At 46.8% G+C, this 124,909-nt stretch overlaps 1 protein-coding gene across 1 annotated transcript; it reads left to right on the top strand.

Annotated features, from left to right (window-relative positions):
- The first annotated feature begins 44,003 nt into the window (after positions 1 to 44,003).
- Frmpd2 (FERM and PDZ domain containing 2) lies at positions 44,004 to 123,354 on the top strand. Its single transcript, XM_037208291.1, has 27 exons — positions 44,004 to 44,128; positions 45,541 to 45,698; positions 50,607 to 50,672; positions 52,852 to 53,043; positions 53,288 to 53,420; positions 54,825 to 54,909; positions 55,820 to 55,955; positions 57,291 to 57,362; positions 58,702 to 58,876; positions 62,632 to 62,779; positions 63,356 to 63,494; positions 68,455 to 68,610; positions 76,558 to 76,743; positions 82,234 to 82,390; positions 90,473 to 90,677; positions 95,854 to 95,948; positions 97,731 to 97,823; positions 98,934 to 99,041; positions 99,133 to 99,249; positions 102,477 to 102,628; positions 105,080 to 105,181; positions 108,287 to 108,380; positions 109,350 to 109,435; positions 111,144 to 111,285; positions 113,200 to 113,414; positions 116,330 to 116,428; positions 123,007 to 123,354. The coding sequence occupies exons 1-27, from the start codon at positions 44,005 to 44,007 to the stop codon at positions 123,352 to 123,354; spliced, it is 3,783 nt and encodes a 1,260-aa protein (XP_037064186.1). The 5' UTR covers position 44,004.
- The last annotated feature ends 1,555 nt before the right edge of the window (positions 123,355 to 124,909 follow it).

The following is a 124,909-nucleotide window of genomic DNA, read 5'->3' as shown; positions in this document are numbered from 1 at the left end:
TATTTAAACCTAAACTGCATGTCACTGAGAGGGTGTCACTGAATCTCTTTATTCCTCTTCCTAATGTGGCCACATTGAATACATCTCCCTTTTCTGCTTCGCACTATTATTTGTCTGTTTAATTGACTTATTGAACATGAGTGGCTAAGCCTAGCTCGTCCAGGCTTGTTAGGACCCAGGCGCCAATACCAACAGCTCTGGTAGCAATTTCTTGTCAAGCCATATCCAGAAGAAAAGATACATTTGAAGGTGTAGCTACTCATAACAAATTGATCCCGAGTGGAAAGCAAAGACTGATGGGCTCACAAAGGGGCTGAGTCGCTTCCCTCCAGGGACCTGTGCTTCTTCCCATTCAGCGGGCCTCAGTGCCTTTGCACGGCTATTTGCGAGAGCACAGAAATGAGTGTTTGGATTTTGCCTCGGACTCATGAGAAGGTCTGATCCTTGCTGTTTCTCCACTATTGGTGCAACTCAGGTTTTGCCTTCCTTTTAGTTTGGGGTCCTGATGACTATCTTTGTCCAAGCTGTGTCAGTTCTGTTGGACTACCTGGCCTCTTGTGCAATTTAGATGGCAGGGTGTTGATTTAGAAGCTCTTTTTGAGCATATTTGGAGTTCCCTCTAAGTATTTGGGAGTTGTGATGATTAATCTTGACTGTCAAGTCGATGGGATTTAGGATCTCCATGGAAACAAATCTCTGAGTATATCTGAAAGGATTGCCTACATTAGGTTAACCGAGTTGGACAAGACTTCCCTAAATATAGGTGGTATTATTCTATGGGCTGTGGTCCCACCCTGAGTCAAAAGGAGGAAGTAAACAGCACAGACATTTATTGCTTTCTGCTTCCTGGCTGTGGATGTGATGTGACCTTCCCCTCTAGGATGGGCTATGTCCCCTGGGACTAGGAGCCAAAATAAACCTCCCCTTCATGAAGTTGCTTTTGACAGTCATTTCGTCATAGCAACAAGACAAGCAACCAACACAAGGATAAATTGTATGACATAGAAGCCTAAAATGGCCTTTGGGGCTTTGTTGAGCCATCGGGACAAGGTTGCTGAGGGGGTTTCTACTGTGAATTGCGTAACCATGGAAACTACTAAGTCTGTCTATCTTGGTACCCACCAGAGAGAATTCTAGATGAGTAGACTTTTGTAAACGCATGGTTTTGTTAAAGATTTCTTTCCATGCATGTTTCCATGCATATGTCTATGTGTGGATAAGTGCACCTGAGTGCAGGTGCTCTTCGAAGCCTGAGGCATTGGATTATCCTGCAGCTGGAGTTACAAGCAGATATGAGCAAGTGGACATAGGTGCTGGGAACCTAACTCACTGAGCCATCCTTCTAGCTGTTAGCCGCCACCGCCCAGCATTGGCACGTATAAACTGAAAGATGTGTATGATTTACACAAATGTGAGTATTTGGGACCATTAGTGATTAATATTAACATTAATATATAGAAGCTGTTGCCTGTTTGTTTGTTTTCCTTTTCTTTTGACAAAAAGATGAACTAATATTCGTGATTGGTCAGGAGAGCTGGCTCAGTACATAAAGTATTTGCTATGCAAGCATGAAGACCCAAGGTCAGATCCCACGTCAGAGCTGGGCACGGGTGGTAGCCACCTGTAAACCCAGCACTCTAGACTAAAGACATGGGTTTGGGGGTGTGGTGGTTGGGGAAAAGTGGCATAATTAGCAAGATCTGGGTTCAGCAAGAGGCCCTATCTTGATAAATAAAGTGGAGAGCCATCAAAGAAGATATCAACTTCAAATACACACACACACACACACACACACATACGTTGACTAATTGAAATGCTAATTTTAAATATTGATTGATTTATCTGTCTGGTGGGTTGTATGTATATGTGTGTGTATGTTGTTTGTTTGTGCATGAATGGGGGCCAGAGTAGGATGTTGAGCATTCTGGTCTACCACTTTCCCTGTATTCTCTTAAGACAAGAGTCTGACACTGAACTTGGCCAATCATTTTGTCTCTACCCCCTATGGTACTGCATGCCCAAGGCTGGCTTTATGTATGGGTACTGGGGATTTGAACTCAGGTCTTCTTACCCATTAAATCATCTACCTGTCCCTGAAATGTTAATTCTCAACTTCCTTTGTGGTGTAATGGTTTGGGTCAGGCACTTTTAAATGATAATTCTAAATGTTAGCAATAAGGATTGAAACCTAAGCCCTTGCAGCCCTAAAAAAATCGAGGCTCTCCCACTCACCCCCAATAGTCCCATTAAACAATAGTAATGTTGGAAGGAAGAAAAAGGGAATATATTTTTATAGTCAATTGAGAAGAACAAATAAAGAGGCCCAGTGTCCCCCTGTGATCATTAATATCGATAGCTAACTTGATGAGATTTGGAATCGTCATGGAGACCAGACTCTGGGCAAGCCTGTGAGGGATTGTCCACATTAGGTTAGTTGAGATTAGAAGAAACACCATCAGCTGGCAGTGGTGGTGTACACCTTTAATCCCAGTACTTGGGAGGCACAAGCAGGTGGATCTCTTTGAGTTCATGGCCAGCCTGGTCTACAAACCAAGTTCCAGGACAGCCAGAGCTGTTACACAGAGAAAACCTGTCTGAAACTGTCCCTCCCCCCAAAAAAAAACCAGAAAAAAACACCATCAGTTTGGGCAGCATCATTCCGTTCCATGGGCTGGCTTCTGGACTTCCTAAAAATGAATTCATTAGCTGAGCACGTGCATTCATCTCCTGCTGCTTCCTGACGGCAGATGCCATGTGATCAGTTCCTCAAGTCCCTGCCACTGTAACTTCTCCACCATAGGCTGTCCAAACAAACCCTCCTCCCATCAGCTGCCTGCGCCAGGGCATTTTGTCACAGCAGCAACACAAGGAACTAATACAGAAAATTCGTAGCCAAGAAGTGGGGGCTCTGTTGTGATAAACATGTCCATGTGGTTCCTTAGGCTTTGGGAACTGATTTGCAAGAGGAATGTGGGAAAGGTTGAACTTTTGAGCTAGAAAGGTCCTTGACTACTGTAAGCACTATTCAGTATCCGTGGACCATTCTAGTGGGAGCTCAGAAAGCAAGAATGCTGAGAGACCAGCAGGCAGCAGAGGCCCAGTGCATGATGTTTTAGATGGGGAACAAGGACCCTATTGGGAACTGGACTAGAAGACATTTTGTGATATTCTGACAAAGAACCTGGTTGCATTCTGCAGGCATCCAGAGTCTTGGAGCAAGGTGAGCTGGAAAGGTAAAAGGCTGTTTGCCAGAGGAAATTTCAAGACGGTACAGTATTTAGGCTGTGCCATGGTTAGGCCTGACCTTATCTGGATCTACAGCCTGTGAGACCACCTCACAGGAGAAACTGGAGCCCAGACAATGATTCAGCCATGGTGAGCAGGCCCATACCTGACCAGTACTGCTGACAATTATGCACATATAATCCTGTCAAGACCATAAGGACAGACTTGTGGAAACTGAGGGAACCACTGGGCCTCTTTTTGTCTCTTCCTGGTGTGGCTACATTGAGTACATCTCCCTTCTATGCTTTTCACAATTACTTGACACTGTAATTGGATGAGTGACTGACCTTAACTAGTTAGCGCTGCCAGGGCCCAGGCTCTGACCCTAACTACTCCAACAACATTCTGTTGTCAGCACTGTGAGAACTGTCTTTCTCAGGCATAACTTCCCTCCTTTGGCTTCAGCTTTTTCCTTTTCCCACTATGAGATTCCTGGGGAAATTTCAGTTTCCCGGAGTTTGTTTTCTCAAGAGCATAAGAAGCTAAAGGATAGGCGTAGTGCTCCCCACCCCAACACCTTTGATCCCGCCACAGCAGTTATAAACACAACCAATATTAGATTCAGATCTTCGGCACACTCTGATCTCATAGCAGGGTGAGGCATCAGAATCTTACTCAACATTTTAGAGATCTGAAGCCCCAAGAGGAAGACTGGGCAAGGGAGAAAGAGAAAACCAAATCCTGAGAGCCTGTCGCTAGAGTACGGATTTTAACCCAGTGGGGGAAAATACCACTAACTGTACAGAATAAAATCTCCCTAAGGGAATTAACCATATCCTTGATTGTCCCCAACCCCAGTCAGCCCCACATTTTATAGACCCAAGGCCTATGTAGAGAAACAGACAGCTCTTCCGGTGACGGTTCCATAAGAAAAGGCTCCCCTAGGCATGTCGGGTAGAAAGATGGAAGCTAAAGCAATCAGAAGTCCCTATGGTAACAAAGTAAGCTAACGAGGATGCTGAAGACAAGACTGGGCAGCAAGGACAGTGGGAGAGAACAAAGAGATGGGGGCAAACTCCACATGGAGGCAAATCATTTTGTCCTATAAGACTGAGAATGGAGACCATGCCTGCTGGGAAACCAGGTAGGCCGCCTGCAGATCTCCCTCTGTTCCCCCAGGCCCAACCCCCAATATCATCCCCAGCTGGCAGCAGAACACCTTGGATAGCCTTCCCTGCTCCCCTGTTCCCATCTCCTGTGAATCCTATAGGTTTCCCCCTACTAGCCCCCCTCCCCCCAAATCTTTGCTTTATCCCAGCCTCCAAAACCAGCAGGAGCCACCCTGATAACTCCAAGGGCCACTCCCACCAGAGCAACAAGTTTGTTGACATCGGGTCCACACCTCTCCTTCTGCTCCTCCAGGTCCAGTCCCCCCAGTTTCATCCCCGGGTCTGTAGCAGAAAACCTGCTGAGGTCTTTCTTTCCTCTCTGACCCCATCCCCAACAGATCACAAAGGTCTTCTTCTCCAACCTTCCTTCCTCCAACTCAACCCAGTTTCCCAGCCTCCAACATCAGCAGACATGCCTGTGAACAGTCCAGCAGAGAATGCCAGGGAAACAGGAAAGCCAGCTGAAGACCTTCACCAGCCCCTCCTCCCCTCCACACCCAATGCGCCGTCTCTAGCTTGGTCTCATCTCTAGCTCTCCATCAGAACATCTGCGGAAGCCTTCCTCCCTCCTCCGTCCCGTCCACATATCCCCTCTTGTTGCTTTATCCCAGGCCCCAACTGCAGCAGGCATTCCCTGCTAGCCCACAGACCACTCCTGCCCAGAAAGCAGGTAAGCTTTCTATAGATCTTACCCCCTATTTCTGGTCCTCTAGATCTAAACCTCCCAGTCTCATCCCCAGCTTCACCTTCTGTGGTGACCTCTCTTCACCGTCTCCCCAAATTCCAAGTGATGAAATAAGCAGATCCTGGTTGAAAACTCTTTCTCCTCCCTCCTATGAACCCCTTTAAACACCTAGCCTATCCCCATTCCTAAGTGTCAACTCCCCATACGCAGAACTATTTCTTACCAGGCAACACACAGCCATCACACTCTTGGAAAATCCAGAGAGGAAACAGAAACCAAGGAACAAAATACTTCCCTAACAAACACAAAATCAGAAATCAGTACCTAGACCTATAATCATCCCAATCCCAGATGCCCAGATGCCAGTGTAAAAATGCAATAGAAAAAAACCCAGCCAGGGTAACTATAGCCTAAATATCCTACCACAACAGACAAAACAAAACAGCCAAACAAAAAATCTGAAGAGATCTCATACTAGCAACTTAACAGAACACCCTAAAGCTCTGGAATGAAAAGAAGCAATCGCACCAATCACACCCAAGAGAGTAGATGTCAAGAAATAATCAAACTGGGGGCTGAAATCAATAAAACAAGAAGAGAACACTACAAAGAATCAATGAAAGAGTTGGTTCTTTGAGAAAACAAAACACCAAAAAAGGATAGACAAGCCCTTATCCAAAGTAAAAGGCAGAGAGAGAGAGGATATCCAAATTAACAAAATCAGAAATGAAAAGGGGGCAGAGCAACAGACAGGAAATCGAAAGAATCTTAAGAACCTGTACTCCACAAAATTGGAAAATCTAAAAGAAATGGATAGTTTCCTCCATATGTATCACTTACTAAAGTTAAATCAAGACCAGACTAGCAATTTAAATAGACCTATAACCCCTAGTGAAACAGAAACAGTTGTTAAAGCTCTCCCAACCTAAAAAAGCCCAGGGCCAGATGGTTTTAGCGTAGAATTCTACCAGACTTTCAAAGAAGAGTTAATGCCAATACTCCTCAAACTATTCCACAAAATGGAAACAGAAAGAACATTGCCAAATTCATTTTACAAGGTCACAGTTATCCTGATATCCAAACCACATAAAGAGCCAAGAAAGAAAGAGACTTACAGACCAATTTCCCTTCTGAACATAGATGGAAAAATTCTCAATAATACTTGCAAACTGAATCCAAGAACACATTAAAAAGATCATCTGCCATTATCAAGTAGGCTTCATTCTGGAGATGCAGGGATGGTTCAATATACAAAAATCAATAAATGTACATCATATAATCAAGCTGAAAGAAAAAAACCACATCATCATCTAATTAGATGCAGAAAAGGAGTTTGACAAAATCCAACACCCCTTCATGATAAAAGAAGAGATTAGGCATACAAAGGACATACCTAAACATAATATCGGCAAATTACGGCAAGCCTATAGTCAACAGAAAATTAAATGGTGAGAAACTCAAAGCAATTCCACTAAAATCAGGAACATGACAAGGTTGTCCACTCTATCTATTCAATATAGTACTTGAAGTCTTAGCTAGAGCAATAATCAAACTGAAGGAGATCAAGGGGAAACAAATTGGAAAAGAAGAAGTCAAAGTATCTTTATTTGCAGATGATATGATATTATACACAAGTGACCCTAAAAATTCTACCAGGGAACTCCTACCACTGATAAACACTTTCAGTAAAGTAGCTGGATACAAAATGAACTCACAAAACTCAGTAGCCCTCCTACATACAAATGACAAAGGGACTGAGAAAGAAATCAGAGGCTTTTCTCTGCCCCTCCCCGTTACACAGTCCTCCCCAAACTATCACTCAGAGGCTTATATTAATTATAAATACTTGGCTGATGGCACAGGCTTATGACTAGCTAGCTCTTATATTTAAATTAACCCAGATGTCTTATGTACGTTTTTCTATGTGGGTTGTGGCGTGTTAGCTCATTTTCTACATCCCTTGCTCCCCTGGCTGCTGACTGGCCTCTGCCCCAACTCGGCCCTTCTTCATCTTTGTTTTCAGTTTGCTTATACCACCTGACCTTATTCTGCCTCGCCATTGACCAAACAGCTTTATTTATCAACTAATGAGAGTAACACATATTCACAGTACACGGAAAGACCATCCCACAGCAAATAATACCTTTCACAATAGGTCAATATAATTATATTTAATATATATAAAATGAATATAATATAAATAATATTTATATAATAAAATATCTCAGCGTAACTCTAAACAAGCAAGTAAAAGAGTTGTATAATAAAAATTCAAATCTCTGAATAAAGAAATTTAAGAAGATGTGAGAAGATGGAAATTTCTCCCATGCTCATGGATCAATAGGAGTAACATAGTAAAAATGATCATCCTATCAAATGCAATCTATAGATTCAATGCAGTCCACATCAAAATTCCAGCACAATTCTTCCCAGTCCTTGAAAAGATAATTCTCAACTTCATATGGGAAAACAAAAAATCCAGGACAGCTAAAACAATCCTGAACAATAAAAGTACTGCCGGAAGTCTTACTATTTCAAATTTCAAGTTATACTACAGAACTATAGTAATAAAAATCACATGATATTGGCATAAAAACAGACATAGTGATTAATGGAATTGAATTGAAGACCCAGACTAAATTTACACACATACGAACACCAGATTTTTGATGAAGAAACCAGAAATAAACACTGGGGAAAAAAAGAAAGCATCTTCAACAAATGGTGCTGGTCAAGCAGAATGTTGGCATGTAGAAGAATGCAAATAGATACATATCTATCACCCTGCACAATATTCAAGTCCAGATGGATCAAAGACCTCAACATAAAACCAGATACATTGAACCTGCTAGAAGAGAAAATAAGGAATAGCCTTGAACTCACTGTCACAGAAGGCTTCTTAAACAGAACACTAGTAGCATAGGCACTAAGATCAACAATAAATAAATGGTACCTCATTAAACTGAAAAGCTTCAACAAGGTAAAGGACACCATCATTCAGACAAAGTGGCAGCCTACAGAATGAGAAAGGATTTTTACCAATTCCATGTCTGATAGAGGACTAATAGCCAAAATATATAAAGAACTCAAGAAACTAAATATCAAAAAACCAAATAGTCCAAAATGGGGTACAGATCTCAACAGAGAATTCTCAATAGAGGAAACTTAAATCGCTAAGAAATACTTAAAGAAATGTTCAACATCCTTTGCCACAAAGGAAATGCAAATCAAACTACTTTGAGATTCCATCTTACACTTGTCAGAATGGCTAATATCAAAAACAAAAGTGTCAGCTCATGCCGGCAAGGATGTGGAATAAAGGGAACACTCGCCATTTCCGGTGGAGTGCTAACTTGTAAAGCCACTATGGAAATCAATATGGCAGTTCCTCAGAAAGACTGGAATTGATCTACTTCCAGATCCAACTATTCCACTTTTGGGCATAGATCCAAAGAACACTTCATTCTACCACAAGGACACTTGCTCAACCATGTTCAATGTGACTCTATTCATAATAGCCAGAAACTGAAAACAACCTAGGTGTCACTCAATAGAAGAATGGATAAAGAAAATGTGGCACATTTACACAATGGCCTACTACTCAGCTGTTGAAAAAAGAATGACATCATGAAATTTGCAGGCAAACTTATAAAACTAGAGAAAAATCATCCTGAGTGAAGTAACCCACACCCAAAAAGATAAATATGGTATGTATTCACTTATATGTAGATATTAGCGGTTAAATAAATGTTAATCAACCTAGAATCCATAGAACCAGAGAGGCTATGTATAGAGGAAGGGACTAGTGGGGGACACATGATCTCCATGGGAGGGGGAAATAGAAAAGATTTTGTGTGTGTGGACTTGGGGTGTGTGGGGATGGGAACTAGAGGATCATCAGGTGGGGAGGGGAGAGGAGATAGAACTGAGGGGGGGATATGGGGAGAGACAGCTGGAACTGAGGGGCATTTGAGGGATGACAGGAAACCTAATACAGTAGAAACTTTACGAAATATATGAAGGTGATCCTAATGAGGTTACCTGAAAATGGGGGATGCAGAATCCCAACCTTCCAGCTCTTGTTGCCAAAGGAGGCTTCCAGTACCAGGAGTGGGTTGCATTCAATTGATTTGGCGGCCAAGGGGGGTCCCATGGAAATACCCAAACAACCCAGGGTGTTGCTAAGACAATGGGTTGTTCTCCACAAACTGACAGCGGAGGACCCATTGCTAAGAACTACACCCACACAACCCATGGAACACAGAGAGGAGTCGGGCTGGTGCCTACAGAGAGCTTTCACTCCTGTGTTCTAGTGTTTTTGCTGTGGGAGCATACTCTGCAGGCTACCAAAAGAGAAACATAAATACCAACCCAGCCACAAAACCTTTGACTTGTAATCTGTCCTGCCTGCAAGACATGCTAGGGAAACGGTGGCACAGAACTTGCAGGAGTAACCAACCAACGTCTGATATTCTTAGGGCCCGCTCCTTGAGACAAAACCCATACCCAACACTGCTTAGGTGACCAAAAACCTGAGACTAGATAGCCCCGAGAAAAACCAAATACTACTGATCTAAAAAGAATTATCAATAAAATGACTCCTAATGGCATCCTGCTTTACTCAGAAGCTTCCTCCTATAGCAGATGGGAACAAATGTAGAGACCCACAACCAGACTTTAGGTGGAGAGTGAGTTCTTCTTGGAAGACACAGCTCAGGGTCCTTGTGGGGTACCTTGACAGCCACTTATTCCGGGCTGTGTGTTTCCTGTTTATCTTGAAGTAACTAGCCACCACTACACACTTCTGTTGTCATTATGCCTCGTCATGGGCTCTGAATCAATAGAGTCATGGAGACGAAAATCTCCAAACCAAATCAATAGAATCATTAGAGACAAAAATCTCCAAACCAAAGCAAATCCTTCTTCCTCTAGGTCACGACTGTTGAAAAGTACCTAGCAAATGGTGCTTGCTTAGTTTACTGCTCTATGCTATCAGCTTAAAATTCTTACAGATTCATCTTTAGACTAGAGCTTTGTAAATGAAGTCTGTTTACTTTGTGAGTGACGTGGACAAGCCAGGCAGCAGCGTGTATACCCCTGGAGTTAGACCTGTAAGCATTCTCAGATGCCCTGGGACACATTATTTCCCCGCTGGGGAATCTGGGGCACTGCGAGACCCTGAAAAGTCAATCAGATCCAGAGTGCGAACCTATATTGATATTGGCTGTGGCAGCAGTAGTGGGAGCCGTGATGCGGATAGTGGCTTCGATCAAGGAAAACATGTGGTGAAACCTGGTGGGAGGTATCTTCCAGTGGATCTCCAGAATCCATTCCGGTGGACACATATTAACTCCTTGGTCTGATATCCAGAATAGAAACTGCTCATACTCCGGCAATGTGGTGGTCCACATTAATAAATACCCATGATGATTAATTTATAAAGAGAAAAGCGTTTGTTTTGGCTCATAATTCTGGAAGTTCTGGTCCATGTCAGATTTTCAGCCAGTCGTGCAGCAACATCTGATGGGAGCATAGGAGAGCAAATCCACTCATTGGCAAAGGGTGTGGAAACTACATGGGAGAGTGTGGCTTCAGTGGGCAAAGAACATGGCATTATTGAATCAAGCTGCCCTTTGGCCTGAGGGCCAGCCGGCAGCATGGAGCAGTGAGCGCTGGCTGGGGAGCTGTCCACAGGCTGCAAGCAGAATGGTTGTGTCTAGTGAGTGGGCCAGCACTGAGCGTGGGGAGGTGTGCAGCAGCCTGGACCTCACAGGCATCCTCCACCCCCCTACCCCCTGTCCTAGTGATCACCCTGACTCAGCAACAGCAGGATAGCTGAGATGAGTCTTGGTGATGGTCCAGTATTTCTGATATTTCAGAAACCAGAAACCTTGAACTGGACCAATGACTTGTTGCAATGAGTGTTTGTATGTAAAGCTGTTTGGGGAAAAACAAACAAACAAATAATGTGATGTGATGGGAGAGGTGGGATGGAGGAATGGATCAGTGCATGTGCAGGGGAGAGAGGAGGAACTAGAGATTCAACAGCAGTGATAGGTGTGGGAGAAGGTGGCGGTGGAAAGGAGAACATGTCGTTGCCAAGCAAGGCTGGCAGGGTGGTGTACAGCAGCCTGGAGCTGGAACAGGCTCTGTGCCTGCACACACTGCCCAGTGGCACAATCGCTCTGGCTCTGGGCAAAGACATGATGTTCAGGATGGAGAATGGTTCATATTTTGATTGGACTTCCTTGAAAGACCTCCCAGGTCTGTGCTGCCTCTGAAGTCCATGTTGATATCTTTGTTTTATGCAACATCTGGGGGATGTGTTAGAGTCTGTGGTCTGTGCTGCCACCCCAGGCCATGTTGATGCCTGAGGTCCATGTGGATGTTCCTGGTCTGTGCTGCCACTGGAGGTCATGTTGATGTCTGTGGCCCGTGCTGTTTCCAAGGGCCATGTTGGTACCCATGGTCATGCTGAAGCCAGGGCCATGTTGATGTCTGGGGCCTGTGTAACCACTGAAGGCCATGTTGATGTCTATAGCCTGTGCTTCTGCCGATGGCCATGATGGTGTCTGTGGTCTGTGCTAGGGCTGAGGACCATGTTGACGTCCAAGGTCTGTACTGCTTTCAGAGACCTTGGTGCTTAGGTCCATGGCCCATTTGGATGCCAGAGGCCATGTGGGTATCCATGGTCCCTGCTGTTACCAGAAACCATGTGGAAGTCCGTGATCGATGCTAATGCTGACTGTAAAGGGCAAGGAAGCTTCTTTTGCAGTGGTTTTGATGACTGCAGACTCACAGTTGAGAATGAGAGACATAGAAGACTTCTGTGAAAACCTCCGCCCTCCTACCCCCCAATAACAGTTTAGGCAGGAAGTCATTGAAGGACTCTTGAAAGATTGTGATAGGCGTGTTGAAGTGTAGCTCTTTACAGTTGATGGCTTCTGGTGGGGCTGAAGGGTGGAAAGGACTCAGCTTTCTTTGAGGGGTTGGCCACTGGGAGTTTGACCGTGTTCCAGTGAGTATATGGACATCAAAAATTGGACCTGGTATTTTTTTACCTTTCCTTCTTCCTTTTGGGGCAGGTCACAAGGGTTGGGGGTGGACCTGGGAGGACTTGGAAGTGAATGTGATCAGGGTGCATTATGTGGAACTCCCAAATAATCAATAAAATATTAAGTTGGAAGAAAGGACTTTTAGCAGGGTCTATGCATTATATATTTGTATCAGCAGATATTCTCAGAGCAAAGAGCCTCTCTTGAAGGTGGACTTAGTAAAGAGTTATTTCCACAGATGTGAACAACATTCAAGGAGACCAGCACATTGCAAAGTAGCATTCTGGCCCTGAAGGCGGAAGGGGAGGTATTATTTCTAGCACCTCTGAGGGAAGGAAAGACCCATGGCAGGAGACGTGGTCTGTAGTAGCACACAGATGGCCCTTGCTTGGTACGAGGTCAGGAGAGAACAGGAGTCTTATTGTCCTAACCTTCTGAGCTTGCCTCTGTGTCATGGTTGGGGATGAAGCCACAAGTAGGGGATCAGAGCCTGCAGGTGTGGTCTTGTATTAGTACTGCAGATGAGAGGGTAGGGCACAGATCTGCAGCGGCCAATAAAGAATATGCGGCTCCAGGTATTTGTACCATGAGATGTACATATGTAATCACTATCTATAATAGCTATGATAGCTAATGTATGAGATACAGCCTATGTTCTGTTCAGGCATGGAAACACTTCAAAGGATTCTATAATGTCTATGCCATGAACATATGCATATATGTATTCATGCACTGTGTGATATATATACAATATTCTACATATGTTTATGTAATGTGTACATATATGTACAATGTGCATATGTGCATATTTATGTGTATATATTTATAGTAGGAAAAAAAGCAAAATTAACTTTGGGAAGTAGAGAAAACTAACAACTGGGTTAGTCAGACCTTCTGACTCGTGACAAACCCGGAGGAAAGCAAAGGAGGTAGAATCTTGCTGTTTTTGAGGTTTTTAGCTAATGGCCCGGGCCCTGTCCTTTCAGGTCCAAGGTGAGGCTGAACAGGAGGGAGGCGAGGGGAAACAAGGATGACTGTGCTAGTGGCCTTTCTCTTTTTTTTTTCTCTTATTCCACTCGGAGCCTCAGTCTGTAGGATGGTGTCATCCATTCAAGATGGGGAGGGCCCTTAGGGACACACATGTCCCAAGATTCCAAAGTCCCATCCCTTCCTAGCAACGTCCACACACACACTCAGAGGTAAGCGTTAGTGATCTAGGTGACTCTCAGTACCATCCAGTTGATGATCAAGATTGGCCATCACAATGACACAAAGGTCACCACAGTTACTGACTGTCCTCACATTCCTGCTTTTTCAAAACCCTCTGAATAGAAAACTAGGTAGGAAAAGAGTACTTTCTGGCTTGCCTGGATTCTTCCCCAATGGCAGGTGGGAAATACTAGAGGCCTGAGTTCTTACAGGCGAGAGAAGTTGTTGGTTCTGCATATACATATTTGCGTGTCCGTGCATGCATGGACATGATATATGTATGTATATGTAATTTTGTGTGCACATGTTTGCATGAAGGTGTGTGTGTGTGTGTGTGTGTGTGTGTGTGTGTGTGTGTGTGTGGTATATGCATGTCTATGTGATTTTGTATGCACATGTTTGCATGCAGATATGCTGTGTCTTGCCTGAGTGCTGTGTGTGGAGGTCAATGTTGGATGTCTTCTTCAATTGATCCCCACCTTAATTTTTGAGACAGTCTTTCCATGACTCTGAAGCTCACAGATTCAGCTAGGCCAGCTGTCCAGAGAGCTCCAGGGACCCTCCATCTCCATCTCCACCTCTCCAGGGCTGAGACTTCAGGCATGTGATGATGTGTCCAGCTTTATCCCCCCACATATGTCCTGAGATTCCAAATTCCCATCCTCGTGCTTGCGTGGAAAGTAACTTACTGACTGAGCCATCTCTGTAGCCCAGATGTTGAAGACTTCCAAATGAATAGTATGAACAATACCCTGTAATTTCAAATGTTCCCTGGAGTCTTCAGCAGACTTTCTCCTTTTTATCCTAGAACAACTCTCGGATCCCCAAATGCTTTTACTATTACAGCTCCAGGTAGAAGATGTACATGCTATTAAGCTTGCATGCAAAATGTTACCAATAGGCTTATGCGTTTGAACATCTGGTGACCAGCTGGTGCCACTATTTTGGGATGCTATGGGACCTTTAGGAGATGGAGCCTGACTAGTGGAGGTGGGGCACTGGGGACAGTCTTTTAAGCCTGGCCGTGATTCCTTTGCCATTGTCCACTTCCTGACCTGATTGCCACATAAGCAGCTGCACCCCATGTTCATGCCACCATAGAATCACTCTGAAATGCTTCTGGAGCTGTCAATCAAAAGAAAACAAAGTTCCTGAGAGAAGCTGCTGTTGTGTATTTTGTCACATCATCGAGAAAAGCAACTATCAGACATGCTAAGTGTTCAGCCTTAGGGGGTAGGTGGTCTTGTTCTCTCCCAATTTCTTACTGAGTTGAGAGACAGAGGGTGAGAAAGGCATCCCACTAGAGTCAGACACTTAAGATGAGTGGCCCAGTCAGTGTCTTCCAGCTCACTAGTGGCTCTCTAGTGGGCTGAAATAGTCTTCAACAGTTAAGTAGTCAGTTCTTCCATACCCACCCAGCTTTCCAGTCATCCTGGTTGGGGTTATCAGGATCCTGAAAGCACAGACCAGAAAGAGAAATTAGAATGGAACCTGCAGACCTGTAGCAGTGCACATTGTCTGCACACCAGGAATAAGGATTTTGCCCTTAGATGGGGACGGAGGTACCAAGGTTGGGTATCCCTGCTGTCATGGATCCTGACACTGTGACTGGAGAAGATAATCTGGCAAAAGGCCAGTTTCCCTTGGCCATGGATTGAAATTGTAAGTTGTGTGCCAGTGTGGCGTCTGTGTCTAATTAATACATGTCCTCCACACTCTTTAAATCATCCACCGTGTCTTGTAGATAGAATCTGCAGGAAACTTTAACAACCCAACTCAGCCAAAACTGATAGTGGCCCAGACCTTTTAGGGATAGAAATTTGGTTCATTCCAACAGATAAAGAGAAATCGCTTTTTCTCTCAGGCAAAAACTGTTGATCTGAGACATTAGTCTTTTGCCCCTGGGCTGGGGTTTAACCCATTGGCTTTCCTGATTCTCTGGCATTTGAACTCAGACAGGAATTGTATCTTCTGCTAGAGTGGGGTTTCAGCTTGCAGATTATGGGATTTAACATGGAGTAATTCCATATCTACTGAATACAATTATAGTCTGTGAGTATATGTACGTGCATATGCTTTCTCCAGAAAACCTTGTTAACTGGAGGTTGGTTTTAGTGTTGGGTCTCTGTTTGATGTCATACTTTCAAGGACACTGCACAATTATGAATAAACATAGTTGAGGTCTTGAGAGTGAAGCAGTTGAAAAATTTAAAAACATACAAATTCGAACATGTCAGTATTGAAGCAAGCGCCTTTCCCTGCGTTTTAATTTGACCTAGAGAGCTATCTGTAGAAGCCCGCTTGTGAGTGCAAGCATCTCTGGAGAAAAGACGGAGGTGGCCGTGATGTTAGGCAGCCCAGCACCAGCTGTGTGACTGTGTTCTACCACCAACAGCTACATGACTAGAGAAGTTCGCTTTCTCCCTCCGGGACTGTTTTCAGCTGTGCATAGCTGGGATGAACAGATTGCTAAGTGCAAAGTAAATAGGGACTTGCTGAAGACCCGCCTGTCCTTAGCTTTGCCTCAGAGACAAAGACTCAAAAGGTACGAGGCAGTGCCTGAAAATCCGAACTTTATCAAGTCCCTGGTTGAGGTGGATGCATGGAGAAATTGGGGAGAAACAAAACAGATGCATTTTCTAATAGGGAGTGTCAGTAAAAGTAACTTTAAGTGGGAAAAAATAAATTTTATACAACATTGTGTATTTTTTTAGACAAAATGATACAAAAATACAAGGAAAAATATTACCCATTTTTCCTCCCCAAAGCAACCATTTTACATTTTTGTGACTCATCTAAATAAAGAATATGTATTCGTATGCTTATTTCTCAATTTTTTCACTTTAAAAAGTGTATGGAGGTTTTGCCAGTTCTCTTAACCACTGCACCATCTCTAGTCCCCACAAACTTGATTTTTGTATCTATCTGTTTTTAAGAAAATGAATCTTATTGTGCTGTGCAACACCTTTAAAAACATTTTCTCAGCAGCTGCTAAGTTCCCTGAGACCCAGATCTGATGCTCTTCTCTGCATAGCTAAGCATTTAGTTTTCTTCTGTGTGCAAGCCACACTCTGTTTACAGACCCACTATTGACAGGTACAAAGACATACTGCGATAATTTTACATGTTATTAAAAAATTAAATAAACTACAGTAAGCATCCTTTTTCAGATCCTTGCATTGGTTTTTGCCAGTGTACCCATGGAGTTACTTCTGAGTGGTTGGGTTTGCAAATGAGGTGTGCACTTGGCTTTCCTTAAAGGGAGGGACCTTGATCTATCGTCTTACTACTGCAGATGAGAAGAATACATTTATTCACTGGTCCCATCAGCTGCATCAAAAAATGTATTGAATGCTTTTGATCAAGAAATACCTTGTATTTTTCCTTTCAGAAATAGTTCTCAGTTTGACACTGCTAATTCTGAAAGGGCTTAAAAGATTTCTTCTTTCACAGCTACCTCTAGAGAGCTAAGATCCCTCTCTCACTCCTCTTGTTTCAACTCAGTCCTCCCTGAGTTCGGGCCCCAGAGCCTAGGGACAGGGATGAGAGGGACATTCCTCTTGCCTTTCCACCAGTAGCTCCAAGTTCTTGGGCCTGGGTAGGATCGTCTATGCTTCTGGGTGACCCTGGGTGCAGGTCAGAAGCCCAACTGTTCATGGGCATGGAGGACCGGGGAAATGACGAAATCAAGCTGTGGCTCTTGAGATGTGTCCCCCTGTCCCCCCTCCTCCTTGTGCGGATCTTTCTTTTACTGGACCAGGTGATAAAGCAACGTCATGGTAAAAGCCTTCCTGAGCCGGCTCCCACAGCCTTCAGTCCTTCAGAGGCACCTAATCCGGTTGAGCTCTTACTGTTCCCTGGGCCCCCTGGCCTTGAGAAGACTGCTGGGTGACTCTGCCTGTCACCGGTAGAGAGGAGAGTGGCAGGAAAGAGGCTGGGCCTTGTTGACTTACTCACTGGGCAGCCAGTGCTTAGTGACAAACAGTAAACAAAGGCAGCCTGGGCTGGGCTGTGGCTGTTCCTTCTGGAGAGAGACTTGCCGGCCATCGACACTGTGTATTGCTGGGAAGTTTTGCTAAGTTGAAGGCCTAGACCAGTTTGCAGAGACATCTGGATGCAGCCCGTGAAGAAGGACACAGGTACCGTTGGGCACAGCTCTTTTCTCCTATAAATCTGAAGCAGGGAAAGTGTGAATTTATGGCAGAGGTGGTTGGGGGAATTAGGGCGATACATCCGGGCCCAGGCTTGCATTAGTGATTCTGGGGGCATCTGCTAGGGCCTGGTAATAGGGCATTTGTTTTCTAAGCAGAAAGGAAGGACTGAGAAAAGACATGAACTGGAGTCAGGTTCTTCCTTCTTTGAGTTACTGCCTTGCTGCTTGGCCTGTCTGCAAATTGAAACAATGTTAAGTTTCCCAAGACTCAGTTTCCACATCTGCAAAGTGAGGACAACAGCAGCCACATTACAGCATTTAGTGTGTGCCCTCCCAGTAAGCAAGGGCATTTCTGTTTCCCAGAAGTGACTGTTTCGGTTCTTGCTTAAAAACATACCTCTTTTACCTTCGTGTTCATTGAGGAGAGTTTGGGTTGGCAGGAGCCAGAACAGTAGACCTGAGTGACAACTTAAAGTGATAATATAACTTAGTTAATTAGAGGTTTCTATACTTTTTTTTTTTTTTTTTTTTTTTTGGGTAATGGATGTTTTTAACAGTCAGCTACCAAAACTCTTGGCATTTTGGGTTGGTGCTTATACATGCATGAGCCCAAGTTTGGATTCACTCTACCACCTTAAGAAGCCAAGCATGGCAGGCAGCCTGTACCTACAATCCCAGCTAGAGGCAGGCACAAACAGTTGGATCCTTGAGGCTTGCTGGCCAGCCAGTCTGGCTGAATCGGCCATCTCTAGGTTCAATGGGAGACTCCGTGTAAGACACAAAGATAGAGAGCAGTAGACATCCGACACAGGCCTGTAGCCTCTACCTGCATGCATACACAAGTGTATGTGTGCACACTTGCGCGTGTACACACATAATCCTTCCTGGGGATAGAATGATTGGCTTCTACTGGTTCTTCAGGTTCCAAGGGACTTTTCCAAAGGTAGAAGACAGTGATGAGAAAGTGATGAATGGGGACAGGGAGGGGATATGCAAGGGGAGATTCCGAATCACCTCTGTCTTTTAGGTCAATGATGTACCTCACCAAACAGCTGGATTCTTTGAAAAGCACACGACAAAAAGATGATTCTGACATTAAAAGCAACCCAGGTGCCGAGTCACGAAATCCTCTTAATTGGGAAGCCAAGGCAGGGGGATTGTGCATTTCAGGCCAGTCTGAATGGCAGAATGAGAACCCCTGTCAAAACAAAGAAAACCCAACAACAGCAACAACAAAAACAGGAAAGAAACACAAAAATAACAAGAAGAAATTAAATAGTAGAGGAAGTTGGTGGCTAGTCTCTTGAGGAGAACTGACTGACCTTTCCCCCACCGGCAGATCCCTGGTAGGGGTAGGGGTAGGGAGAGGAGAGTTGAGACCAGCAAATCCTTGGTAGGGGTAGGGAGAGGAGAGCTGAGAGCATCTCTGAATTCTCCTCCTCTAGACCTCTGAGTCTGCCATACCATGCCTAGGACACATTACTTTCATGAACTGAAATACGTAGTCTCACAGGATTTCCCTCGGCTAATTAGTCTGCATTCTTTCATCTTTATTGCTGGCTTTGCCCTCCTTTAAAAATGAAGATATTACACCTTCCTAAAATGTGTATTATGTACCCAAAGCATATGTGCAAAGTGGTACGGACCATCCTGGAGAGTCCAGGGCACTCCCTTGCCCTTCCTGCCCCCCCCCCCATCAGCTGTACGTCTTCATTTATGGTTACAGGAGCCGCAAAGTGGTCTGGTAGGCTAATGGAGTCTGGTCGGGCTCACAGTCTGCATGAGAGCGTGTGTGGAAAAAGCTTTGAAGACTTCTCCTCTCCTCCCAGGTCTCTAGTCTCTGACCCTTTCAGCCATTCTCTCACCACATCATCTCCTTTTCTGCAGATCCATTCTAACCTCTGATGCTCAGGGTCATATAAGCCCTCTCGATATTAGAAAGTTTGACTTGACTTCTGTCCTAAGTTCCTTGTCTGATGAATCCTGTAAATTTCCCTCTTCTGACCTAAGAAAACACTTTCCCAGGTTCTACAGACCACTGACTAGTCCTGGTTGTGAGTCTCCTTGAATACAGTAGAGCAATCCTACCTCCAAATTCCAACTGGCTGCAGCTGGCTCTTCCTGGCTGGAACAGGTTCTTTCAAGCTCACCACTGGGACTCAGAGATGTGCCACCCTGAACATTTAATATGCAGACGAATCACTAGACAGTTATGATTCAGGTTCTGAGTAGCAGGTCTGGGACACCTAGCATCTGAATTTCTAGCAAACATCACATGATGCCACTGTGGCTGCTCTGAGTTGAAGGGACAAGGACATGCATTCTGTGGGGCCCAAGGCCACCTGCAGCCTTCTCTTGTGAAGCCATTTCTGGTCTCAAGCCATGGCTTTGCAGGTTTATACCTGTGCTGTTTTCTATGCTCACCCATGCCCAGTGTTAATAACATAAGAAGATGGTGTTTGTCAAGAAATTAGCATACACCCGACATGGTGACTTATTGTACAAAGAGAATACATAGCTTTCCTGAAGTGAAGCAGGGTCTCCTTCCATGCTGACCTCAGAGCTTAGCTAGCTACTCTGCCTAGCGATTCCCCGTTCCTTGTGAGTGTCCATGGCCTTGCGATTGCTCCGGCATAATGGCTTTCCTCTGCAGGTGTCTTCTCTGGGACTGTCTGGAAACTTGGCCTTCATTTTACTCTTGGTTGTTTCCAGGTGTTATGAATTGTCTGCCCAGCTTTTCTTGCCTTGGCCATAGATCTCTTTATTCTTGTATCTCCAGGAGTAAAGTGGTCGTGTTTTCCAGGGTTGTTGGAAATAGTGCAGTCGGTGAAGGGAAGTGAGCAGGAGGGGATAAAAGAAGGTAGACGTGCTTAGGGAGTGATGGAAAGGTCCAGTCCTGGTAGTCTGGCACCAACTAAATAGCAAGATTTCAAGACTCAGCTGCCAGAACTTGCTTTCCCACAAACAATGTGGTATAAAACAGTGTCTGAGCATTTCAAAAAGTACCATCTAAGCATTTCCTTCCTTCCTTCCACCAGCCCTTCCTCCCTCCCTCTTTCCCTTTTCCATTCCTCCTCCTTGGAGTTTTGATGGAATCTTGTAGTCTAGGTTGGCTCCCACCTCAGCCTCCTGTCATGCGCTTGGATTACAGAATGAACCACAACATCAGGCTTCATTTATCTCATCATTCCTGGGTGAAATACAACCACAGAGTAGAAACAACTCTCAACATCCTCAGCAATTTGCCCAGGGCTCAAGCTGGTGTAGCAAGGACAGGAAAGAAGTGTGTGGCACACCTGAAGACAGAAAAGGCTGTGGTGACAAGGGAGGCTGCCGGAAGGACTGGCCTGAGGTTCCTAAGCCTTTTTTCTGCAATGTTGATCTGAACAGATCCTGTAGAGAACAGACAGTAGCTGAAGACCTGAATACAGAGCCTCAAGAGGTTGGATTTGGGTTTCGGGAATCAAGGACTCTGCAGGATAGAGAAAAGATTAGAACATCAGCAAGACTGTGTTGAAAGAAATCATTGGGGAGGACTGCAGGGAGCACTCAGGGAAGTGCTCATGCCTGAGACTGCAGTGGTGCAGGAGGACTCCAGGGAGCACTCAGGGAGGTGCTCATGGCTGAGACTGCAGTAGTGCAGGAGGACTGCAGGGAACACTCAGGGAGGTGCTCATGGCTGAAACTGCAGTGGTGCAGGAGGACTGCAGGGAATACTCAGGGAGGTGCTGATGGCTGAAACTGCAGTGGTGCAGGAGGACTGCAGGGAACACTCAGGGAGGTGCTCATGGCTGAAACTGCAGTGGTGCAGGAGGACTGCAGTGAGCACTCAGGGAGGTGCTGATGGCTGAGACTGCAGTGGTGCAGGAGGACTCCAGGGAACACTCAGGGAGGTGCTCATGGCTGAGACTGCAGTGGTGCAAGAGGACTCCAGGGAGCACTCAAGGAGGTGCTCATGGCTGAGACTGCAGTGGTGCAGGTTCTTAGTGCTGGAGGGGAAAATGGAATTTTAGAAAGATTTGAAGGTGGATGGGGAGTTGGGGATGGGAAGACAATAATGATGCCTGAAGGTTTGGCTTGGGTGCCTAGAGGGGCAGTTGTCTAGTTCTGTTTGTAATGCTGCAGAAGAATAAATGGAGACTGTGTAATATATAAAGAGCAGAACTGTTTTTGTTTGTTTGTTTGTTTTTGTTTTTGTTTTTTTTTTGTTTTTGACACAGGGTTTCTCTGTGTAGCTTTGCGCCTTTCCTGGAACTCACTTGGTAGCCCAGGCTGGCCTCGAACTCACAGAGATCCGCCTGGCTCTGCCTCCCGAGTGCTGGGATTAAAGGCATGCGCCACCACCACTCGGCGCAGAACTGTGTTTTTAACAGCTCCACTAAGATGAAGTCCAAGGTGAAGACACCAGTGGGCTGTTTGTCTGGTGATGGTCCAGTCTCTGCTTCCAAGATGACACCAGGAATGCGGTGTCCTTTGAGGGGGAAGAATGCTGTGCCTTCAATTGGCAGAAGGTAGAAGGGCATGAAGTTCAAAAGGCACCTAATTCCATCCACGAGGGCAAAGTCCCCAAGGTGATACCTCCAAGTACTGCTGGGGATCCAGTTCCAACATGAAGGCTAGAGGGACAAGGACATTCAAGCCATAGCAGTGGGCACACCATGTGTTTGGATAAGGAAGGACAGAGGAGGAGAGAAAGAGAGTTCACTCTTGAATAGCCAAGCAAGGATGCAGCAGCTGTAGACACAGGGGGAAGGCTGAGCTTGAGACAGAGCTGTGGACATGATGGGGTGGCAGTTGATAACTTCAGAGCATGTGGAGTGATTCAAAACAAGTTGCCAGGGCAGAAAGTACCCTGAGGGCCACCAACATTTGGCTGTTTGTCCTTGGGACAGTGTCAAGGAAAATGTCTGTCCACACACTCCTTTGTCAATTACATCCTAGCCTAAATTCTCAAAGAGGGCAAATGTGATGGCAGGTATGGACAGTCCTTGTCACATGCTGCATACTGCCAAATTGCTCCATAGACTCAAAGAGGCCAGCATCTCAGGTCTCTGCGGGCAGCAGCCTCCGAAAAACTTCAGAGTGCTGAATGTCCATGGAGGAGCTCACTTGGTAAGCCGAGGAGCAACCTCGTGGCTGTTTCTGTTTCAGATAAGGGTGGACAATTCTCCATATTTTTAAATAATGCATTATAATTTCTTTATGCCTTCTCTTTTTAAAAAAGTGTCTGGGGGCTGGAGAGATGGCTCAGTGGATAACTGACTGCTTACTCTTCCAGGGGACCCAGGTTCAAGTCCCAGTACCCACATGGCAGCTCACAGTTGTCTGTAATCCATCTCCAAGTGATTTGACACCCTCATATAGTCATAAATGCAAGTAAAACACCAATGCTCATTAAGAAAAAGACGTGAGTGCTCCTGTGAGTGCGTGCGTGCATGTGTACGTGTGTGTGTGTGTGTGTGTGTGTGTGTGTGTGTGTGTGTTTGAAGAAGGTGTTGGATCTCCTGGAGCTGGAGGTGCAGGCAGTTTTTAGCTGCCCCATGTGGATACTGGGAACTGAAATTACATGAACAGTATAAGCTCTTCACTGCTGAGCTACCTCTCCAGCCGCGGAATGACTTTTCTTTAATCTCAATATCTTGCTTATTTATTGGTACTGGGACGCCCCATGGCTCTTTCATCTTTAGCTGCTCAAGTCGAAGTCACTTTCAAGCTTGGCCTTTATCCCTTACCTGATCCGCCTGTGTCTATGCACTGCAGTTTGTAGATGCCGCAGGGAAAAGCAGCTTCCCAGTTCCAGGACTGAAGAGGCCTGTCTTGGGGTGGGGGTAAAGTGCAGGAGACAGCCTAGCACCTTCTCTTCCAAAACCTTACTGCATGGAATGCTGGGAAATGCCTCTGTGGCTCCCACTCTCCCCTCTCACATTGCCTGTCTGGGCAGAAGTGAGATCTTTTGCACCAGCAGAATACACACAGTTAAGCTGTTCTCTAGCCCTGACTGTAATACTCTACTCTGGATGGGCAAGTTTGGCTGAGTGGGATAAGTGCAGTTCAAGAAGAAGAATTTAAAACAAGATTTGATTCTGTGTTCTGTCTGTGTCCCCTCAACCAGAGATTCACCCCTCAGCTGTTGCTGCAGAGGGAGGGGGGATTATGTTCTCTGTGATGGGGGGTGTCTGCCAGAGCTGCCCAGCCCTGGCTTCTGCAGGAATCTGCCCTTCGGTATGTGTTTATCTTGCTTCTAGGCACTCTCACTCCAGACGCATCTACATCACATGTTGGTGACACCCTCCTCTTCTGTTGCTCTGTGTAACCTTTAGCAACATTCTGTAGGTGGTGATAAATCAATGATGGATTTGAAGGATTATATTTTAAATTTTAATGTGTCACTCTAAAAAGTCCAAATAAATTTAATTCCCAGATTAAATGGGAGTTTAATGAGAGGGCCCAGTGGGCAGCCCCCATCCCACTAACACATTCTTTAACTTATTACACAATACGTGATCATTTGAAACTGGCCTTTTTCATTTGGCTCCATGTGATCCATCCACATTGCTACACATACCACTCATTGTTTTTTATTTTCCAGTAGTATTCATACCACAAAGGATATTTCAGTTGTTAACAATTTGTTGATGTTACAAATTAAGTTTATATTATGAATAAAATCAGCAATTATGTATAGGTTTTTCAAAGTTTTGATGACTGAGTAATATTTCATTGTAGGCACATTGTATATTTTGCTTTTATATTTATTGGCTGAGAAACCTATGGGTTGTTGGTTGTGTTTCTTTGTTGCTGTTGTTGTTACTGTAATCATGCTGAGAAATCATGTATGGGGCTTGGAGTTTACAAATGCCTTTTTTTGTATTATTGGGTGTGATCAGATGATTTTTCTTTAGCTTATGGAAGTGATGAGTTGTATTAATAGATATTTTTGAATGTTGCATACCTGGATTAAACTTCGCTTGCTCATGGTGTATGTTTGTGCTTATAGATGGTTGGATTTGATTTGCCAATATTTTCTGAAGATTTTTCTTCTTCACTCCTGAAAGACATTAGTGATTTTACGTCATTGTCATCTTTTTCTGGCTTCTGTCTTAGGGTAATTCTAGCCTCAGAGAGTGGGTTACAGAACATTAGCTTGGCTTTCATTTCTGAGTGCTGAGAACGAATGTCATCTTTCTCTTCAGTGTCTGATAGGCCTCAACACTGAAACTGGGTTTGCGACCCTGCTTCATAAACGAAGGCTGGAACTCACAAAGTCACTTATCAAATGGATATAAGCCTGCATAGACTAGCTATATCTTTGTGTGAGCTGTGTATATACACATGTGGGTGAGAATGTGTGTGTGTGTGTGTATGAGGGTGCATGTTCACACGGAGGTCAGAGGTCCAAGCTCAGGTGTCACTTTTCAGGAGACACCCACTTTGTTTTTTGAGACAGAATCTCTCATTGGCCTGGAGCTAATCCCGTAGACTAGCTGGGCTGGCTAGCTGGTGACTCCAGGGATCTGCCTGTCTCAGCTTCCCAGTGCTGGGACTTCCAGTGTGCGTCACTCTGTTTGGCTTGGGGGACCAGTGTTTTTTTTAATGTGGGTTTTGGGATTGAACTTGAACCTTCATGCTTGTATGGCAAATATTTTACTGATTATGCTGTTTCCTTGGCCTTCTATCAAGGGATCAATTTCAGCTGAGTTATTAAATTGTGGCTGCAAGCTTGTTCATATTATTCCTTTATTATTGAATAAGAAGCGATGGCTCTTCTTTCATTTTATGATTTGATTATTTATATATTCTCTTTTTTCTTGGCTTCTTTTGCCTATATATTCATCAATTTTATTTCTATTTGAAGTTACAAACTTTTGGTTTCTCTGTTGTTTGCCTGTTTTGATTATAATGACTTTTACCGATTTTGTGATTTATTCTCTGGTACTCAAGTTCACATTGCTCCTCTTGCTGTTGTATGCTCCACGGAAGCTACAATATGGATTCAGATCTTTATTCTTTTGCAGGCTGCGGATTCAGTGTTAGACCCTTCTGTATAAGCACTGCTTTTATTGCATCGCACACATTTTCATTTAACTAAAATCCATTTTAGGGATGGATGGAGAGATGGCTCAGCAGTTAGGAGCACCGAGAGCTCTTCCAGGGGACCCAGGTTTGATTCCCAGAACTGACATGGCAGCTCACAGCCATCTGTAATCCAGTCCCAGGGAATCCATCGCTTTCTTCTGACATCTGTGGGTACCGGACACACACACACACACACACACACACACACACACACACACACACACACGGTACACTTAGGCAAAACACCCATATGCATAATAAGATATATAAATAAATCATTTTAAATGTTTTAAAAATTTCTCTTGGGATTTCAGTTTTGCTCCATATTAATATTCAAATTTCTGAGGATTTTAAAGATATTTTTGTGATTACAGAAAGTGTGTGTGTGTGTGTGTGTGTGTGTGTGTGTGTGTCTGTGATGTCTATGTGTGTATTATGTCTGTTGCATGTGTTGGGGCACATTTTTGCGTGTGCCTGTGGGGGATAGAGGCTGACTGAGTGTCTTTCTCAGTTACTCTCCACCTTGTATATTGAAGCAGGATCCTCACCTGAACTCAGAGCTCACCAATTTGGCTAGTCTAGCTGGAATTACAGGCAGACTGCCATGGCAGCTTGGTACTTACGTGGTGCTGGGACTCTGAATCCCATCCCCCCTTCTCGTACAGAAAGTGATTTTACCCACTGAGGCATCTCTCCAGCTCCTCTGCCACTGACATACAGGTTAATTCCACTGTGAATGGCTTTGTTTGATTTCTGTAAATTTGTTCAAGTGTGTTTTATGGTGTACCGTTGTGGTGGATCTTGGCAAAAATTCCATTTGAGCCTGAAAGGAATATATAGTCTGCTGGATAAGGTAGTTTATAGATGTCAGTTGGGTCCAGTTGACAGATGAGGCACTCAGTTTAACTACATCTTTATTGATTTTCTGCCTGCTGAATCTGTTAATTACTGGTAGAGATGTGTTGACATCTCCAGCTGCAGTGGGGCATTGCTTATTTCCCACTGCAGTTCTGCCAGTTTTTGCCTCATGTATGCACGTGTGTGTGTGTGTGTGTGTGTGTGTGTGTGTGTGTGTGTGTGTATGTGTGTGTATTTAGCATACAAAGTAATGGGCTTCATTATGACATTTTTGTGCATGTATATCACTGTTCTTTGCTCATATTCACCCCTCTACTGTCCATTTTTATTCCTCTTTTCCCTCCTGCTGGTCCCCTCCTGCCTCCTAGATAGTTTCCCTTCTGTCATATATAAAACCAGATTTTAAATATCACAGAAAACATATATATCTGTCTTTCTTTCCCTCGTTGTCCTATTGTCTTGCCCCTCTCATCCAGATTATTTTGCTTGATGTTATATATCTAGCTTTATATACTTTCTTTCAAGTGATATCATTTCATTTTTATTTATGGCCAAATAAAACTTCATGGTGTTTCTATACCACATTTTCTTTACTCATTCATCTGTTGATAGGCATCTGTACTGGCTGGTTTTGTGTGTCAACTTGACACAAACTAGACTCATCAGAGAGGAAGGGGTCTCAGTTGAGGAAATGCCTCCATGAGATCCAGCTGTAAGGCATTTTCTCAATTAGTGATCAAAGGGGGAGGGTCCAGCTCACTGTGGGTGGTGCCATCCCTGGGCTGCTGGTCCTGATTCTATAAGAAAGCAGGCTGAGCAAGCCAGGGGAAGCAAGCCAATAAGCAGCATCCTCCATGGTCTGCATCAGCTCCTGCCTTCAGGATCCTGCCCTATTTGAGTTCCTGTTCTGACTTCCTTTGGTGATGAACAGTGATGTGGAAGTGTAAACTAAGTAAACCCTTTCCTCCCCAACTTGCTTTTGGTCATGATGTTTTGTCACATCAATAGAGACCCTAACTAAGACAGTATCTAAGTTGATTTCAAACCTTGGCTATTGGCTATTGCAACACTTAGCAATAAATGTAGGTGTGTCCATATCACTGTGGTATGCTGACTGAGATGTTCTTGGGTATACAGCCAGGTGTGGTATAGCTGTATCATATAACAATTTTAATTTTAGTTTTTTAAAGGACCCTCTATATTGATTTCCATAATGGCTGCAGCAACTTATATTCTTCCCAGCAATGTACAAGGGTTCCTTTTGCTGTTTGTTTTCTGATGATTGTGTCTCAAATGCTTTGATGCTCTGCAGTCAAATGCATACATAGTAAGGATTTTTGTGCCTTGTTGGAGTACTGACCCCTGTCATTATGCAGCGTTCTTGACAGTTTTCCTTGCTCTGAAATAATGATTACTACAGCTTTCTTTTATTTGTGGTTAACATGACGAGTTTTCATTCTTTTTCTCATTTTTAATTTAGCTTTGTCATTTCTTTTGGCTTGTTTCTGCTATCTGTTCCTTTATGTTTGAAGTGTGTTTCTTATAGTCAGTGTAGGTGGGTTTTTTTTTAAAGTCATTTGTCAGTTTCTCTCAGTCCTGATCAGACCATGTATATTTGAAGGGACAATTTACACACTTGAATTAACAGTGACTGTGTTTATAACTTTGCTATCTCCCGTGCTTATCTTCTTAAATCTCCCATTTTTGTACTATTGCTAATTATACGTGTGCATTTTATAAGGTTCTATTTATAAGGTTCCATCCCCCTATATCAATTATATTTCTTTTTGCAAATGTTTCTAGTGGTTGCACTAGAGTCTGCAGTAAAAATTTACGGTGTGTCTGAATCCACTTTTAAACAATAAAAGCGTAGTTGTGTGCCAATGACATATAATTTCAGCCCATCTTTATGACTGGCTATCACTCACTTCATTTATTCACTATGTATAATGGCCCAATCCTTTGTTGCCATTATCATTTGACCAGTACATTTCACAGATCAACTGAGAATAAGGGAAATAAAAAAGTTTAAGATCTAAGTTCTTGGCATTTATAGTTTTCTTATTCTTTTTTTTCTTTATTAAGAAATTTTCTATTCACTCCACATACTATCCACAGATCCCCCTCCTCCCTCCTCCCACCCCCAGCCCTCTTTCCCAAGCCAACCCGCATCCCCACATCCCCAAAATCAAGGTCCCCTATGGGGAGTCAGCAGAGCCCAGCACAGTGAGCCTAGGCAGGTCCAAGCCCCTTCCCACTGCACCAAGACTGTGCAAGGCGTCACACCACAGGCACCGGGTTCCAGAAGCCTGCCCATAGCCCAGGGACAGATCCCGATCCCCCTGCCTGGGTGCCCCCACAAACAGTTCGAGCCAAACAACCGTCTTCTTTTAAGAACTTAAAAATTCCAAGGCAGATCTTCTGGGGATCAATTTTCTGTTTTTGCTTTTCTGAAAAATTTATCTTCTAACTTTTGAAAAATAATATTTTTGCAGGATACAGAATTGTAGGTGGGTGGTCTTATTTCAGGACTTCAGATATTTTGATCTATTATCTTTTTGCTTGAGCATTTTTTTGTAGGGTACTCTAGTATAATTCTCATCCTTTCCATGGTAGGTAAGCTGTGATTTTTTTCCCTCTGGCATTTTCCAGGATTTTCTCGTGTTAGGTTTCCAGTACTTTCTGTATCATATGTGCATGTGTTAATTGTTTGTCCTGATGAATGTTCTTTGAACTTCCAGGGCCTGTGTTTGGTATCTGTTACCAATTTGGGAACTGCTCAGCTCTTATATGTCAGTACCTTGTTCTGCTATTGCTGTCTTCCTAAGAGAGCAGAGTTTCTGCTATTGTCCACAGTTCTTGCATAACCCGCTCCACATTTACATTTCCTCCTTTATCCTTGAGTTTCAGTCCAGGAAAGTCTGCTGGTTCTTCCTCAATGCCATTGACTCTTTCTTCAGAACACGGTCAGCCCACTGAAGGCAATCTTCATTCTCTCACAATGCTGCTGGTTGCTTTTTCTTGTTTGTTTTTTGTTTTCAAGACAACATTTTACTATGTGTCCCAAGCTTTCTAGAACTCTCTATGAAGCTCAGATCAACGTTGAATTCCCAATCACCCTGCCCCAGTCTCCTGGGTGCTGAAATTCTGGGTGTTGTACCACCATGCCTGGTGCCACATTGCTGACAGCAAATATTTCTTCTTTATTTTTGTTTTTATAATTTCTGCCTTTCTGCTTATATTACTTAGACATAATATCCATGTTTTAAATGAGAGCCCTTAATGTATTGGTCAGTTCCTTTTATCTCTAGTATGGTAATTCGAAGATGTTTTCTGCACCCTGCTTGTTGTTTGTATCACTTGCTTTGTTTATTCTGACTGTGTATTTTCTCTTGTTGTTATACACAACTTGTACATTTTCATCGACAACCCTGCCTGATGTATTTGGTAATATGAAAGGAGATGAACAGGCCTTTAGTGTGGGCATTATGTTTGTCTAGTTAGTCTTCATGCCGTTTGATGTAGTCATAGATATGAAGTTTTTTTTTAAACTCTTTGAGGGTCTGCCACCCAGCTCCCAAATAAATACACAGAGACTTATTCTTACTTATGAATGCCTTAACTTGGCTTGTTTCTAGCCAGTTTTTCTTTGTTTTTTTTTTCCCTCTCTTTATTCTATATACCTTCCTTTCCTTCTTACTCTGGGGCTGGCTGTGTGGTTTTGTGGCTGTGGTGCTGGGTGGCTGGTCCCTGGTGTCCTCCTCTCCTTCTTTCGCTCCCCAATTTCCTAGATTTCTCCTTCTACTTATTTTCTCTGCCTGCCAACTCCACCTATTTTTCTCTCCTACCTTGCTATTGGCTCTTCAGCTTTTTATTAGGCCAATCAGATGTTTTAGACAGGCAAAGTAACACAGCTTTACAGAGTTAAACAAATTCAACATAAACGAATGCAACACATCTTTGCATCATTAAACAAATGTTGCACAGCATAAATAAATGTAACACATCTTAAACTAATATTCTGCAACACAGGTACAACAGTTAATTTTATGTGTCAACTAGGTTGGGCCATTGATGATTAAACATCACTTGGGCTATGTATAAGGGTGTCTCCACTGGAGCCAGAGGACTCGGGGAAGCAGGTAGCCCTTCCAAGTACAGATGGGCCCCACCCCGTCAGTTGAGGACCTGGATAGAAAGTATAGCAAGGGAAGAAGGAATTCAAACTCTTGCTGCCAAACTGCTTGAACTGGAAGAGCCCACCTTCTGCTTCACGCAGGAAATGATATGATCCATTCTCTTGGTTCCCAGGCCTTTGTACTTGGACTGGATTACCACCACCAGGTTTCTGGTTTGTAGATGGCAGATCATGTGACTTCTCCAACCTTCACAACTTTGTGAACCAATTCCTCATAACAAATCATTTTCACATATAGACACACAGAGACCATGCACGCATGCACGTGCGCGAGCATACACACACACACACACACACACACACACACACACACACACACACACACCATTGCCTGTTGGTTCTGTTTCTCTGAGGGCCCACTAATGTCTGAGGCTTCATTTTCCTTCATTGTTCTTATTATTCTCCTTCCTGCTGTATTTAAGTTTCTCTAGAAATTTTCTCTCAAGTGGAATCCGAGCCTTGTTCTTTAGAGAACAACGTCTTGACAGACATGAATCAGCTGAACTTGAATCAAATACCAGATGTAATGGTTCTTTTCATATAAATCACTAGATTGGTGGAGCACAGTGTTTTGAAGCTTAACTCAAAGGCTCAATCCACAACCACTTTTTAACTCACGACTAAATAAAGTGGATGGCAACTTAAACGGAGGTAGCCCGAGCTCGTCTTGTTAGCTGGTCCATCCCTCCCTCTTAGAGCCATGTGACTTTTGTAATTATACAGCGACTAAATTTCACTTTCCTTGTCTGGAGAAGGGACCATTTTTTGCCTTGCTTGGTTTAAAGTGTTTTCACAGAAACTGCAAAAGTTTAAGGAAACTCTGAAAGCTGTCAAGTACTGTATTCCCCACAACTCATTGCCATAAAGGGTGACAGCTGAGGGTTCAGCCGGCTCATGCCGAGGACGTGGAAGGAGTCCCACAAGGCTTTGGAAAGGCTGAAGTGGCATGTCTAGAAGGGCAGGCAGGACCGTTTGTGCTCAGGTGGAACAGAAGCGGTATTCATAATCTTGAGTTACATTTTTGACATTTTACTTTAAATTTTTCAGATAATGTCAGGAAGACAGTATGCTTAGAACCAAAGGCTTTTCCCATTTCTCAACCTAATTGCTCCTTTCAAAAGAAAAGACCAGACCCCAGGCTCAGAGTCTCTGGAGTATATTACCTGTCATGAATTCAATACGTTAAAAAAATGGTTATAATTTTCTTCTCATTACATCTAATAATACGAGTTTCTCATTACAATAATAACAAATGGTTTCTTCAGGAAATAAATGCATTAACATGGGGGAGGCTTCTTAAGTGAATGAGACTATAACAAATACAGGAGATGGTATGTAAAAGACTTGGGGATGGGAGACATGCCACCTCAAATGGCTTTAAATTGTACCTCTGGATGGATGCCATTGGCTACGGTACAGATGAGGGCATCCACCTTGGAGCACCAAGTGAAGGTGGGGAGCTGGACATCACTAGCTGCCATTCTCACCTGAGCTAACTCCGTTTGTCAGGTCCAACCTGTGACATAGGAACTGTCGTCTTGGCCTTATGGATGGGGAAGTGTGAGTTCAAGAGTGTCCTTGCTCAAAGTCACGTGATAACAGTGCTGTCTCCACAATGTGGATGGGTCATGGGGTTTGGGCTTGGAGGGCACAAAAGAAAGGACACACGTGGAGAAGCAGCAGTGATGAAATTCTGAAATTCCAGGCACTATATACTTGTTATAATATGAATCTGGAATGTTCTCCAAAGGCTCATGTCTTGAGGTCTCATTCACTGACAGGTGGGGTTGTCTCAGAAGGGTATGGAACCTTTAGGAAGTAGGGCCTGACTGGCCTAACTAGGTCACCAAAAGCAGGCTTTTGAAGGTCATGCCTGCCCCTGGCTCCACCTCTCACTCTGCTTCCTGTTTGGCCATTGTCTTAGTCAATGTTCTATTTCTATGACGAGATGTCATGACCGTAGCAACTCTTATAAAAGAAAGCTTTTACTTGGGACTTGATTACTGTTTCAGAGATTGTTATGGTGGGAAGCATGGTAGCAAGCAGGCAGACATGGTGCTGGAGAAGATGAGTGTTCTATATTCGGATCTGCAGGCAGCAGGAAGAGCGAGAAATCCACTGGGCTTGTATGTGGTTTGAAAAGGAATGGTCCCTGAGCTCATAGATTTGAATGCTTAGTTACCAGAGAGTGGCCTTGTTGGAGGAAGTGTGTCACTGGGAGTGGGCTTTGGGGTTTCAGAAGCCCAAGCTAGGCCCAGTGACACGCTCTCTTCCTGCTGCCTGCTAATTTGGATGTAGAACTCTCAGCTCCTCCCCAGCACCATGGCTGCCTGCATGCCACCATGCTTTCCATCAACCTGATAATGGACTAAACCTCTGAACTGTAAGCCAGCCCCAATTAAATGTTTTCCTTTATAACAGTTGCTGTGGTCACGGTGTCTCTTCACAGCAATAGAAACACTAACTAAGGTGCCGGGCTTGGGCTTCTGAAACCCCAAATCCCACCCCCCCCTCCCCATAGCACACTTCCTTAAACAAGGCCATACCTACTCAAGTAGAACCACTTCTTAATGACTAAGCATTCAAATATATGAGCCCATGGAGGCCATTCCTATTCAAACCACCACAGCCACCATGGGAAGAGCTGCCATCCTCGTCATGATGGAGAGTGTCTTTGAAACCAAGACGAAGGAAATCTCACCTTCTGTAAGTCATTCCCATCATGTATTTGGTCACAGTAATGCAGAAGTCACTGCAGAGAGTTCTGGAAAGGCAGAGCTCTGGTGTCTTTAGTTTTTTGTACACAGGCATGAATGGAATAGAAGACTCTTTTCCTTTGCAGAGAGGGAGGACACAGCTTGTCTTGTGGCAGTCTGCACTCAGATCTTGATCTGATGTGGGTGAATGGTTTCCAATGACCCTCCAAAGGCACAAGTCGGGAGGTGAGGTGGTGTTTGGTTACGGAACAAAGAGTGGGGACAAAATTGTTCTGCAAGCTGTAATTCCTTGGGATCCCTACACCCTCCCTGGTTCCTTCTGGGGTGTCTATTTTGGGGGCCTTGAGATTGTTGAAGCATTTCACTAAGGTTGAAATGGGATGTTGATATAGCATGTTAGTCCTGGCAGACAGATGGAAACAATTAACACTGTATCTTCAAAGTCATGTCGCTGGAAGCTGCTTACAGTCCTGATGCCATAGTCCTGATACCACAGTCCTGATGCTTAAAAGCCCTGTCTGGAGGGTCGCAGCAGAGACAGAAAAAGACAGGAGTTAAGAAGAGCTTGGCTCCTTTTCTATTCTGAGTGCTTTAACACATTCTCAACAGGTCTACCACAGCAGCTGTTGAGACTAGTCTTCAGATAACAAACTGGGGCTCCGAGAGGTTAAGTACACACCACTGCACAAGGTCACATGGCCACAGGGTCAGAAAGCTGGGGAGTCAATGTCTAAAGTTCAAGCCACTCCTTTTTCAGAGAGAGAGTATAGAATGAAAGCAGGGCCTGAGAAGGCCTGAACAACACCCCTCCACCAACTAAAAATAGGGAGATCCACACCCTCAGTTTGGAAACCTGCGACTGTTACCTCATATGGCAGGGGAGACCATGGATACACTTGAATGACAGGATCTGAGATGGGAGAGTGTTCTAGATTATCTAAGTGGATCTTAAACATCTCTGTGCTCACAAGATGGGGGCAGGTAGAAGAGGACTGTGACTCTAGAACAGACCCGGGAATGATGTGGCCACAACCCTAGGAATGCTGACAGTCATCAGAAACTGGAAGAAGCGGGGAATAGATTCCCTTAGAGCTTCGGGAGAGAATGTGGCTCTCACTCTGATTTCAGCCCCCCCACTGATTTCAGACTTTCGACCCCTGAAACTATATGACATTGAATTTCTGTTGTTTTAAGTCACTGAGCTTGTGGCAATTTGTTATGACAGTCATAACAACATAATAGAGGAAATAAATGAAAAAATTTTATAAAAAAAAATAATATAGGGCCTGAGAGCACATCCTGAAGGCTGATGCTTCAGAGGATGTGAGAGGCGTCACAGATGCTGAGACAGTTAGGAGGAGAGGGAGCAAGAAGGAACAGAAAACAGCTTGAGGAAGGAGTAGTCTGGCCACCTGTCCCCATGAGACCAGGTGGTAGGTGCACTGTCCACACCGCCACGTTTGGCTGCATGTTTATGCCTTTATTTTGTGGGCATGGGTACCCTGACCCCCAGAGACAAGAAAAGGCCCTAGAAACCCGGGTCCAACTTCCCTCCCAAGGCATTCCAGAGGGGTGCCTGTTTCTCTAGAAGCCATGGGCCAAGGTCAGAGTTCCTCGATGGAAGTTGGAGAGTTTCACTGTTCAGGCCCATTACTCAGTCAAAAGACACTTGGGGCCAGCAGAGACTGTCGCCTCTTGAGAAGCCAGCACCTGGCAAACACTGCCTAACAGCTTGACAGCAAACACACATGGAATTTGCCGGGGTAGGTGGCCTCAGTCACAAGCAGCCACCCAGTGATGATCACTCAGCAGCTGCCTCGCGCACACACACGGGGATCAGGGTTCTTCCTGGGGGCGGGGCAGAGGCAGATGTGAGCCTCGTCAGTGATGAAAACCATGCACTCACGTGACTGGCGAGCCCCAGATGTCAGACTGACACGTGTTTGAGTGCTGAACTTCCCTCCGTCATTCAGCCGCGGGCCTGGGCACAGCCGCCTCAGCCAGCCTTTGCTCCAAGCACGCTGCGCTTGCTGTACGCTAGCAGCTAGTAACCGGCCAGGCTTCCTGGCGCTGCCGGGCAAGAATGCGCACTGTTCCTGCCGATCTCTGTGACTGCCTCCAGACTCTGCCTTCTGTGCCCTCATCCCCTTCACCATGCAGGGCTTTTGTGTTCTTGAGCTCTGTTAACCTGAGGATATTTGCTCCATGCCTGAATTCCTCGCCCTCGAGAACTTTCTCAACCTCCGGGTCTCAGCTCGAATGCCACCTCCCAAGACTCCTTTCCTGATAGTCTGCTAACGTGCCCCCTCCCTCACCGTAACTGTATGCTGGAGCACATCAGCTTGCCTCATTTTCTCTGCAGCCTGTCATCCTAGGGGATGGTGTTATTTGATTTGATTACCTATTCACTGCCGGTTTTCCCACGCCTGTCCCCAGCCCTCACAAAGGCAGGGTGTTGTGCTGGCCACGTATCTACTCAGAGAGCTTGAAATATACCACACCCTTAATAAATACCTGTTAAATAAAGGATGGCTCCCATGACAGCCTCACAGGTGACATTCTAGCTTCTGTCTCTATGGCCCATGCAAGAAGCATTAAAGGCCACAGATAGGAGAATATGTTAGCTTGAGCCAAACTAGGTTGAGGGCTGCTGGAGGCTGGAGGTTAACCAAAATGAATCTTGGCAGGCAGGATGCGCAACAGCCTGGAAATGCACGGGGTTGTGAGTATATGAATGCATATAAGGAGCCTAGGATGGAAGCCTAGGATGGATGGATGGTGGCGAGGGACTCCAGAAGTCCTCAGATAATGAGGTCCATGGAGACAAGATACAGGGAGGGTCGTGAGAGGTGAGCATGGGGGTTGTGTGTGTAGGCCAAAGCAGCCCCCACTGGCTTCATGATTTTCCAGAAAATTTCCCCCGGCTGGCTGACCAGACTGATCTGTGTAAGTGATCCTGCCTTCTTTTAATAGTTAATAGTACCCCATTTAGTTCATCGCACAGCAGTACCTTGCCCACCAGACCATTTAGAGAAACTTGGAGAGAAGCCCAGAGGCATCATGGTGTGATGAAAGGCTGAGGACTGTTTTCCAGCTCCAGACTGCCGCTCTGTAAGATGCTTCATGCTGTCTCCACAGCCAGCAGAGTGTGGAGGAAAAGCACACTGCCCTGGAGATCAGGAATATGAACCCAAACCCAAGCCACGTGACGCTATCGGGCCAAGTTGTTCTGTCTCTGCCCCTCACTCCCCACATCTGTAAAATGGGCCTGGCAGCAGCACCATTTACATTCTGTCGTGGGGCTAAATGGTTGACTCAGTTAACACACTGAACCCTGGTTGACGTCTGGTAAGCATGAGGGAAGTGTAATCTTGTTCAGAGGAAGTGTCAAGTTGCTTGGAAACCATATTTGAAGAGAAAGGTAACCCTGACTTCAGGTTGTTCTTGAGGCCTGCCCTGGGGTGGTGTCTGTGAAGTAGACACACAGGGCTACTACTGTCCATTGGGATGTCTCCCACAAACAGCTGATATGGATCGTGGCCAAGGGCTGCCAGGGAATACAGGACTCTGGATGGTTCTAGGTATCTGTGTTCTCCTCTGGCTCCCACACACCCTTAGGGCAGGTCGTAACACACTGCTGCAGCCCTGGAGCCAGTCAGACGGGGTTGGCACAGCAAAGTGGAATGTGCCCATTCCTTCCATCAGAGCCATCATGGCTTTGGAACGGCTATTGGAGGTGGGCACAGGGCTTGCAGTCAGTGTGGATGCTGTGATATTGACACTTTTTATAAGAGGAACCGCAGCTGCAGGTCTCAAGGGCCTCTTAGCCTCAACAACGAGAGAGGTGCTTGTTGGACACATAAAGCATGTGTGGGGTCCTCTTCAGGTTATATGTTCTTCCTTTTAAGTCAAGGGTTGTGATTGACCGTTCATGTTACCTTTACTGGGGTTCTTATTTCTCATGTGGATCTTCACCACTGTCTAGTTTCTGGTCATCTCAGTCTGAAGACCCCTTTAGTAATTCTTGGAGGGCAAACCTACCAACAACAAGTTAATATTTTTGTTTATGTGGGGATGCCTTGATTTCCCTTTGAGTTTCCTTTTTAGACCTATTTATTTGTTTTATTTGTGTGTATGTGTGTCTGCTTGCCCGGGTTTATGTGCACCGCATGTGTGCAGAAGCCCATGGAGGCAGCAGAGGGTGTGCTAGATCTCCTGAAACTGGAGTTACAGGAGGTTGTAAGCTGTCATGTGGGTGACGGGAACCAGACGTGGGTCTTCTGCAAGAGCAGCAAATGCTCTTGACTGTTACGACATCTCCCCAGCCTCCCTCCTTTAATTTCGAAGGACTGCTTTGCTGGGTACAGGATTCTCGACAGTTTTTCCTTTCCCTGCACTTGGAATACGTCACGCAGTTATTGCCCGGCATCAGAAAGGGGTTAAATGGCAGACCAGCTGTGTGTGTCTTACTGAGGATTGGCTGGCTGTTCCTCCTCTCCTTTTTGCTGCTTTCAATGTCCTTTAGTTTGTTATCCAGTGGTTAAGTTGGTAAGTTAGTTAAGGTGGTAAGCTGTGGATCGGGCTGAGCAAGCCATGGATCTGGCTGAGCTGATCCTCCTCGGTCTTCGCTGAGCTTCTTAGACATGTAGCTTAGTGTTTTCCTTACATTCAGGGTGATCCTCCTCATCACTCACACTGCTCCTCTTCCTCCTCTCCCAGGAAGTTAGTGAAGCTAACAGTGTCTACAGATAACTGAGCGGTTGCTCAGCTTTCTTCACTATTTACTTCTTCTGTTTCCCTAGGCCCATCTTCTCCATCCCCCTGTTTGTGAGTCCCTTCTGTTGATGACGTCAGCTGTTGGGGTCCTCTTCTGAGTTTCTGTCTCATCACTGCTGCTTTCGGCTTCGTGAGGGATCTTTCTTCTGCTTTCCCTCAGTTGTTGCTGTTCTTTCTCCTCCTCTTCCTCTTCTCCTTCCTCTTCCTCCTCTTCCCCTTCCTTCTCCTCCTCCTTCTCCTTGGACACAAGGTCTCTCTATATAGCCCTGACTGTCCCGGAACTCACTTTGTAGACCAAGTTGGCTTTGAACTCATATAGGCCCACCCACCTCTGCCCCACAAGTGCTGGGATTAAAGGTGTGCACCACCATGCCCAGTTTTTCTTCTGTTCTTTAGACACAGTTTATGTTGATAAATGTGAATGCTTTTTAAACAGTTAATAAAAAGTCTTTGTCTAGTAGGTCCAATATCTGGGTTGCCGTAGGAATAATGACTTGTCTGGTTTTTGTTCTGTTTATGGGCTGCTTAATAAAAGATTTACTTATTTGTATTTTATGTGTATGAGTGTGTTATCTGAATGCCAGTGGGGTCCAAAGTATCCCCTGGAACTGGAATTACAGACAGTTGTGAGCTGCCAGGTGGTGCTGGGAGCTGCACTCTGGTCCCCCCCAAGAGCAGCAAGTGCTCTTAACCTCCGAGCCTTCTCTTCAGCCACTATGGGAAACGTTTCTTGTTTCTTTGTAGGGATCGTAGTTTTCTAGGGTGGATTGAAAATAAGATTTTGAATCACACAATGAGCACTTCTGGACAACTGTCCTCCTGCTTTTCTCCAGGGCTGCCATAGTTCTTCCTCACTGTTCCTGCTTGTATCTTCAATTACTTTCCAGAACTTCCTGTCCAAGCTCTGCGTTCTCTGTCATGTGTGGCCACTGAGGTCTCTACTCAGCTTAGTTGTCACTTAAGGTTGGGGAGGGATATCTTTAAATGCCTGGGTCTCATAAGTTTTCCTAGCCTTTGCTGAGGGTCTTTGCAGAGGTCTCGGTAAACACCAGGGCCATCAGAGTGTTGATCTGAGTGAGGCAAGAAGGAAATCCAAGGCGCTCAGCATGACTCAGTAGCTGGTGTTGGTTAAAACTTCTAAAGTCAGACACTAGGCAGTTTATTTTAGGCATATTTAAGTACAGTATAATTTGGAAAAAAGTTTCCAGGTGTAACACAATCCCCTGTGCATAAGCACTCACAATTACATCAGAATTCTTCTCAAAGCACATGTCACTTCTTCCATGAAGATGTATTCCAGAGATAGGCTACATGTATTATCTTAAGGGCCTAGGGGAGGCTCTGGTGTGGTCTCAGTCATGCAGATAGCATAAAGGTCATTTGGATTATTAGCCATCTCCAGTCCTGGTTATGGGAGCTTGGAGGAGGCCCTGGCTATAAAGATAACACAAAGGTCACTTAGATGATTAAGTATCTCCAGTCCTGGCTGTGAGAGCTTGGGGGAGCCCCTGACCATACAGATAATGCAAAGGTCACCTAGACTATTAGCCACCTCCAGCCCTGCTAGTGGGAGGTTGGTGTAGCCTGGTCCTACCGAGAGTACAAATCTCCAGGTTATTAACCACCTCCATTCCCAGCCTTCTGTGTGGGAAAACAGGTTATACAAATCTCTCGTTGAAGAAACAATCCTGCAGGTTTGACATTCCTGGTTTCCTTTGTGCCTATCTTTGAGCCCAAGGACCTTTGTGCTCCCAACAGGTCTTTGAGTGATACAAAGCCATGCCTTTATCCATCTGCTGAGAAGCCCACAAATCTGGCTTAGCCTCTACTTCCTACTTGTTCAGGGTCTAATGGGGTGCCAGAGGTAAATATTTAGAGCCTTTGTAAGTATTCCAGAGCACATGCACCATCCTGAACTTGGACATAGTTCTCCGAATAAAAGTGACTCTCCAGCTTCTTGGAGATGTTTAAAGATTTTTCACATTGGCTTCTGTCTTCTTACTCACCAGCTTTTCTGTGGGTTTTTGATTCACGTGTTGTCTGTACAAACGTTATCGTAATCATAGACATTTGCAATATTAAATAATTGATACTGATTATCTGTTGTCACTGGAGGAACACTGAATTGGGCCAATACAGACAATAATTTGTTTGAGGCTAGTTTCAGGACTTTACTTTTTAAAAAAAAGTATGTATTCTCTTCAAGAACAGTATATACTCTTAACTGCTGAGCCATCTCTCTAGCCCCAGTACAAATAATTCTTGTGAGAGATCTCCAGGGATGACAATGCCAAAAAATGGGATCAGAAAGAGCCACAGCTGTGGTCTCAGCCTGTGTTGGAGGGAGCTGCCCATTTTGTCGCTGCTTTTCTGGACGGGAAGGTTTGGGAAGGTTCTTACTTGGGCATTCTGTGGCCTCCTTCCCTCCCTTTGCTTTCTGTATATCATGTCTTTGTCGAGGATCCCAGTTGTTCGACCTACACATTCTCCACTTTGGATTTTGCAATTGCATTTCTGACAAAGTTCAATGTGCCTCTTGGGTGGTGCTGTGGCCTTTGTGCAGGGGTGCAGTGTTAGGAACTGTACGCAGTGCAATCCCCCAGATGCAGCGGCAGGTTGGTGGGTGGCCCAGTCCATGTGGGCATGGCGGTGGGGCTGCGGGGCGATGGGTGGAGACACACAACCCAGATGCTGCACCCACAGGGAAATGGTTTATTATAGTAGAGAGATGAAGGGACCGGAAGATAGATAGATAGATAGATAGATAGATAGAGAGATAGAGAGATAGAGAGATAGATAGATAGATAGAGATAGATAGAGAGATAGAGAGGAAGGTGAGGGGTTTGAGAGGTGCACACCTCGTGGGAGGAAAGCAGAAGAGAGAGAAAAGAGAGGAAGGGGCAGAGTTTTCCCTTAATAATAGGCTTCTACATCAGGGCATAGGGTGGCACCAAGGGGCGGGATCAGAATATTAACATGCACTGTTTGAATTTTGAGATTGTCTCAGTTCCTATATGTGTATGCATGTACACACACATCGTGTCCGAGGCCACCAACTCCAATGAGAGCCCGTGAGCTTAGGGTGGTACCCGATTGTGTGTGAGCATGTGTGTTTACATGAATGTTCAGATTTACCTGTTCATGCTAACTGCTTTTCCAAGGTGGCTTGTTGAGCCAACTCACAGGTGGGTTTTTGTGGGCATGAATTTTTCTTGTTCTTTTATTAAATGAACAAGAGTGCTGTTGCTGGGTCATATAGCAACGGCGTGTTTAATTTTGTAAGATACTAACAAACTGTTTTCCAGTGTACCTGTCCACTTCACAGTCTCACTGGCAGGGTGAGGGATCTGGCGTCTATGCATACTCACCAGCATTTGGGGTTGTGACAAATGTTTGTCTTAGTAATTCCAATGGGTATGCAGTATCACGTCATTGTGGCTTTAATTTGCATTTCTCTAATATCTAATGATGTTTAATATATTTTCATGGGTTTAATTTGTTATCTATGTAAATATCTTCAGGGAAATGACTGTGTCATTTTCTAATTATACTGTTTATTTTCTTGTGTGTGTTTGTACATCTGAGGAAGTGCTCATGTGGGTGAGTGTGAGCATGCATTTACCCTGGCATGTGCAAATAGGTCAGAAGATGACTTTAGCATTGGTCCTCAACTTCCTCCTTTTTGAGGTAGGGTCCACCCCACCCCAGATGGTGCTGCCTCTGTACAATAGGCTAGCTGGCATTTTAACTTCTGGGTATTTGTTTGTCTGTGCCTCTCATCATGCTACAGGTGATCATAAATTTGTATGTTACAGTCAACTTTTACATGTGTTCTGAGGATCCGAACTCAGGTCTTCATGCTTGGGCAGCAAGAGCTTTTGGCCACCGAGCTCTCTCTGAATCTGTTTTCTTATTGATGAGTTCTGAGGGTTTGAAAATAGACACCCTAGGCTGGCGGCGGTGGCACACGCCTTTAATCCCAGCACTCAGGAGGCAGAGACAGGCGGATCTCTGTGAGTTCGAGGCCAGCCTGGGCTACAGAGTGAATTCCAGGAAAGGTGCCAAAGCTACACAGAAAAACCCTGTCTCAAAAAACCAAAAAAAAAAAAAAAAAAAAAAAAAAAAAAAGACACCCTAAATATGTGTGTCTTTTCTGATACGTGATTTTAAAACATTTTATCTTAATATAATTTGCTTTTTCATACTCTTCATGAGATTTTTCTCAGAGCAAAAAAAAAAAATCAATTTCAATGAAGTCCTACTTATCACTTAAACATCCTTTTGCAGATCATGCTCAGGTTCACATGCTCAGGTTCACATGCTCAGGTCCCTGCGTTTTCTCTGCTTCCTGGAAAGTGTATAGTTTTTGTGCACTATATGAAATCTATGACCCACTTTGAACTAAGTTTTGTAAAGATGTGAGATTTAGGCCATTGCTCAGGGTTCCTAGGAAGGACCCATGGTTCTTTGCTGAGAGCTGTCCTTTCTCCTCAGAATTGCTGCATTGAAGAAGAGATGGTCTCAACTAGCCTCCACCTGCAGAGCAGGCTTACACTGCACTTGTTTTTCTTCTAGTCTTTGCTCCCTCTGGGATTTTGAGGTTTTCTGTCTGAGAATCAGGGTATTTCTCCCTTTTCTTTGATAAAAATCATTCACTGTCATTACAGAGTTAGAAACATATGGCTAAATGGGAATATTTAGTCCATAGTTCTATGACACTTTTAAAAAGAGAAAAGGCAAAAGAAAGAGAAAATAATGGAGCAGAGAGGAACAGAAAGAAGAAAGGAGAGGGCCTGGGCTGAGTCTAATTAATCTCCAGGAAATTTTAACTGATACATTTCATTATATAAATATGGGTACGGTGCAATTCTGATGAACACAGACAGCATGTTATCAACTGAGCATAACCAGAACACCTCAGATATTCACCTGGCTGCTGGGACTGCTTTCTTGTCTGTGACTGGAGACCTTAGTTGCCCTCACAGACTCCTTTTGACAGATCACATCTCACAGGTCAAATGTCTTTAGGAGCCAGGTGTCCAGGGGGAAGAGCCAGGAGTCTGCCTCCATGCCCCAGGGTGCTGAGCGGCTGGTGAGGAGATAGCTTTGCTTAGCACCAGGGGAGTGGGGGTGCCTGTGGGCTCCCTACTCAACCTGCCTGGTACACCTACCTTCCAGGCTCTGGCTGTAGAAAAAGCTCTGCAGCCATAAACAGATTAGAAAAAGCTGCAGCCTGGGCTTTCCAGCTGCCTCCAGCAGGGCTTGGGAGATTAGTGAGGGCATCTTTGTGTGTGTGTGCGCGGGGGAGGGGGGAGGGTTGAAATGTCAGCTTTGGTTTAAAGGATCCTTCTAGAAGGAAAGAGAGCCACTCTCCTGGTGGTGGCACCTCCTCCAGCTTCCCTGTGTGTCCTTCCTGCTCTGAAATTCAGGTTCTTGTTCTCTTTAGGGGGATTCCCACTGCAAGAGCTGACAGAAGGGCCCGCCCTGGCACTGCAGCCAGCTCCGTGGTGGCAGCTAATGACTAAAGGCATACTTGTGTGTCTCAGGCTAAAATGGTTGTCCATCTGGTTTACCAGACAGAGATGAAGAGCAGGCTCTGAACACTCCCTGGCATAGTGAACTCTCCTGGAGGAGGGGTACTTACTATGTGCCGCTTGTCTTTCATCCATTTCTTCAGCTTCTCATCTGATAGCTGACAGATCGATCCAGTTATTTGCTCATTTACTGAGAAGCCACTGGCCTGTCTGGCTAGGTGCAGTGAACACCTCTAATTCTCCTCTCTGCTTGTCCTGTGCTTTGGAAGTGCAGGCAACGAGAGCAGGGTGAACACCACTACCATGTAGCTGGAGAGATGGGGCATTGCAGAACTCTGTCTTCACAGGCATGAGTGCGGCCTCTGTGACACTTGCCAGTGCCCTGCAGGTCCGGGGTGAAGCTCTGTCTGAAGAGGAAATCTGGTCCCTCTTGTCACTGGCTGCTGAGCGGCTCCTGGAAGACCTCCGTAATGGTAAGAGGACAACTGTCCCAGGAAATTGAAAGTAAAGTTTCTTAAACAAACTTCCTTCTGGCAGCTTCTTGGTCTGTGATCAATCCTAAGCTTTTAGAACAAAAGAACAAATGGTCCCCACCAGGCAGCTACTGAGGGGTGGCCTGTCTCCAAGGCCTATGCCATGCAAACAAGTTGAAAGGCTGCACTTCTGTTTGGGCTTGCATGGTGCTTACAGAGAGACCAGTGGCATCCATCCTGGGATGTCCCCACACTCCATCAGTCAGATGCTCTACTATCCTGTCCCATCCAAAGGCAGAACCTACACTGTGGACTAAACAAGGGAAGTTAACTTGAAAATCACTAAACTGTGATTTGGAGATAATGAAGATGTAAGAAAATCCTATATGGACCCCTAGCCAAGGACAAGTCCCCAGTGAGGGACAAACCACTCCTTGGGTTGGGTTTTGTCCTGATGGAGGAGCTGTGTTTGTAGCTCATGATGATGAAGCCATGTAGCTCATGATGACCTAGCCAGAGGTAGTCTACAGTCACGGCCTAGCAATGAGGCAATCGTCGGGTGATGGCTCAGAGGGCCTGGAAGTCAGGAGTGATCCTTTGGAATGTGGGCACGCGCAGGTGAACAGGCTGATGGTGTGTGGGCAGGAAGACTGGAGCCTGCAGCTCTACGTGAACAGGTCCATGAGAAAGTGGTCACGGGGTGAGGCCAGGACTTGAGGTATCCAAGGACTGTCATGTCCTGTGGCTGAGTCCAGGACAGAGGTGCCCCTGCCTGGTCTTTTTGTATTCATACCACTGGCTCCCAGACAGGGCGGGAGAGCCCCTGCTTCCTGCAAAGTCTCTGCAGTGCCTCTTCTGAGAAGAATGTTCTAGTGCTGATAGCAGAGATGCTTAAAGGATCTGGGATGGAAAGGCAATTTGGAGCTGTGAGGTGTTCTGTTGGCAGGTATTGACTTAGCAGCTGCGGTGCATGGATCAGGGCATGTGAGAGCACACAGGCTCCCCTGGGTGCCGGGTCCCCGTGTCAGCCAGTGGACGAAGGCTGCACACCTATGCCTTAGCTTCTCTTCCTCCTGAGCTCCCACTCCTGTCCCCTGCCTTGGGGAATCTGAACTACTATAGAGCCGTGCCCTGACCCAGCTGCAATGAACTCAATTCTGCACCAGTTTCCAGCTGGTCTTGACCTTTCTTGATCTTTTACTTTAAAGTTCTCGGTCCTAGACAGATCCAGACGCAGGTGCTAAATTCTTGTCCACAGTTACAACTACCTTTTGCAATACACATTTCTATGTGCTGGGTGGAATTCATTCTGCTCTGTGCTGCTATAGGCCTTGGTCAGAATCAGTCCTTGAAGCAAGTGCCTTTTGGCACAGTGGCCCCGTTCTTACACCCCACCATTGCCTCTTCTCCAGATTCCTCGGACTATGTGGTCTGCCCCTGGTCACTGCTGCTTTCTGCAGCTGGGAGTCTTTCTTTCCAAGACCACGTTTCTCACATAGAGGCTGCACCATTCAAGGCTCCTGAACTGCTACGGGGACCAAGTGAGGATGAGCAGCCTGAAGCATCACAGGTATAATGCATGGCACCCCACCTCCAGTACCCTGGGGAAAGCCTTTCCTGGGGGAGACACCCCAAACTCCCTGCCCAGCCTCAGTTCTGAGGCTTAAAGCATGTTCTTTGCGGGCTTTCTTGCCAGCAATTTACCAGCTCTTGGATAAGGCAGTTCGACTTCCCTGAGCCCAAGTTTCTCAGTCAGTTAAGCGAGACAAATATAATTTTGTGGATCAAGCTTTGGCAGCACTAAACACAGTGTTGGGGGCCTGGGGAGATGGCTCAGTGGTTAGAGTGCTTGCATGTAAGCTGCAGAAAGCCAGGGGTGGGCGTGCATACCTATAATCCCAGTGCTGAAAGCCGGAGAGAGGAAGAGTCCAGGGCCCAGCTAGCCAGCTAGTTTACTCAGCTGGAAAGCTCTAGGTCCAGCAAGAGATCTCAAAAAATAAAGTGGGCATGATAAAGGAAGGCACCCAGCAGTCTTTGGCCTCCGTGTGTGTGTGTGTGTGTGTGTGTGTGTGTGTGTGTGTGTGTGTGTGTGTGTGTGAGAGAGAGAGAGAGAGAGAGAGAGAGAGAGAGAGTTGTGTGTGTGCATGTGTACCACTGCCACATGTATGTATACATACTACACACACAGAGAAACATAAAGAGAAGTGTTGGGGAACACTGTGGGCAAACGGTCTTCATAATGTGGCCACTGGCAACATGAAGCAAGAGCCTTCCAGAGGACCCAGGCCCCCCCCCCCCCATAGGCGTTTATCCTCCGGGCGGGTTCAGGTGGCTTTAGCTTGGTAGTGCACTGTTGACGTCATCCGTGAACTAAAACAAAATGGATGTCAGTGAAGAGTGGACAGGAGAAGAGATGGCACTCATGTGAGACGCAGAAGTTTGTTTAGTGATGTGTGAGAGAGAGAGAGAGGGAGGGGGAGAGAGAGAGATCATAAAACACATGTAATACATGGTGCCCTATGCTGGATGGCAGCATCAGTGGAGACTTCGGGATTCCCTCAGTAGAAAAATGCTCTCCTTCTAAACAGCACCATGTTCCAGTATTTTCAGTTAAAAGAAGAAGAAGAACTCAAATGCCAGAGTGCTTCAAGGCAGCTGCACAGTGCTGGGTGGGCACAACCCTTCTTCCCTGCCCTTTCATGGGCAACCTGAAGATCTAGGGTACTACTCTTCCCAGGACGACCCTGGAATGCTGCCGCTTTCCTTTGGGCTCTGAGAAAAGTCTGGGGCCTCTAAGGTTTCCAGGTTTGGCTCATCAGGGTCTGTGTAGCTCCAAATGCCACCGTAGCAATGGAAACAGGGAGCACTCACTACAGTGACTTCTGTCCTCCGGGCCTGCAACCCTCCGCAGCCGCAAGATCCCCGGATGAGATGGGATGGACATGGCTGCTTCTCAGACTCCTGTCTGGATCTCCAGCTTCATGCCCCACCTGTCATGTTCTGGACTCAACGAACATGTCACACTGACTCTGAGCTCTGGCTTTCTACAAGGACACACCAGTGTGATATGCAAACTCAAGGGAGCAGGAAAGAGCTAGTTGCCTATAGAGACAAACCCCAGCCAGTGGTGGGCAAGAGGGAGGGACTGAGAGGGCAAATCCTATCTCCTTTTTCCCCTTATGGATGGAGTCAAAATGTGCAGTCTCTGCACACCTACTGGAGATCCCTTCTGAGATCTAGGGAGCTATGTCGGCCGGCCGTCCATCCTGTTGGGCTGTGTGGCAGCATGGTGGCTTTTGCTGTCCTTGCTTTCTTCCCTCCTTTCTCCTAACTCTCGTCGCCCTGGGCTTATAGCTTCTAAATGGAGTGTTGGCACCTAATCCTTGCCTCCGGCTCTGCTTTTCAGAGGCCTCGAGCTGAGATAGATAGTGAGAGCTGCCGGGGACTTTCCCGGTGTCCTCCAGCACTTGCTGAGAAGGCTTCACCCTCCCCAGGGTAGTCTGGCTTCCATTAGTGCCTTGGGGGAGGTGTGGCCAGTCCTTTGCCTTAGCATCCAGAGCTAGAGACAACCCAGCTCCCCCTGTTTACTCCTCCAGTAGAAGGATCAGGGCCTAGGGGATTCTAAGGCTAGAAGAGGCTGAGCCCAGAGCTGGGCAGGTGTGCTGCTGAGAGGCTAGCTAGGAAAGAGTAGACAGTGGTCTGGGTCACGGAGAGCCCGTGTGGGGCAGGGCTGAGTCTGAACCGAGCTGTTTGGTTGGCTGCTTAACCCTCTATTCTGGCTGGCCTCCGAGTGCCTCCAGGAGGGGCTGAAGGCAGTGTCCTCAGCCCCTTCACAAGAAGTGGGCAGAGTCACCTGGTCTCTTGATCTGCTACATCTGAACAGCTCTGATGACCACCGCTCTCTTCCATTCACCACACCAGTTCTCTCTTCATCCAACTTGGCAGAAGGCTGTGAGGGAGATCTGGGGAGTCAGGAGCGTGGCAGTCCCAGCAGGGGCTGTTCTTAGGACCCTCCCCAGCCCTGGCTGCATTCGGAGACTAACCAGTGCACTCAGCACCATACCCAAGGCTAGACCAGGCGCAGGTGGCAGGCGTGGGCACGTCTCCAGCTGGGAGTCCCTTGAGCAGCCTTGCCTCCACTCATCCTCCACGCAGGCTGTTGGTGCTCTTGCTCCGAGAGCCAGCAGCTGCCTTCAGAAACCTTCTTAGCCTCTTGCTGTCTCCCAGGAAGATGAATTCAGGATTTGGAATGGAGCCTACCGGGCTCAGCTTGCCTCCCAGAACATTTTTGGACAGAGCCTTGAAGAGTTCTGAGTGTGAGTGGTGCCTCTGGCTGCGCCCGGGATGCCACTTCTGCCCAGGTCACTGCAGCTGCACCCAGGATATCACTTCTGCCCAGGTCACTGCAGCTGTGCCCAGGATATCACTTCTGCCCAGGTCACTGCAGCTGTGCCCAGGATATCACTTCTGCCCAGGTCACTGCAGCTGCACCTAGGATATCACTTCTGCCCAGGTCACTGCAGCTGTGCCCAGGATATCACTTCTGCCCAGGTCACTGCAGCTGCACCTAGGATATCACTTCTGCCCAGGTCACTGCAGCTGTGCCCAGGATATCACTTCTGCCCAGGTCACTGCAGCTGTGCCCAGGACCCCACTTCTGCCCAGGTCACTGCAGCTGTGCCCGGGATATCACTTCTGCCCAGGTCACTGCAGCTGTGCCCGGGATATCACTTCTGCCCAGGTCACTGCAGCTGTGCCCGGGATATCACTTCTGCCCAGGTCACTGCAGCTGTGCCCGGGATATCACTTCTGCCCAGGTCACTGCAGCTGTGTCCGGGATATCACTTCTGCCCAGGTCACTGCAGCTGTGCCCGGGATATCACTTCTGCCCAGGTCACTGCAGCTGTGCCCAGGATATCACTTCTGCCCAGGTCACTGCAGCTGTGCCCAGGACCCCACTTCTGCTCAGGTCACTGCAGCTGTGCCCAGGACCCCACTTCTGCCCAGGTCACTGCAGCTGTGCCCAGGATATCACTTCTGCCCAGGTCACTGCAGCTGTGCCCAGGACCCCACTTCTGCTCAGGGTCGGTCACTGCCATGAAGATGCAGCTTGGGAACTTTCCCACACTGGGTCCAGGGGTGGGGCTGGACTATAGGGGTGCAATTTCAGGTAAATAAAGAGAATAGTTTACAGGCACAGGTGATACTGGACTCCTCATCCCCATGGTGTGGGACCTCAGACCACCTGTGTTAGTCTAACATGGGGGATTGGGGGGGAGCTGGGTTGTCTCTAGCTCTGGATGCTAAGGCAAAGGACTGGCCAGATCTCCCCCAAGGCACTAATGGAAGCCAGAGGAGGGTGAAGCCTTCCCAGCAAGTGCTGGAGGACACTGGGAAAGTCCCCAGCACTGCTCAGTAACCAGGGGTTTGACACACGGTTTGTTACTTCAGGGGCTTCTCTTGCACAGTTCCCAAAGTATTTTCCTGAGAAGGATCTTCAAAAATTTGTCTCCTACAATGACCCCCCCCCCCCCCGCATCAACAAAAGACTTTAATTCATCTGGAGGCCATAGCTATGGGGCTCAGGGCATTGGCTCTAGGGCTTCGATTCAATCTCATGTTTGGGTCTTATTTAGGCAAATCCTATGGTTTCTCCCTTTGCTCCAGTTTCCTCGTATCTAAAATGGGGACAATTAAAATCCTGCCTCAGAGGGTGGTTGTGAAGACCAAATACATTTAAATAAACAAAAGGCTTGGCCTGATGATAATGACCACACCCCAGGGGTTTTGTACTCCATCTTTAGGAGGGTTTGGGCAGAACACTCACTTTAAAAAACCCGGGGCTTCAGAGAAGTCGGACCACGCTCTTGCTGTTGCACTGTGTCATTTTCTGACAAGATACAGGGCTTTGCAGTAAGACTGACCCAGATGGTGTAGTTGCTGGCTGGCTATGGCTACAAGAAACAGAAAGTCTGAGCTACAACAGCCAGAGCCACAGGTAGTCATTAGTTACTTAGGGAGCAATTTAGCTATGGGTAGTAGCAGCACCTCAATGATATCAACAAGGATTCAGGGTATATATTTCTATTCTAGTCCCTGCGCTTATCTCCGCAGGGTTGCAAGATGGCTGCTGTGACTCCACATGTCATATGTGGAGGCAGGGCAAGTGTGGGACCAGTCACATGCTTTTTTTGTTTTGTTTTTAATAAAGCAAAGGTTTCATCTTGTTTTGTTTTTCCTTCCAGAAGCACCCTAACAGATGTTCCTTCTTATTTTTCACCAATCTGGGAGTCATAGTTACAGCTAGGAAACACATTTCTAGTCTGCGGCGCGGGAGGCAGCCAAGATTAAGGAGGTGCTGATGGTGCCGGGCTGGCCGGATGTCCACCCCTTGCTTCCGTAGACTGTGCTGGGCTTCGTGTGCAGGGCTGTGGAGTCACATGCCTGACTTCTAACCATGTGCTTTTCTCTTGGGCAGATGCATGTCTATTCCTTAGGGATGACTCTCTACTGGTCAGCGGGGTTTCGTGTTCCACCAAACCAGGTCTGTAACAAGAATGCCTCACAAATGACCAGGTCATCCATCTGGATTAGCTTAGGAGCTCTCCCTTAGGCTGGACCACATCCATTAAGTGTGGCCGTCACCACCCTTCGGTGCAAAGCCTTCTACAGGTATTGCCAGCCGATTGCACAGCTCCTTTCCCCCAGTCCATGAACAACCCAGCGTCTTCTTAAACACTCGAGTAGACCCAAGTTGAGACTGGCAGTTAAGATTCACTTGTCCTCTCTGGCCACAGGAAGTAGCAAACTAGAGGATTTCATATACAACAAAGACAGTTATTTGTGTATTCTCCCAAATGCTGTTAGAATTGGCCCTCCCTGAAGTGAACTGCTGCCCTGAGAAAGGGGTTCTGTGCTCAGTAATTGAGATAAAATACACCCTGCAATGTCTCCTCTGGAAGAGGTTCACACTAGCTTGTTCCTGACTATGGCAAGCCTCAAGACACAGAAGCTTTATGGAGCAAAGCATGTTGCACTGTGTAAATACACACATTTGTGTATGTGCCTGTGTGTGTGTGTGTGTGTGACTGCATATTTTCGTCTGACATCATAAGAACCCTTTAAACACTGGGGCTGTAAGAAGCGTTGCTGCACCTGACCATGAGACCCTCCCCTGCCTCACCAACCCCTCTCTTTCTCTCTGCCTCCCTTCCTCCCTTTCTCCCCATCTCTTAAGCAGAAAACTACTCACAACTCACCCTGCTTGAGGTGAGACCCTCACTGGCTACCTACTACCCATGGTAATATTTGAGCATCTCACCAGGGCACACAGATTCCAGAATTTGGCCCTGCTCCTGTCGGCTGGGTCTCTGACATGCCAGGGCTTGTCTTAGGGGTGTGTGGCTTGCAATCCTGTGCCTGACTTAATGCTCTGCCAGCCCCAGTTTGTACCCAGTACTTTGGGGCCCCACACTATCATTCTGTCATGGCCCCCTCTGTAGCCTTTTCCTTTCAGACTCCCACACCAGCTCATTTCTCCCAGCTCCCCGGCACCTCTTCCTCTGCGCACATGCATGGCACAAGCTCATTTTGCCTTCCCAATCCCCTGCTGCGGTTTGAGGTCGATCTCAGTCAGGCTTTTGTCTGTATATTTGTGGGGTCCCATGCTTGCTGAGGTCAAGCCCTTGCCATCTTTAAGGCAATGAGGATGAAGAGCAGCTGTGCTGGACACAATGGCCCCTAGTGAGCTGTGTAAATAGTTGACCCAGTGGCCTGGTTGCTGTGAAGACAGGCTCCCTGAGAGCATGAAGAGGCTGCTTGTACAAGACTAATTTTTCTTTGGCCTGATGCCTGTGTGGTGTAGAGTTCTACCAAGAGTGACTGTGACTGAGCCCTTGCCTGCTGCTCATGACTCTGCATGAAAGGCCACTTCAATTTACAGGTCTGATTCCCTTGCACTCATGTTCCAGGGGGAAGTCCTCATGAGATAATTGTCTCCCTTCCCTCCACCAGATAAGTGTAGGAAGCACCGGGCTGCCAAGTCAATGTAGTGGTGTGTGTGTGTGTGTGTGTGTGTGTGTGTGTGTGTGTGTGTGTGTCTAACCACTAGTGGGGCCGACCATTTGGCTCAGGTCAAGGTTCATGATGTCCAGCACAGGCTGTCTACCAGCTTACCAGGCTTGCATTTGAGCTGAAGTGCTCAGATTAGAGAGCAGCAGGCACAGTAGATGTAGAAACCATTGCTTGGCCTCAATGACAAATCAGATGTGTGTTCTAGAAGAAGCAAACATGTTCTAGTGGTGATGAGTCTGTTTCCTGGAGTCGCCAGGGCATGTGGGCCTTGGTGCCGTCTTGTTAGGGTTTCTATTGCTGTAAAGAGACACCATGACCATGGCCACTCTTATAAAGGAAACATTTAATTGTGGTGGCTCACTTACAATTCAGAGGTCCAGTCCATCATGGCAGGGAGCATAGTGACATGCGGGCGGGCATGGTGATGGAGAAATAGCTGAGTGTCCTACATCTTGCAGGTGACAGGAAGTCGACTAACTGTTATACCTAGGAAAACTGGAGAAAAAGAAACCTCAAAGCCCGCCTCCACAGTGACACACTTCCTCCAATAAGATCGCATCGACTCCAACAAAGTCACACCTCCTAGTAGTGCTGCTCCCTTTCAGACCCCCACAGTGCCCTACAGCTTCTCACCCGTGTGTGCTCTGCAGCCCCTGCAGCTTCGAGAGCCGGTGCACTCCCTCCTGCTGGCCATGTGTGAAGACCAGCCTCGAAGGCGGCGGCCACTGCAGGCCGTTCTGCAAGCCTGCCGGGTTCATCAGGAAGAAGTGGCGGTGTACCCAGCCCCTGCCAGTCTCCACATCAGTCGGCTGGTGGGCTTGGTGCTGGGCACCATCTCCGAGGTCAGTTATAGAACCCATCTTTCCCACTGGGGAGCCACTAGCCGTGTGTAGCTAGTGGAATTTAAATCAGCCAAATTTTAATTAAAAGGAAATTCAATAAAAAATGCAGGGGCTCCGTGTTTGATGTCTAGCAGATGCCCATGAGGAGTTAGTTAGCCTGACAGGGTAGCTTGCCTATGTTGGTATCAATGCACCTGTCTGACCTGGTTGCTAATATGCGTTTCCATCAATCTCTTCTACTCAGGTGGAGAGAAGAGTTGTAGAGGAAGGTGCCTGTGAGCAGCAGAGCAGAAGCTACTTCCTCAGGAGCAAGCTGCATCGGGCTGGCAGTGAGAGCCCTGGAGCTCGGGCCTCTGATGGTCTGCAGCCTCGAAGAGGTGAGTGAAGGCTCTGAGCAGTCCTGTTTAGGCAGAGGGTACTCAAAATGACCCTTCCATTGTCTCCTGCTCTGAGTGTGGACATCCCTGCTGTGTACACAGAGAGCTCCCATGCAAGTACTGCTCTCCCAGGAAGTGCTAAGGGCCTGGGCCTACGGCCACTGTGCCTACTAAAGTTTTAACGGTTGAATAGAGTTAATTATATTAAATACCAGCTGTTTAAATTGGACTCTAGTTTATTCAAATTGATGAGAACAAGTTAGAAAAAGGTTTAATTTTATTTTATTCATGAGTGTTTTATCTGTTTACCATGTACATACCTGATGCCTGTGGAGGCCAGAAGAACGCATCAGATGCCCTGTAACTGGGGTTTCAGATGGTTATGAACCCCCATTAGGTGCTGGGAACTCAACTTGGGGGCCCCCAGAAGAGCAGCCAGTGCTCTTAACCACTGAGCCATCTCTCCAGCCCCCAAACAGAAAAAGGTTTTAAACGTGACCTTCTAAATGGAATGACACACAAATAAGTCATAAACAGCTGTTTTGTTTGTTTGTCTTTACTCTAGGTGTGCAGAGAGAGAGGCTTTTACATACCCTTTATGTGCCTTCATCTGCTTCTCAGCTATCTGAACTTAGTTATGGTGTAGTTCCTTTTCTTGTTGCAATGAGGTAGTAACAGACAAAAGCACCCGGAGGAGGCAGGGTTTGGTTGTGTTCACAGTTTGAGGACATCGTCCACAATGTAGGAAGGCATGGTGAGAGGAGTGACTGGCAGCTGGGTACAGGGCATCCGCAGTCAGGAAGCAGAGAGCGATGGATGCTGGTTCTCAGCTCACTCTCTTCTTTTCATTCGGTCTGGGAACCCAGCCCGTAGAATGGCGTGACCCATAGTTAGAGCTGATCTTCCCATCTCAATTACACCGATTGCAGAAAGTCTCTTAAGACATACCCAGAGGTTTCATTCCAGGTCTCATCAAGCTGATCAGTATTTACCATCGCATGCTATTTATTTGCTTATTCATTTTGAAACAGAATCTCATAATACAGCCTGGAACTATTGATCCTCCTGTCTCAACCTCTGAGGACTGAGATCACAGGTGTGCACCACCAAGCCTAATTTTATGTGTTTGTTTTCCCTTAAAGTTGCTCATTGTTCCTAAATCAAGGAACTACTTTGCCTTTTGTCGTTAGGCTTACCCCCGCCCCCAACACTCTTCTCGCCTCCCTACTTTTGGGGTCGTCATTTCCACTTGCACTGTGAGAATACAGACTCAGAGACGGTTAGTGATTTCACCAAGGGCAGACAGCTGATGAGTTGTGGTGGTATCCACACTCTGGGCTGCTTACCCTCTAAAGCCAAGCTGTTCGTTTGCATTGTCCCTACCCACCCATACTGTTCGGTTAGTTTCAGAGAGAAGCACAGAGACCCAGAGCTCCTCGGAGCGACGCTGGAGCATCACAGCACACAGTCGGTGCAGCTTCGTTAATGGGTGAGTCTCCTGCTCTCCAGCACTGTGAACTTGGTGTGGGAGTCTACACACCCTGACTCTTCGCTGATTAGTGATGAGAAGCCCATTCAGAAAATGACATTAGTGAAAAGCCAAGGTATGCACTGCCTGCTGGCAACAGTCTGGTCAGGAACCCCCCCATATCTCCCGGGAATCCCGTTCCGGCCCAGAGATGGAACAACCTGGGCACTGGTGTTTTAGCCGTGGTCCCTAGGCACACCCTGCCTGCTACACAGCAAACAACCCCAAAGCACAGTGGCCACAGGCCACAGTTACTCAGAGCTCATGACTGGGGCATGCTGATTTCAGCAGGGATTAGCCTGAATTCCTGGCCTCTCTGGTCATCTGCATCTGTGACCAGCTGAATCACTGACTGGGGAGGCTTCACTCCCGGGGAGTGGGTTTGTTACCCCAGCATCCCCATGAGTCCATGACATACTGTGCACACTGTGATGGCTTCGGCCTCTCTAGGTGACTGGAGTTTGTTAGCTTCATTGTATCCCAGGATCCCTGTTGCACACACAGTTGGTCTGCTGTTGGCCAAAGCACCAGTAGGTGGTACGTGGACTGTTTATTGTCAAAACAGTTTGAATGTCTCAAATTCCAAAAACAAAGTCAGAGCCATGATCTATTTAGGGAATATTGGGACCTTGGAGTCAGGGTGAGCACAGAGGCAGAATCCTGGGGTGATGAAGGGGGCGGGGATGTGTGGTCTTATACCTTAAGTAGTTCCCCAGCCTGTGGTTGTATAGCCACCTTAACCTCTGCAGGCCTCAGCTTCACCAGTGGAAGATGCTGTGTTCTCTCTCATGATGTGGGAAATAACAGGAGGTGGCAGCTGAGTCCGAGGGCTACATCATCAAGTGCTTTATCCTTCCTCACTCTTGGCCAGTGCTTTTGCAGGCGCCGGTCCCTGTGACTGTGAGGAAGGCCTGCAGTGTGGCTCGGGGCCTATACTCTTGGCGGAAGCAGAAAGCTCACAGCCAGCAACATCTTCTCCAAGGAATTTCCTACAAAGAAAGGGAAAGGTGAGCAAGGAGGTCTGGAGCTGGGAGACACTGTCAAGAGTGGTCCCAGCTGGGACCTGTAACACAGAGGGAGGATACAGGCAGGGGCTTCAGTGCTCAGAGACCCTGGGCTGGGGCTCATAGACCTGTGCTGACAGAAACCTGAACCTGGTCAACTGAAGCTGGGTATCATCCATCCCCCTCCCCGCCCCCTGGACTGGCTGTACAGTAGATGCTGTTTAGGATGTGAGGTTTGTTTCAGGCCTACCTCTCCTGAAGTTTGAGGCTCTGCGTGTAGAACAATAGCCAGGTGTGGCATGTAAGAGAGATGACCAGAGTGCACTTGTGAGAGGCCTTTTGGACAGACAAAAGGCAGGGGCATGTCTGGGATTGCAAGGTGGCTTAGCTAGGAAGTTCTCCTCTCTTGTTGGCACGTGCGTGCGTGCGTGCGTGCGTGCGTGCGTGCGTGCGTGTGTGTGTGTGTGTGTGTGTGTGTGTGTGTGTTAGGATTGGAAAAATGTGGAGGAGTTGAGACCAGAGAGCAGCCACACCAACTCACCCAGCCTTGAAGGCCCAGCTAACAGGACATACAGACAGGGAGTGGCCCCGTGGTCTATTTATACCTCCTGTGGATTTTTCATAGGCAGATAGAAGAACTCTGCTGAGGTCAGTTAGCTTGCTGAGATCAGTTTTGGGGTCATATTTAATTGCTCGCCACTTTTTTTTTTTTTTGAGGCAGGGTCTCCCATCGGACCTGGAACTCACCAAATTCCTTTTGACTGCCCCTGTCCTCACCTCCCTGTGCTGGGATTTTAGGTGTAACTCCACTGTGCCTGACTTGTACACCAGCTCTGGGGGATGGAACTCAGGTCCTCATGCTTGCCCTTGGCACTTCACCGACTGAAGATCTCCTCAGTCCTCGATTTTCTTTTAAGTTTTTGTTGTTGTTTTGTTTTATTTTTATTTTTTGTTTTGGAGATAGGGTCTTACTGTGTAGCTCATCAGATTTCTGATGTTCCTCCCTCAACCTCCTGAGTACTGAGGCTACAGTCGTGTTCGTCTCTAGACCCAGCTTGTTTTAGGCTTTTGATACACATGAAGAGTATGTGCTGGTGGGTAAATGTTACCCTCTAACAACGCATCCAGTGAGAGCCAGCATGCTGTCAGTCTCCTACACCTCACGGCTGAGGTGGATAGCAGCAGGGGTCTCTGCCCGTGTCATCTCTGTCTTGCCGAAAGCTGTTTCTTTGAGGGGCATTGGGAGCCAGAGGACTGCGGAAGGCAGAGGGAGATGAGCTCCAAAGCCTGGGACCCCTTTTTTCTTCCATCTTTGGTAATTCTGGATGTTTTTCTCAGTTCTCCAGACCAGAGTTCATCCTGTTGGCCGGCGAGGCCCCGGTGACCCTACATTTGCCTGGATCCATTGTGGTAACTATGGCTTAGCCTGGGTGGGATGGGAAAGCATCCTCAAGCCAAACAAACTCAAGGCTGACTGGGTCTTTCCAGGGGATGTCTTGGTAGTCTCCCTGCTCTAGGCCCTTCTCCATGAGCCTTCATGTCTCTCTCCCTCTCTTCCTCCTATTTCTGCTCATGCTGCCTTCTCAAAGCTGTTTAAAGATTAGCGTTCTCCTTTCCATCCACTTCATCTTCTCCATCTCTCCCATCCCTTCAGACCCCTGCCAGGGCGTGGCCACACTAGTCCTGCCTCTTCTTCTCCCCTCTGAGAGGAGCTCCTTGTGGCCTCCAGTTCTGTCCTCACAGCCCTAATCTCAGCTCAGCCCCCATCTCCTCCCTCAGCACAAATGCCAGCAGCATCTCCACGGGCTAGGTGCTCTGCCAGGCCCCACTCTATGCTTGGGTGAACAAAGTCCTTTCGTGTGAGGCCTACAGTCTGGCAGGAGGAGGAAGAGAGAGACAAAAGCATAACAGAAAAGCATGCCAGGTCGCGCTTTGTGCTTTGAAAACATTGAGAAGACATGGAAAGATGGAAGAGGGTAGAAGATGCTGGCTGAGGACAGGGAAAAGTCACTCCCTTAGCCAGGGAAATGGCTCTAAGGAGACAAGAAGGGAGGGAGTGAGGCAGGGGGATTTTAGGAGAAGGGTCTGGCAGAGGGAGAGCACTATATGCTACCCAGCTCAGCCAAGCACATGGCCTCATGCTTCATGCCCAGCCTGGGGCCATGAGGTTCTCAGCTAATGTTGAGCATTTGGGAAGACGACCTTCCCATTTTCCATGCTCCCAGAGTCAAGAGGCCTGTCTGGCCAACCCTGTCTGGCTGTGCTGCCTTTTGGCTCTTGGGTCTTTTGGAGGCAGGGCTGTGGGAAGCCTCGGGTGGTGTCTTTCCCTTCCCAGGTTCCTATGCCATCCCTATGCCTGTCTTTTCTGTAGCTCAGAGCAATGTAGATAAACACTAGAAAACCCTCTCTGGCTCAGTCAGGGGTGCATGACTCATGGATGAGTCTGAGGGAAAGCTGGGGAAAGATATGGATCTTATCTCCCCACATTGCAGACCTCATAGGTTCTTCAGAGAGCTCAGACTTGGGTCTGGCTTCTCTCTATTACCAACTGTGCAACTCTGGGAAAGTCCCTCATTGTCTCTAAGCATCAGTTTCTCATCTGATAATGGGAAGCCAAACTATACTCCTTTCCTAGGTGGGTAGACAATGAAATGAGGTAATCCATGGGACATGCTTAGCCTGACCAGCCCAGGTTAAAGACTCACAGTCTCATCTTAATTGTGGCCATTGGTACTATTATTGTTTTCAGACCAAAAAAGGGAAGTCCTACTTGGCTCTCAGAGACCTCTGTGTGGTCTTGCTGAGTGGACAGTGTCTGGAGGTGAAGTGTGACATGGAGTCCACAGCAGGAGCTGTCTTCAATGTTGTCATGTCCTTCATCAACCTGGAAGAGACCACCTACTTCGGTTTGGCTTATGTGAAAGGTAGGCGTTTGCTGGGGACATTATTGACATGAGCTTCTGGGAACCCAGGTACATGGGGACCTGGACTCTGTTCCTCCTGAAAAATTGCTTGATCTGGGGACACCTAACCTTGCTTAACTCAACACAAGCTAGCACAGAGGATGCTCTGGGTACCTGTGTGAAAAGCCTCAAGTGAGCACAGATTACCATGAAAGAGTCGGGGTAGGATATGGGTTTGTGGCTTGCTGGGTCCTGATCAGTTATAGCACTCTGAAGTTAGACAAACAAATATTAAAAACATTTGTAAATTATCTGAGGCGCTGCTGGCATTGTGCACCTTGGCCCCCAAGAACCCAAGGTAATTGTTCCTGAGAGAATGGTTTTCAAACATTTTTCCCAAGTTTCTCTTTCTATGAAAGGCTTTCCCCCTCCCCTCCTGCAAGTACTCCCGTATGGTAGATGGAGTTTCTCAACCTCAGTGTAGAGTGCAGAATGAAAAGAAGCCGAGAAAAGATTTCATGGGACTTCAGTCTGAGCTCCAGGCCCTATCTGTGAGGTATTAGAGTCTTGGTGTTCCTCATTCTCCAGTTTCTAAAGAGGGGCTTGTGAGCTCTTAGTGTGTCACAGTGGGGCTGGTGGCAGTGTCCTTATCTCCCTAGAGTTCTCATCAGACCCCACCCCCACCACAAGGACACCACTTCCAAATAGAAAGAACAGCCATTCTGTTTTGTGATGTAGGCCATAATCAGTGGAGTTTAAATTTTGTAACATACAAATGGAAGCACTTTTTAAGAAGAATTGTATTCTTTTTAAGTGCTTGCAGAGTACCAAAAGCTATTCAAATCACTTTATTTAAAAAATACTTTTTAATTAAAATATAGTTATATCACTTTCCCCCTCCCACTCCTCCCTCCAACCCTTCCCATGTCCCATCTCTCAAATTTATGATCTCTTATTCATTAATTATTATTGTCACATGCACACGCTTGCACTCCCCCACACATACACACATAACCTGCTGAGTCTGTTCAGTGTTTAGTGTTGCTTGGATGTATATGTTTTCAGGGATGACACTTGGTATTGGATAACTAATTAGAGTGCTCATCTCTGGGGAAAACTAATTGTCCCTTCTCTCTCAACAGTCATTAGTTGCCTGTCGCTTTTCATCTAGGGTTAGAGCCCTGTGAAATTTCCCCTATTGATGTTGGCATGCCACTTGGCGTTGCCACTATTCTTTTTTTTTTTCTTTTCTTTTTTTTTTTTTTTTTTTTGGTTTTTTCAAGACAGGGTTTCTCTGTGTAGCTTTGCGCCTTTCCTGGAGCTCACTTGGTAGCCTAGGCTGGCCTCGAACTCACAGAGATCCTCCTGCCTCTGCCTCCCGAGTGCTGGGACTAAAGGCGTGCGCCACCAACGCCCGGCGCCACTATTCTTATCTTATTTAGTCAGCTATACTGTTTAGATTTCATGGGCGTGGCTTTCCTGCCGTATCCAGAAGACACAACCTTACAGCAGACTTTCTGGTCTCCTGGCTTTCACAGTCCTTCTGCTCCCTCCTCTACCATGATCCTGGAGCTTTGGGTGCAGGAGTTGTGTTGTAGACACACCAGCTGGGGCTGGGTGCCCCATGGTCAGTTGTTCTCTGCATTTGGACCAGTAGTGGCTTTCTGGAATGGTCTCTGTCTTCTGTAAAAGAAGCAGCCTTTGATGAGGGTGCGAGCTGCACTTTCTGCCTGGGTAGCCCACAGAAAACATTGCATTTTATTTATTTGAAATGTATAATCCAAGTAAAAGTCAGGCTTGGGAGACAGCTCAATTGGGAAAGTGCTTGTCTTGTAAGCAGGACGACTTGAGTTTGATTCCCAGGACTCATGTACAAAGGACATCTGAGTATGATGGTGTCTCATTGTAATCCCAGTGTTGGGGAGTCAGAGCCGGGCAGATCTCTGGGGCTTGCTGGCCTGCCAGTATACCCTACCTTGGGAGTTACAGGCCACCTGGAGTCCCCGTCTCAATAAAAAGGTGGGTGGTGTTGGAGTAATGGCATCCAAGATGGTCCTCTGGCCTCCACAGGCACATGCATGTGATGCTCTCATATATATACCAACGTGCACATATATGCTCAAAACACCAACTGAACAAATACGTAAAATCTAGGTGAGCACAACCCCTACCCTCCAGTCAAGGAGATGCTTGTAAACCTTTCTCATGGGGATGATTCCTGGATTTCTGGAGCTGCTTCGGGAGGGGCCTCCTGGAGAAATCATGAATCTGGATAGAGACCATCTTGGGAGGGTTTGCCAGCCAGACTGTATTGGGAACTCATCCACCCCTTGGAGAGGATCCTTTTTCAGGGAAAGTCAGTATGGTGTGGGGAGTCAAATTCAGCAGCAAGGGTGGAGGGCTGGGGGCGTTGGGTGATTAGAAGTACCTGGACACCTACCTACCTTTCCACACATACCTCCCCAGGCAGCAAAGGCTGGATGCTAATTTTAAAGCCCTACCTTGTAACTGTGGTGGGAGCTCACTCTAGAGAAGTCACTGTCCTACACACTGAAGTGGGAGCGTAGAGCACAGGAGCAGACAGCTTAGGATATGCAGAGTGTCAGAGCAGGGCAGAGCTGCAGAAATCCCGGGAGTAGCCCGTGATGCTCAGTCTGGTTGAGAACAGCTTTCAAGGGAGCAGAGGGATGGGGGCAGTATATTCAGAGGTTCTGACTGGTCTAACCTTCTCCTAGATGGGCTGGAGGATCAACTCTGCAAGAGTTGAAGATCCGAGCTTGCAAATGAGATAGTTATTTTCAATGACTTGGTCCTTACGGGCTGTTACTACAAAGTGCCATAGCTGGGTGGCTTAAACAGTTGTCTTTCCACCCTCAAAGTTGGAATCTTCAAGTCTAAGATCAAAGTGTCAGCTGTTTTATTCTTGGTATAGGGATCTGCCTTCTGTCTCACAGAGGAAATCCTTCTCACTGAGCCCTCACATGGCAGAGAGAAAGAATGAAAAAGGGAGGAAAGGAGAGCCAGATACACACATAGCAAGGGAGAGGGGGAGGAGCAAGGGAGGGAGAGGAAGAGAGAAACTCAGCTATGAATACCATCACACTGCATGTTTGGGCTCACTGGGCGAGGGAGGAGCATGCAAACATTTAGTAGGTAACGTGTCTGTGACTGGGAGGTGCAAGATGGTCCAATCGATGCAGAAAGACCTGACATGTGGCAGGGACTCCATTCCTTTGTCATATGATGACAGCAGGAAAACAGATACTAAGTGACAGCTCTTCATCATAAATGCAGTTGTCACTCAGCATCCACAGGAATCGGATTCTAGGACCCCAGCAGACACCCAAATCCACAGAAGTGCATATATATAAGGAGGCGGTGTATGCATGTGCTTTGTGCACTCTCTTGTGTGTCTCTAGAGTACTCAATTCAGTGTGAACGCTATCTGCTTGGATGCCACACTGTATCGTAGAGGGGATACTGACAGAAAGGTCTGTACATATTTAGTACATGTAAAATAAGTATTTCAATATGTGGTTGGTTGAATCTGCAGACACAGACTGTGCATATGGAGAGCTGGCTGTGACTCTGTTTCTTCTTGATCATTTTCCTTTGTCTCCTCTCAGCTCCTATGGCCTGTGCAAGAGTCCCTTGTTACCAGATACTGAAGGGACCAATGCAGCTTGCACCCCACCCCTCTGGGAAGAGCCCAAGGGATGAGTCTGAGGGTGGCGCACTCCTTATCATTCTTCCTCCAAACTCTATTTCTATCTCAGGCGAAGAGTTCTTTTTCCTGGACAAGGACACCAGATTGTGCAAAGTTGCCCCAGAAGGCTGGAGAGAACAGCACCCGAAAGGTTCCATGGATACTTTGACTCTCTTCCTGCGGATAAAGTTCTTTGTCAGTCACTATGGGCTGCTCCGGTGAGTGACGCAGCCTGTTCCTAGGATCATTAAAGGTAACTGGCATTATGGGTAGGGGATAGGTAGAGTCATGGAGAATGATATATTGCATATAAAGGTCAATTTCTGTCCATGGGGTTCTGATGAATCAAGCGGAAAACTAGTCTTTTGGGATGGGCCCTGATCAAGATGAGAAGTCATTCCCTGTATTTCAGATATAGTCCACTCAACATCAGGTTCTCTTTTCCCTAAATCCCTGCCAGGTACAGCTCCACAGCTCAGGGTTCCAGGAGAATTCATTGGCTTTGCAGTCAGCTCACCATCTCTGTTTTCTGTGGCTTACTAGAGACACCACCTAACTGAACATCAGTTTTATGTCTTGAACTACATCCTTATGGGTGTTAGGTGAAGTACCTGGTATAGAGAAGCCCCATCAGGAGGAAGGGGCATGGTGTGGGTGGAGGAGCCCACACTAGTCTCTCTGGTTCTGTTCTCTGGGTTCTGCTGGGTTGTATCCATTTCCCCAGACTTCGAAGCCCTCCAGTGTAGCCCTCTCCCGACTCTCAAGCTGTCCTTATTCCCGTGTTTCTTTGCTAGGCACAGCCTGACAAGGCATCAGTTTTACCTGCAGCTTCGGAAAGACATTTTAGAAGAGAGGCTGTACTGTGACGACGAGACGCTGCTGCAGCTGGGGGTGCTTGCCCTGCAGGCTGAGGTCGGCAGTTATCCTAAGGAGGTAGGGGTGCTGCCTGGGGTCCTAAAGAGGTAGGGGCGCTACCTGGGGTCCTAAGGGGGTAGGGGTATTACCTGGGATCCTAAGGGGGTAGGGCTGCTACCTGGGGTCCTAAGTAGGTAGGGGTGCTACCTGGGATCCTAAGGAGGTAGGGCTGCTACCTGGGGTCCTAAGGGGTAGGGCTGCTACCTGGGGTCCTAAGGGGTAGGGCTGCTACCTGGGGTCCTAAGGGGTAGGGCTGCTACCTGGGGTCCTAAGGAGATAGGGCTGCTACCTGGGGTCCTAAGGGGTAGGGCTGCTACCTGGGGTCCTAAGGGGTAGGGCTGCTACCTGGGGTCTTTGGGTGGAGTCACTGGAAAGATGACTTTGGGAGGAGGAGGCTGTTAGGAATAGAGAGGCTTTGCTTCTGAAGTGTCATCAGCATCTATCTCTGAGATTGGGATAAACTGTATCCATCCATCCACCCACCTACCCATCTACCTACCCAGCCATTTATCAAACAAGCATTCATTGAATACTTTTCCTATGTTCTGGGATATATATATGCATACTAAATTCATACATTGTAATGTAATTCCAATCCAGCACACCCCTCTTTATATCAGTCAGTTTGTGCTACAACAATGAAATACCCAACACAGTTAACTTACCAAAGAGAAAAGATTGTAGGTTTAGAAGCTCAAAGTCCAAGATTGGGCCACCCCATTGGTTTGGCCTCTGATGAGGGTGCTGGGTAGCAGCACCTCACAGTGGGAATACATGTTGGGGGGGGGACTCATGATGCCAAATAGGAATTCAGAGGGAGAGAGGCTAAGATCCCATGGTCCCTTCTGAAAGAAAGCCTCCAATGATTTAAGGACCCCCATTAGCTCTTCCATGAGAACTCCATCATTTTCCAATAGAACCATGCTTGAGATCAAGACTATCTACACTGGACCCTTTGGGGATCACTCAGACCAGAGTCAAACCATAGTAATGTACACACTTACTGAGTCTTTATCACCACCAACACCAATATTAATAGCCAATCTTTATTAAGAGATCACTCTATCTGCCATCGACCAAAACATCTAGCTCACATAAACATTGCAAAGTTAACATCACATCTTCTAGACAGACAATCTGTAAAGGTATGGATTTGGGCAGGTGAGGTAGGGAGGGGGATTTGGGAGGAGTTAGTGGAGGGAAACTGCAATCAGAATATATTGTATGAAAAAAATCTGTCTTCAATAAAAAGATGTCAATAAACTTTATTTTTAAGGACAGTTTTAGCTTTACAGTAAGATCAAGCGGAAGATACAGATATTTCTCGTCTCCTATTTATAGTCTCCCCCCCCAAACAATATAAGCATTTCCTATTTATAGTCTCCCCCCCCAAACAATATAACCCTCCTGCTATATTTGTTACACTCAACCAACCTGTTTTATCACCTAGACTGACACACTGCTATCATCTAGAATCCATCATTGTGCTTGATTTTCTGTGTATGGGCACTTCAGACAATGTTAGGGGAGGGCACTAGATTTCCATCACTATAACAAAATACCTGTGGCCATCAGCTTGTGAGGAGGAAAGATCTATTTGGCCCACGACTTCAGAGGTCCTAATCCATGGTCATTGGCTCTGTCACTTTGGGACGTGGTGGCACCATAAATCATGACTGAAGGGAAGACATGGCTACCTCTTAAAGGTCCCATTTCCTTCCAATATTACCAAGGGCTCTGAAGTACATGTCCTTCAGGGGACATTTAACATTCTAACTACAGCCAGGAGGCTCCCACAGGGACAGCCCCCTCTGTGTTGTTAGTGGGCAGGAGGAAGAGGCTTCAGGTGTGTCACGGGTGATGAGGCTGGGTAGGTGGCACGTGTCACACTTGGGAGAACTTAGTATGCCTTGCTAAGGGGCTTGTATTTTGTTTGAGAAGTGCTTCTGGTGGTGGAGGAAGAACTGAAAAGTGCTGCCGTGAAAGATAGGAGCCCCTGCAAAATTCTAAGCAGGGAAGTAACATGATTACATTTGCATTTTAAAGACGGAGACAAAGGCAATTTGGTATAAAAATAAATCTCCTTAATCACACCATCACAGCAGAACAATATTCCATGGGCACAGACTCTTCCAGCCTATCACATGTGGAGATTTTATAGTCGTAGACATCGCTGCACTCCATCTGCACTCTCTCTTGTCATGACCTGTGGCCTTCCTGTGGATGCCACGGAGCTGGAGTGCTTGCATGTTATGACTCCATGGGACTGGCACTTCCTTCACATATCCCATCCCCTCTGCTGGGCATTCCCTGATAGTGCCACGTAAGTGATAATTATGATTATTGTCACACGAGTTGCACCTAAGCGCTCTCTTTTACAAATGCCACATAGATATAAGTTCCTGTGCCTGGACCTTTCTGGGTCTGTGTTGACTTCTTCTCCTAGGTATGTTCTTAGCAAGAAATGCCAGGAGAAAGATCCTATATGCCCCTTTTTCCTCCATAAATGTTTCAGTAAACTTTGTTTTTCAGGACACCCATTAGTCAACTTTCTGTCACTGTGACAGAATACCCTAGATAATCCACTTAAAGGAGGGAAGCTTCATTTTGGCTTCACAGGTCTTGGCCCATGTTTGCAGGCTCCCCTCATGTTAGGCAGGCCAAGTTGAGGCAGCAAACCTCAGGAGTAGAGCAGAGCAAAACTCATGGTGGATCATGGTAGCCAGGAAGCAAAACAGTAGAATGAGAGGACAGGGCGTGGGTCCCAGCAGCAACGTTAAGATAAGAACTCAACTCACTACCTTCCACTGGATCCCACTTCCCGAGGGTTCTCCAAACAGTGCCACTTGCTCATGACAGTCTTTAGCATATGGACCTTTGGGGGACTTAAGATCCAAACCACAACAGAGCAGTTAGGTTTACAGCAAAGCTGAACGTCAGGTGGGAAGGTGAGAGATTTGCTGTGTCCCTCACCTCACAGTGTCCCCTGGTGAATACTATAATCTCGTACCAGAAGGGCCATTTGTTACAACTGATGATCCGATGCTGACAGATCATCGTCACCAGAGTACTTGGTTAACAGAGGGGTTCACTCCTGGTGTCATATAGTCTATGGGTTTTGACAAATATGTGATGACATGAATCACTATATATAATGTCATAGAGTGGTCTCATTGCTCTAGAAATCATCAGCGCTCCCCTTATCAGTGTTCTGCCTGTCTGTCCCCTGGCAACCACTCATCTCTTTACCATATCTGTAGCAGGAGAGCTCATATTTGGAGATGGTAGGCAACCTTTCATATAGGTTTATGCCACTTAGTAACATAGACTTAAGCACTGTTACATCTTTTCCTTGTTGGCTCATTCAGTTTTTAGTGCTGACTAACTAGTCTGCCATTGGCCAGATGTACCATTGTTTTTTTCCACTCACTCCCTGGACAGCTTTTGCTTCTAAGGTTCGGCAATTAGGAGGAAAGCTGCTATTAACAACCATGTGCAGTTATTGATTTATTTTCAGTGCTGGGCATCTAACCCAGGGCCTCCTACAAGCTAGGCAAGCACTCTTCCCTGAGCTACATTCTCGGCTCCATGGTAGGTTTTTCTTCAGGCATGGGTCTTCAAGTCTTTGGGGTTGATTGCCAGGTTCTTGGTTAGAGTCTGTTAATTCTGTATGAGGTTGGCCAACTGTCTAACGAAGTGGCCGTATCATTTTCCACTCCCACCCACAACGAATGTGAGTTCCTGTTGCTTCTGTTCCCAACTTGGTGTTGTCAGTGTTCTGAATTTTGGCCAAGCTAACATTTTTTTTTTAAATGCACCAGATTGCTGAGAAGTTTCTTTCTCTTTGGGCCTCTGATCTGAACCCTGACTCAGCTTGGATCACCTGGAGAATTCTGGGATTCTCAGTCTGTAATGACGTGTAGATAGGCCTGTGCCATGGCATGAATGTGGGGTGTAGTGGACACAGTGGTGTGCCCTTCTGAACCCCATCAGACTGACTCACCTACCCTCTGAATAGGGGTCAGATTCACCCAGCCCTCAGCTGCCTTCTTCGGGGTAACTACCATCAAAGTTGGGGGGACAATGATTTGCCCCAAGGGTAGTGTAGTAGTACTTTCTCATAGGGACCACCAGTCAGAAATAAGGACATTGAGACTTATTATTAATTATGAAAGCTTGACCTTTAGCTTGGGCTTCTTTCCAACTAGCTCTTATAACTTAATTAACCCGGGTTTTAAAATCTACCTTCTGCCACATGGCTCTTTACCTTCCTCAGTACAGCTTGTCGGACTTGCTCTGAGTCTGCTGGTGAAACCCGCAGGCTAGATTCCTCCTCCCAGTTTCTCTCTCTGCCCAGAAGTCCTGCCTATCCTCTCCTGCCTAGCTATTGGCCATTTAGCTTTTTATTAAACCAATCAGAAGGTGACTTAGGCTGAGACACATCTTTACAGTGTACGAAAAGATTATTCCACAACAGGATAGGCAGGCAGGGGAGCCTCAAGATCGAGATAGACTGAATCAGAAATACAGATGTAGGGTAAACTCCCTGCTACCCCATCCTTCCTTCCTCATTTTTTTGCAGTGGACCTGCAGATTGTACCTACATGAGCTTCACCATACTTCTGTTTGTCCCCAGGTCTGTGTTGAGGAAACCCAGGACTAAGCGACACTGATCAGCCTCTCCTGAGGGGCTGCAGCCTCAGTTTCCTAAGCAGCAGACCAGTTGAGATCTGGGTGGGGACGAGGGATCTGGTCTCCTCAGACATGGTCTTGTAGAGGGATAATGTCATATCTGAGACTTCCTTGTTATTTGGTTCCACTTCTGATACAGAACACAGCACTATGTCCCAGAGGCACCTCAAGGGAGTATCCTTGTCCTGGGGTCCATTGCAAGTATGATTCTGCACACATTTTTCTTCTATTCAGAACTGGCTGGAAGGCTTCCTGGATAAGCTCTTCCTCGACATGTTCTTCCCAGCAGGTGGAGAGTAAAACATACTTCCGAATTCAAGATTACATCCCGGCAAGGCTTATTGAGCGAATGACAGCAATCCGGGCCCAAGTAGAAATCTCCGAGATGCACCGGCTCAGTTCTGCACCTTGGGGAGAAGATGCTGAGCTGGAGTTCTTAGAGGTGAGGCCTCTGGGGTCCTGAGAGAGGTGTCAGAGTCCAGGAAATGTAGTCAGGATTCTCTCTGCAGCTGGATCTAGGGACTAGAAGGGATTAAAGTTGCAAGGAGGTGTAGGCAAGGGATTAACCCACAAAAGGAAGAATCTTTCATTACCCTGAGCAACATGGAGAGGCTTCTGGTAATAGGTGTGGCATTACAAATGACCCTTCAAAGGGATAGGATCTGTTGGGCTAGGCTGGGTGTTGCAGGGCCTTGTTTTGACCTTAGAGAGACATCTCTGATACTTTCCTGTGGGCAGGGAGACTTCATAGACGATGCAGAGGACACCTGAGGTAGAGAACTAGACTACAAGCTGGGCAGAGCTATCGGGAGATGTGCAGCCTCTGAGCGACTGTCAGCACAGCTGTAGAGGAAGTTCTCTCTTCTCTCCCCACCTCAAAGCAGCAGTGGTTCAGTCTCACACGCCGAGAGCACCCACGATGATGAGTGTGTTGCTCACTTCGTTACCACCCCCCTCATCGTCAGCTAGGTGCTGTGGGGAATGGAGACAAGGAGCATGTGTTCCCTGTCCTTGGTGGGTCCTAGATCTCTGAATGACAACTGTTTATTTAGAGGTGGGCATGCTGTGACAGAGAGAGCAGGACCAAAGCCAGTGATTGGTGGGATGGGGCAAGAGCAGCCTCTTTTCTTTGCAGGTACATGAGCAAGGTGTGTGTGAATGGGGAGAATCTTCTAGAAAAGGTCCATGTGGCTGGACCTCCAGACTTGGGGAACAGTTTCCAAAGGAAATGTGGGAATGTGCGCATTTCTCTGTATCTAATTCTCTTAACTTGGGTCAACATATTCTGTCCACATGTTTGTTTGTTTGTTTGTTTTTGTCTTTAAGGAGATGAGCGCTTGAGAGGAGAACTGGAAAAGTGAGGTTTTGCCTTTTCTTTTTGGCCAGTCATCTAGGAAAATGATCCCAACACCTAGCATGGGGGTAGTCTGTGAGCATTTCATCCTCTAAGTCCCACCAGAAACACTCATTGAGTTCTCTAGCCCAGTCTCACACATGTTCCCTGCCCTGGATGAGGGCCATGTGGAGAACTCGAGGCTATGGGATAATGAGTGGCCATAGAGCTAGAGAACTGAGCTGAGATCAAGGACTTCACCCTGCAGGTCACTCCTGTGGGATGAGTGCTGCCTGCAACCTGTCCCCAGCCTTGCTCTATGTGCTGGGCTCTGTCCTGTCCCTCCCTCCACTGTAGAACTATGAAAAAGTGACTATAAAAATAGCTACTGTCTTAGAAGCAAAAGGCAGAAGACTATTTTTTTTTTTTTGTCTTCCTGTCTTTCACAAAAAGCATCAGGTAGATTTTATTTCATTTGCATGCAATGTTCATTCATCTTAAGACATACTCTGTCTCCTACTCTTCCCTTTGGTGGCCTTACCACAGTGACTAATGCTGTAGGCTGCATGTTCTTGGTACAGACAGTTGAAGATAGAATGAGCTTTGTACCCCCAGAACTCTCTGAGAGCATCCCTGTCACTGTGTGAGTTGTTAAAGTCTTTTCCTTTCCCAAATATGAAAGAAAACATTTCCACACCATGCTGCCTCAGAGAATAAGCACACTCACATTTTGATATATTCACCCTTCTATAGTCATTTATATGTATATATGCATTTGCATTTATAAGTGGGCATATATTATATAAGTACTCTTATGTATTCATATAACCATGCATTGCAAAAAATTTGAAAACTTACTTTGAATCAATACACGCTCCCCTTCAACACTGTATTCTTTGCCATATAAATAGTCCCAATATGCAACACTAAATTTAATATTTTTCTATATCCATCATCGGCTGTATTTCTGCTTCATTTATTCGGGGTGAGAATCTCATGAGTGGAGTCACACAGCTGGGTGGCCGTGCTCAGTTCCACCACTGGTGCTGCATATTGTGGAGGCATCTCGTCTCCCACTCACCTCTGGACATTCCTTGTCCCTCTAACCAGGATGTCAATACCATCAGTGTCCTGGATGCACAGAGCCCACTGCAAAGCTGGTATACCACAAGTAATCACTAGACATTTAATTATAGCTCCTCTGGGCTCTTCTTTTTCATAAAAAGAGGAAATCATTCCCAGGTGGCTGCCTGCTGGCTTGGTTCACGGATGCTGTACTCTGCCAATTCATTTCCTCCCACTGGCAGCCGGCTTGGCAGCAGTCCAGTGTGGGTACCACTGAATGCCACCCTTGGTCTGGAAGATTCACAGCTGTGTGAGTGTATGAATCCCTGAACAACCTGTTCAAGGTTAGCTCTCTGTTTTCCAGACATCCTCAATGCTCGACCTGCTCCCACTCAACTAGGGACTATGATGTGATATGAAAACAATTCCAGTTGCCTGTTGAAATCATATTAGTTATGCTCTGTATTTTTCTCTCTCCTTAGCATTCTGATGAATGCATTCCCTGGGTGTTACAAGCATTTTGTCCTTCACTGCCTGGGAGATAGGCTCCCTTAACCTATTTCTGCAAGTCTGCACCAAATTAGAAATAGAATTATGAGAAGTATTTGTCTTGGTTATGTAGCACATTTTCCTGGAGTACATTCTCAGAGATGGAATTATAGGGCCAAAGCATACAAATTGCTGAGAGTTAGGAAGAAGAATCCATTTGTGACCCGCAGTTTTCAGTACAGCAAGGGGCAGTCAGGACTGCTTGGTTTCAATTTCACTTTGCTATCTGCTGCTGGAAGAACAGGGAACTGTGGAGGATGGATGAGGAAAGGAACCACGAAAGGCAGGAGACAGACGACATTATTTTGCTTTTAACAGATTGAAGGTGTCCCAGAAGACATTATGCCTGTTTATATATGTTCCCAGTCTTCAGGAATTCTCTGAATTTTAGTTGTTGAGAGTGATTTCTTGGAATCAAACAGACCCCTTTACTGAGATTCCCATTCCTGCCTCCAAGGAATCTAGGCAGGTTATTTGGATCTGTTGAGTGATTTGCCTCTCAGATATGGAGAATTTATTTCGTGATTTTTTTCCTAAGCTTGCTGAGCCAAAAGTTTGAACATCATATCCAATAACAGAAAATTGAAACTATGATTTCCAAATTGAACCACATAAGCGTAGCCACATAGACCCCAGTGTATTGCCACAAACTGTTCTTATAGCCCTGTACCTTATTTTATATTTGTTCCAACAGGGTTCGATATTTTAGACATTTATATCAAGAGGGACAGAAAACAGAAGTTGGCATTACATGGGTAACCTGAGCATAATGGAAACAAAGGGGAGGCTGAATGTCCTTAGCCACAGCTGTGAATCTGCGTAAATGTGGACCCAGGCTGAACTATGAACTTCAAAACAGGCAATGAAGTCTGGGCAGAGCAGCCACTGATAATGTCCCAATAACCCATGGCTCCTTAGTGGAGACTAGCTATGCTATCAAAATCCTTATATCCCTCACCTGAGCATGGTCCTAATGATGCTTGGCTGTGTGGCCAAACAGGACTTGTCAACTGGCAAGTAATGACAGGGAGCATCCCGCCTTTTCAGGTGCTATGGTTATTCGTTATACGCTTTTTGAAAGCAATTACAAATTTAAAATACAGGAAATAATAGAATTCTTGTAATGTCAGTAGTGTTTTCTTTGTGTGTGTGGTGTTATGTTGTTTTTGAGTCAGGGGCTCTCACTGGGGCCTGGGCTTGCCAGTTAGGCTAGGCAAGCTGGCCAGGGATCCTCCTACCTCTGCCTCCCCAGGGATCCTCCTACCTCTGCCTCCCCAGGGATCTCCTTACCTCTGCCTCCCCAGGGATCCCCCTACCTCTGCCTCCCCAGGGATCCCCCTGCCTCAGCCTCCCCAGGGATCCCCCTGCCTCTGCCTCCCCAGGGATCCCCCTACCTCTGCCTCCCCAGGGATCCCCCACCTTTGCCTCCCCAGGGATCCTCCTACCTCTGCCTCCCCAGGGATCCCCCTACCTCAGCCTCCCCAGGGATCCCCCTACCTCTGCCTCCCCAGGGATCCCCTTACCTCTGCCTCCCCAGGGATCCCCCACCTCTGCCTCCCCAGGGATCCCCCTACCTCAGCCTCCCCAGGGATCCCCCACCTTTGCCTCCCCAGGGATCCCCCACCTCTGCCTCCCCAGGGATCCCCCACCTCTGCCTCCCCAGGGATCCCCCACCTCTGCCTCCCCAGGGATCCCCCACCTCTGCCTCCCCAGGGATCCCCCTGCCTCTGCCTCCCCAGGGATCCCCCTGCCTCTGCCTCCCCAGGGATCCCCCTACTTCTGCCTCCCTAGGGATCCCCCTACCTCAGCCTCCCCAGGGATCCCCCTGCCTCTGCCTCCCCAGGGATCCCCCACCTCTGCCTCCCCAGGGATCCCCCACCTCTGCCTCCCCAGGGATCCCCCACCTCTGCCTCCCCAGGGATCCCCCACCTCTGCCTCCCCAGGATCCCTCCTCTGCCTCCCCAGGGATCCCCCTGCCTCTGCCTCCCCAGGGATCCCCCTACTTCTGCCTCCCTAGGGATCCCCCTACCTCAGCCTCCCCAGGGATCCCCCACCTCTGCCTCCCCAGGGATCCCCCACCTCTGCCTCCCCAGGGACCCCCGACCTCTGCCTCCCAGGGATCCCCCTGCCTCTGCTGCCCCAGGGATCCCCCTACTTCTGCCTCCCTAGGGATCCCCCTACCTCTGCCTCCCCAGGGATCCCCCACCTCAGCCTCCCCAGGGATCCCCCACCTCTGCCTCCCCAGGGATCCCCCTACCTCTGCCTCCCCAGGGATCCCCCACCTCTGCCTCCCCAGGGATCCCCCTACCTCAGCCTCCCCAGGGATCCCCCTGCCTCTGCCTCCCCAGGGATCCCCCACCTCTGCCTCCCCAGGGATCCTCCTACCTCTGCCTCCCCAGGGATCCCCCACCTCTGCCTCCCCAGGGATCCCCTACCTCTGCCTCCCCAGGGATCCCCCTACTTCTGCCTCCCCAGGGATCCCCCTGCCTCTGCCTCCCTAGGGATCCCCCTGCCTCTGCCTCCCCAGGGATCCCCCTGCCTCTGCCTCCCCAGGGATCCCCCTACTTCTGCCTCCCTAGGGATCCCCCTACTTCTGCCTCCCTAGGGATCCCCCACCTCTGCCTCCCTAGGGATCCCCCTACCTCAGCCTCCCCAGGGATCCCCCTACTTCTGCCTCCCCAGGGATCCCCCTGCCTCTGCCTCCCTAGGGATCCCCCTGCCTCTGCCTCCCCAGGGATCCCCCATCTCTGCCTCCCCAGGGATCCCCCTACTTCTGCCTCCCTAGGGATCCCCCTGCCTCTGCCTCCCCAGGGATCCCCCTACCTCTGCCTCCCCAGGGATCCCCCTACCTCTGCCTCCCCAGGGATCCCCCTACCTCTGCCTCCCCAGGGATCCCCCACCTCTGCCTCCCCAGGGATCCCCCACCTTTGCCTCCCCAGGGATCCCCCACCTTTGCCTCCCCAGGGATCCCCCACCTTTGCCTCCCCAGGGATCCCCCTGCCTCTGCCTCCCCAGGGATCCTCCTACCTCTGCCTCCCCAGGGATCTCCCACCTCTGCCTCCCCAGGGATCCCCCACCTTTGCCTCCCCAGGGATCCCCCACCTCTGCCTCCCCAGGGATCCCCCACCTCTGCCTCCCCAGGGATCCCCCACCTTTGCCTCCCCAGGGATCCCCCCACCTCAGCCTCCCCAGGGATCCCCCTGCCTCTGCCTCCCCAGGGATCCCCCTACCTCAGCCTCCCCAGGGATCCCCCACCTCTGCCTCCCCAGGGATCCCCCGCCTCTGCCTCCCCAGGGATCCCCCGCCTCTGCCTCCCCAGGGATCCCCCTACCTCAGCCTCCCCAGGGATCCCCCCACCTCAGCCTCCCCAGGGATCCCCCTGCCTCTGCCTCCCCAGGGATCCCCCTGCCTCTGCCTCCCCAGGGATCCCCCACCTTTGCCTCCCCAGGGATCCCCCTGCCTCTGCCTCCCCAGGGATCCCCCTACCTCTGCCTCCCCAGGGATCCCCCTGCCTCTGCCTCCCCAGGGATCCCCCTGCCTCTGCCTCCCCAGGGATCCCCCACCTTTGCCTCCCCAGGGATCCCCCTGCCTCTGCCGCCCCAGTGCTTGCATTACAAGCACCCACTACATCCAGCTTTTTACATAAGTGCTGGGAATGCAACTCAGGTCTAAGCCATCTTTCCAGCCCCAACAGCTACTTTCTTTGTGACGTCCTTAGACTATAAGAACAGAAGAGGGAAGATGCTCATTAAAATGTTGGATTTTGTGAAAAATAGCAACAACAAAAAGTTTCTTTTCATTTGAAGAATGTGAAGAACTTGGCTTGCAGAGACAAAAAAAAAAAAAAAAAAGTTTAATTGACTGGAGTTCAACTGACCCAATTACTTAGCCCTTTTGTGCCTCCATTTTCTCCTTCGGAAAAAGATAGCTTCACCTTTGTCTTATGATTGTTAGGAAAACAATCAAATACCCGGCTGTGCTTGGCTGCATGTGTTATCAGTATTCAAGTATCGTGACCCTTTCAGAGTAATTAAAAAAAATCAAAAAATGAAAAGTTAATGCTAAACAGTTTAAAAAAAGTTTAGGGAAAAAAAAGCAAGTTTAGAAAAGGTGTCTTTATTTTCCTGGTGGCCATTTATGTCGATGCTTTAAAACAGTGTTCATCAAATTCCTTAACACTGTGTCATGCTGTCTTGGGCAGCCTCTCTTTGTCATACTTGAATCAATGTCCTGCTTGGCCATGGATATTTCAATACAAATACTCCGTGTTTTTATTGGGTGACAGTGGTGATGATGATGATGATGATGATGATGATGATGATAACAATGATGACAGTGTCTCTTCCAAGCTAAAAGCAGGAGGCTCAGCATCCTGACATTTAATCACAATCTGATAGAGAGCCAGGGTGCTTGCAGGCTCCATGATTACTCATCAACAGGAGAGAGGTCAGCAATGAGCTTGAGAATAACAAACAAAATTTCTAATTGGTCTCCCTCTATGGCTATGCCTGGGGATGAGGAAGATCATGTAGATAGGGCATATCTTCTGTCTGCTGAGGATAGAGACATGGACCAGAGCTCACGAGTGAAGCCCATCTGAGAGGCTCTCAGATGTCCGGCCCAGGAAGCCCTTTCTGCAGATCCATGTGCATCATCCTTCTGATGAGGACTTCTGGGCCATGTGACAACTCTTCAGACAATAAAACATTTGTGTTGAGTTCATGCTTGAAATTCTCTTGAGAATTCAATTGGCTTGATATAGCTACCAGCTTGGATTGACCTTTGGCCTCTTGCAAAATTCAATCCCTTAGCTTGGTAAACTGAGGCAAGAGGGGGGTGATGGGGATCCAACAGAGGCATCACTGAGTGGAAAGGCATGCTGAAGTGACAGATATTTCCCCTGCAGATTGTTCTTGGCTCAGTTTGCTTTGACAGCCTTGATAATGACCTGAATACTGCTTTTTGTTCTGGTGCCTCAGCTTTTGCAAGTGGAACACGAAAAGATGGGACCAGATGACTGGCACAACTGGGGAAGGGAGCCCCTAACTTTGAGATGTCCCAAGAGTCTGAATCATAAGAAACACTTGTTTCCCATCTTTTCATCCTAGTGTCTTATATTTGTAAGAATGTATCCCAAACGTTCTTTTCGGTATCCTACAAATAAAGAGTTCTTTAGGTTAGAAAGGAAGGAAGGGAGGGAGGGAGAAAGGGAGAAAGGAAGGAAGGAGGGAAGGAAGGAAGAAAGAAGGAAAGAGAGAAAGAAAGAGAGAAAGATGTCATTGTATCAGAGGTGTATATATATCCCAGAGTGAGAAAAAGCTGTGTAGCTGGGTGTTTCTTCATCTTGTTTGGCAACAATGGACCTTTTCCACAGGAGGGGTTGGGGTCATGATTTGAAGCAGTCAACTCCTGGGTCCTAAGGTGGCCTTTTCCTTCCTCCAGGTTGTTCAGCAACTCCCAGAATATGGAGTCCTGGTTCATCGAGTTTTTCCAGAGAAGAAGAGACCAGAAGGAAAAATGGCCTTGGGGGTCTGTGCCAAAGGTATCATAGTCTACGAGGTGAAAAGCAGCCGCAGGATCGCGACATCACAATTTCCATGGAGAGAAACCAGGATGATTTCAACTCGTGTGAGTGAAGCTCAGCTGACAGCCTCCCGTGCTCCCTTTCCTTTGATCTGCGGCCCTTTTAAGTGGCAGTGGCTATGTGAATTCCTCTTGACATATTCACATACAGCCTGTCACACATTAACCTGTATTCTGGTGCATTGACATATTTGGGAGGACCAAATAAACCAAATACTTCAGGGGTGGGGTCTAGGTGATCCCCAGGAACGCATTCTCCTTCACCTTCCCCCATGCATGCATTCTCCTTCACCTCCCCTCCATGTATGCATTCTCCTTCACCTTCCCCCATGCATGCATTCTCCTTCACCTCCCCTCCATGCATGCATTCTCCTTCACCTCCTCTCCATGCATGCATTCTTCTTCACCTTCCCTCCATGCATGTGTTCTCCTTCACCTCCCCTCCATGCATGCATTCTTCTTCACCTTCCCCCATGCATGCATTCTCCTTAACCTGAAGAGCCCATCTGTGGCCAAAGCAAGGTCAAGTGGGATCCATAGGAAGAGAATGAGTGAGGGCTGAGTGGAGTCTGCAAGCTTTTTGAAACATCTGCCCTCAGCTTGTATCTCCTCCGCACACAGTGCTCAGGCACCTGGTGTGTCTTGAGTGGACTGCAGGTACCCTGGCAGACAGAGTGAGTGTGGAATGGCCACTGAAAAAAATTCCCTGAAGAGCCAACTCACTGTACAATCCAAATCATATTAAAATGCCCTGTTCACTGTTCAGTTCCCGAATTTAGTTTCTATCAGCTCGGCACTGGGACCCGGTAGCTGCCTGTCCCTGCCTGTCCCAGGGCCATCCAGGTCAGTATTTATGTGTCACTGAAGACCCTTCTCAAGACAAAGTTCTTTGCCTTTTGGCCCATACACATTTTAGTTTTTCTTCTAATTACTTTTCTCCTATTGTTTAAATTTTTCTACTAGTTAGATCACTTTTATTATCTGATATTAGCATTTCCTAGGTAAAACATAATGCTTTTCATTCAATATTTGAATGTTTCTTTTGTGGTGTTTTATCTTGATTTTTGGAATTAACATTGTCAATATATGATATATAATAGAATCGTATATATGCATATTATAGATATATAATTGAATTCATAAAACTTCAGAATTTTAATTATTTTTAATTTAGTTGAAAGATATTTAAAGAATTCAAATTATTGAATCAAAGTCAAATCAACACTATTACATTGTTTCTTAGACTCTTCACCACATGTTTAACTAATCAAAGATTTCAATGTGACTTGTCTAAATGCAGATTCTCTAAGTAGTAATTTTGAAACATGGAAAATTTTGAGGCCACAAAGTTCAATAGTCCCCTAAAATTTATTTTTACATTCTCTCTCTCTCTCTCTCTCTCTCTCTCTCTCTCTCTCTCACACACACACACACACACACACACACACACACACACACAACCCAAACCAAACCAAACCAAAACAAAACAAAACAAAAACTATATATTTAATTTTATTGTTTTTTCATTACCGGGCCAAAAAAATTAATTAAAAAATAGTTAAATCTGGGAAGTCATCAAGTTCGCAAGCTCAAAGCAACTATTTAATTGGTATTTCTACACCCTGGTGTTCAACTTCCTCCTTGGCAGGAATAGACTATTTTGCTGGAAAAGTCATCCTGTGCAGGAATATAACCAGCTACTTCTGGCCAGTTAAGCATCTCCCACAGAAAATGACTCTGCGCTTCTCCAAGTAGTGAGCGCCCGAAGTAGCCTGAGGTCATTCAGGAAGCTAGCTTCAGTTTTGTATGTCAATAGCCGGAGCCAAGATGCTTAATCTCACCTCATTTTTCCTTTCACCCTGCAGGGAAGTAGCCAGGCAAGAAGGATGTTGTTTTCAAAGAAGGCAATCCCTAGATGCCTTGGCATCTATGTATGCTTGATTATTCAATCCAAAACCGTTTCTTCTAGAACAAGGAGTCTAACGGTGCTGGAACTGTAGTAAATTTCAAGCCTTAGTTCTCTTAGCTGGAGATAAATGCATGGAGCAGAACAGACTATACAGGACTATATGTGGCCCTCTTTAAAGCAAAAGATACAAAATTGCAAATAGGAGCTACTTCAGAAAAGGGAATGTTGTTTAGAACAAGAAAAGAAACCCCTTAAGTTGAAGATTTAAAAAACCCGAGGACATACCTTTTAAATAGTGCAAATGCCAGAAAAACACTCCATTAATTAACTTCCTGGCAAGGCCTGTAATGCTCTCTCTTTTCAAATTTAGGGTGGTATATTCTTTTCTTGTTTTCGTATTTCCTAATGTCATTTTATCTAGAGAGAATTGAAATACAGTTTAACATATCTTTTAGTATGGCTGAGGTAGGCTAGGTAAAGCATGCAGTTTGCACAGAGAAACACTTGCTGATTGTGAGTTGTTAGTTTCTCTACTGCAAATGCAGGGATTATTTATGTGTTGGTGTGTGTTTGTGTCCTGGAGATGATGCTAAAGCCAAACATATGGTGGGGAGTGTTCGACCCCTGGCGATCTAACAAATCTCATCTTATTTGATTCCTATAAAAAAAATAAATGTGGCATGATCGGGTGGGTGTTCTTGAGAACTAAATTCTAGTTTTTAATTTATGATGACTGTGGAAGTTTGCCTCAGAGCAGCCCCTGGCTCTGTGCATTTCTGCCCGTCTCCTAGGAGCTCAGTATCATCATAGCACATGGTTAGTTTCAAGTGGCTGCTGCCTGTCCTTGTGCTGAGACCTGCGTGGTTTTGCCCAATGGGAGTGCATTCTGAGATGCCTGACCACAAAGCAGCCGTCGTAAAAGATAACTGCAAGTAGCTGAAACTCAGATGATGCTGCATCTGAGGCTGCTTCCACTCACTCCATTTTGTCTTTCCTTAGAAGGGTCCGCTCCCAGCCACCCGGGACTACCCAGTGGGAGGGTGGAATTAGGAAAGAGAGTGTGGTTTTCTCCTCTCACTACTTACAATAAATGTCTAGGTAATTAGCTCATAAATGCAGAAGATTTATTCTGCCTCATAGTTGCATGTGGCTGCTCAGTTGTGCTGCTTTGAGCTAGTGGTGAGGTAGCACAGCATGGGCGGAGAGCTGGGTGGGACAAAACCACTTACATAACATGGCCTGAGAGCAAATACATCAAGAGAGAGACTGGGGTCCCTGTATCATCTTCAAGGGCATGCCCTAATGACCCAACTTCCTTCCATGAGGCTCCTCCTACTAAAGGCCCATCTTCCAATTGTGCCACTCTGGGGACCACGCTTTTACTTAACACATGCACCTTTGATGGGTCCTGATTAGAACAGAAGGCCGGTCAAAGGAGAAAAATGGGTCAGTGGTTTTCACCAAGCGTGGTGGAAACATGTTACTTTCCAATATTACCAGAACATGTATACACGAGGCCAGGGCTGCTCCCAGGAAAGTGTGTGACCAGGCGAGGGTGCTGGGGTTTCAGGTTCCTGAGCTTGGTTCGTGGGCAAATCTGTCCATGTCTGGAAGGATGTAATTGCAAAGATGTAGGAAAACAAACAGGTGAGCGAGCAAATGGACTGTGAATGAAACAGCAATAGCAATGAAACTTCTGTGTATAAACTGTTCCAGAATGGGAAAGTGGTGCTAAGACAGTGTTGTGGAAGCACCTAGACTGTTCACACCACAACGACAGGGGGCTTAAGAAAAGATTTCCAGGTTTGTGCTAAAAACCCTGAGGTTGGAGTTATAGACCCTTACTGTATCCTTATTCGAGGAGCAGCTTGCCCTGGGGCAAATTTGCTGTGGGAATGAATTCCATTAAGTGAGGTTTTCAGAGTGATGATAAACAGACATGAACTCCAGTCCACTGCCATCAAGAGCATCATCAGACCCAGGAAGAGAGTGGGCATTTTACTTTCTCCCAAATCCCTTTGGATCAGTCCCATTCTGCTGCTGCTGCAACAAAACACCACGGCCAAAAGCAATTTATAAAAGTAAAAGTTGATTTGGGCTTGGAGGTTCCGGAGGGAAAATCTATAATGTTGTCAAAGAAAGCATGGCGTAGTGATGGAGCAGGAAGCTAGGTGATCATAGCTTTCATCCACATGCAGGGAGCAGCTGAGAGTGAACAGGAAATGGGGTAAAGCTATGAAACTCCAAAGCCCGTTCCCAGTGATGTACTTCCTCCAGCAAGGCTTTCCCTTCTAAAGGTTCCACAAACCTCCCAAGCAGCACTACCAATGGGGATACCAACTGTTCAAATACACAAGACTCTGGGGCGTTTTTCATTCAAACCACCACACTCTTGGAGCTCTGGCATCCAATGAGAGAGTTTGATTAATAGTTAATAAATCGAAAGAAGCTGTGTGTGTGTGTGTGTGTGTGTGTGTGTGTGTGTGTGTATGTGTGTGTGTGTATGTGTGTGTGTTTCTAACTTTTCAGATTTATTTGAGAATAGTTATCAGACTTTATATTTATTTATTTTATTGATCGATTGATTGAGACAGGGTCTCATTATGTAGCCCTGGCTGGAGGGGAGATCCACCTGCCTCTGCCTCTTGAGTGCTGGGATTAAAGGAGTATGACACCACACCCAGCATGCAGTGCATTCTGAGGATTCTAGATCTGTTTCTAGAGTCCAGGATTTCTAGATTGTGTTTCAGATAGAGAATGATGATTCCTCATTCTGTAGCCAGTATGACAAAGATGTATAAATGCTCACAAAGTTCTTAGAATAATTTTAACCTGCACATCTTTTGTTGGGGGGTTTTGTCTTGGCTATGACAGAAATTAAAACAAGTGAAAGTTTATTACATAATAGAAGCACAGACCTCCCATAGGCAGAGGAGCCAGAAAAAAAGATTCAGGTTGCAATTCCTGGAGAAGAGTTTCTGTTTTCATGCTTTTTCCAGACAAGGGAGGAGGCTTCCAGTGTGCATGCGCCACTTTGCACACTGCTCAAAACACTCCTGTATTTTTGTCCTATCTCTCCCTTGGGGAGCTTTCCCTATGCTAATGTAGTATAATGAGGCATAAAGAGGATTCCGTCGGTTCCCTGTCAGATTCTTTGCTGCCTTGGTGGTGGCTGGTTCCGACCACAGCTCAGCTCCTCTGCTTGCTTGCCACAGTGCAGCTGCCTGCTTGTTTTCTGCTGGCTCCCTGTCTCATTGGAGCAGGAAGCTTGGCACTTGCAGAATAAAAACAATGGGGATGCTTGCTGGCCATTTCTTAATGCACTTGTGAAGACTGACTGTCGCTGGCTCATTTCATGTTCTTTCCACCCAGAACACTCCTTGACAATAGCAATTAAGTGATTTACATTTGGCTCACAAGTGAAGGAGAAAATAGACAGAAGGATTTTGTTTAGCCATTGTCTAAGAAAAGGAACTGGGCCTTTGTCAGACATTATCTGCCCTGCACTTCCAGAACTGTGTTGGTGTTAAAATGAGGAGCTGGTCTTTTATTGTTGCTTACATACATGTTCTTCAAGTGACGGATGAGGATGGTCAGGGTTCTAAGTCTGTGCTTGCTTCTTTCAGAGAAAAAAGCTCACCGTCACCAGCAGCCTCACTGGAAGAAAGTTCACCTTTGTCACTGACTCAGCCGAGACCTGTGAATACCTGCTGAGCCTGTGTTCTGCCCAGCACTGGTTTAATGCACGGTTGAGCTCCGGGCAGCCTCCGCATCTTTTCAGTGGTGAGTATATACTGTATTAGCAACACACAAGCAGCCAGACTTGCGCTCTCATAAAATAATTTGTATGAAAAGATATAGTTGACACCCAAATAGCTGAAAAGTCTAAAATCATCACCAAACAATGGCAGAAACACAATAAAAATGAAGTATAGATTTTATTCTCAGCTAGATAAAAAGTGGAAATAACACTAGGAGGGAAAATTGATACAATCTTCCTAGAATGCAACTGGAGACTCCCCCGCCCCCTCTCTCCCTCCCTCTCCCCCTCCCTTTCTTCCCTTCCCCTCTCTCTCCCTCCCTCCCCCGTCCGTCCATCTAACTTTGTGAAAGCTGAAAGGAGATCTAGATCCCTTTGAACTCACAATTTTACTGCAGACAGTTGTCCTGAGGTAATAAAGACAGAAGTCGATGGTAAGTGGAACTGTCCATGGTACAGTGCTGAGTGAGTAGGTCAGGAGAGGAGACCTGAGTGCAGTGTTGTAATGGGACATCTCTATCCTTCAGAGCGGGTCGGGCGCCAGCCAGGAGTACTACTAAACAGTTATATCGTAACAGGAGCAACCTAGAAATTAAACCTGTCATTTTGCTTAAGTTTTAGTGATTTATGTTTAAATTTGAATGGATAGTTTATGTATATTCATGTAGTTAACATTCACATGTTATAAAACAAGAAATAATACAGAAATAAAATCAAAGTATTTTTTAATTAATTTTTTCATATTTTCTACATACCAGCCACAGTTTCCCCTCCCTTCTTCCCTCCCACTTCCTCTCCACACCTCCTATCTACCCCTACCCATCCACTCTTCCTCATTCTCCATTCAGGGACAGGCCTCCCATGGGAATCAACAAAGCACGGCACATCAAGTTGAGGCAGGACCAACTGCATCAAGGCTGGGCAAGGCAACCCAGCATGGGGAACAGGTTCCCAAAAGCCGGCTCAAGCACCAGGGACAGGTCCTGATCCCACCACTAGGAGCCCCACAAACAGACCAAGCCACACAGCTGTCACCCACATGCAGACTCCACAGCTGTCGGTCTAGAGTCTGTGAGCTCCCACGAGCCAGGTCAGCTGTCTCTGTGGGTCCCCCTGTCATGACCTTGACCCCCCCCCCCGCCCCCCCCGCCTCGTACAATCCCTCCTTCTTCTCTTCAACAGGACTCCCTGAGCTTGGCCCAGTGCTCGGCTGTGGGTCTCTGAATCTCTTCCATCAGTTACTGGATGAAGGTTCTCTGATGACAATTAGGGTAGTCACCAATCTGATTACAGGAGAAGGCCAGTTCGGGCACCCTCTGTACTATTGTTAAGAGTCTTAGCTGGGGTCATCCTTGTGGATTTCTCGGGGTTTCCCTAGTACCAGCAAAACCAAAATCTTACTACCTTAAGGAGTTATACATGCAAACATCGCTATTTTCTTCCTATTTCTCAGTATTAAACTTTACCAATGAGCATGTATTACTGATGTAATAAAGAGATTGATGGCTTACGTGAGGCCATACAGTCACGTGGCACTAGTTAGTGTTTACTGAGCACATGCTGTGGAGCCACTGACTGCTCTTCTTATTCCTTTCCTTGTGATAATCTCTTCAAAGACGACCACATTTTGAGGGCTGGAGAGATGACTCAGAGGTCAAGAGAACTGACTGCTCCTTCAGAGGACCTGGGTTTGATTCCCAGCACCCACATAGCAGCTCACAACAGTCTGTAACTCTAGTTTCAGGGGATCCCAAGCCCTCTTCTGACCTCTGAGGACACCAGACATACATGTAGTAGACAGACATATATACAAGCAAAACACGCCTCCTGGCACACATAAAGATTTCATTTATGATCAAGGCATACACATTGTTTTCTCTAACTGTGCCAGTTAAGTCAGTCCATGAGGCTAGACCTGCATTACTGTGGGGGTAAACCAGGCGTGAAGTGAAGCCATGTGCCAGCTGCCTGATGGTGAGATCGATCATTAAACCCGGAGCCCAGAGCCTATTTGCTTCATCCCCCTGCCTCTGCCTTTCACCATTCATCAAGCATAGCCTTTAGTGGCTGAGACTTTGCTTGAGTGCCGACCTCATCATGGTTGCCTTTGGCATCTAAGTGTATTTCTATTCCTATTTATAAAAGGGAACAATTAGCTACAATGATGCCCTGAACACCTCTGAGATGATAGGGATGTGGAAACTCAGGACCTGCCCCACATCTATTGAACTAGAATGCACATGTGCAAAAGAACCTATGGATTCCAACACAAGTACAAGGCAGTGAAGCCTTGGCTGAGGAGGCAGCCTGAAGAGTCCCTGAGACTCAGCTGAGTGCCACCTAGCAGCTGCACGGCTTTGGGTAGCTCCCCTCCCCTCTCTCTGAGTCTTGGTGTCCTCACGAGAGCACACTGACCATCTCAGGTCTGTGCTGTGCTCCAGTGCGGCAGCACATCACATTTCTAACTGCCTGCCCAGTGCTCAGTGTACTGTGACAATGACGACAGCAGCCTCTACCTCTGGACTTCGTTTCTGTTCCAGTCAGTATACACACAGGTCTGGACACTGGGCTTTCAGGGGCCAGTCCATGGTCTAAATGAACTGGAGAACAGGATCAGAGTTTTCAGAAGCAGAACCAAACACAGGGACTAAAAGTAACTCAGGGTCTGTAACAGAACAAACCCGTGACTATGTCTCTGAAACCATGGACTGGCTGGTTTCAGATCTCTAGGGATCTAAGATGATAAATGCAAATTAATTGTACCTGACTTTCCTGCTGTTGCTGAGATACTGTGTGTGAAACATTACCAATACTGTTTTCATTGCCTGATTTCAGTGACTGTAAAATATTTATGTGGACTTTTTGAGCTCACTTGTGAAATTGGTCCTTCCAGGCCTATTTCGCTCCTAATACACTATTTTCTCAAACATCAAATTCTGTCATATATAGTAGTTTCCAGGACTCTAACATTTTATTTACATTAAAATGACTCACTTAACCAATCCCCTTTTGCCTTTTAAGAATCTCTTTGAGAAATTCTCTGCAGATACCATTCTCCACCCACCCCAACCCTGTGTGTGTGTGTGTGTGTGTGTGTGTGTGTGTGTGTGTGTGTGTCTTATATGTGTGTGCATGCACATGTGTGTACACACATGGAAGCCAGAGGACAAGCTCAGATGTCTTTCCTCAGGAGCTGTCTACCTTGTTTTTTGAGAGAGGATTGCCCATGACTACCTGGGGCTGTTGATTGGGTAAGGTTGTCTGGCCATGGAGCTCTAGGGATCTGTCTGTTAGCCCCCACCCCACCCTTCCCCAGCACTGGGGTCACAAACATGTGCCTCTGTGCTAGTTCTGAGGCTCAGACTCAGGTCCCAGTGCTTGCAGGACTGAGAAATCTCTCCAGATCCCAGACGTTGCTTTCAATGCTGCATGGAGGGAAAACTGACCACCTCTATTGGTTCTCAGACTCTTCCACAGTAGATCTCTTCTATCCCCTTCCCTTGGATGTGATCTTTATCTTGTTCAAATGGGACCATCCAACACTCACCCAAGAAACTGGAATCTAGGCTAACACCTTCCTTTCCTACTCCACCACACCACATATGCTCAGATAGGCATCTGCCGGGGTATGCATCCTGTTGACTGGCCCTTCAGCCTTTGGGGTGGCTTTTCAAATGGACCGGGCCAGTCATGATTTAGCTGCTAAAGCTTCTTCACAGTTCCACACTGGATACAGAGACAAACCCTAAGTTCTGAGGAGACTCGTCCCAGTCTGGCCCCAGCCTTGACTTCTTTCTTGTCCTGATACTTCTCTTTGCTTTCTAACTGTCCTGCATGCCATGATGATGGCTGTGGAAAACTATGTCCCAGTCTTCTGTGTTTTGGTGCTCAGTGGTTGTGATGGTTAATATTGACCATAAGCTTAACAGGATCTAAAAATGCCTAGGTGACAAGCCTCCAGGAATACTCACAAAGGAATATCCAGATTAGGTTAACTGAGTGGAAAGATCCACTTTACCTGTAGATGGCAATCCATGGGCTGGAGTCCTGGATAAAACAGGAGGAAGAAAGCTGAGCATCCTCATTCATTGCTCTTTGCTTTCTGCTTGTGGAAGCAATGTGATTAGCAGCCTCATGCTTCCTCCACCATGCCTTCCCCGCCACGACAGACTTCCCCTTGAACTGTAAGACAAAATAAACATTTCCTCCCGTAAGGTGCTTCGGTCAGGTATCTGGTCACAGCAAAGAGAAAAGTAACTATACAGTGGCCTCCACTGTGATGGTTTTCCTAACCCTCTTGGGATCAGGCTACCAAGCTAAGCTTGCTTCTCCTAGAGTGAGTTAAAGGTAACCTCCATCTTGAAGCCTCTCCTGATTGGCTCTTCCCAGCTGATTCCTTCCCAGGGGAGTGGATAACAGCCTCCTCCTTTTGCAGACTCTGTTCTTTCACCCGTGATGTCTGCTGTGTTCAATTGTGCATACATCTGTGATAGATAAGGAATTTCTGGAAGCTAGGGACGGTATATATATATATCAGTTAATAAATATATAAAATATCCTTTTTATTTATATATTTATTGATTAACTGATTAATTTATAGACAGTCTTGCTGTGTAGCCCAGAGTAGGCTTAAACTTAAACTTAGATCTTCCAGTCTTAGCCTTCCAGGTGCTGGATTATAGGAATATGCTACAGAGTCTACCTCAAATACCTTTTTCTAGGATGGACGGATGGGTGGATGGAGGGATGATTTATAATTAATCATTTCCTTTTGATACATATTTTTCCATATTGCAAATGCAACTGTGATAAAGATCATTAGAAAAATATTTTTCTGGCTTCCATGGCACTCCTTAACTTCAGAAGTATAACTTTGGGTACCAAGCTAGGGGATTTTTAAGGCCCTGCTGTGTCTTTGAATGTCATGCTAGAATGCTGGAGCTCCTTGTCATTCTGACTTTAGTTTTTCATTCTCAAAGAGTAGATATCATTGTATTTTGTGTGTTCATTTGACAGGTAAAAATGATCTCTCACTGTGGCTTTGTTTTGCTTCTTTGATGGGTGAAAAGTTGAACATTTTCCAAATGTCTCTTAGTCATCCTTCTGTGGATTGTCTCAACAGGCATTTTATTTCATAGTTATATTTGGATCCCTGGGGAGAAATAAAAATCACCAGCTCCTATAAGTGCACAGTTCCAGGATAGAATCAGGCAAGGTCTGTCATCACTACCCAGTGGCGGAAACCTTTTCTCAGACTTTTTCGTGGGAGTGTCCTGGGGCGTGGGAGTGTCCTGGGGCGTGGGAGTGTCCTGGGCCGTGGGAGTGTCCTGGGCCGTGGGAGCGTCCTGGGCCGTGGGAGTGTCCTGGGCCGTGGGAGGGTCCTGAGCTGTGGGAGTGTCCTGGGCCGTGGGAGTGTCCTGGGCCGTGGGAGTGTCCTGGGCCGTGGGAGGGTCCTGGGCCGTGGGAGGGTCCTGGGCGGTGGGAGTGTCCTGGGCGGTGGGAGTGTCCTGGGTGGTGGGATGTGTTTGGTCCTTTTCTGAACCTATGCTTACAGGACTGCTCCTGTGCTGCCCAGGGTCTCACGCTCCTTTTTCCTTATGGCCCTAACTCAGGATGCCTCTTGGGCATTTGGGATGCTATAACTAACTTATAACCACCAGACAGAGTCAGACATTTGTCAGCTACTTTTCTGGTATCAAAATTATATTGTGGAGTCACCCACAGCCCGCAGACAGACACTGCCCTCTTAGTGTGTCGGTGTTTTTTGGGAAATTCTCGGGAACCCTTCCTTCTAGTCCCGGAAGACAGTACCGGCACTCTCAGCTCTCCCGCTTACCTGTTGGTGTGTACTAGTAGAGCACCACGGGGCGTAGGCCTGCTGACACTGGTACCCCCGTTCCTGGTGACTCTGTCACCATGCTGTCTGGTCTCTGTCCTGTGCATGGAACATGCCTGGTGACATTGGTGCCCTGCTCTTGCTGAGTCTGTCAGGCTGAGTGCTAGCTTCTGTGATCTCCGTCCCTCACCTTGACTTGTAGCCTCTGTCCTGTACACTAGGCCCCGTTCAACTCCCAGCACTCCCTGGGAGCAGAGCTCCTGAAGGGCCAGGCGTGTGGGGCTTTCACTCCTCTGCTCCCTTCTGTGAGTCCCCCTCCCTAGGGGACAGCTGCTTCCTGGAATGCCAGTCTCTGTCCAGTCCTGTTTCAAACCACTGAGTCTCTGGGCTAAGACTGGCCACCCCCATCTCTGCCTAGAAAATCCCTTTTAGGTGTTCAGTGTTCCATCCACCATGGAGAAGTACAAGGTCACTGTTCCTTCAGGACTTGGTAATGAGAAGGCTGGGAGTACCTATGTGAATCGTTGGTGCTACTGTCTGTGGTTCAGTGTCTGAACCACTCCCACTAGCCAGTGCGCACTGTGGAGCCAATGGACTAAGTGTGAAACTGCTCTATTAACCGACCAACCTTCGGACCAGGAGAAAACTATCCATCCTCAAATTGTCTTATCTGTAAAATGGGTACACTATCCGTCCCAGAGAGTGATGGCAAGGAGTGAGTGAGACAGTGGAAGTCACGACGCTTGCCACTGATTCTGTCACACAGGACACATCTAGTCAGAACTAGCTGCTGCTATTACCTTGTTCCTGACAGGCCCAAGCTCTGGGGCAAGACTATAAAGTCTGTGCAAAAGCGACAGGTCATATTAAATGACTTACATATCCCCATCCTTTCTTGCTCACTCTATGTAAAGAGTGATACCACAGTCCTCTTACACTCCCAAAGTTTCAAGGAGTAATTCTTCTTAGTGGCTAGCTTGCTCAGGGGAACAGCCCTGGCAACAAGCCAGAAAAGAGAAGGTCTGCTTAAGTACCTAAATGTTCCTCACTCTCTCCTCGCAGAGGTGTGTTACTCAGCATGCACACATGCATTCGCACATGTCATAACACAGATATAAACACTTCTACCTCTGATAACCATGTCACATATGCACACACCACATGCATACAAATACACCAGAAAACATGCATATGATGCATGTCCCCATCCGTATACACTTCTACCCACATGCACATACAGATACCGCATACTTATATATGCATGAACACTATACATGTACAAAGAATGGGGGGCATGGATACTGGTTGTGCTGATGCTGTTAGACTCTTTCCTTGCTGGTTTCAGTCCGGAGCAGATGGCCCAAAGACAGTCAACATTTTCCTTTCTCCAAACACAAATGCAAGCTCGGTGTGGTGGCTCACTCCTGTAATCCCAGCACTTGGGAGGTGGAGGTAGATGGATCAGGAGTTCAAGGTCGTCACCCTTGACTGTAAAGAGAGTTCCAGACTAGCCTAGATTACAGGAGACCCTATCTCAACAACAAAACAACAAAGTGAACAAATAAAAACCTGAACAATGGCACACTAGATGCATTTCTGAGCAAGGCCTTGTTACCCTAATAGGTCTTTTAATAAAATCTTGATTTTCTATGAATAATGCAAGAGTAAAGCCAGGCATCCCTCATGATCATAGTCTCATCTCTGGCATCATTTATTAGGCCTTATAGAAGGGGGAAAGGAATGCATCCGAGCTGAAGGCCCGCACTCCCAATTTGTGTTTATATGTCTGGCAGAGGACTCTTACATGGACTAATCCTGCCAGGGCAAAGTAAACTGTGTAGAGATTAAAGATTTTATTCCACAGGGAAGAACCTGATGTGGGACCCCAGGTGCTTTGATACAGGACTGTTTGCAAGGGCAGATCTGTGAAGGTGAATGCGGAATGAGATGTGGCCCTGCTGGAGCCCTGAATGGCACCAGGTAGAACAGGTTCCTGGCTGCCACTCTATCAGTTACAGGGACTGTCTTGCCTTTCTTCTTAGGCTTCCAAAGTGTCTTTCATCAGCAAGTACTGATTAGAAGGACTTACATTTTCAAGGCTAGGCACAAGGACTCCCCAAGTTAGCAGGGGGCAGAATGTCAGGTCTCTCAGTGCAGGAAAAGAACTAGGTAAGGAGAGTCAGGGTGAGGAGTGTATGGTTGTATCAAGAGCAATGACTGAACCAGTGTAATCTTGTATGTCTGTCTGTCTTTTCCTCCCCCAACTCAGATCAGTTTAAGTTTGTACAAACAGCCAACTTGCATTCTGCACACCAGACACAGACCGACCCTCTCACTTGGGTTCAGAAACTGTCATCCTCGGAAAACGAGCTGTGTGTACCCAGGTTGCAGAATGCCACGGGAGGCCGACTGAGCACATCCGTGGAGAGCATGCAAGGCAGCAAGAAGATTGGCATGGAGGGAATCAGAAGCAGGTAGGTTTTGGTTTTCTTCAGAGCCAAGACCACCAGGTGTGTGGTGCACTGGCACCATCCGAACCTGAAGCAGGTTTAAAGTCAACGGTCTTTAATGCCGAAGGATGGAGTATGTTCACTGTGTTGCTTTTAACTTGATCCAGAGATCGACTCTAGACCACTACAATGACTGACTAAGCTGATTGCCATCAGGCCAGGTCTCAGTCCCATATCCTTCTGTTCATACCTTCTGGTAGAGAAAGAGCTAGGTGGTAACCGGAAGTTGAAGAAGGTAAAATTAGCAAATGCCAATAATCACCTTTGGGCTATCATAAGCTGGGCACTGCTCTTGGAGCTTGTTCTGCAACCCACAAAACTCTGTGAAGTTGGTTTTATCATTATCTCTATTTTCCAGAAGGGAAGCTGAAGGGCTAGGACTTAAAGACAGCCGCCCATCCTGGAGACTGTCCTGGTAACCCTGACAAGCTGCTACTTTCCAGGCTGATGGCTTGCCATTTAAATTTGAATGTGAAAGCAGCGAGCTCATAAATGCAGCGTTCATTGTAAAACAATGATCCATACGTTTAAAAATAGCCCAGAACTTGGATTACACTTACAAGGCAAGTTACATAAATAGCACCAATTCCCAGGCTGTGTGCTGAGGAGGGGGTGGGGTGGCAGGATCCGCTTTTGGGGGGAAGATGAGTTATACATCTGCTTCAGCAGGAGAGAATGGATGGCTTCAGTTCAAATAACTGAAATACATGCATATACACAGAAACCTTAAAGAAAATTATTGCTCCAATTCTACTGATGCAAATGTGCCTCACTCTGCGGTACAAAATCAATCAATAACGAGGAAGCAAAACTCATTCTGAGTCTCCACGGCAAACCACCCCAAGAACAGTGGCATAAGCCCAGCAGCCATCTTATTATTCTGCTTCACAACTTTGTGGGTTAGAAAAGGAGGCAGGACTTTGCTTTGTGTGATATTGAGGGCATCACGGCGGTCAACAGCAGGTACCCCCGTATGGAGGTGACTGGGATATCCTGCATGCTGGCACCCTCTAGCCCCATGCAGCCTCAGGAGGCCCTATCCATATAGTGGCTCCAGCAAGGGTCTCCACTGCTGCTCTGGGCTCTGAGAACTGGGGAGAGCTTGCCAGTGGTCATACTGTGTAGCCCAGAGACCAGCACACATCTGCCATCACTCCTGGGTTCATACAAATTCAAAGGGACTAGAAATGGGCCTCGTCTCAGTGTGTGAGCATCAATGGATTTGTGGTCTCTTTTACCTGTCACCCATTGGTTTAGAGGACTTTATAGCACTTCATTGTTTACCAGCAGAAGCAGGACTGTGAGGAGTCAGCAGCCAGGGGTGATCGTTGCCCTGCCTAACAACCCAAGTTCTGTTCCTGGTGCCCACATAGCGGAAGGAGGAAACCAGCTCCTGAAAGTTGTCCTCTGACCTTTACACACACTGTAGCATGTGTGTGCCCCAACACACACACACACACACACACACACACACACACATACACTCAATTTTAAATGTAAAGAAAAATAGAAAATGCAGAAGTAACTATGACCTATTCCAGGCCATTGTGCTAGCTTTCTGTTACTGTAACAAAATGCCTCAGGTAACTTTCAAAAGAGGTAAGGTTAATTCTGGCTCAGTTTCAGTCCAAAACTAACTGGCCCCACTGGTTTTGGACCAAGGCAGCACACCATGGCAGGAGTATGTGGTAAGAGAAGCCCATTCGTTTCTTGTGGGTAGCAAAGAAAGGATAACAAGAGGAAGGGACTGGGGGTCTACTCTCTCGTTCCTCTAAAGACCTCTGTTAAAGTTTGGATAGCAAGTGTCTTTCAAAAAAATCTCATATGCTGAAAACTTGCTTCCTGCCTGGTGACACTATTCTAGGAAATGCTGGAAGATTTAAGGGATGCGATTTAGCTAGAAGTAGGTCACTGGGGGACAGGTCCTTAGGAGCATATTGTCCCCGTCTGTCTCTCTCTATTTCCGGTCTGCATGAGGTGAGCAGCCTCTGCCTCATGCTTCCGTGATGCTCTCCTTGGCCCCAGTGGCACTCAGTGTTGCCGAGGGCTGTGGCTTGAAACCCTTACAGGGAGCCACAATGAGTCCCCCCCACCCCTGCGTTGCTTCTAGGAGACATCACAGTAACACAGTCTGTCAAGATAACCTCTTTCCAAGCCTTACCTCTAAAGGTTCTTCCTCCCAATAGACCCACAGCCCGGGCCCAAGCCTTTAACTACACACGGGTGCTGGAGGACACTTATTAAAATCATAGCAACCACCTAAGAAATGTCTCGACAGCATGGCAGCCATGAGAACAGTAGGGCTTGAGTGTCTTCCCATGTAGGAGCTTTACAGCGCTGCCTGGCAGCCTGCCCTCTGACAGGAAGCTGCGCGGAGCTTCCCGCCAAGCCCACTCCTTACACTCCTTCTTTACGCCGTTGCTTTTCAAATGACCGACTCTCACAGTTCCTAACAACTCACGTCACAGAGGTTACTGGTGACCTTTAGGCAAAGCAGGAAACCCCAGGACTCGTCTGAGTCTTTGGCCTTCTGGTAGTCCACCAAGAAATACAACAGGAACCCATGACTTGGGGAAGGTGGGGCTTATGAGTGGGAAGGAGTGAGCAAGAGAAGTGGGAGCGTTAGTCCAGGGTGGGGGTCAGGAAAGAGCTACTGCAGGTGACCAGGGCTCAGCTCCACCTGGTGTTGGAGCACTTGCCCTGAACTCGAGGGGAGGTGGTAGGAACCTGTCCCTTTTTATGGTGGTCAGGATGGGTTTAAGGCCTAAGTCAGGCAAAGGTACAGTGGAGTGTGTGTGTGTGTGTGACATCAAGTCTTAATTGGCAGGTAAGATTGTGTTTAATTAGACAGAGGGGAGGATTGACATGGACAAGCCTGTCAGTCTAACTAGAGGAGTTTCTTCAGCATCTGTCCTGGGTGGGTGCTGAGGATTCGGTATTCACAGCACAGACTCGGTCCATGTTGTTTACATAGAGCTCTGAGTACAGAGATGTTGGCTACCTTCCCTTCACCACCTCTCTGAAGCCTTTTCTGGCTGCCCAGCGAAGGGCTGGCTCCTCCGCTGCACTGGTTCCATTTAGGACAGCCCCCCCCCCCCGTGTGTGCCCACCCCGACGAGCACATGCTTTCATCCGTCTGCTCTGAGCACAGAGACTCCCAAGAATAGCAATGCACCAGTTGTATCCTCAGCTCTGAAGCCAGAATGTGGAAGTTTTCAGTAAATGGATTTTGAGAGGTTGGCATTTTGAGAAAGAGGGGGGGGGAGCACTCTTTAATTGTGGTAAAATACACAAAGCATAAACTGTATCATCGTAACCACTTTATGCTTTCCATTTTATTGTTTCCAAGGCAGTGAGTGGCATTGGGCACATTCCCATTGTTGTTGGGCCTCACCATCCTTCACAGGGTCTTCACCTTCCCTCAGCACTCCCACCCAGGCTAACCCTAACCCAGCCTGGGGTACCCACTATCTACTTTCTGTCTGTGAGTGTGACTCCTCTAAGTTCCTCATATAACAACTCCCCCATACACCACTTGTCCTTTTGTGGCCAACAGGAGATGGATTTTCAACAATTGAGAGCTGGTTCCCCAGTAGCCCAGATCACGTGAGCCACAGAAACCCAGGCCAGATAAGCCCTTGCTATTCTTCAAAGGGCACCCAGCGACACCGCCCAAGCCCTTCTCAGGTCCTCCCTGGGTGTTGGGATTTTTCCTTCCCATGAGCCTGTGGGACACTGCCAGTGTCTCTCCCTGTGCACTTAGGTGGGCTTGGAAGCCTGGTGCCGCATAAACCTTCCAGAGGGCTGGCCCATCTCTGACTCACATACCTTGCGAGTCCAGGCCTGGCCCCTTAGTGGGTTTTCATCAAATTGGGTTGGACTTGCCATAGGACCAGAGGCAAAGGTGAGTAGATACAGAACGAGGCTCCGCCCCGCTTAGAAAGAGCTGTTCTGGTCTGCCCCATACAGAACGAGGCTCCGCCCCCCTTAGACAGAGCTGTTCTGGTCTGCCCCATACAGAACGAGGCTCCGCCCTGCTTAGACAGAGCTGTTCTGGTCTGCCCCATACAGAACGAGGCTCCGCCCTGCTTAGACAGAGCTGTTCTGGTCTGCCCCATACAGAACGAGGCTCCGCCCCGCTTAGAAAGAGCTGTTCTGGTCTGCCCCATACAGAACGAGGCTCCGCCCTGCTTAGGCAGAGCAGTTCTGGTCTGCCCCATACAGAACGAGGCTCCTCCCTGCTTAGAAAGAGCTGTTCTGGTCTGCCCCTGCTCCCACCGCAAGCTCCACCTCCCAATCCTGGGGACGCTGGGAGGGTCCATGGTCAGCTGCCTGCACCAACACCCCCTGCAGCAATCCAGTTGTCTAATCAGTGTGGTAAGGGCAGCCTCCCTGGTGTTGGGACAGACTGAGTGACGTTGATCTGGTGGTTGGCTGTTCCCAGAGCTCTGAGCACACACAGATTGGCATCTGTTCTTATGTTCTGCACTCTGCTCCTTCCCGAGTGTGTTTTTGAGGTGGCCCTGGGTCACTTGGTTCATTATCAATCTGCTGTCTGGAACAGGCTTTGCTTACTGGAATATTAATTATATGCACTAGTCTGTTTTCTGTTGCTATAAAAATGATGCACAAGGCTGGGTACTTAAAGGGAGGAAGGGTTTGGGTAGCTTACATTTCGAACACTGAAAATCCAGACAGCATGGTGCTGGTTCTGCTGGACCCTCAACTCCCACCCCAGCTGCTTTATCTCACAGCAGATGGCTTTGTGGGATGCATATTAGAGAGACTCAGTGGAAAGCGGGGGTCAGGGGCCAGGCCAACCTTGCCTTTTTAGAACTCTCTATCTCAGAGAACTAACAGGGGGTCCCATAGGAACTAATTAATCCCTTCCAAGGAGGGCATCCCTAGTGACCTAATCATAACCCACTAGGCTCCTCTTCTTAAAAATCCCTCTGGGACAGAGACCTAATGCCATTCCTGCTCATGTTGTCTTCCTCACTGACCCAGCCTGTGGGGGAATTGGTCTCAGGATCTGCTGAATTGCTTAGCACAAAACTGCCTTCTTCGGGCCACACTAACAAAAGGCCAAGAAGATCCCTTCCAGGAGCATCTGATCTTACATTTGCATCTTTCCCCTCAGCCCTTACACTGGCCGAGAGCAGCTGAACAGCGTCAGTTTGATCCAAAAGCCAACTCAGAATCTCTCTGGGACAGCTGTTCAGAGCATGCGCACAGGTATGACCAAACTGTGGGCAGGTGTAGGAAAGAGAGGCCTTCCACGTGTCACCTCTTCTCAAACCACCTCTTCAGTTTGTTTCCCAAGGAAAGTTCGCAGTCTTTTTGCTTTAAAAATTCTTCTCAAAACCTTTTGGAGTTGGGAAGACCTTTCAAAGTCAACATCTGCCCTTGGGTGTTATATGAATCTAGAAGGGGATATTTTTTTGGAGGTGGTTCCCAAAACTGTGGTCGAGTATGAGGAATATCAGCTCTGCTGCTTCCCAGGGGCTCACAGTATCTCTCAGTGCTCCCCAGAAAGCATGCACATAGAGAGCAGCATGCTTTTCTCTACAAGTTCCCAGTCAAAAACAAAGACAGAGAGCTAAGGAGAGTCCTGGTCCTTGAAGGATGTTAACCCAGAAGCCAGATCTGAATGCAGTCACATCTCTCTTCTGTTAACTAAACTGCCAGGCTCAGTTTCCTGGGGGAGGAAAGATGTGAATTGCCTGTGGTGGTCGGTCACCAGTGGGGGATTTTCCCACCGGAACTGGTGCAGAAATCATGTCTGACCCCAAGACTCCAGCTTTCCAGGAACAGCTTTAGGCGTCTGCTTTGGGTCTCCTCCAGACACACCTGGGAAGTATTCCAGGACATGGAAGCTGGGCCATCAGCCCTTGCACTTCGGTGAGTGGTGGAGACCCAGCTAGCTTTCCTTTATTAGAACAAATTTCCGAGAGAAGTCAATTTTCAAAAAGGGAAGGCTGGAAGACAGAGGCAGGGCCATCTCTGTGAGCTGAGGCAAGCCTGATTACATATCAAGTTCTGGCCCAGCCAGGGCTGCATAGTAAGACCCTGTCTTAAAACAAAAATAAAGGAAAGGAAAGGTTTATTTTTACCCATGACTTCAGAGGTATCAGTCCAGGTTGCTGGGCCCTGTTGCTTTGGGCCTGTGACAACAGAGTGTATCGTAGTAGGAGTGGATGATGGGTGAGGCCTGTTCACTGATGAGAGTCAGGAAGCAGAAAGAATGACCAAGAGACTGTTGTTGAGTATCCCCTTCAAGACCGCACATGCAACGACTCAATTTCTATGCACCTTTAAGGCACCTTGTCTTAAAGGTTGCCTTCCCTCCAGTAGCAACACACAGTAGCAACAAAGCTTTCAACTCATGGTCCTTTGGGGAACATTCAAGATCCAAGCTCTTACAAGACTCAGAGGGGAAGACTTTGCTGTCTCATCTCTGTGTTTAGTGTCAGTTGTCACTGACAGGAAGTACAACCTCCACTTACCCTCCATCTTGTCTCAAGACCAGTGCAGGAAAAAAGTTAAGTGAGCATGGTGGCTCATGCTTATAATCCAAGTGCCTCAAACACGGCAGGGTAACCAAGCATTTGAAGCCAGTGTTGGATTCATAGTGAATTGGAGGCCAGCATGAGTGACATAGAGACCATGTCAAGAAAAATGACAAGGACTAGAGGTTTAGCTCAGGGATAGGACACTTGCTTAACATGTACAAGATCCTAGGCTCCATCTCTAACACCAATGGGGAGGGCTTCTGGTGGATTACTCAGAAAACAGACCCCGTCCATCGGCCATCCTGCCATGGTCTCCACTCTTGCAGCCCAGTGTTGACCAATGTTGGCCCAGTTGTGTTTCAGTCAAATATGTGCTCAGCGATCTGTTCCCAGGCTGATGGGAGATTTGCTGTGAGCTGCTCTTGCTTGGATGTGTGTGCATTTTGTTGGGTTCCAACTGATTTGGGAGGAAAACCTAAATATGGTGCTTTGATTCTGCCTCCAGAGTCACAGAATAGCTGGAGGAAGAGCTGTGCGGAGGAACCCAACCCAGACATCGTGTGTGTGACATTGAAGCGTGATCCACATCGTGGTTTTGGTAAGAGGGTTCCTTGAAGGGGAGGCCCAGGTTCTGCTCTGCACAGGGGGAATGAGCACCGTTCATCTCCCCAACCTGGCCTCTTCCCTTCTACCTTGCATTTTTCAACAATCCCTTGCATTTTTCCTTCCTTTCAGTGTCTGCAAAGAACACAAAGACTTTGGGGACGAAGGATTCCTTGCAAGTGCTGATGTATTTTCAGGGTGCATCTAAGCACAAGATAAAAATAAAATCCTCTCTCCCCACACACCTCACACTGACCTTTCTCCAGTATAAATAGGTTCTTAGTGATGTAGAGGAGTAGGCAATCTTTCGTATCTTCAATTATCAGTCACATTTAAAAATACTTAAAATCACGTAAGAAGAAACAACACTGAGACAGGGTATTTGGTTAGAAATCATCTTTCCTGGGAATGGGGAGAAGGCTCCGTTAATGAAAGACTTGCCATGCAAATGTGACAGAGTTCCAATCCCCAGCACCCACATCAAAAAGTTGGGTGTGTGTGAAATTATGCCTGTAATCCTGGCACTCAGGAGGCTGAGACAGGGATTCCTCCAGCAAGCTGGCTAATGAGACCAGCTGAGTCAGTGAGCTTTGTGTTCAGTGAGAGACTGCCTCGATGAAGTGGAGGGGCTGAAGCCCATGAGATGGCTCACAACTGTCACTTCAGTCTCAGGGGATATGACACCTTATTCTGGCCTCCACAGGCATTCCACACACGTGGTACAGAGACAGACATGGAAGTAAAACACCCACAAACATACAAGAAAAAGAACTTATACAGTAATTAGCAATGCAGGAAGACATCCAGAGTCAAACTCTGGGGCTCCCCGTGCACACGCATGCGTGCACACGCACACGTATGTGAACTTGCACACATGGAAAACACACACACACACAGATGGGTGTGGGCAACCCTGTCTCCTGCCACGAAGCCAGCTGTGTTGGTGGGCTGCATTTCCAGCTTCAGCTGTAGGTAGTAAAGGGAGCAGTCCGCTTTCTCCAGGCGTCTCACTCAGATGCAGTTATCAGCCGGGCCACTCGGTAGTTGTGTGAGCCACGGAGTCATTAAACATCATCTTATCGTCAAATACCATCTTGGATTACAGGTTTCGTCATTAATGAGGGAGAAGACGCAGACCATGCAAAGCCAGGCATTTTCATATCTTCCCTTATACCTGGGGGACCAGCAGAAAAGGCTAAAAAGATCAAACCAGGTATACCTTAAGTTAAATGGCCAGAGATGTTTTAAGTTACCACCTTTCTTATTTCCTTGCTGGGGTTATTGAAGCTTTTTTTTTTCTCCAGGAGGGAAGATACTAGCCTTGAATCACATTAGCCTGGAGGGCTTCACATTCAACATGGCTGTTAGAATGATCCAGAATTCTCCTGACAACATAGAATTAATCATCTCTCAGTCAAAAGGTACATTTCATCTCACTTTCCGCAATGGAACAGCCTCCTCTGTTACCACCATGGGCACAAAACACAAAGCTCCATGTAGGTCTTTTGTGTAGCTCTCAGCAAGCATGGCCCTGGCTTGCAAGGAGGCAACCCAGTGGCACAAATCAGTACGCTGGGCAGTCTCAGGGGCAGAGCTGGGTCCTGTGATTGCATGTCTTTCTGGAAGGCAGCAGCATCCTCATTAGGCATGGCTGCATACACAGTGTATATGTGTTTCTGCCCACTCTCCTTGGATGACAGGCAGGGGATTCTTATTGACACTCAAGTCCAAGATTTCTACCGCTGAGCTCAGGTGGAGCAGTCAGCTGTGCCGCTGGGAAGGAGAGGGAGATTGTCTTCAGTCTGCATCAGCACAGCAAGCACAGTGTCCTTGCTGGTGTAGCGCCAGCTCAAGCTGCAAAGTCCTGTTGTGGAAGGGTTGTTTCCTTCATCCTTTGACTTAAGAACAATAGCCAAGCAACCAACACTTAGGCCAAAGAACAATATTATGCTTGTTTGGGGGTGTTTTGGTGGGGTTCTTGATAGAGGGACTGGAGGGAGGCTGGCATCCTCTCACCCTGGTTACTAAGGACCACTGATGCTTTTTTGGCTTGGTGATTTGGTAAATTACATGAGGCGGCCTGCAGACTCAGGCTCATCTCTAACTGCAGACATCCCGCCTTCTGTGCCCTTGGAAAACCAGTGTCACACTTGCAGATGCTGTCACCCGGCTGCTTCCTCTCACCTTCACTGCAGGCAGCTGCACTAGGGTCGTCCACAATGCCTCTGGGGCCAGGCTCAGCAACCCCATCACGCTAGCCTCAAGATCACTGTCTCTGTTGAAGGTTACAGCACTGACCCCTCTTTCTGAGGCACGTCCGTAATCTTGGGATGTTCCTTCACACTCTCCACATCGAGGGCATTCAGTTCACTTCTTGTGTAGTCAGGCAATAACACCAGACAATCAAATCACAATTCAGCGTAGTCCAAGGACAGACTACCACAATGGCCAAGATGTTAAAAACTGGTATCCAAAATCTACAGTGTTCTCACCACAGTCTTGTGTTAGAATTCCAGACAACAGGTACGCCCACTTTCTGGGGGTTACATACTATCTCCCTGTGGCTGCCCAGACACTTGTTGGGAACATGACTTTGCTACAGTTGATATTTCTACTGAGCAGGTCTGTTGCTGGGGGAAGAGGTCTAGTGATGGTCTCCTGGTAAGGTAGCTGTTCTGGACTGGGTATCAGGAGCTAGCCGCTAACAGCCCATCATGAGCAGCTATGAGAGTTGATTGTAAACTGGGTTGTAATCACCCACAGAAGGTCAGGGTCCTCTAGAGCAGTGGGACCGATAGAATGATTATTTAGTATAAAAGGGGACTTTTTAGACTGTCTTACATGATGTAGGCCGGCAACAGTGGCTGTCTGCACCCTGGAGAGGATGAGGACGGTGGCTGCTTAGTCCAGGAGGCTGGGTGCCTCCACTGCCCCATTTGGCACTGAAGGCCTGGAAGATTCCTGGGAAGCTGCTGGCCTTCAGTTCACACTGCAAGGCTAAGGATGGATACTCAGAAGCAAGAAGAGAAGGTCCAGAAAGTAAGCAAGGCCACTTTCCCTTGGGTCTCTACATCTGGGCCAAGGTGAGAAGGTGCTGCCCACTCTGAGGAAAGGCTTACCCCTCAGCTAATTATTCCTGGAAATGCCCTCACTGACCTGCGCAGGGATACAACTCTTGGCTGATTCTAGGGCCTATCAAATTGCCAATCACAATTAACCAACATGACTCCCAGCTTACACTTCTACTACACAAAGAACACGGCTCCTCATGATGGACTGTTAGCTGCTGGCTCCTGATACCCAGTCCAGACAGCTGCTTTAACTGGAGACCATCACTGGACCTGCTCAGTAGGCTGGCTAGGACAGGCTGACTTTTCAGGTCTAGAGCCCCATCCTCTGCTCCCATGAAGGCTATGGTAGAAAGTGAACAGATGTTTGTAATACTGCCCAAAGGACAGTGACAGTGGACTTTGAGAAAAATGATCAGGAACATGGCATTACAGACTGGCATCCCTGCCCCCCCCCACTCCATATCAAAGAGATTTGGATAAAGACCAAATTTATTAAATCGAACTCATTGGATATGTGAGCTTGTGCATTTCCTGGGTGCCAGTAAGCTGTATCAAAGCTGGAAATCTGCCTGTGCATTCCCACCCCCAGGTCTGAAGGAGCTCTGTTAGCCTTTCTCCAACACGCCTCTGCCGAGCCACTAATAGTGTATTAGCACAGTATCAGTAAATACATTTGCTGATTTATATATGCCAGTCTGTATGTGTGTGAAGTGTACATATGTATGCACACACACGTTTATATACACATACAAACTCCTCAGTCTGTGAACAATCTCTCTTCTACTAATCCCGCAATGTTATGCCTACTGACATATCTGTTTTAGATATAAAGAAACCAAAGGCCAGAAATGTTAGTTATCTCACTCCAGGCTTTACCTGTTGATCCCCATCTCATGTTATTTTCCTTTGTTCTATGCCAGTTAGAGTGAGTGGGAATCCACGTCCCGCCTTCTCTTAGAGGAGCCCAGAGCCTGGCATTACCAAGGATACTACTTGTGGGTCTTTCTGTCACGTGCTGGTAGCAGATGTGCTCCTCAGAGCTTTGCAGAAGGTCAGGGTTTAAAGAAGCCCGGCGTGTTCAGTGTGGGATTCAGGACAAACTAGTTCATTCTTTTGATTCTGTTTTAATTCATTCATTAAATAATTAATCTAGTTCTAATTAAACTGAGGTGACACCTTCCTGGTAGCCTATTGAGAAGATGAAAAGATCTCATCACCCTCTCTTCTCTGTTCCTTTGCTCTCCTCCCCTCCCCTCTCTTTCCCTCATCTCTTTTCTTCTCATATCCCTTCCCATCACAAGAATGACAGACATTTAATAAAGAGGAGCTGGCATTCTTCACTATCCTTGCTTCCATGTTTTAATAACTGAGTCATACAAGTGACTTCTACTTACGTTTCTGATCACTTCTAGAATCTTCTGTTTATTCTAGATGCAACATTCTTCATGAAATGCTGAATTCATAGCACTCTCTGCAACTATAAAAGCTCTCATCTCTCAAGGAAAATTCTGTGCCTCGTAGGATGCTACTAGTATGCTAGCCTCTCCAAGCATTGACTTCTTGGCTTGTTTTTATAGGTGTTTGTGGAAATAGTTCCAGTGAAGAAAAGAACAGCACAACAAGTTCTGGCATGTTCTGTACAGACATCCTGAGCAATGGGCACCAGGGAAGAGAGTCAGCACACACATATGACCAGGACAGAAACGTCAGAGGACCGGAATTGGCTCAGGTGCAAAGCTTACCACCCAGGCAGGGGCCTCCACCCTCCCCTCTATCATTACAGATGCTTATCTTCTTGGTCCACATCCTAGAATACAGAAGAAAGAAAATAGAATGTGGAGTCCAGGGGAGCTCCCATGTCCTATACTGTCCTGTGCTCTTGATAGGCCAGGTCAAGCAGCTACACATTGCTTAACCTCTTCCTGGGAAGCAGGTAGAGCTACTGACACAGGGGGTCAGGGCTCAGGTGGAGCCTCTGGGGTTCCTAGTCTTTTATTAGAACTGTTTCTGATAATGACAACATGAGGGAATTGACTGATGCTGTAATCACAGCCTTTGGGAGGCTGAGGTCAGAGGATTGCTACAAATATGAGGTCAGCCTGGTCTATGTAGCAAGTTCAAGTCTAGTAAGGTTTACATAGTGAGAGTTTGCCTTAGTCCCCTCTCACTCCCCAAAAAAGAGCTGGGCGTAGAGTCAGAGAGAATAATAATGACAGCAATAGTCGTTGGCTTATGTGTCCAGCAATATCCTGGGCACTTTATGTGAGCAATCTCACCAAAGCTTGATGACAGTTATATGAGGTAGTTATGACTGTCAACCCCTCCTGTAGTATTTTTACCCAGGGCACAAAGAGAAAAGGATTGTGCTAAAGCCTTCAGGGAATTAGTGGTAGATCTGAGCCTGCAATCCATGGCGTTGGACTCCAGAACAGAAACCATGCTCCAGGCTGCCCTTTAGAAGGCTCCCTTCTGCAGGAAACAGCAGAAGGCCCTGTGTGGTGGGAAACCTGCAGACTGGTTTTAGGAGCAGTTGGGAGGGGACTAGTTTAGGAGCATCTGTAGAACCTGTATCCTCGGGCTCTGTTGGACCATGTGTCCAGCTTTGTGTCCAGGTAACCAGTGGTGTAGTGAATATTACATAGCCACTTTGGATCTCATCCATTCCAGTCGTTTCATACCTCAAGATTCAACGGTTAGTCGAAACATCTTGCCAAATCAAGGGGTGTGGAGTCCTTGGAAGAGCTGGCACTTCCTCTGTTATATACTAAACTCTTCAGAAGCTCTTCTATTGAAATGGTGGTTTTCAGTTTACTTCAACTCATTTATTTTCCTATGAGTTAATAGTATTTTCCAACATGGAGCAGGAATCTCCATGTTGTATGGGGCAGTGGAACGTGGACAAGGGGAGCATTTTCTGTCTGGAAGCAAGGGTCAGCCAGCTCAGCACACCTGTGGGAACTCCAGGTGTGCCCTTGAGTTTATGTTTCAGTCAAACCTGGCTTTGCGTTTCAGTTTTTCCCTATACTAGCTGCATCTCTGAGCATCCAGGTAATAACACTCTCTTTATCATATCCACAGTAATTTATTATCACAAAAGTTATTGGTTGTCAGATTGGGAATCTCCTTGCTAAAAGCCTCAAGTCCCTTAGACAGCAATTCAGCATGGGTAGCTGGGTCTCATCACCGTCTCCAGCCACTTGCATTGTAGTGCCAGGTCCTTATTCCCCTTCCTGTTGCCATAATAGAATGGGTGAATAACAAACAAGGGTTTATTTGGATAATGATGTGGTAGCTGGGAAGTCCCAGATCGAGGAGCCACATCTAGTGAAGGTTACTATGTTATGTCATGATGGGAGGCATGACATGGGGGAGAGTGTACATGAGTGTCAGAAATAAAAAGAGAAAATGGGGACAGATTTCTCCTTTTTATACACAGCCTACTCATAGCAATGCATTCATGAGGCTTGTGGCTTCATGACCTAATCACTCTGAAAGTTTCATTTCTTAGTATTGTATTAATGGTAGTTAAATTTAAGGGTCATTTGTGGAGGAGATGTTCAAACCACAAAATAACCCTGGACATAATAGGTATCCAACAAATGTCTTATGAATAGTTGAATGGATGAACAAGTCATGTAGTTATTGCCACAAGTACCAAGGAAGTTGCCTGGTACATGGTATGATCTTTTTCGTAAAATTTCAGCTACTGAAAAATCAGCCATAACAAGACCAGTCTTGGTAAGAATGGTCAGAGTCCTGAGATTTGCTTTTGCCTCGAGGAGTTATTGTGTGTCTGGTAGCCAGCATGCTGTACTTGGCTGCCATCATGTGTTGAATGATGCAGGAAGTACTTGGACAGCTTCACTTCTAACATGGATGTTTGCCAAGTGAATACAGACAGGAGGGATCTACATTTATTCAGGCCCTGCCATGTGCCAGCACAATCACAGTCACAGTTAGAAGGCACTCTCAGAGTTATACGGATTAGGAAATGGAGGCCAGACTCAGACAAAGTCCTGCAAGGTCACATGGGAAGGAACTGATAAAGCTGGCGGTGTCTCTCTAGGCTCACGCTCTTTCTGGGTGCATTGCGGCCAGCTCTTAGTAGCCATGAGAGTTGGATATCTGCAGAGGCAGAGCAGGTGCCTCATGGCTCCGTTTTTCTTTTTGTTTGGGGCAGGCTGCTGCTTATTGTCCTCCATCACCTCTAGAAACCAATGCTGGTGAAATCTACTTCGTGGAGCTCGTTAAAGAAGATGGAACACTTGGATTCAGCGTGACTGTAAGACTTGTTAGGGAGCTTGGAAAAGAGTAGAATGGTATCCAGGGCATTCCTCTCCGATAATGTGCTCATTGTGATTAAGTGCCCATTGTATGTAGGGGTACACTGAGCTTTCTGTGGGGAATGAGCATTTGAAGACCAGCGGGGAGACACAGAGCAGCTGGAGGTTGCGCTGTGGGCAGGGTCTAAGGAAGAGCACTAGAAGAAGGAGGTAATGTGAGTCAGTCTGGCTCCAAGCTTAAGCTGGACATCGAGAAGAGGCAGTAAGGCAGAGTTTCATGGATGGAAACTGAAGGGCAGCAGGTGACTCACATTCCATCCCAAGGAGGAAATAAACTTGTGCTACATCGACCAGGGGCCAGGGCAAAGTTCAGCCTTTGAGGTCTTCACCATGTCTGGCATTTTGCATCTGGCTTTTGATCTGTAGTGGCAGACGTCTAAGAAGGGAGATTCCCCATGTAACGAATCACCAATGGGTACGGGAAATGGTGTCCACAAAGGTGGTGCACATAAATTCAGAGGTCCAGGTTGGGGAGGCACTGTTTGTATTAGTGAGCACTGAATATGGCCCAGTACTTAAGATCTTGAGATAGAGCTAGACTTTATTGATGACACTGTTAGATTCAAAGAAACAGAGTGAAAATTCCCAGCACATAAGGAAATATCAAAGGCAGTGAAACATTTCACAGGTAACCCAAGTGATGAGTGAGGAGAGCATGCTTTGCTTCCCCTGTGAATCTACAGCATGCATGGATCCTTGAATTGCTTAACTGCCAGCACATAAAAGCACTAATTATGAGCCTCTATTTTGTACAACCAGGACATAAGAATCATAAGTCCATAGTGCTTGAACAGGCTGGGACTAAAATGGTCAATTTGTTCTTGGCTTGATAAAACAACCCTATCATAAGACACCAAACACAGCAATTTCTCATCTAAAAAACTTGCTAAAATTTAGATTATTTAGATATATGCAAATGCATATGCCAAGAGGAGATTGGTGATTTCTTTGGGCTAGCAAAAACACTGATTGTCTTTGGAGAATTTCCATTTCAAAAATAATTACTGAAATGTCTCCCTTAAATCCAAATGACCATTAAACAAATAAAAGACATTCAAACCCAATAAAAGCTACTGGAGTATACGAGCAAGTTAACGGGAAACTTTAGCATTTATAACTGTCAGCTTGGCCAAATATAGCTGGTGTGATACAGAAAAGGGTACTGTCACACTGAGCTGGTGGAAATGTGAATAATTACACGCACATTCACGTTAAGATGCAAGCTGGCAAAATCTACTGTAATGAAAAAAATGCACATATCCCTGGGCCTACAGACATAGAAATGTGGATCCCACTAAGTAAGGCTGTGCATGTGAAGGTGTTGAATGCTGTGTTGCTAACAGCGACAAGTGCGTTGAAGAAACTGAGTACGGATCAATCGAGCAAATGTTGCGTTCACTCTGGCACACATGCATAGAATCCCAGCTAATGTCCCCAAGACAAATGAATCAGGACTAGCTCTGCCCACATGGAAAGGTTTCCACCAGGTACTCACTGAGAAGAAAGCCATATAGACAACACTGACTATGAACCTCTATTTTGTACAAGCTAGCTGAGTTGGATTGGTCTGTGTTTGTTAATAAGACACAAGGACTACTAAATAGTGTGAAATGAACTTCAATCTGTTTCCTTAGGATGGGAGAACTGCACTGTTCATGTGCAAGTTCAGTATGCTTTTCCAAGCTAGCTGAGGAGCTGGAGAGGTAGCGGACCAAGAGCCTGGAGTTTAGCAAGGAAGGCTAGGCTATGTGAGCTCACAGCTGCGGCAAGATTGTTGGCAGATCATAGGCCCTTTCCTGGTGCTTGGCCATTTTGAAGTTTTGTGTTAGCATTGCTAGGAACAGAGTTTCAGAGGAGTCTTGAGTCTTGCATAGAATTCCATTAGCCCATAGTGTCTGTTAATTATCTTTCCACCACTATAATAAATAACAGAGATATAATCAAATTACAAAGGGAAGAGGTTCCTTATGGCCTGCAGTTGTAGAGGTTTCAATCCATGGCTGGCTGGCTCTGTTGCTTTGGGACTGTGGTAGCATACCCTGGTGGAAGGATGGGGTGAATCAATCACTCCCTCATGGCCAGGAAGTGAAGGAAAGAGGAAGAATGGGGTCTCATTAGCCTCTTCAAGTGCTCACCCTTGTAACCTAAAGACTTCCCACTCGGCTCCACTCTTTCAGGTTCTACTGCTTTCCAGCCAGGAGCTAAGCATCAACAAGAGACCTATGAGGGACGTTCAAGATCCCAACTAAAATAGAGTGTTCAGCTGACTGGCTTGGCTGTCCATTTTGACTTCTATATGATTATATCAGTATGGAGAACAGTAAAGGGAGGTGTATGAGCACAGTCATTATTATTGTATTGTTAGTAGTGGCGTGGGAAGTACATACAGGGAAGTACCATTGATAAAATATCCATCTACATGTGTGTTTACATTTATAAAGTAAATTGGAATAGAGAAGCAGCCTCAGACCTTGATCTTCTGGCCTGTAGGTTCATGCTCTATTGTCAAGTTAAAAAACAAAAAACAAGTTGCAGAGCCAGGCACAGTGGTACATGCCTGTAACTCCACAATCTCAGAGGCAGGAGAGGACCTGGGTTCAATGCCAGAGTAGGTTGAAAAGAAAAAAGAATTGCAAGATACTGAGTAGTTTCAACTTATTTTTCCTCCTGAATTTGTGTTCACAAACAAACATGCAAACATACAAGGTATGCCAAACACAAGGCCTCAGTCCTTAGGGTAAGCCTGCCTATGCTACCTATTGTCTATACAGATTTTGTGCACCATACACAACTCTGGTTACAGAACACCTGCCATGTGCCAACTGGGGCTTGGCTTGGCTTGGTTTTGTCACTCAGCCTGTATTGTTATGGTCTGTGTAAACCTGACCTTCTTGCTCACTGGGGGAGAGAGTTTGTCTGGGTGGATGCAGAAGACTGTCAGAGTGGGCTGTATCATAGTTGGGAAAGGTGGGTTCTCTTGTGAGGGAGATTGGAAGGCACCCAGAGGGGACAGGTGGGTTTTGAGTATTGCCTTTTTTCCATAGGGTGGCATTAATACAAGTGTACCTCATGGAGGAATCTTCGTGAAATCCATCATTCCTGGAGGCCCGGCTGCCAAGGAAGGACAGATCCGACAGGGTGAGGGCCACATCCTGTTGAGAGTTCTGCTCTCTGTGGTTTTGAACCCTGGCTGAGAGAGAGAGAGCTCAGGCCTTGCTCATGTCAACTCTAGAGCCCCCTGTCTCTCCAGGGCCTGATTTCTTTGCTTGGGAAGGGGAGGAAGATTTCATCTGCTCCACCTGCCTGATCAGTTGGCAGTGGTCTAAAGTTCATAATGAAAATTGAGTAGGAAATTTAAGAGAAGCTTGCTGCTGGGGGAGAGCATTGTTTCCTTAGGCAGACGGGGCCGATACTGGCGACCCCACTTTAGCATGGGGAACATCGTGAGCTGTGAGCTTCCTCTCTGCCCTCCCCCAGAAAAAAGAACTGGGATTGGTGACTCCACTTCAGGTCAGGGATATTGTGAGCTGCCCTCCCCTGGAAAGCAGACTTGGTGCTGGTGACCCCCCTTTAGCATAGGGGCACTGTGAGCTTTTTCTCTGCTCTGAATCCTTTCTTATTGCTCCGAAGGAAAGGAGTGATTTTTATTCTCCAAAACTGCCCAACAGAACCAGAAAAAGACACTAAAGATATTATTTATTTCTATTTCTCCTTGAGTTCCAGTATGTCTAACATCAACTATTGTCTTCCCGACCTTTTTTGAAATAGAAAACATCCTGGGGTTATAAATATTACCCCCGGGTGAGTTGAAGATGTTTTAAAAAATAGTTTCACAGGAAAGCAGGAGGAAAGATAAGGGTGACCAGACCTGGCTTGGCCATTCTGTGAGCCAATAATAGACAGGCTTTCATGTCCTTGCTCTGTTGTGTGCCCCAGAAATGGGCACAGGGCGTGCAGAGAGGCAGCTGATGCTCAGGCTCATGCAGGCTCCCCCTGAGCCCAGGGCCACCTGGCAGCTCTGATTCTGGCCCCATAGGCAGGAGTCTGACAGAGAGTTGTTCTGGCACCCCTGGGGGACAGGGCACATGACCGGCATTCCTTCCCCAGGTGACCGGCTCCTGCAGGTGGATGGAGTGAGTCTAAGTGGCCTCACTCACAAGCAGGCTGTGCAGTATCTCAAGGGTCCTGGGCAGGTGAGTACACCGTTACTGGGGACCTTTTCTTACTTCCAGAGCTTTCCAGAAGTCACAGTTGCCTCCAGGAGGGAGCGAGGCAGCCAAGAGACAAAACAGGACTTTTTTTAGTCTACTTTTTTCCTTTCTCACTCTTCATCTTCACACCATTTTCCTATGAGAATGTGAAAACCAGGAGGTAGCAGACAGATGTTCTAAAGTAGAAAACCTCACACCCTTTAAATAGATTTGGAAAGTCTATAGTTGCTTGCTTTGATTTGGGTCTCAGACAGCAGAGCAGACTGAGGGAGAGCACAGGCTCCTGCAGGCTGGCTCTGGCTGTACCCCTGCCTGTGCCAACCCCACTGACCAGGGCCCCCACCTGCACTCAGGCCCTGTCTCTTTCACACTTTGCCCACAGTGACCCCCTTCTCCCTATTCACGCCCTTGTCTGTCGCCCTGCGCTTACACCCACCAGGACCTGAGCTGGGCTGTTCTGGGTTTCTGTTCACTACAGTGAGGTAGTGATTCAGTGATGCTGAGAGCTAGAGGTGCTCAGTGTGCCCTCCAGTCCATGTGATGCTCAGGCAGAGCCCCAGGACCGCCACAGGGCTCTGTCTTCTGCCTCACATTGGAGCCCTTTAATTGTTCCAGTCTCCCAAGCCACATATTTCTATGGCTTTCTCTTGGTGATAAAGGAGTTAACAGGGAGAGAAAAGATTTCAAGGGCCTTCTACCTAACTGCCAGGTATAGTTGCGGTCTCGCCTCACATCTTGAGAAGGGGTCATAATTAATTAACACTGTTTATTAGGCCTTCCCTAATGCACAAGGCTAGAGGAACTATGTTTGGACACTGGCACAATGACAAGTAGGAATTGCCACTGTGGGGTCATAAGCCTGGTCCTGAATGACAATTACAGCAGAAGGATGGAGCCAGGGTCAAGTGCCCCAAATGGAAGCTTGGCATTTCTAATAAGCATCCTGGTGATGTCCACTCACTGCATTTTGAACCATTTTGGGTAACGAGAGCACGAGATGCTGTGGGGAAGGATAAGAAACCAAACCAGGAAAAATGGAGGCGGGTCGATCAGCATGGGCCTGGGACGCCATTCCGTGGTTTTGGGATTCAGGTGATGGGAGCTATTGGGGCCTTTTAACTGATCATTGCAAGTTCAGTTTTGTGCCTTAGACCAGTGCACTTGTAGCCATGCTGGGAGTGGACCAAAGAAATGGAAATGGGCCAGCAAGGTAGGTCAGAGCTTGCTGCAGTGTTCCTGGCAGTGGAGAGGGAATGGAGATGTTCTGAGGGAGTCACTTTTTCTGGAGAACTCATAAGCCTTCAAACCAAATGTGCATGGAGGTGGAAGGGGGGAGAACTGGATGACTCGAGTGTGACCCCTGAGAAGCCAATAGGGGCTGACTCCCAGGCCTGAAGGGGCATGTACAAAGGGAAGGATACCTTATGCAGAATGAGGAGGGGAGGGGAGGGTGAATGCAGGGGGAGGGGGCCAAGCCACTGAATGTGCCGACACCGAGGTACACACGTTACCTCCAGTGGCACTTGTCCAGTTACAGTCAGACCTGCCAATCTATGTCCCACAAAGAGCTAGACTAGAGACTTGGATTTGAGAATCAAATGAAGCAGCTTATTGGAAGCAGCAGAAAATGAAGAAGCATCTGTGGTTACCATATGAAGTATAAATTGAGTTTGTCCACTCATCTTTCTAGGTGGCACGGCTGGTCTTAGAGAGGAGAGGCCCCAGGGCTGCACCACAGTGTCCTTCTGATGATGACAGGATGGGAGATGAGCACGTGGCTGTTTCCCTGGTAACAGCCAGGTCTGGCAGACCTGTCATCTCAGTGACGGATGGTAAGAGGAGAGAGAATTGAGTGTTACTATTGTCATATCATTATATACTGCTTTAGAGGTGTCAAGTCAAAGAAGAAAGGCAGGGAGGCTTCCTCTGGGCTAAATGAAATGTGTGGCTCATGATCATCATCCAAGCTGGTGGAAAACGGTCTTTGAGAAATCAAAATACATTGTGCCCAATTGACTACCACCAATGAGTCTGCTCCCAAGCCTTGTGCAGTTTCCTGATCACCCGCCTAAATATTAATGTTTGTACATGGATATTTAGGGATGAAATGGACATGAAAGGGTCAGGCATTTTCAGATACAATTAGTTCTACATTCCAGCCAGGCACTTGCAACAGAGACATCCTAGGACTGACTGGGCAGACTGGGAGATAAGGCAGTCAGGAATTTAGCCTTGTTAGCAGCATCCTTTAAAAGGTCATAGCCGTGGCCAGCCTAGAGGGACATACTGCATCTCTTGAGGGGCTGCCTCTCTGCATGTCTGTGTGATTTTGTTTCCTGCCAGGAAAGTCCATAGAACATTATGGGTTGGAGCTTAACCGTATCTCACTCCTTCCATGGGGATAGTTATGGTCATGCTCCAGGAGCTGTGAGGCAGGTTGGAGGCATGGTGATGCTATCAACCTTAAACCAAGGCTGCCCCTTCTCCCCTCAACTCCTCTGTGTACTGCAAATGGGACCTGTGAACAATGAGCTAAACACTGAGCAGCCGAGGCCAGTGTGCCAATGCAGACATGCTCAAGCCACAGACCTCACTCTCCACTTCAGCTGTTTTCATCTTGACCCAGTGAAAATTTCCAATTCCAGGCCCTGTCACTCCATTCACTGATTACCTTCTAAATTAGTGAAGACAAACCAGGAGAAGCCCGGAGGCTGCCGTTGGTTACTAGACTCCCTAGAAGCCCAAGGCTGTGTCCATCTCTGGCAGACCGGAAGTGACGGGTCTTATGGTCAGTGTACATGGCCAAACAAAATGACAGGGAGAACATTCTTCAGAGTTGACTGCCATTGCCCCCGTGATCTGTTTACATTAAATTTCATGCTGCATATATCAAACCACGATTAAGATCCCACATCACAACGTATATGTAATACAAACTTTACTGGATGCTATACGCAGACAGGTGTATGTCTAAAGCTCCATCCTTACATACACATCCAGTTGTTTATATTTAAACACTTAGTATGGCAGCCATGTGTGACTGACAGTTGAGCATTTACAAGTGGCAATCCAAATGGATGGAGGGAACTAGAATGCAAAGATTTAGTTTACCAGAAGAATGAAGAGGAGCTCGATCATCATTTGTGTGGACTCCATACCGATGAGGTAGTAGTTCAGATATGCAGACAGTCTCTAACACGGCATGACGAGGGTGTAAGAGTCACACATATTCCAAAGGGACCATACTTTGAGCTTGAGTCTCTCATTAAGATGCTGGGAAGTGGTGGTGAGATGGGGCTTAGTTCCACAGTTGCCAGGGGAAACTGCCCTGGGCTGTGTTGCTAAAGTAGGATGCTGGGAAGGTTAGGTTCATTCAGTGCACTCTCAACACAGTCTTCCCCATAGGATTTACCAGGATGTAATCCCCTTGTAAATTGAGGAGCACCTGTATTGAGTTAAATACAATACATAATTTAACCTTATTTTACCTGTTTCCTTTTACTTTTAAAACATGTAGCTACTAGAGAGCTTTGAAAGAACCTTTATGGTTTGCATTTACAACTTAGATTCTTTCTGTGGGCAACACTGATCTGTCATGTGTGTGATGGACTCCATCATCAAAGTTAGCCCATGAAATACTTCTCTGCAAGACAGAAGCCATTCATCTACTCGACACGACTCACGGGTCGAGGCCAGCCAGTTGCCACCCACCGAAGGGTCTATTTTCATGAACTCCCATGTTACAGGTCCTAAGTTTGAAGTCAAACTGAAGAAGAATAGCAGTGGTTTGGGATTCAGTTTCGTGCATATGGAGAGAGGAAACTGCAGCCACCTCAAGAGCGACCTTGTAAGGATTAAGAGGCTCTTTCCTGGACAGCCAGCTGAAGAGCATGGAGCCATTGCAGCTGGTGACATTATCCTGGCAGTGAATGGAAAGTCCATAGAAGGCCTTGCCTTCCAGGTGCTCAGAGCCATGAGGGTGGGGAGCTGGGGTGGGGAGTAGAGATCTGGATGTGAGCTGGGGGTGGGGGAGTACAAATCTAGATTTGAGCTGGAAGTGGGGAGTACAGATCTGGATGTGAGCTGGGGGTGGGGGAGTACAGATCTGGATTTGAGCTGGAAGTGGGGAGTACAGATCTGGATGTGAACTGGGGGTGGGGAGTACAGATCTGGATTTGAGCTGGGGGTGGGGGGTACAGATCTAGATTTGAGCTGGGAGTCGGGGGTAGAGATCTGGATGCCTGCTGATGTAAGTCATGTTTCTTTGAGGACCATCCCCACAGAGAATACTTTGGGTTCTTGGAATTTTCACCTGAATCTGGGCTTGGAGCCCACAGAAAGCAATCAAAAGGATGTGCCTACATGTATTTTCTATCTCAGTTTAAAAATATCTGACCTTGAGTAAGCATTGCTCTCCAGTAGGCCCCTCAGTGAACCTGGACCTAAAACCCAGCTTGTGTGCTGGCTAAAGGTCTCTGTGCGTTCTAGGAGGTGAGGTGAAGCTGGAGGGACTAAGGACGGTCCCTTTCCACTCTCCCTGAGATTCATGGGCGGAATGTGGAGCTTTGCATGCATAGTGTAGCATAGACTGTCCCTCCTGTGGTCAGAAATGTGAGGGGCTGGAGACATGGCTCAGTGGGTAAGAGCGTGTACTGTTTCACACAGTGCCTCAGCATCTGTGTCCAGGAGCTCACAAATTCCTGTAACTCCAGCTCCAGATTGCATTCACATGTACATACTCACAAAGAGACATACAGGCGTAAACATAGTTACAAATAAAAATAATATGAGAGTGAAGGTGTATGTGTGTGTGTGTGTGTGTGTGTGTGTGTGTGTGTGAGAGAGAGAGAGAGAGAGAGAGAGAGAGAGAGAGAGAGAGAGAGAGAGAGAGAGAGAGAGACACTTGTAATACAAAATGCGAAGGAAATGTCTGTGTTAGTTGGAGTATTGGCAGAAAACAGTCATTTGAAGAGACTCTAATAATGGTGTGAGCATGTTGTTGGGAAGTTAGAGGTGAGTATGGTGATGTGGAGTGCAGCTGTCCACCTTTCCCAACTCCAAAGGGGACAGGAAGGAGCAGCTACCCAGCTGTAGAGACAGAATGGGCGACAAGGGCTCACTGGTACGTCAGAGGCCCTCACTGAGGGACGTAAGCATCCTGTGATGACCCAGCAGAGGGGGGCAGCAGCCAACACCACCTTTCCTCTCTTCTCTGTCCCTAGCTCCAGCCGAGCCCATGCAGATGCTTCATGCAGCCCACACAGGGCGTGCCAAAGCAGGGTGTTCAAAGGCAGAAAGTAGCTTGAGTGGGATGGGGGGGGGGGTCTGTGCAGTTCCCGGAACCGCATGAGTTTAGATGGGAAGGCCTGTCTTCGGATGTTTGACCCAAGTGCAGATCTCTAAGCCACTCCTGGGGAACTGCAGTCCCAAGGACTGTAGATGTGGGGGGCAGTGAGGAGACTGCACATCCTCAGGGGTCCTGATGGGGCTGAGAAAGAGGAAAACCGCAGACGCTACAGAGGAGGGACCACGGAAGAAGAGCCCAGGCTTTCGTGTACATACCCAGGAGCCAGGCTGTGAGTTTTCTGCCACTGTGACAAAAAGCCCGAGGAGCCTGACTTGAAAAAGGGAAGTCTGGCTTTGTCTCATGGTTTCAGGGGTTTTAGTCCGCGATTGTTCGGTTCCACTGCCTCAGGGTCTCTGGTGAAGGGGAGTGTGTGGCAAAGTGAAGCTTCTCTCCTCATGGCAGCTGAGGTGGAAAGAAGGAGGGAGGGAGAGAGAGACAGACAGAGAGAGAAGAGAAACAGAAAGACAGAGACAGAGAGGAGACAGAGACAGACAGAAATAGAGGTAGAGAGACAGAGAAAAAGAAAGACACAGAGAGACCCAGTATCCCCTTCAAAGGTACAGCCCAAGTAGGCCCCACTTCCTGTGGATCTCATCACCTCGCAACAGCACATGAGCTGGGAACAAACCTTTGTCACATGAGCCATTGGAGGACATTCCAGATGTAAACTTGAAGAACATAATCAATGGCAGACCTGGGCAGCTGAGGGGACATTGTGGAGCATCTGGATCAGAGGTTCTCCAGGAGGCTAGATGCTGCCTCTCGTGGGACATTTGGTGAATCCTGAGACAGTTATGGTTGTTACAACTGATCGGAGCTGCTGTCATCTTGTGGGTGGAGACTAATGAGGCTGCCGAACACCCTTTGACACACCGGGCATGGGTCCCAACAAAGAATTATTGTTTGTTTGCCCCAAATGTGGAGAAGGCGGGGAGGTTGAACGAGCCTGGTGTGGATAGGAAATGGAAACTAGACAGGCATCGTGTGCTCTGGCAGGGAGAGCGTGGCTGGAGCTCAGGTTCGGGACTGGGGAAGCTTAGGCTGTGTGACAAAGATGAGCAGCGGGAGAGAGCAGCAAATGCAGGTTCTGTGATCTGAGTGGTTGGGGTGAGGAGGGAGGCGGCTCAGCAGGAGAGTGGTTAGGGAAGATTACCCCTGGGTCCTGGAGAAGGAAGCAGGCAGGGTCATGAGAGAAGGCAAGGATCAGAGATGACATCATTGCAGTTGCACAGGGGAGCAGCCCTAGGGCCTCAGTCTCGTTAGGAAGAGATTCCCGAAGGCCTCCGTGTGTTGCTGCTGTGATGAGGCTGCTGTGAGGCTGCTGTGTTGCTGCTGTGATGCTGTTGGTGGCTCCTGGCTCCTGGGTATTTGGGGAGTTAGGCTTACAACGGTGTTTCCCCGAGTTCTCTGGAGCCAAGCTGCAGGTCAAGGCAGGGGAGGCGGTCGGTCTCCTGGGAGCAGGGAAGAGCACAAAGCAGCAGCTCCCAATGAGGCCACCCCAGACTTGACTGTGACTGGGTTTCTTGTAGGAAGTGCTCCATTTACTGCATGGGGCTCCAGAGGAAGTGACTCTCCTCCTCTGCCGACCCCCTCCTGGGACACTGCCTGAGATGGAGCAGGGATGGCAGGTAAGACATGGGTCCTTATCTCTCCTCACTCATCAGCCACTCACTTTGCAGCCTGGTGGTCCCGAAAGGGCCATCACTACTTTTTTTTTGGAGGGGGGGAGTGGGGTGGAACAACACCAGCCCTTACCACTGCGGCAGGAAAGCATCTGCCCCTCAAACCTTAGTGCATCTATTTTTCTCCCTGTTCCCATCCCCCCCATCCCCCCGGGCCTCCTTATAGATGTGTAGAAAGTGGTTAGACTTTGGTCATCCAAGTTCTAGGCTGTGTCCTCTGGCATTCTGAGCACAGAACCAAGACAAAAGAACTTCCTGTAGGAGTTTCCACACTGAGGAATAAAATGTATACCCACCTACCTAAAGCCTGAAACAGACAAGTATGGCTGGGGTAGAGGTCAGAGCCACAGGGACCGCAGAAATGTGGGGGCTTTACCTGGATGTGTGTGTTAGTCTGGTTCCTCAGAGAATCAGAACAAAGAGAAAGATAAAGGATGGATGGATGGATGGGTGGGTAGATGGATGAGTAGGTGGGTGGACAGACAGACGGACGGATGGACAGACAGACAGATAGGGTACTTATTGTAAGGCATGAACATATAGTTCTGAGGCTGGCCAGTCTGAACTCTACAAGGCCACCCAGCACGCTGGAGACCTGGGAAGTTCAGACTGGCGCAGAGAGGGGCAGGTGGGGCAGAGCAGCTGGAGAAGGTGGCAGTTCGTGAACACGGGTTCTGTGTGGTGAGCTGTGTGGTGGAGGCAGGGTGGTAGTCTGGCGGTGGAATTCCCTCTTTCTGGGTGAAAACTATTCTTCATTCCCCAAGTACTTCTGCTGATTGGGTAATGCTCTCCATAACCTGGAGGGTACGCTTTTTGCTCAGAAGCTACTGACTGATTTTAGCATTAACTACACAGAAAAAAAAAAAAAAAACATTTATAGTGATATCAATAGTGGTGTTTAAAAAATATCTGGGTACCCTGGCCTAGTCACATTAACATATGAAATGATCTGTCAGCTACTGGGGACTACCTGCTCGGTCTCTGGGAAATTGACTCTTTGACAGAGATTTGAGGACAGGGAGCCTATGGGCCTGACCCACTGGGACATCACCTGTGTGGGTCAGGGAGCTGTCCTCAGCAGAGGAGGAGGTCAGTGTACAGACCTAACGGGCCTTGGCTGACTCCACAGGAGCTCTGGAGCTGAGATGGCCTCTGGTACCTGTCCAGAATAGCACACTCACATTAGAGGATGCACTGGTGGTAGGGACGAACCCTAACTTTACTGAAGCATCTCCCTTAAGCTGAGTGCAGCTCCTGGGTGGTGAGAAAGTATGGCCATGAGCCACCAGCTGCTTTCCTGAGTACATGGAGGAGAAGCGATAGTTCCTGGTACCACAGAAAATGGAGATGCTTTGAGTACAGAAATCTATCAAGTAGCTGTTTGTGAAGAACAAGTATGAGGTCCAGGCTAGAAAAAATATGAGTACATAGACTTACATAAAGGCATGGAATGGTGGAGTCCATCCCCTCCTTGGAACGTGAAGAACTGAGCACTGAGAGGTCTGGTATACAGAGCTGGGGCTGAGGAGAGGGGCATGAGAAGAGGTAGGAACAGGCAGCAGTGGGCATCTCATACACAGAGTGTGAGGGTGCTTCCGCTAAGCAGGATGTACCAGTCTGAAGGCTGTTCCTGAAAGCTAGAGAGGGAAAAGGGCAGAGAAGTGCCCTGGGGATTCAGGAAAGAAATGACTGGAGACATTCCCCTCCAAGTTTGCCACAAGGTAGAGCGAAGGAGTGGATGGCTGGTAGGGGAGAGGTGAGTGGGGTCGGGGTACAGGCTGACCAGTAAGAGTGTGTGGGAGAGGGAGGATTCTTATCTAATGTGTTGCTCTTGTTGTGAAGTCAGAGGGGTAGTGGGAGGAAGTTGGTGGGGGCTTGAGAACATGGAAGATCATCTATAGGAAACAGAACTGATGCTGAGAAAGGTTATCTGGAAGCCTTGCATGAGCACAGGCATCTGCAGCCACATCTCTGGCATTCACAGGGCCAGAGGCTTGGCAGCAGCTGGGAGGGCCACACAGTTTCACTGGGAACTTGACAGAACTTGCACTGTGTGCAAGTAACAGAGGTGGAAGCCGAGGAGAGCAGGGGGAAGGTGGGGATCTTCTGTGTGTGTGTGTGTGTGTGTGTGTGTGTGTGTGTGAGAGAGAGAGAGAGAGAGAGAGAGAGAGAGAGAGAGAGAGAGAGAGAGAGAGAGAGAGAGAGAGAGAGAGAGAGAGAGAGAAATATGCTGGGGAGAAGGCAGAGTCCCGGGGAAGTGAGGATGTAGGTGTTGGGAAAACAAAAGGCATTGGTGATCACAGGAAGCTTTGATTGACAGCTTTGGGAGGGTGTCTGGGGTGGAGAGAGAGAGCAAGAGCTTGAAGGGAGATTCATTGGAAACTGCTCTCTTTATTTTTTAAAATCTCCATTTCAGATTTTGATTTTCCTTATACCCTTTATACGAGGCACAGTCTACCAGTGAGGGACTGGTTTTGATTTATAATTCAAATGTGTGTCTTTAGGGGTATTCCTTTCTCTTGGTGGTGGTGGTGGTGGTGGTGGTGGTGTGTGTGTGTTATGCTACCACAAATGCTCACCCAAGGGAGGATCCTTGGTGGGGGATACGAAGCTTTCTCTGCTCAGTGAGACCAGCCCTGTGCTCTGTGATGGAAGGGAGTTGATTGTAGGGTGTGAACGCTGACCTAGTTTTCAGGAAAATGTAAAATCCTAATTTCCATACAGTTATAAATATTAACACATGTATAACCCATTCAAAGAGGGAACCATGCAGATGTAAAAATGGTTCAAAAGAGATGTCAAAGACCAGCATGTTCATTTATGGAGTTGAAAACAGTTTCCATAGCACTAGGTTTCCAGCTCCCCAATGCTCCCCACCCCCACAATTCCAGTCATCCTTCCCTGCATTCTCTCTCTTCACTCCATCTCCCTCAAGCCTGATTCCCCACTCCCCAAGTCCACCCATAAAATATATTCTATTTCCTCCTCCCTGGGAGATCCCTGTACCCTCTCCAGACCCCTCCTTTTTACCTAACCTCTTTGGGTCTACTGATCATAGCTTGGTTATCATTTACTTAGCTGGCAATATCCCCTTATAAGTGAATATATACCATATTTATCTCTCTGGGTCTGGATTACCTCACTCAGGACTTTTTTTTTTTCCTAGTTCTATCCATTTATCTGCAAATTTCATGGTGTCTTTTTTTTTAAAAGCTGACCAATATTGCAATACTTCATTATGTAAGTATACCAGATTTTCTTCATCCATTGTCCTGTTGAGGAACATCCAGATTGTTTCCAGTTTTTGGCTATTTTTTTTTTTTTTTTTTTTTTTTGAGACAGGATTTCTCTGTGTAGCTTTGGGGCCTGTCCTGGAACTTGTTCTATAGACCAGGTTGACCTCAAACCTCACAGAGATCTGCCTACCTCTGCCTCCTGAGTGCTGGGATTAAAGGTGTGCATCACCACCATCTGACAGTTTTGGGCTATTATGAATAACGCGGCAATGAATATGGTTGAGTAAGTGTTCTTGTGGTATGATTGAGCATCCTTTGGGTATATGCCCAAGAGTGGTATAGATTGGATCTTGAGGTAGATCGATTCCCAACTTTCTGAGGAACCACTCTATTGATTTTTATAGTAGCTGTATAAGTTTGCACTCCCACCAGCAATGAAGGAGTGTTCCCCTTGTTCCACATCTTTTCCAGCATGAGGTCTTGAGGTAGATCAATTCCCAACTTTCTGAGGAACCACTGTTTTGATTTTTATAGTGGATATATAAGTTTGCACTCCCACCAGCAATGGAGGAGTGTTCCCCTTGTTCCACATCCTTTCCAGCATGAGCTATCACTTGTGGTTTTGATCTTAGTCATTCTGACAGGTGTAAGATGGAATCACAGAGTTGTTTTGATTTGCATTTCCCTGATGGCTAAGGATGTTAAACATAAGTGTTTCTCAGCCATTTGAAATTTGTCTATTGAAAATTCTCTGTTTAGATTTGTTTCCCACTTTTTTTTAAAAAAAAGATTTATTTATTTATTATGCATACAGTGTTCTGTCTACATGTATGCCTGCACACCAGAAGAGGGCACCAGATCTCATTATAGGTGGTTGTGAGCCACCATGTGGTTGCTAGGAATTGAACTCAGGACCTCTGGATGAGTAACCAGTGTGCCCTTAACCTCTGAGCCATCTCTCCAGCCATGTTCTCCACTTTTTAATTGGATTATTATTATTTTTTTTTTACATCTAGTTCTTTATATATTTTGGATATTGGTCTTCTATAAGAAGTAGAGTTGGCACAAGTCTTTTCCCATTCTGTAGGTTTCATTTTGTCTTATTGACAGTGTCCTTTACCTTACAGAAGCTTTTCAGTTTCAGGAGGTCCCATTTATTAATTGTTAGTCTTAGTGCCTGTGCTCTTGGTGTTCTGTTCAGGAAGTTGTCTCCTGTGCCAATGTGTTCATGGTGTTCATATGTGTGTGGATTTATGTCTGGGTCTTCAGTTCGATTCCATCGATCAACGCATCTGCTTTTATGCCAATACCATACAGTTTTCATTACTATAGCATTGTAGTATAACTTGAAACCAGGAACGGTGGGATATCCAGCAGGACTTTTATTTTTCAGGACTGTTTTTGCTATCCTGGGTCTTTTGTTTTTCCATATGAAGTTGAGAATTGTCCTTTCAAGGTCTGTGAAGAATTGTGTTGGAATTTTGATGGAGATTGCCTTGAATGTGTAGATTGCTTTTGGTAGGATAGTGATTTTTACTATGTTAATCCTACTGATCCATGAGCATGGGAGATCTTTCCATTTTCTCACATCATCTTCTATTTCTTTCTTCACAGAATTGAAGTTTTTAATCATACAAGTCTTTCACTTGCTTGAGTAGAGTTACCCAAGATATTTTATATTATCTGAGGCTATTGTAAAAGGAGTTGTTTCCCTGATTTCTTTCTTTTCTTTCCTTTTTTCTGTTTTTAGTTTTTTGAGACAAGTTTCTTTGTGTAGCTCTGGCTGTCCTGAAACCAGCTCTGTAGACCAGGCTGGCCTCGAACTCACAGAGATTCCCCTTGCCTTTGCCTCCCAAGTGCTGGAATCAAAGGCGAGCACCACTAATACATAGCCTTCCCTGATATCTTTTTCCGTGTTTGTCATTTGTATATAAAAGGACTACCGATTTTTTTTTTTTTGCATTAAACTTGTATCTAACCACTTTGCTGAAAGTATTTTTCAGCTGTAGGAGTTTCCTGGTAGAATTTTTAGGGTCACTTATGTATACTATCATATCATCTGCAAATAAAGATACTTGGACTTCTTCCTTTCCAATTTGTATCCCCTTGATCTCCTTCAGTGGGATTATTGCTTTAACTAAGATTTCAAGTACTATATGCCCCACGAACTATTCTGGTTTCCATGTTCTTTCTTTGCATCACTTTCTTGCATTTTGGGGACATTAGTAATTAAAATGAACCCAAGCACCACAGTACTATATAGCTGATTCAGCCCAAGAAAGTAGTTGGTGATGAAATGGGCAGGTAGTGGACATAGCATGGAAACACTAGAAAAAAGGGATGACCCATGTGCTGAGCAGGCTGTAGCAAGAGGACAGTTAGAGTTTGTCATGCTGCTCAGAACAATGTGCAGTTTTTTAAATTATGCATAAATTATTTCTAGACTTTTCTGCTTTAACACTTTTGACTCCAGTAAACGAAATCTTGGAGAACAAAATTATGGGTAAGAGCAGCTACCATATATATTTCCATTAAAAATAGTGCTCAGATTCACAGCTCTCAAACTATGGTACTTAAAGACAAGGATCCATATGTTGTCCAGGTCACAGTATAGAGACCCTGACTATAGAAAGGCTGGTTGCAAAGTCTCTATTTATAGCTCAGACCCAAAAGCACCTGGAAAAATTAATGATTTTTTCAAAAAATTGTTTTAATTTTAAAAATTATATGCATGTGCATATGTCTGCCTGTGGGTAAGTGCATATGAGCACAAGTGCCTGCAGGTCAGAAAAGGCCATCAGATCCCCTGGATCTGGAGTTACAGGTCATTGTTAGCTGCTTGATGTGGATTCTGAAAAACGAATCCTGGTCCTCTGCAAGACTAGCATAGGCTGTTAGCCACTGTGCCATTTCTTCAGTCAAAACTTTTTTCTTTTCTTTTCTTTTCTTTTCTTTTCTTTTCTTTTCTTTTCTTTTCTTTTCTTTTCTTTCTTCCTTCCTTCCTTCCTTCCTTCCTTCCTTCCTTCCTTCCTTCCTTTCTTTCTTTCTTTCTTTTTTTGCTTTTAGAAACAGGCTTTCTCTGTGTAGCCCTGGCTGTCCTGGAATTCTGTAGATAAGGCTGACCTCAAACTCAAAGATCCACCTGTCTCTGCCTCCCGATACTGGGATTAAAGGCGTGTACAACTACCACCCAGCACAGCCCCAAACTTTTTATTTCCTAAATGTTGTTTAGAGTTTCTTTCATGTGTGAGATTAGCATTGGTAACCATTCATGTATTTCTTTAATAGACCCCTGAACTATCAGCAGACCAAAGATTCACCATGGCAACATGCACTGAATCAGAGCAGAGCCCCAGCCTAGATCAAGAGGACAGCTGGAGGGACAGTGCTTCCCTGGACATGGGGGAAGGCCTGGCTCCCAGGCCAGAGTCTTCCTACAAGGCTGTCAGAGAGGCGAAAGGGGACCAAAACAGGCAGGGAGCCTGGGCCAGGTCCTTGATGCACCCTATGGAATCCCATCCTCACGTGTGCAAACTCCACCAGGAAGCAGAGGCCCCAGCGTTGGCTACCTCTTTGGAAAAGGATATGAGACAGAACTGCTATTCTGTGTGTGATATCAGGAGACTGGCAAGGTAAGAGTTGCCTTATGTGCACGCATTTTGTAAGCTGTGTGTATTGTATTGCCAGCTGATTACAATAGCAGATACCTACTATAGAGAGGATTATTGTGCCCAGCACCATTCCAGGCATTTGAGGGGAGTAAGAAGGTATAGAAGCCTGTGGCTTAAGTTACTACAACCTGGAAACTTTGGGAAAAAGTCTTGTATAATATTAGAGGAACCAGCCTTAATATTATACATCCCAGGGGCTCAGGAGAGAGAACTACTAATGGCGAGGACTATTTTCAGGAAATAGAATCTCAGCACACAGAGCTCTATCGTCCACTTGCTTTAATTCCTCGGCATAACATCCTTTATACACAGCTTCAGTTATGTTCTCATGTCTAGCTCCTTTCTTGCCTGATTTCTCTCTATATTTATCTACTGTCCCCTCTAGGTTCTATCTTAATTCCTTCATCTAGTTCTGTTCCTTCTAGGTTCTCATCTATCTAGTTCTTTCCCCTATCAGCTCCTCTCTCATCTCCTCTCTCATCTGGCTCTTCCTCATCTTGTTCTTCCCCGTCTGGCTCTTCCTCATCTTCCATCTTGTTCCTCTAGTCCTCTCTTTTAGCCCTTCAATCTAGTTCTTCCCCATCTCAGTTCATTTCTCTCAAGTTCTTACCCATCTAGTTCTTCCATTCTCTTTTCTCTTCTCCACTCGTGCCCTGGAAGTCTCGGTATATAAAGGGAGGGTCCGAGCTAAATTGTGTAAAGCTATTACTTAACATCCACCTCTCCTAGGTGGTGTCTCCTTGTGGAATTTACCGTAAGTCAGGAGACTTGTATGTGGGCTGTTATCATTGTTAGTCCACCTGGGACTAACAATGGGTGCCCACCTGGGTGGTGTTTCCTGTAGTCCTTGAAAGTGGCCAAGGGAGATAATCTGATTCCAGAGAAAGCCTGTCCTGAGGCTGTTCTCCAAATACCTGGAATGTGTATGTCCAGAGAGTGATCAGTCTACACTGTTAGCCCTTCTTAGGGAAAAGTCAATTGGGAAAACTATGAAGGCACACATGATTTTCATAACAGAATATAGCTTATATATAACAAGCCAAGTAACACCAAAAACTCCTTGGGATTTGGCTTCCTCTGGAGGAATTCCCTGATTCCTACAGGTAGTGACTTTGCCATAACCAGCTGAGTTCTTATGATATATTCCTGCGACCCGCAGCAAAAAAGCGAACTCCATCCAGATGACAATCATCCCCAGTATGTCCTAGCGGTTGTTGATGGCAGGCCTTGTGTCCTCTCCCAGCACCCAGTGTGTATCCTGCACTCCCACGGCCTCTGTAGTCGCTGTGGTGCAAAGTGAGACCTTGTGCATATGCTCACCTCTATTGATGATATAAACCTTTATTACCAACACTACCTGGAAATAGATTTCTACCCCCCAAACCAAGGTGAAGCCTCCATTTCAGTTACTATTTTTTATTTAGTCTGTAATTCCGTGCCTACCCACTCTTAAGTATTTCTAGTTTTGATTCCTATTCTCATGAAACAAACTTTTCAATTCAGTTTGAAGGCTATTTATG

The sequence above is a fragment of the Peromyscus leucopus genome, chromosome 9, assembly GCF_004664715.2.
Source record: "Peromyscus leucopus breed LL Stock chromosome 9, UCI_PerLeu_2.1, whole genome shotgun sequence".
NCBI lineage: Eukaryota > Metazoa > Chordata > Mammalia > Rodentia > Cricetidae > Peromyscus > Peromyscus leucopus.
Note: the sequence above shows the minus strand (reverse complement) of the source record. Positions and strands in the feature narration are given on the sequence as shown.

Coding starts and splice junctions, on each gene's coding strand:
- Frmpd2 (XM_037208291.1), top strand. CDS start 44,005: ATGAGTGCGGCCTCTGTGACACTTGCCAGTGCCCTGCAGGTCCGGGGT. Junction 55,956..57,290: donor TCCTACAAAGAAAGGGAAAG/GTGAGCAAGGAG, acceptor TGTTTTTCTCAG/TTCTCCAGACCAGAGTTCAT. Junction 97,824..98,933: donor TGATCCACATCGTGGTTTTG/GTAAGAGGGTTC, acceptor CTTGGATTACAG/GTTTCGTCATTAATGAGGGA.